Raw genomic sequence first — 109,462 nt, forward strand, 5'->3', positions numbered from 1 at the left:
GAACATGCAGACTCCACACAAAGAGGACCCCAGTCACCCAGCTGGGGAATCAAACCCAGGCCCTCCTCACTGTGAGGTGACAGCGCTACCCACCACACAACCGTATCGCCCCGGTTGTAAGACTTCATCTTACTGCAAACTAGTTTAATTATAAAAGAAGGTAAAGGAGAATAGGTTGCCACGCCAAAACTGGCTCTCAAAGCTTTAAAGCACTTTTTAAATAGTTTAACTCCTGGTAATTATTGCAAATACCATTTCTTTGGAAATCATGTTTCAAATGTAAAGGGCCTATATCATGGAAAAAATGAAGTTTCCTTTTTTTATTAAAAGAGATTGATGTAGTTTGTAAGCATTATTAAAAAGACACCATTTCCTTCTCAGCTGATGTAGTTCATATATGGAAACTAGGCTGCATTCATTGTTTTTGTGGTGTATTCAACTATTCTATCTATAGAAGTCTAGCTCTGCGCCAACACTGAAGTTAAAAAGACTGTTTCAGCCTGGACTGCTTTTTGACTGAAGCACAATAAAGGGCAGCCAATCAGAGGAGAGTTCATTTACATACACTCACCGGCCACTTTATTAGGTACACCTTGATAGTAAAAGGTTGAACCCCCTTTTGCCTTCAGAACTGCTTTAATTCTTCATGGCACACTTTCAACAAGGTGTTGGAAACGTTCCTCAGAGATTTTGGTTGGTTATTTGAGTTGCTGTTGCCTTTCTATCATCTGGAACCAGTCTGCCCATTCTCCTCTGACCTCTCACATCAACAAGGCATTTTTGTCCACACAACTGCCGCTCACTGGATATTTCACTTGCACTTCAGCAAGTTGTCTTGACCACCTCTACATGCCTAAATGCATTAAGTTGCAGCCATGTGATTGGCTGATTAGCTATCTGTATTAACAAGCAATTGAACTGAATTGAAGTGGCAACTGAGTGTATATCATTCTTAAATGTACAATAGCAAATACAGCCTGTTTTGTTCTAATGGATTAAAAGAGGTTGGAAACTAATCATGTAAAAATTAATTATGACGGTTATTGGTAGATAAAACCAGACAAATGGCCTTAATAAAATACAGGGAAAATTCAGGATGCCGGCCATTTAAAATGAAATATCCCAGTCTATAGTGAGTGGCTTACTCTTTTTCAGTTGATCTGTTATGTCACATAGACTGGTATTGCAATTGAGAGGACAAAGATTCAGTTCTGGACCTTGTTACTTTCTAAACATAAGAGCAGCAAATTCCAGTCCATGATTGCAACAACACCATCTTATCTTTTTATCCTGCTTTTACACTGATTTATCTTTCGAAATAGCAAAAAGATTCTACACGACTCGCTCCCTGCAGGCTAATGCAATGATACAAGCGCAGGCTTGCGATAGCAGATGACTGACATTTGAGCCCCGAGAGCTCCTGAAACTATGTACAGCCAAATAACACAGTTAGGATCACCGACCACATGACTGTAATGAGCTCTAGCAGAAGGTTTGGAAAGTCGTTTGGTTGCTCTTATTACATCAAGCGGTGTCACCCTGGAGCAGCATCATTCAGGTGTGGGCCATGAGTTAAAGCGCCTGAACAAATGACAACACAACCTGCTTCAGTGGATTCTTAACTGGCTATACCATCAAAAAAGACTCCTAAATATGACTTCTGGCTGTACCTGATCTCTAGGTGACGATAGCTTTCTCATTCACCCCAGTTAAACTAGAAGCCAATTTGTCATGTTCTTGAATAACGTGGTGCACAGAACGTTCCACAGACCTTTAGTTTTTGCATTAGGTATATCTATTCTACTATAATGGCAATATTTGTAAAAAGCAATGAGATGTAGTGGGTAAATATGCTCTGAGGTTATTTAAACTAGGGCTGTCACTATGGATTACTATAGTAATTCCTGACTATTTTTTCTTTTTCTTTCTTTAAATGAATACATAAAAAAATAACTAAAAGATTCCAAAATTCCACAATACTAACCCCTTTTCACCATAAAACTCCCTTCTGTTTTTGCCATATGGACTTTTTTCTTCAGTAACCCTGATGGAATGGTGAGAGAGCATTTATAAAACTGTAGTTACTGTGTTTAAATGCTGTTTTACTGTGGCAGTTGTATACAACAGTTTTGATATGATGAAAGCTGCAGTTGTGCTGTCTGTTTTATCTCTAGCCAGTCATCCTTGTGGAGAAGAAGGTACTGTTTTCACAGCAGGGGGTTCTCACTCTTCCTCATTGTTCACTAGCAGGTCAACACAGAACATTTCACATACGGACAGCTAATGATATCCTAGTAAATCTGATAACAGAGTTACGTGGACCAAGTAAATATACACCCACCGGCCACTTTATTAGGTACCTTGCTAGTAAAAGGTTGGACCCCTTTTGCCTTCAGAACTGCCTTAATTCTTCGTGCCTCACTTTCAACAAGGTGTTGGAAACGTTCCTCCGAGATTTTGGTTGGTTATTTGAGTTCCTGTTGCCTTTCTATCATCTGGAACCAGTCTGCCCATTTTCCTCTGACCTCTCACATCAACAAGGCATTTTCGTCCACACAACTGACCGCTCACTGGATATTTCCTCTTTTTCGGACCGTTCTCTGTAAACCCTAGAGATGGTTGTGTGTGAAGAGATGGTTCAAAGCCACTTAAATCCCCTTTCTTCCCCATTCTGATGCTCGGTCTGCACTTCAGCAAGTTGTCTTGACCACCTCTACATGCCTAAATGCATTGAGTTGCGGCCATGTGATTGGCTGATTAGCTATTTGTGTTAACGAGCAACTGATGCAACTGGTGTACCTAATAAAGTGGCCAGTGAGTATGCTCATGACTAATTGCATCAGATTCTCACTTGGTACACAGCCTGTTTTCATTTGCCTGTTTTAAATATGCATTATCATCATGCCACTTACCAACCAACCATTATTAATTCATCAAGGCAGTACATTTTAATGGAGTAATATGTTTTTAAAAGATTTACTGACACACCCCCTAATTTGAACTCTTGTTTTTTCACACTTTGTCCAGGACTGTTACTCCTGAATGCAGTTACTGCTCCCCTCATTAATCATTCATCTTATTGCATGACAGCAAGGATAGAACATCCTTAGGTCGAAGACATAAAACATGCATTTAAAACATTTTCTTCTCATGTTCAGTCTCTCATTCAAAACATATTGATCCACTGTATGTGAGCTACGTGCATATCTCACAACACTCCTGTGAAAAGATCATGCTCCAAGATCACCTAAATCACTAACGTAGGGGGCTTGTTTTGATCTATTGTGAATTACGTCTGAGAGCTAGTGCTCTGATAACCCTTACTGGGGGTCATTTGGCAGTGAAAAACAGGATATACGCTATCTCCTCTCTCTCCTGTTTTACAATGTATTGCTACAGAAGTGCTGTCAGCAACAAGGACTTCATTAATAGGACACTAGAAACAAGCTTACGTCCATTTTACCTGCTCTCCTCATAAACGAATAACTCTGTCTTACAAGGGCTGGATTAATGCTCACATTAAGCAAAACAAATACACTCACTGCACTGGCCACTTTATTAGGTACACCTAATAAACCTTGCCAATAAACACCTTGCCTTCAGAACTGCCTTAATTCTTCGTGGCAGACTTTCAACAAGGTGTTGGAAACATTCCTCAGAGATTTTGGTTGGTTATTTGAGCTCCTGTTGCCTTTCTATCATCTAGAACCAGTCTGTCCATTCTCCTCTGACCTCTCACATCAACAAGGCATTTTCATCCACACAACTGACCGCTCACTGGATATTTCCTCTTTTTCGGAACATTCTCTGTAAACCCTAGAGATGGTTGTGTTTGAAGAGATGGTTCAAAGACCCCTAAATCCCCTTTCTTCCCCATTCTGATGCTCGGTCTGCAATTCAGCAAGTTGTCTTGACCACCTCTACATGCCTAAATGCATTAAGTTGCAGCCATGTGATTGGCTGATTAGCTATCTGTATTAACAAGCAATTGAACTGAATTGAAGTTGCAACTGAGTGTATATCAGTCTTAAATGTACAATAGCAAATACAGCCTGTTTAGTTCTAAGTTGTGGCCATTTGATTGGCTGATTAGCTATTTGTGTTAACAAGCAACTGAACAGGTGTACCTAATAAAGTGGCCAGTGAGTGTGCTCATGACTAATTGCATCAGATTCTCACTTGGTACACAGCCTGTTTTCCTGGACAGATGTCATTTTAAATGGTAAACTACAAAGCAACCTTTATACTCTGATGCCTGCATGCTGCCGCCAGACGCAAGAGCACATGTTATTCTGTGCCAGCGTTGTGAAGTGTCACATGCTTGGATAAAGAGCATGGACTGGCCTTTGCTGGCAGACTGAGATGAATCCAAAAGTATGCAGGTTTTGAGCCTCCAGTCTATTTATACCACTGGGCTTTCACTGCTATCCAGGGAGTTACAAACTTTTTATTGATGCAGAGGCCTGGTATAGCAATAGAACACTATCTGGCAAGCCCATGCAGTAATGAAGACCACGTTGAAAAAACATCGCACTAATCCATGTATGATAGACCAGAGTAATGATGTAACATGTACAAACTTTTTTTGTACAACCATCTGTTCTGTACTTGTGCCAGAATAATTTTGTCTTGATATTTGTGTAAAAGTTTTAGTATTTTTCCCCAACCTATGCCAACCAACCCCACACTGTGTCAACAATTTAAGGTGAACTGGCCAATAGAATATGAGAATAGAATATTATTCCAAAATATCTTGGAAAAAAATACCTTACAATACTATTCATTTTTTAATTTTCCAGAAAAGGTTGCCGTTAAGTACATGTTTTTCATTTTTCATCATCAGGAAAGAAAGCAGACCACATATTTTTTATAATATCTCAACAATCCCCAGCACAGTCAGTGATGTTGTAGTCAGTCTATTGTTCTGAGAACACAAGCAGCATCTTTGTTTGATTTTCAAATATATCACTTTTTTGTCCATTTCCTTTTCTCATAAGTTTGACTTGTTTTCTCACAGTGAAGACTGTCTAGCTTGACAGAAACACCTTTTTCTCTCAGTGTTGAAAGCTTTAAGTTTTGTTTATCTGATTTTTATTTTAAGTCTACCAGGTCTTGCATGGTTGTTGGGAGTTCAAATTTCTCTATATTTTATTATTTTTTAAGCTTCAGGTTTAAACTCTTGTTTTTTCATATATTTACTTGGACTTTTCTCATGAGAGTGAATTGCCTTATATGTAATCTTCCCAGATATATCTACGGAAAAATTAATAGTTTGCTTAAAGGCTGTTTTCACTGAAAGTTAAATAAAGAGCTACATGGTGTTTTTAGGACAATGATAATGTGCTAACACTACGTTTCTATGGTTCAATGGAAAGGTAGGGCATAATTAATTGATTAAAGCTTCCAAGATACACTCTCTGGCCACTTTATTAGGTTCAATTGCTTGTTGACACAAATAGCTAATCAGCCAATCACATGGCTGCAACTCACTGCATTTAGGCATGTAGAGGTGGTCAAGACGACTTGCTGAAGTGCAGACTGAGCATCAGAATGGGGAAGAAAGGGGATTTAAGGGACTTTGAACATGGCGTGGTTGTTGGTGCCAGACGGGCTGGTCTGAGTATTTCAGAAACTGCTGATCTACTGGGATTTTCATGCACAACCATCTCTAGGGTTTACAGAGAACGGTCCAAAAAAGAGGAAATATCCAGTGAGCAGCAGTTGTGTGGACGAAAATGCCTTGTTGATGTGAGAGGTCAGAGGAGAATGGGCAGACTGGTTCCAGATGATAGAAAGGCAACAGGAACTCAAATAACCAACCAAAATCTCTGAGGAACGTTTCCAACACCTTGTTGAAAGTGTGCCATTAAGAATTAAGGCAGTTCTGAAGGCGAAAGGGGGTCCAACCTTTTACTAGCATTAATAAAGTGGCCGGTGAGTGTATATATAGTGCCGTAAAATGTATTTGCCCTTGAATGTTTCAGATCATCAAACTACTTTAAATATTAGATAAAGATAACCCCAGTGAACACAAAATACTTTTGAGCAGAAATTCTCAAAAAGCAGCAAATGATGCCATGTTCTAAAGACGCATCTTTGAAGTCCACCAGTCTGTAAAGGGTTAAAAAGCCTTTGTCTATGCTTTGGGTCTCCAGTGAAACACAGTGAGAGCCATTATTCACAAATGAAGAAAACTTGTAACAGAAGTAAACCTTCTCAGGAATGGTCGGCCTACCAAATTTTCACCAAGAGCACACTGACAGCCACAAATGAATCCAGATGAACATCTAAAGAGGTGCAGGCCTCACTTGCGTTAGTTAAGGTCATTGTACACAATTCGTCAATAAGAAAGATAGGGCAAAAATGACAACCTGGACGACTTTTCATAATTGATGGGACCATGAAGTCTGCTCTCTGTCAGAAAATCTTGAGGGAGAATGTCCACCCGTCGGCCTGTAACCTAAACCTAAAGGGCAGTTGGGTCATGCAGCAGGACAATGATGTGAAACACATAAGCAAGTCCTCTTCTGCACTGCTCAAAAGAAACAAAATTAAGGTTTTGGAGGAGTCAAAGTCCTAACTTGAATCCTACTGAATCCTCCTAACATCGCAAGTTACCGCAAATATTCGATTACAGTTGTTACTCCCAAGGATGGCACAACCAGTTATTAGGTCTGGGGGGGCGGGCAATTACTCTTCACATGGGTTATATAATAATTAAAAGCTGCATTTAGTGCTTACTCTGTCTGTCTTTGTCTTATTTATCTTATTTGATGTGGGACATGTGGGTTTACTCATCGTTTTGGACAGTAAATAATGGCTATATTTATAGTCTACATTATGTAGACCTCATGACTCATTCCTCTGCCAACACTGTAAAGAAAAATGAGTCAGTAGGTTTCCCTAGAATACACCAACATCAAACCATTCTGACTTTGTTTACATCTCAACAGCTGAACGGTCTACACACAGAAATCAGTGGAAAAATATGTGGAATTCCCCTTCAAGATGCACTACAGCAGAATCTTAACCAACAGGGTTTAAAGTGAAACAAGAGCTCACTGATTTTAGCAATGGGGCCAGGTTAGGTTTATGAAAGACACTAGCCCTGCAATTAGGCCATCTTGAATAATTATTTCTATGATAATAAATGATAATATTTATGGCTGAATTAGGATAACTGTTGTAGTCACACCTAATGAAAACATAAACATAGCACAATTGTTGATTCATTATCTGTATTCAGGTTTGGGCTGTAATCAGGTTTTAGTGGAATACAAATATTGAGAGGATGTATTCAGAATAAGCGCTGTCGCCTCACAGCAAGAAGGGCCTAGGTTCGATTCCCCGGCCGGGTGACCGGGAGCCTCTCTGTGTGGAGTTTGCATGTTCTCCCCATGTCTGTGTGGGTTTCCTCCAGGTTCTCCGGTTTCCTCCCACAGTCCAAAGACATGCAGTCTGGCCAATTGGCCATGCTAAATTGCCCCTAGGTGTGAGTGTGTGAGTGACTGTGTCTGTCTATCTGTCTGCCCTGCGATGGACTGGCGACCTGTCCAGGGTGCATCCTGCCTTCCACCTGATGACCGCTGGGATAGGCTCCAGCACCTCCTGCAACCCAGAAGGAGAAGCAGCTTAGAAGATGTGTGCGTGTATTCAGAATACAGAAATTAAGCATCTGTAAAAAAAAATATATTTACCATCTTTAAAAGACGATCAATGCTTATTTATTGACTATTTTTAATTCAGCGTATGGTGTGTAAAGACTAAAGAAGAATTCAAAAGCAGCTACTGTACACACACTGAACTTTAAAGTCAAAGTCAAAGTGAACTTTATTGTCATACTGACACTGGTACGTAGCACAGGTGGGAACAAGTAACTAAGATGCAAGTAACAAGTAAGTCTCAAGTTCTGAGTCAAGACAGTCAAGTCTCAATTCAAGTCCCAAGTCCCAAGTCCTAATCTTCGAGTCTTGTACAAATCAGCACGCATTCTTCAGCTGATTTAAGGCCATTTTGACAATGAACACCAAAAATGATGGTAACAGGGTAACAGTAATACAGCCTTTTAATGACAGCATGTTAGTAGTATGTATTTTTTTACCCTTCCAAAAAACAAAGTACTATTGAACTTAATTTAAAAAAACTTCATATTTGAATATAATATAGTGAGTCTTGATGAAGTGTCATGTCAGAGTCCAAGTCATTGGTGTTTGAGTCAAAATCGAGTCGCAAGTCTTTTTTGATTTCGTCAAGTCATCAAATTAGTGACTGAAGTCCAAGTCATAGGACTCAAGTCCACACCTATGGTGAATAGTGATAAAGCGCTCAAGTGATGAGAACATTGAAAATATTGCTCAGACAGTCTGTGTGTGCTCAGGAGTTCAGCAGTCCTGATAGGCCAGCATGTTGTGTACTGTTAAGGGGACATTGAGTAGTCTGATGGCCTGCAGATGAAGATTTGCGTTCTGAGTATATGTACTTAGACTGTACCAGGCAGGGAGGCTGATGGTCAGGATGTTCTCTGTAGTGCTTCTATAGAAAGTTGTCAGGATAAGAGGGGGGAGATTTGCTCTTCTCATCCGTCGTAGGAAATGAAGATGCTGCTGTGCCCTCTTGACAATGAAGGTGATCATCTGTGAACTGTGAAATCAATTACAAAGGGCAATACTGTTGGTTTTAGTGACCCTAACCTTTAATGTATTACTGGCTCTTAACAGTTTTCAATAGCCAATTTATAAACAGGAATAAGAACCAAATAAGGTCCTCAGCTGTCATGATACAATCAGGTAGTAACTGTTTCATGGCTACTGTATCACTATGAAAAACCACTTCCCCTTGACTTTCTTTTAACAGATGCAACAGATTCTTTTCACGGCTTTCTTCTGAAATGGTCCTGCAGAAGCTGGCTTCCTCTGCCTCACACTTCTCCACATAGCTACATGCATTCAGCGGATTAAACTGGTGAAAAGGGTTTCGTGATGGCCTCAACATATCCCTCAATGATCTGAGAAATTCTCCTTTCACGCTGATGTGCTTCACATTCTCACATTTGCTGAACAGCGTCATCACAATCCTTTTACCTTACACACCACCTGCTGAGTTAAGCACCTCATCACTTAGTGTGGAGCACTCATCGGACCTGAACAATGATGATGAGGACTCACTGTTGAGTCACTGGCTCCCCCTGGGGAGCAAAAGTCACAGGCAGAAGTGGTTTTAGATTTTGTCAGTTACATTCATGATGGCTATCTGCATGTCCATGAGTTTGCAATTCCATCAGAGGTCAATGAAATACACAAATCATGCACTTGAGTTAAAGAAGAGATACCCAAGGTAAAATATTACTCTAGTAAAAGTAAGTTCTTACTCTAGACCTCAACTTGAGTAAAAGTACAAAAGTATTTGGCTTCAAATGTACTTAAGTATAAAGTAAAAGTACTAAAAGAGTAATTCTGGCTCTGATCTGGTCCTGTTATCATTTTTATAACCAGACTGGCTTCATGAACTCATTTCAGGTGAAAGTCCTCCAGCGTCTCTCTTGGTAAACCAGTCTTTTAATAGAACGTCATTAATTAGTGACGCTGACGTCTATTAAAATGATCATAAGCACAAAACACTGAAGGTAAACAGTTTCCATCAGGGAGAACCGAGTGGCTCTGAAATCACTTTTTACACACAAGCAAAGTTTCAGTTTAACATTTATTTACAACTTAGTTCCAAGTTTAAGTTGAATAAAAACTGGCTTTAAACTCAGGATCACAGATGAGCTCCTTTACCATGTTGATCTGTAGGCCTCTGTTCATAAACATAAACCAGCCCAAACTAATTTACTATAAAATTAAATGCTTCTTTCATTTTGATATGTTATGTTTTTATACACACAGAAACCAAAAGGAATGACAGATTTCTTAAAATGTAGTGGAGGAAAAAGTCAGATATTAGACTCTGAAATATAGTGGAGTCAAATGTAGTGGAGAAAAAGTCGTCCAGAATGGAGAAACTTAAGTAAAGCATAGATACACAAAACTACTTAAACACAGTAACGAATTACATTTACTTAGTTACTGTCCACCACTGAATTCCATGCAAATGTTTTTCATCAGCCCAGTGCGAAACTTTTTGCAAGCAGCGAGCCTTTCAGAGCAAGATCTAGTCTCTGCGTTGAAAAATGTGTGATATTCACGGCACTTCATCTAAAAAAGTTCAAGAACTTTCTTTGAAGCATTTATAAACCATTAAGTTAGATGTCTTCACGGGTTGGCCAAAGTATACCAATTTGTTTCACGTGGCTTTGTTTTTTTATTATAGCACCAAATTGAAGATCACATGCCCCTATGCAAAATCAATTGCTTATCCTGCCAGTTAGTTGAATAGGCTTTTCCTGTCACAGTGTGCTGTAACTGGCCATACATCATGCGATGAAACTGATCAGACTCTTGGATAGTAGGCAGAAGACTTGCAAGACTAGTGAACACAGTACGAGTTAAGTGCTAGGAGTTGAGCTGTTATGTAGAACACTGAGTGTTTTAATAATTACAGTAAGAAAGACAGGCAAAATGAGACAGAACAATTATTAGTTAATGTTGGCTTAGGGTTATTTTTAGAGTTTCATTGAATGAAACTGACCCCATGCACCAAACTATTGATCCAATATACAATCTTTCAAGGGTCCAACAGCAAGGGTTGTGATATCCTTCATGTGTGTCAACACTGGCCATGACTACAGAGGTCAGGGTGATTGGTCTGTAGTTATTTAGACTTGTGATAGTAGCTTTTTGGGGGGATGGGTATTATCATAGTGTGTTTGAAGGCATTTCAAACAGCTCCACTGATCTGTTGAGGATCTGCATGAAGACCTGCGCAGGTTGGTCAAAGCAGATGGTTAAACATCATGGCACAATGGACCTGGTGCCTCATTGTCTTCTTTGGGAAAAGTTGGTGGACATGCTCTTCATAGCTCTTCAGTGCAGGCTGAGCTGAGTAGGTGTCAAACTGGGGGGAAGGGGTGCTGATGTTTGTGGTGTGATTTGTATGAGGTGTGAATTGGTGCTGGAGGAGTGTGCAATGCTGGGATTTTTAGACCTGCAGTAGTAAATATTTAACTCATTAATCATCCGACAACCCCCCGTTTTCTGGGCTTTTCCACGCAGTCATTGGGTCTTTATACATCTCAGTTATACAACTCTTTATACAACTCAGTTATACAACTCAGTTTGCTGGAATAGCTCCGTTTGGCCGCTATGATCTCCTTTGTTAGAAGGTTCCTTGCCCAAATGTACTGTCGTCATGTGTGCATGCCTAGACAGATGTTGTGTGTCTGTTGTATTTAATCCGAGTCCTGGTAGGAACACTAATGTCCCCAGAGAAGCTGATGTAAGACTTTCCACTTACCCAGATGTAGTTGATGTGCTAGATGTCTGGGGTCCAAGGTTCGCTTCTTTAGTTTAGCACTGGAGCTACAAGGCCAAGGTTGCGAACACTAGCAGTCAATAGTTTTGATTGATTTCAAATATTTTCCAAGCATTAAAAAGTTCTCTTAACCTGCTCAAACCCCACTCAGGTCTGTATTTATGTTACAAAGACTTGTTCATGTGGTTTAGCAAACAGTGTCACTTACTGTGAGCTACAGAAATGAGCAGCCCAGAACAGACAGCCCATACAGAAATACTCAGACCAGCCCGTCTGGCACCAACAACCACGCCACGTTCAAAGTCCCTTAAATCCCCTTTCTTCCCCATTCTGATGCTCGGTCTGCACTTCAGCAAGTTGTCTTGACCACCTAATAAAGTGGCCGGTGAGTGTATATCGACAGATTATGTATGTTATTTCTGTTGTTTCCTTTTATAAACATGTATCTTCATCTTGGAAATCTAAGATTAACAGTTACTTATGAATAGAAACAGAAGAAATTGAGAATATGATCTGTATACATATGCCTGTGTGATGTCAAGATGAGCCAGAGTTCGACACACCACATGTCTGCCTGCAGCGTGCAACTATACAATGAAGGTTTGTTCATTTTTATAGCTCACAAAAAATAAAATGGCATTTAAAACCACACTGTCAATGCATTTTATGTATGGGGGGGTTAAAAATATTTTGGGTGACCATTGACTTCTAGTGTTTGTTAGCAATGTTAGCTTCATACCTCCAGCACTAAAATAAACAAACAAAATTTGGAGACCAGAAATATCTTGACTTCTCGGCTTCATCTGAGGGTAAGTGAAAAACTGTTTAAAGAAGATTTTTGCCAAATCATCCCTTTAACATTGGCCAAGCGAAAACCTCATCTACATTGTCAAAATACTAAGTTTTTCACTGACAGTTAAATTTCAGATACCTGAATTTCAACGCGCTTGTCTTTACATCTGGAACGAACAGAATATGCGCTGTATGTGAAAAAGCGACCTATTTATGTTTATTTCATAAATATGAATAACATTTTCTGCCAGCTTCATGTCAGAACCAACTGAAAACATACAGAATTATAGAGTTTAATCTGCAGCAAAAAAATATGTTCCACCACACAAACAAACAAAACATTACATTTTAATATTCAGACATGAGTGTCAAAAATAAAACACCAGCGTCCACGTGGGAGCCCCCACGCACTCCGCAGCGGGGAGACGCGTTTATTATTATTATTATGGTGCGCCCTCTTGTGGCGCAGTAAGAGAGTAGCCGACTCTTTAACCGCCAAAGTCTGTTTAGAGTGACTGCTGGTTCAGCCAATAAGAGAGGAGACGGTCACGTCTGCCAAGCGCGACAGCGAATAAGAATCCAGGTTACAAAAGTGGGCGGGGTTTCAGCCATTACGGACGCAAGCGTTGTTGTTGGAAGAAGAAGTCGATTCAAGAAGCCATTACGTTGCGCAGTTCAATCAAGAAAAACTTACTATTTTTACGTATTCTACGCACTTTTTTTACTTTCCCCAAGTCTTATTTAAAACATTATGGCATCGCAGGCAAAGAAGAGAAAAATGAATTTCTCGGAAAGAGAGGTTGAAATAATCGTGGAGGAGATGGAAAAGCAAAAGCACATTTTGGTGAACCACTTCAACGCTGGCGTTACTCACATCACCAAAAATAACGCCTGGCTGGAGATCCTGAAGCGCGTGAACGCGGTCACCAACTGCCAGCGCGAACTGGCGGAGGTGAAAAAGAAGTGGTCCGATTTAAAGACGGAGGTCCGCCGGAAAGTGGCCCAGGCTCGGGCAGCGATGGAAGGCACGGGCGACTGCACCACCGTCCCGGTCATCCTCACTGCCATGCAGCAGCGGATCTGTAACCTGCTGGGAGAAGCCACCATCATCAGCCTGCCTGCCGGGGAGGCTGGAGAGGCGACCGCAGAGATTACGGTGCCTGTGCCTATGAGCTCGGCTACCACGGTTACACTAACGCAAAGTAAGTCAGTGGCGTTACCGGGGCGTGATTTAGCCCAGTGCGGGGAAAGACCCCCAATGAGCCCCAGCCTTTAGATTAACCAGCCCCGTGCCAGTGTTACCACAGCGCGGTCCTTATTTACCATCAAAACATTAAAAACTACCAATAAAGCGGGCAATCTTATGGGGCAATAATGTTTGACTTCCACCTCTGATGTTTGTGTGGGTTTATATATTATATTATAATTATGTATAATTTTTTCCCCCATGCACTGTTTCTATTTATTCATGTTGGAAAACAGCAAACCAACATATTAAAAGAAATTCTGTTTTTTACACAGGCAACATTTTATGGTTTGTTTTTTCAAGTCAGATTCAGCAACTAAACAATCATAAACATAAAAATGTGCAGAAAATCATCAGGAAAAAAAAACCCCTACAATAAAAGTCATATTTACTGATCTGGTAAGGGTGCAGCAGACCTTACTGGCAGAAATCGAGATCATGCAGTAGCTGCAGTAAGTTAGTCTAATGCTTTTTTTAATTATTATTTGTTCCAAACAGGTATTCAACCTGCGCCTGGCACCGCTTGTGAAATCAAAACGCTTGAAGGTAAACCTTTCCCTGCACTGTTTTCTGGACACAGCAGATCATAGCTGTAGGTTAGCTGACAAATGTGACTAGATGTCTGAAAGCTAACATAGATTGAAGGACAGTGCCACCGGTTTCTCAAAATTGCTCCATAATTCAGTGCTTGAGGTATAAACAAGATCTTTCAGAGTGGTTCGATCTGAAGAAAAGTGGTGGTGATAGGAACCAAGGGGTGGCGTTGTGTGCAAATATAGCCCCCAAAACCTGATCGCAGGACTCAAACAGCATCTCGGACATCAGGCAGCATGTTCATAACTATTTCATGAAATATCATTAAGCTTTTGCAATGTAACTTTAAGAGGCATTAAACTCTGGTTCCCACCACCATCACCTCCATAAACAGTGCTTTTCCAGAACGGTGCATTTCATGCTCTGAATGACGTTGTTGACTTAGTTTACATCTGAACAATTTGAATATGCAGGGATTTTGAAAAATCTGTGGAATTCCCATTGAACTGTTTCACTTAACTGTTTAATGTGGTTGTTTTTGTATGGAGTACAGCAGCCGAGACCACGTACCACACGCTTGAGGAGGGCATGGTGGAATACTGCACCACAGAGACCCCCGTCACAGTCACCACAGAAGCTCCTGTGGAGATGCTGGCTGCGCAGGCAGAAAGCTCAGTGAAGCCTCAGGAGCTAAAAAGCCGTATCGCCCTCAACTCAGCCAAGCTGCTGCAGGAGCAGCGTGTCACCAACCTGCACGTCCGTGAGATCGCCCAGCACCTGGAGAACCAGAACGATCTGCTCCAGATGATTCGCCGCTCACAGGAGGCACAGGCCTGCGCCCAAGAGAGACAAGCCCAGGCCCTAGAGGGCACACAGGCAGCCCTGCTAGCACTCATCCAGATGTTCAGGCCTGCGCTGAAGGACTTGAGGAAGTTCCTGCAAAACGCCAACAGCGTGGGCTCAGGGGCTGGCATTGAGACTGGGGAGGGAGTGGGGAACATGTCACAGCAAACTGAAGATGGGCACTAACGGAACATGTGATCAGCTCGAAGAAGAGTGAATGGAGTGCGCTTGTGTTGAAGTATGCCTGATGTTGTAAGTTATACTGGTCCTAAGAGGATGCTGTATGATATGCAAGTACATAGTGCCTCAAACCCTTTGTGTTTGTCTGGGCTTATGCGTGCAGATGCGAGTGTTGAAGTGTAATGACTTAAGTCGTTTGTGGCTTTTATTATAATTTTACATAAGTGGCCAACATACTTTTACTTGAAATTCTGTACAGGTAAGCATTTTGCATTGCATTATTATTTTTATTTGAAGTATGATAGTTTACTTTAGCCTACCTTGTGGTTAAAAACTCATTGTTTCTTTTGTTAGACAGAATATGTTGCACCTAGTTCATGTTGAAAAATAAGCTAAGAAATAAATTGGTGATGTAAATTGTTCTTTTTTTGAGGCTTTATAAGCCTAACATCCTAAGTATTGTATGCCTGGTTGCCAGAGGATTTAGAAATTCCTTTGCTTTGTTTAATTTTGCTCTGCTGTTGCTCACACCTCTCTTTCCTGAGTCTAACCCATTATTTTAGACCAAATGTAAAAGAATAGTGCCTACCTATAAGCTGAGAGGCTGCGTATATAAGAATTCTGCTGGTTTTATACCAACACAACTTTTTTTTATAGCTAGTTTTACTTCTACTTGAGTTGGTATAAACAGATGTAACAACTCATTTACTTGAGTCTGGTTGAAACTCGTCAAGCCCTGTGACAAATACACTCACCGGCCACTTTATTAGGTACTGTTCAATTGCTTGTAAACACAAATAGCTAATCAGCCAATCACACGGCCACAACTCAGTGCATTTAGGCATGTAGAGGTGGTCAAGACAACTAGCTGAAGTGCAGACCGAGCATCAAAATGGGGAAGAAAGGGGATTTAAGTGACTTTGAACGTGGCGTGGTTGTTGGTGCCAGACGGGCTGGTCTGAGTATTTCAGAAACTGCTGATCTACTGGGATTTTCACACAGAACCATCTCTTTACAGAGAACGGTCCGAAAAAGAGGAAACATCCAGTGAGTGGTCAGTTGTGTGGACGATTGTTGTTGATGTGAGAGGTCAGAGGAGAATGGGCAGACTGGTTCCAGATGATAGAAAGGCAACAGGAACTCAAATAACCAACCAGAATCTCTGAGGAACGTTTCCAACACCTTGTTGAAAGTGTGTCATGAAGAATTAAGGCAGTTCTGAAGGCAAAAGGGGTCCAACCTTTTACTAGCAACCTTTTACTGTACCTAATAAAGTGGCCAGTGAGTGTAAACTGGACTGACTGGAGGCTGTTTGTTGCAGTTGTGCACACAGTTAGGCTGTTATTCGCATTTAGGCAGTCAATTTTATGAGTAATGTAGGCTTATAGTTTCCACTCTTTTATAGTGCTTTTTTTCGCTGGGTGCAACGTACAATGGCCTCCAGAAGTATTTGGACATTTATGCCATACAGATGCATTTAGGTCATTGTGTTAGAAACAAGGAGATACAGCCAGATGTCTGAAGCTGCCAAAATAACATAAAATACTTATGAATGTGCTGCCTAATGCCTGAATTGATGTTTTATGACAGTTTTGAGAAACAATTTTGACCTAAAAGTATTTTAATACATTTACAGAGAAGAACATATAGAGTGTTATATGACAAACCTTTTTTTCCAGATTTACCACTATTTCACAATAATCAACATTACATACAATGGCTTGAGTAGATTCACTGGTCATTTTGGATAGCAGATACATTGGCTCTATTTCATTTGAAGACATTGTGACCCCTGGTTCCTCTTACTACACCTGTACAGACGTCTGAGTTGGTCAGTGTCTCTACAACGAACCGTTCCACATAAAAACATTCTGACTTTACACGTCAACCCCTGAGTTATGCAGAACATTAAACGATGGATCCCCTCTAAATAGTTTTTAGGTTATATTTAATCGTCATTATTTCACTGAAGTGATAATTCCTTTCCTTGGTTATGGACTTGGAGCTTTACAGGAAAAATCACTTAATTACACCACGCATATGATGATAAGATTTTAGAGTACAAACACGTGACATATTTCATAAGACGTTAACTGAATGTTCACATGTAGGAAATATTAGATGTTGTAATACAAGCCACAGCTGGGAGTTTTTGAATCATTTTAACCTGCAGAGGGAGACATAGTGGTCTTGCTCCTTTACGACCAGGTTTTAATACACGTGTCAATTTCATGATCAGGACATTCTGCTTTGTGCATCTTTGCACTTTTCCTGAATGTAGATGATCTGCTTTTAGTGTACACTCACCAGCCACTTTATTAGGTACACTTGTTCAGTTGCTTGTTAACACAAATAGCCAATCAGCCAACCACATGGCTGCAACTCAATGCATTTAGGCATGTAGAGGTGGTCAAGACAACTTGCTGAAGTGCAGACCGAGCATCAGAACAGGGAAGAAAGGGGATTTAAGGGACTTTGAACGTGGCGTGGTTGTTGGTGCCAGACGGGCTGGTCTGAGTATTTCAGAAACTGCTGATCTACTGGGATTTTCACGCACAACCATCTCTAGGGTTTACAGAGAACGGTCCGAAAAAGAGGAAATATCCAGTGAGCGGCAGTTGTGTGGACGAAAATGCCTTGTTGATGTGAGAGGTCAGAGGAGAATGGGCAGACTGGTTCCAGATGATAGAAAGGCAACAGGAACTCAAATAACCAACCAGAATCTCTGAGGAACGTTTCCAACACCTTGTTGAAAGTGTGCCATGAAGAATTAAGGCAGTTCTGAAGGAAAAAGGGGGTCCAACCTTTTACTAGCAAGGTGTACCTAATAAAGTGGCTGGTGAGTGTGTATATCTATATATATATATGTATATATATATAAATTTACTAGGTCAACCATGTATCAGATGTGTATGTGTGACCTGTTGAAAAAAGTCATAGAAACCACAGAAACTGTGTGGTCAGTTTATTTTGCGTTTATGTCCAGTTAGATGCTTACAAATACGTACACGACATATATGTACATATGCTTAGAATGGTACCTGTGTATATATTGCATTGTGTATATCGCATGTCCACATGGGCGGGTTAGGAAGTGTGTTAAACTGAGTTTAACGGAACGCTTATAAGTCTGCGGCATTTCTTTGGGCCACCAACGTGGGTCATGTGCTGTTCCAGCTCTCGGGCCGGTGTCCTCCCCGGGGGCGGCGCTTAGCTCGTCATTGTGGAGGGGGAGAGGAGGGGGGCTCTAAAGCTGGACACTCAGAGATTTGTGTGATTTTTTTTAAACAATATCGCGCCTCAGACGCTGTAAACGATGTAGTTTAGTAGACCGTCTGTCGGTACGTGCTGTGTGCGGTGGTCCAAGCCAGCGAGGCTCGCTAGAAGCGCGCTTTAACGGTTTTAAGAGGTGCGGCAAAAAAGAAAGAAAGAGCACAACAACTGAATTTCGGTCCATTCTCTGTCCTTTTCTCTGACGGGGCAAACTGCTGGACAGACCCAGAGTGAGTACTGGAAAAACGGGCTTTAATAGTTGTGTAACAGTTCAGTGTGTGGAGTTTGGCTGCGGAGGTTTCTTCGCTGGAGAAGAGCGATGCCAGTGTTTACTCTGAACGTCCCCTGTCTGTCTGTGTGCCTGTCTGTCTGTCTGTCTGTCTCCCTCCACAGGTATAATAGACCTTCACTGACTAGCTAACGTTAGATGCGTTTTGAACAGGAAAAAGAGCTTATAACCTCCAAATGGTTTCTTTATCACAGTAAATAATGGCTTTACCCTGACGTTTAGTTTCCATTAACGGTCAGCTCTTGTCCGGCACTTCGTCCTCAGACTCGGGAGACTAACCTAGTGGTTTTCAAGCTTGTTGGTCGATGGCGTTTTTGGTCAAGAAAAAGAAGTTCAAATTTCAGACGCACTTTACACTGGAGGAACTGACAGCTGTGCCTTTTGTGAATGGAGTGCTCTTCTGCAAGATCAGACTGCTGGATGGAGGAGACTTTGCCACATCATCCTCCAGGTAACACTTCATTTTTAGCATGCACTCACTGGCCACTTTATTAGGTACAGGTTCAGTTGCTTGTTAACACAAACAGCTAATCAGCCAATCACATGGCTGCAACTCGGTGCATTTAGGCATGTAGAGGTGGTCAAGACAACTTGCTGAAGTGCAGACCGAGCATCAGAATGGGGAAGAAAGGGGATTTAAGTGACTTTGAACGCGGCGTGGTTGTTGGTGCCAGACGGGCTGGTCTGAGTATTTCAGAAACTGCTGATCTACTGGGATTTTCACACACAACCATCTCTAGGGTTTACAGAGAACAGTCCAAAAAAGAGGAAATGTCCAGTGAGCGGTCAGTTGTGTGGACGAAAATGCCTTGTTGATGTGAGAGGTCAGAGGAGAATGGGCAGACTGGTTCCAGATGATAGAAAGGCAACAGGAACTCAAATAACCAACCAGAATCTCTGAGGAACGTTTCCAACACCTTGTTGAAAGCGTGCCACAAAGAATTAAGGCAGTTCTGAAGGCGAATGGGGGTCCAGCCTTTTACTAGCAAGGTGTACCTAATAAAGTGGCCAGTGAGTGTAAACTGGACTGACAGGAGACTGTTGGTTAGGCTGTTATTCGCATTTACGCAGTCAATTTTATGAATAATGTAGGCTTATAGTTTCCACTCTTTTGTGGTGTTTTTTTTTTCACTGGCTGCAGTGTACAGTGGCCTCCAGAAGTATTTGGACATTTATGCCGTACAGATGCATTAAGGCCATTGTGTTAGAAACTACACTGTCAAATGTAGGGGCTTTTATTCATAATGGACCATTCTAGGAATGCTTTTTATTTTCTGGAATGTGAAAATAAATGAATACACAAGCTCACCAAAAGCCCAGACGTTGACGTTCACACCTCTGTGCTTTACACTACCTTTAGTGCAGTCAGGTTGTAAATCTTTCTCACGCTTTTTTTTTTTTTTTTTTTTTTGTGTCCCACACAAGTGAGCCTGCCGTCAGTTTGGTATTATGTCAAACGTTGTTTTTTTTTTTTTTTTTTTTTTTTTTTTCCTGAGGTAACCTCAAGAACCTCTTTAAAGCCATGGGTTAAATGTCTTTTTGGAGCCACTGCATGTCATCTGTCCTGTCATCCTGTAACATAGTGACCTAATAGGGTAATTTGAACGTAACATTTGCTTTGAAACTCATAAAATGACCACAAATGATTTGTCAGAATTATCTTTCAGAAATCTAGTGGGATACCTGTTAAGGGGGCGAGGAAATGAGTGAGTTGGGAATGTGCAAGTGATTGTGCATATGCTTAAATACAGCTTATTGGCAGTGCTTTTACATTCACTCTGAGTAGAGTCTGATAGTTTTAGGCTTTTGTTGGTAATTGCTTGCCATGCCCTGCTTGCCTAGCAGCAGTAAAATGAAAGGGATTTGTGGCCATTTATTGATATGATTGCAGTTAGAAGTCTCCAAACTGGGCTATGAAAAGAACAGTCCACTTTTGGATGTATGCCCCTGTGATCTATAGTATAGGTAGTTTTCCTGGCAGCCCTATTAATCTTGGAAAGTTTCCTTCTGTTTGTTTAATTACAGGGCAGAAACTGCAATATAGATTCTGAGTTCAAGATAAATAATGTCTTGTGGATATGCTATATAGTATGAGTCGTATATCATAGGAAACGTTTAGGCACCCTCCAGATTGAATTAAAGCACACAGCAAAATTTGGATCAAATTACAGTTAGCCCTGTTGTCTGTCTGTAAAGCAGACACGTTGGCTGGTTCAGAGGTAGGCAGTTGTTTTGGCAGATCCTCTCGTTTCCCAGCCCTCTGCACACGCGCACTCACGCACACACACATACACACACACACACACATACACTGTGAATAACAGGAAAGAGAGGGCACACTGTCCACATCATCAGTGATTTTACACAACTTTCACCTTTCCCCCCATCCATCATCTCTCTCAGCCAAGCCCACTGAGCTCACAAGCCCTTTACCCATACACATTCTCGCACAATGGAAAAAAGCCTTTACTATCTAGAAATAAAGGTGGCATGGTAAAAGTACAGCATCACCATGTTTGAAGGCAGTTTTATCAAATACAGTGCGGTTGACAATATTTTTTAATAGGTTTGTGAAGTTGAAACATGTATATAAACAGTAATGCCAAATTTATTATGAATACAATATTTTTTATTCAATCAAACATTCAAATGGGAAATTTCTTTATAAGAAGAAACAGGAGAAACTATCCAACAGTTTGGAAATGAATTATTAAAAATGAACATTTAAAAAGATAAGCACACCCACTCAGCCACTTGTAGTTCAGGCAGTTATTATTTACTGGTTGTAGTTTAGACTCTCTATAGTTGGTCTAAACTTTTTATGATGCATGTAGCTGTTCAGTTTTCTAGGAGTACTTTGTAGTGTCATTTTGGAGTGGGATGGTCCCACGCATTAATTAATTTTCTTGAGAGTTTCCCCAAACAAGTTAAAACAAGTTAAAACAATCTATAGACGCCTGCCACACTCGCACTGAGTTTTGGCTAAAAACAGTTTCTGTTCATGTGAATCCACTTTTAAAGAATGTAGTCTAACACCTAGTATTCTGGTTACATTGCTCTGCGTAGGCTGTACTCTTGTGAGGTGTGTCCCCCCGCTTGTGTGGACAAATTGCACCCTTAGATGAAACCTATAATATACTCAAAAAAGCATATTGTAACTAAATTCATCAGATGTTAAAGGGGAATTCCACCGATTTTCCAAAATTTCTGTGTACATGGTTGAAATGTAAACAAAGTCATTCATATGAAGTGGTAAATTGTAGAGAAACAGACACTCATAATGGCAAATATAGCCATTTTATTTACTATCCCACACAACAATCGACACTACATGTCTTTGGAGCTTTTATATATTGTGTTAATAATGGCAAAATAGTGGTAAATCTGAAAAAATGTTTTCTTTGGGTGCTATTTTGCCCAAAAACCCTGCATGTACCTCTCTACCATGAATGGATAAAAATGTTTTATGCCAACATCTGCTCTCAGAACTACCAGAAAACAATGTCTTGTACATTATGCAGCATATTCATAGCCATTTTGGGTTATAGCATTGTGTGAGAAAGCTTTTAGAGGCATTAAACTCATCAGACATCTGACTCCTATCACTGCCACTGTGAACAATTCAGACTCTGTAGGTATTTTTCTCTAGAACGGTTTTCACCTCAAACCACTCTGACCACTCTTAATGATTTAATTATGCATACATTTCAAAACATTGGTGGAATTTCCATTTAACAGGTCACTGAGTCATACAGGCTCCATAATACCGCAGCCAGCAAAGTTATACAGAGTCAGTATGTGAACTAGGCTTGGCGAGGAGAGAGGTTTGGGACTTGGAACACAGTCAATTGTTTAGGTCTCATTTTCCCTCTTCCTTCTGAACATTCTCATGCAAGTCACACACACCACATGCTCTCCTGTCTTCACCCCTCCTGGATGGATGAATAGGGTGGAGGAATAATTGAAAAGTTTCAACTAGTTAAAAGTTTTGGAGGCTAGAAAATATCTGTAGTTATTTATATATATAGTTATATATAGCAGTCAATAGTTTTGAATGATTTCAAATATTTTCCAAGCATTAAAAAGTTCTCTTAACCTGCTCAAACCCCACTCATAACTTAATGTTACAAAGACTTGTTCATGTGGTTTAGCAAACAGTGTCACTTACTGTGAGCTACAGAAATGAGCAGCCAATTCAGACCACAGTTGTTGTGCTGAATGTGGCATGTGAGTAAATGGACATACACTCACCGGCCACTTTATTAGGTACAGTAAAAGGTTGGTAGTAAAAGGTTGGACCCCCTTTTGCCTTCAGAACTGCCTTAATTCTTCGTGGCACACTTTCAACAAGGTGTTGGAAATGTTTCTCAGAGATGTTGGCTGGTTATTTGAGTTCCTGTTGTCTTTCTATCATCTGGAACCAGTCTGCCCATTCTCCTCTGACCTCTCACATCAAGGCATTTTCGTCCACACAACTGACCGCTCACTGGATATTTCCTCTTTTTTGGACCGTTCTCTGTGAACCCTAGAGATGGTTGTGTGTGAAAATCCCAGTAGATCAGCAGTTTCTGAAATACTCAGACCAGCCCGTCTGGCACCAACAATCACGCCATGTTCAAAGTCACTTAAATCCCCTTTCTTCCCCATTCTGATGCTCGGTCTGCACTTCAACAAGTTGTCTTGACCACCTCTACATGCCTAAATGTGTTGAGTTGCAGCCATGTGATTGGCTGATTAACTATTTCTGTTAACAAGCAATTGTTGTGAAACATATGATTCCAGAGAAAGATTTGTTTGCAGTGGTAGTGATGAGAACCAGACATCTGAAGACTTTAATGTAGTTAAATGCTACCTCACAGGAAGTTATTAAACACAAGTTTGCTAGGCCTGACTTTATTTGCATTGATATAATTGCTACACATGCTAATCAAATCCCGCCAGCGTTGTTTAGGCCTTTGTTTTTTTTTGCATGAAAACAAGGAAGAAACCACTTTTACACTGTTAAAAAAATGATGGACAGCTCCACTTAAAATCTTAAACTTCTCTTTTTTTGCATTGTATTACACAGTAAAATGTTAAAATTCTTATTTCCTTCATTGTGAGATGCAGGACAACATCAGAGTTAGAATAAGTGAGATGAAAGAGCAGGGGGTGGTATGAAGTGTGACACTGAGTAGCATGTTTGGAGTAGAGGAAGACTTGTGCAGGGTGTCTGACTTGGCGCTGCTGGAGCAGATGAGAAGAGCAAGGTGTCCTCACAAGCCCATGAGATTGGAGAGGTGGACCTTATGTTGCTTTCTCCACATCACACCTTTACCATCCTGCAGGAAGGAGAATGAAGCCTCATTTGTTTTTGGGGTTTCCTAAAGAACGTCTTATGAGTTTGACCTGAATGTCTGTGGGAACGTCTTCAGGCTGGAATGTCCTCAGGGCTGGGTTATATAACAATGTGTTATTGTTATTATGATAACTTATGTCATAATATGCTTTTCTAATTAAATCAAGTATCATTAGTGCTTCAAGACCAGTCAACAAGTGCAAATACTATGACAAGACTTTATTATAGAGAGCTTGTAAACAACCACCAGTGCCTAGTAACTGCATAAGATACATAGTAACATGTAGCTGATTGGATGATGCCCATTTATTTCATTATCTCTCTCTCTCTCTTTTTTTTTTTTTGTCCATTTCAAATTTTTCACAAACCTCGGAACAGTGAAATATTGTGAAACATGGCATTCACTGTGAAAATTATTGTGATGATAGTTTTGCGACCCTTAAATATCTTCATGAAAGTCAACAGTAATCTGAATTTTTTGCTCTGACTTCTTTGTTCTGATTCACTGAATTACCTTTGAGATGTTCAGAAGTAGAAGCTAGTAGTTGAAGTAAACGGTATACATAAACCCTTGTTAATACACAGTCTGGAAGGTTTGGTATGCAGAGTTGAAAATAGAACCAGCGCAAACAAGCTAACCCTATATTCTCCCTTGTGTGTGGTAGGAGGGTGTGGGCTTAGAGGTTTTAACCTAAGTATTTATTGCTTGTAACAAGCTAAAAGAGTCCTATATATAAATCGCCACCCAGTTGTGCAAGGGTGTTATTCCCAGTTTGTACTTGCATAATTTATCATCACTAAGCTGTACATTAATGCATTCCAGTCTGATCGTTCTTGTATGCGTGAGGACTAGATAAAGAGCCTGAGAATGTTTTCTGCTGTATTTAGAAAGCTGGTGTTCTCAAAATGCTTATGGAATTGATGGAAGTGTTGATTCTAATGATTTGTTGGGCTTTTAAGAATGTAATCTGACAGCTTTGGGAGGCTTTGGGAGGCCATTTTTATTTTTCTTTCCAAAATTTCTCCATAATTCAGCCATTAAGATATAAGCAACATCATCTAGAGTGTTTTGATTCGAAATGCTCCGTTCTAGAGAAACGGTCCTAATCAAATTGTGCAGCCCCATTTACCACTATTTCACTATTATCAACGTTAATTGTAAAAGCTCAAAATACGTGTTGACTCCTCACAGGTTGTTTTTGACAGCAAATAAAATGACTATATATGTGTCATAGAAATGGTGACTGCTTGTTCCTTTCACTACCGCTGGTATGAAGAACAATCAGTAAGTGACTGTACAGTGCACCATTTGATATCAGACCTCTCTGAATGACTTTTACATCAGGGGAAAATCAGGGAATTTTTAAAGGACTAGAGATTGCCAGGAAGGAAAATATGGCTTTACCCAATTATCTCATTACAAATGCAGGATTATCAAAATGAATGAAGATGTTCCTGGAATGAGAGGTGTTTCCTCAACTGCTGTAGCTTGTAGACTGTAGAAACCTTCACCAAGGTCTTTGTCCATCTTTGTATTTAAACGTCATGCTGATCTAAGAAAGGAAGGTTGATTTTCTTAACTACACAAAATCCAAAAATGAACATGCAGTGAATTCTTTTATGAATGGCAAACTTCCACAGCCATAAAATATGCACATACCTCTTCAGTACCAGGCCTGGTCATGTGCACAGGTTTCTAACTAGTATGTTCTGGTAATCGTAGGTTTTGAGGGCCTTCGGGTCAGGCCAGAAATAGTGCTGTTTAATCTGTAACCACTTTACAGAGCTGGCACGTGAGGCCCCAGCCAAAATCATGTTTTTTTCTTGCTAGGAACTCGGTGTGCTTTTGATTAAAGCATGTCTCAGAGATGAAAGATTTGAAGGACTTTGATCCTTGGCCACATAGCATTCTGAAAACTGCATTTTCTTTCTTTAAACTACAACCTTTGCTGGTCCTGATCAAAAAATGAAAAACATGAGGTAATGCAGGTTTATTTTACAGTAGCCCCAGAAAGTGTTTGGACATTTGTGCCATACTCGAGTAAAATGTATCAGAGGACAAACAACATATCAAATGTTGAAACTGAGAAACTTTACTGTTTTTAAAAAAATGGATGCCCAATTTGAATTTGATGCCAGCAAGTTGGGGCAGTCGTGGGCTGGAGGTTAGAGAACTGGCCCTGTGACCGGAAGGTTGTCGGCAGCGCCAGCAATCTGGGTGCTGCCGATTGGGCCGCCCACTGCTCCGGGCAAGTGTGCTCACTGCCCCCTAGTGTGTGTTCACTGGTGTGTATGTGGTGTTTCACTTCACGGATGGGTTAAATGTGGAGGTCAAAGTTCCCCATTTGTGGGATTAAAAACGTGTTTCAGAGTTGGGGCAAGAGCATGTTTACCACTGCGCTGCACTCTGTAACTGAGGAACTGAGGAGACCAAATTGCTGTAGCTTTGAAAGTGAAATCTTTTCCCATGGGCGGCACGACTCACAGCGAGGAGGGCCTGGGTTCGATTCCCCGGCCGGGTGACCGGGGTCCTCTCTGTGTGGAGTTTGCATGTTCTCCCCGTGTCTGCGTGGGTTTCCTCTGGGTTCTCCGGTTTCCTCCCATGGTCCAAAAACATGCAGTCAGGCCAATTGTACATGCTCCTGTGTGAGTGAGTGAGTGAGTGAGTGAGTGAGTGAGTGAGTGAGTGAGTGAGTGAGTGAGTGAGTGAGTGAGTGAGTGAGTGAGTGAGTGAGTGAGTGAGTGAGTGAGTGAGTGAGTGAGTGAGTGAGTGAGTGAGTGAGTGTCTGTCTGTCTGTCTGTCTGTCTGTCTGTCTGTCTGTCTGTCTGTCTGTCTGTCTGTCTGTCTGTCTGTCCTGCGATGGACTGGCGACCTGTCCATTGTGTATCCTGCCTTCTGCCCGATGACTGCTGGGATAGGCTCCAGTACCAGGATGGATGGATGTTTCCCCATTCTTGCTCGATATAGGATATAGGATTTCAGCTTTTTAGGGTCTCCTTTGTCGTATATTTTGTTTCATAATGCTTTCAGTTCGTGGCAGATCTGGACTGCAGTCAGGCCAGTCAGGCACTTGGACTCTTAGACTACGGAGCCATGCTGTTGTAATATGCGCAGAATGTGGTCTTTCTGAAATAAGCTAGGCCTTCCGTCAGAATGGCAGCATTTTGCTCCAAAATTTATATATGTAGTTCAGCATTAATGGTGCCTTCACTTCACTGCAAGTCACTCATGCCATGTGTTCTAATGCACCTCCTTACCATCATGGATGCTGGCTTTGGAACTGGCTTTCGATAGCAAACCAAATGGTCACTATCCTCTATAGTCTGGAGGATGCGACATCCATGATTTCAAAAAAGAATTTAAAATTGTGATTCATCAGAGTACAGCACACTTTCCCACTTTGCCTCTGTCCATTCTAAATGAGCTTGGGCCCAGAGAAGGTGCTGGCATTTCTGGATCCTGTTCATATATTGTTTCTTCTTTGCAGCACCAAACTGTGCTCACAGACGATGGTTTTTGGAAGTATTCTGAGCCCATGCTCTGATTTCCACTGCAGAATTTTGCCTGGTTTTAATGCCGTGCCACCTGGGAGCCCAAAGAACCTTGTCCTTTGCATACAAAGATTACTCTGACTTCTTTGAATCCTATAATGATATCGTGTACCGTAGATGCTGAAATCCCCAAGAGTAGCATTACTGTTAGATTGTTCTCCTGTTTGCCCACATGAACCCCTCTCCATCTTTACTTCTGAAAGACTCAGCCTCTCTGAGATGCTCTATTTATGCTCAATCATGTTACTGACGTTGCCAATTAACCTTTTGTTAAATGTTCCACCAGGTGCTTGTTTTTAGCCTTACACATCTTTGCTGGTCTTTTGTTGCCTTTGCTGGTCTTTCTGTCTCCTGCAGACATAAAATTAAAATGGCAATAGATTTTCTTTGTTTCAACGTTTGGTATATTGTCTTTGTACTATTTTAAGATAAATATAGAGTATAACTGATTTGCACTTAATTGTACTCTGTTTTAATTTACATTTTGCACAGGATCCCAACTTTTTTAGGAACAGTGTTATACTATTGTCTTCATATCCTCAGTCAGTATAACGTTGATTTTGACCTGAACATCAAGACAAGCCTTCGTTTTGAGTGTGATGCATACGTGGTCATACTCCTGTGTAATATAACCTGTCATCTCTAACTTTAAAATAGTCACTTCAGGCTTTGCAGGCTGACTTGCATGAGTGCATGTGCACCATTTTATATATTTTTCCTTGCTGACTCAGGTTAGTAGCTGACTCTACTTCTTTCAAAAAACATAAACACTCACCGGCCACTTTATTACATGCCTGAATGCATTGAGCTGCGGCCATGTGATTGGCTGATTTAGCTATTTGTGTTAACAAGCAGCTGAACATATAAACCTAATAAAGTGGCTGGTGAGTGTATGTTGCCACTGTAATGAACTTCATGGAAGTTTACCAAGGATTAAATGGTGTGTACAGAGTGACCATGTGAACAACTTTTTTTTGTCATTCACACCAAACACAGCTGAGTTTAGACTGAACTATCACAGATCTGGAACTGGGCCTTTTAGACCATACCTGACATGTGCCTTGCAGTTTTTCTTCCGTACAGTGCTGTGCATTTTGCCTCCCAAGTGGCAGATCATTACATGAAGGATCATGATGATGTTTTTGTGGAGGTGCTGTATGTCACCTCATTAATATGTTTTTCTCTCTGTGCCCTGTGCAGTAATCCACATATATTTCATGTTCCATGCTGGGGGTTTTGTGTGAGGATTTTGTGGAAACTCTTAACCGTGGGAACATTCTTCTCTTTTGAGACAGTTTTCTGAAAAACTCTTGTGTCCCTCAGGCACACTGTCCACAGCACGTTCCTCAGTTCCTCTCATCTGATTGCTTATGCTGTTTACCAGTAAGATCAAACCAAGCCTTAAAACCAACCCTAAGAAGAATAAATGTTGGAAGAGGGTTTGGCTCTTCTTCACTCTCAGCACTCCCTCGATGTAATCAAGCTTGACTGAACCTCCCCACTGTGTGATCTGCGTGTCACGCAGTGGTCCAGCATGCGTATGTCTTCTTTCAACAGTCCAAGCCAACCAACCAGTCATGATAGCCTTATCTTTAGTTTTTCAAGGCTCGTGTTTTGCTTGCTTTCATAATCAAAGAGATGCCATCTATTATGGGGAAAGAGCATGGACAGTTCAAAGGGTCAGCCATTGCCCTTTTCCCTGGTTTGGCCGTTGGGATGCCTTTGTGCACTTTTGGAAAGCTTTGATGACTTATGTAACACATTCCTTAAGGACCAATGGCTTGCACTGTGGACATCACTGTCCAGTAGATATCAATTCAGATTGCTGAGAACAAGGGTCCAGTGAAGCGTCCTGCTGGATTCCCTGTTTTGAGGACAGATTTTACGTAACTGGGTTCATATGCGCAGTCCAATCTGACAAAAATCTCTCCAAGTAGAACAGTGCCTTGACCTGGCAGCTCTGTATACATTACATATTTAAAAGTCCGTAAAATGTAAGGATGCTTGGAAAAAGTTTGCATTGTTATCAACATGTACATTAAAAATATCTGACATGGGCATTAACCGACTCTTCCCATATCAGTGTCTTGAAAGTCTTGGTCACCATGAAATCCATAACTTGTGTTTTTAAATCCAAGCAAAATGCTTGCCACTCTGCTTATTAGACATTTTAACATTATTCCACAGCACAACTAGTTATGGCCAATTTGCCATAGTTTTTGCCAAGATTGTTCTGTGCTGTGTTGGAAACCCATTTTTTAATGTCAGCAAAAGAGCTGTTCAAATTTAAAATAATAATAAAAAAAAACATAATAGAAAATAGAAAAACATTCTAAACAAGTAACTAGGAGTTGTAGTTCAGGGAGTACGATATATCAAAATGTAATATCTTGATATTTAAAGGCAATTTTTATGATCAGTCACATATTTTGACGCAGGCACATTACACAACAGTGCCGCATTTAAAAACGGGTACAATTCTTTTTACTCAACATTTCACACGCTGTATTGCAGGAAAAGTTGTGATATGAAAAACCTGTTTAATGAACCAAATTGACATTTAAAATTCTTAAACAAAAATCAGTTGCCTATTAAAATAAAGTCAGAATAAAAGGCAATTGGCTGTTTAGCACCATTGATTATGCATAATTATGCTACATCGTAGACGTGGGCAATATGGCAGAAATGATATCACATTTTCACAATACATGATATGTCTCAATGCAGCAGGAGTGCCAAATTTAAAAACGGCCAACAAAAACTCTTTTTTTAATGAAACATGCAGTTGGCAAGTGTTCTTTAAAGTCCTTGCTTACTTTAGTGACTTGCTTTAGCTTTTATATATAGGTTTTTTTTCCTGGCAGAGGAATGATGTTGGTCTTTTTTAAAATTACTTTTCTGTCGTTTCTTCTGTTCGATTTCAGTTGGGCGGAGTTCAATTTGGCACAGGTGATGTCAGATCTGCCAAAGTACCAATCACAATTAGCAGTAATTCTACATCAGCTACTCGCGTTTCTCTCCATCGCATAAGGTGACTGCTCGCACTGAGTTCATTGGCTAGTGTAGTGGTTAACACCTTTGCCTTCTACGCTGTAGACTGGGGTTCAATCCCCGACCAGGGCAAGCACCCTACACTATACCAATAAGGGTCCTTGGGCAAGACTCCTAACACCACCTTGGCCTACCTGTGTAAAAATGATCAAATTGTAAGTCGCTCTGGACAAGAGCGTCAGCCAAATGCCATAAATGTAAATGAGTTCCAGGTAAAATTCTCAGCAAGTAGACTATTGCCATTGCGGCGTGAGGGAACTGGTGAAAGGAAATGGAGCCCGTTGTGTTTGTTGCTTTTTCATTTCTTCACATCCTTATGTAGTTCAATAAACTACGTATATATGAATACTTCTAAACAAATACATGGACCAATGCTTTATTTTTAAAATGTGCTCTGGTCCATTGGCTTTGTTTTCCGTCATTTTTGCAGTCCTGTTTTTGTTCCTTGACGTCGTTTGTGTGCAGAGAACCGTTGGTAACCGAAGGTCTGGAAAGATACATCTGATACATCCTTGAAATCACTCATAATGTAGGCTGCATTTCTAGGCTTTATGTGAAAGATCCTTCACTTTGGAAAGACCTTGTAGGTTGTAGCGGCCCAGAAATGCAGCCTACATCAGCTGCAGCCTGCGATTGTACTTCACAGGCATGATGCACAAATTTCTCCTCCCTGTCTGCAAAAATGACCATGCCAACCCTCTTGATGTGTGATCTCCATTTCAGGTGCATGGCCTAGCAGTTAGATAGCTGCCTAGCTATGTTACAGATACAACATAAGTGCTGCTGAGTGTTCAAATATCAGTGAAAAAAATGTCCTAAGACAAAAGCCTGAGTTCACCAACATCAGCTACAATGCCCTTTAGCCAGCTTGTTCTCTATTTAACAGTTTTTACTGACCTTTCAGAGGCCAAAAGATTGAAGTGGTGTGTTTTCCTGCAGGAGCAGCTCAAACATGTAGGGCTGAACCACACAGATTGGTGGTGTTGCTCACTACTGGGTCATTTCTAACATGCCCACACAGTTATGAGCAGGCAGCAGCTTGGAGGTTTTGGAACAATCATCTGCTATTAAATTGTATCAATTTGTATACATTTCTTGAATAAAACTTGTTTAAGAAGTATTTGTTTGTTACATAACGTTTATCACAATTATGATAAAACATCTTGTCCACCTCTACTACATTTTGTTATATCTATAGCAGCAGCAGTCAGATACAGTGCAAGCGCACCTGCCCGATGTAACTTTAATGAAATAAATAACAACTCCAATCCAAAACGCAGTCAAAAATAAAACCAATGAATTGGCTGGTTGCTGGACGCATGGTTAGAGTAAAAATCTTCTGATTGTGTATTCTTAGCAATCATAGTGAGAAACTGGTTAAGCTTGTTAATGCTCTCTAATGCATTCTCTTTGAGTATATTTATCTGTTTTGCTCATTTGCATAAACATAAATATGATTTATTTCACCGTATTAACATACCGTCATACATTAAAGGCATGCGAGCAAGCTCCCATCACGCTTCAGTGTTCAGACACTCGCATGTGTTTTCTTAACTGCTGGAGCGAAAAGCTGGGATGATTTGGCACACTGTGTGTTTGATGTAGGCCGTGGGGTCAGATTAGGTCTGCTTCCTGTCCACGATCAGATTTGGCTGTGGTGCTGCTGTGAGCCCTGTGACTCAGGCACAGTGCAGAATGTTTCGCTACTATGGCTGTGTCTGAAACCACCTTCTACACCATACTAAACAGTTTGTCGAAATAGTTACCACCATAAGTAGTGCATTCAATGGTATAGTAGGTCAATTGTGTTGTGAATAGCACACAGAAAAGTTCTTTGCTTGTGTTTGTCTCATAAAACCAAACGTAAGCCTAAGGGAAAGATAGGCACACTCTTTTACTACTATTGATGTATTCACAACATTAATGTAAGTATCAAATATCTTCTTCTGGGTTTCTGATACAGCATATCACATTTGTGAATTACCAGAAAAGCATGGTGGTGAAAGTTTGCCATCACAACAGCCTAGTTCTAGATGCAAGCAAGACTATTTGACGTTAGGTAGTCAACAAACGCATGCAGAGTAATAGCATCATGCAGAATTACTTTTTTTAAAAAAAAGCACACTTTACATTTTAGCACGTCACTTATTTTCTGCATATTTGTATTCTAGAAGTGCACATATGATTTATTAGGAGTTACTTTTATATTAGAAGAATTCCTGTGTGACTGCTCTACATTTCATCATGGGCCTGAGAATGATTTGCTTGCATTTCTGTAGAAATGTATTTACATAGTGTTCCTTTAATCATCCCTAATCACTATTTGGACTGTCAAGTCTATAGGAAATCCCCCAAAGACCTGCTTTTAATTAGTTGGACTTGAAGAAAGCTACAGGTAGTTGATTGATCTGCAGGCATCTAGAAGCGAGGAGCTCCAGCTAGAAATCAACACACTTCACGTCTTTTATCACCTTTTATCTAGGGGTACATCATCATGTTTCTGTAATGCTACCCTAAACTTAATATTTTAAGGTTGCAGAATATTTACAGAATACTTCTTTTTGTTTTAAGGACCCAGAAATTGTGATTGTAAAGCCTGTTATGACAGATGCCAGAGCTAGATGCTGCTCCTCCGGCACTAACCAGCTCAACGCTACCATACACTGCTATATAAATGGTTGGATTCACTTTTGACTTGGAATTTGAATTTAGTCCATGTCTACATTTGAAAACAGAGTACTGTTACCTGGGCAAAAATGTAGCACATATCACATTAAAACAAAAAAAGAAGCAAATGTACAAGTTACAAAACACAGTTTTGGCTGAACCATTGCTTTAAAGACATTGTTAAAAGTTTGGTCAAGTTTGGAATGCTTGCGTATCTGTAAATATCTTCTGCTGTAGGTGTATGTACAGCATACAACATACAGCATGTACATGACAGTTATTACAGAAGTGAATTTTAAGAACAAAGCCTTTCATCCGCTGTTCTCTCTTGCAGCTAGACACTACAACCCAAGCGGAAAGTTATTCACCCCTGGGTTGGGGAGGAGGTAGGATAGGAAGATCTGGGCTGACGTCATGTGGCCTGTTTGGAGGCCACCTCTTAGGGGATGTTTATCTACACACTGTCAGAGTGTGACACAGGCCTGCTGGGGAGCATGGCTCCAACACAGCACTGGGCTAAAGGCTAGCTGACGAGCATCCAATTTCAGTTTAGTTCATTACTGTCGGACTGAGTCATCTGCAAAACAGGGTACACAAGAGTGGTCCCAGAGCTGTAGGCCTTACGCAACCTGATTAGACACACAGAGCCGGATACTTTTTCACTAGCCAGATGTCACAAGCTGTTTCAGCTGACCTTCGTTTGCTGGTGCATGTGGGGATAGTTTTGCATAGCTATGTCTATAAAACCATTGGTCTTTTCAAAGCCTTGTCTGTGGTCTGGTCTCAAAACTGCAAATAAACTCACTTACAGAAGTTGATTTTATTATGGCTTTATCATACTAGCATGGTACTGATTCATGCAAAACTGCTCTTTGTTTGTATTGTCTGCCTTTTGTGGTCACAGTGTTCTTGTTTCTGACACAAACTGAAGTACTGGGTCACTCACTTCTAACTCACTTGGTCTTCTTTCAGAAAACGAAGGCCCAACTGCTTAGGACCATTTTTTAAGAGGATCTGGTGCCCTTTTTTAAAAAATCAAGAATTTAACATTCTCTACAGAATTAATGCTCTCATGACTAGCACTATATTGTGTAAGGGCATTTTACAGCACAGCTTTTGTTGAATGTTTAGTGGTACTTTTACATAATGCTCCAATAATGCAAAAATGGAAACATTTAATATATTGTTTTTGTCCTAACATGTGGCCCGCAAACTCCAGTTTTACATAAGAAAGTTAAATGCACAACCCCAAATAAGAAAAACTTGGGACAATATGGAAAATACAAGTAAAAAAAGAAAGTGGTGATTTCTAAAATTTTCTTTGACTTTAATGGCAGAAAGTATGAACACAAAATATTTTGTTTGGTTTGTGGCGATTAAGGGCTAGTAGAGGGGTAATATGAAATAATGATGCGATTAGAAGCAGGTGATGCCAACAGGTGATTGTAATCATGACAAAACCAGCATCCAAAGTTGGGCCAACAGATGTGTGACAAAAGTTGTTGAAATGTTTTAAAATGATGGTCCTCAAAAGAAGACAGTGAGCAATTTGGGTATTTCACCCTCTATGGTGCATACTATACTTCAGAGAATTCAGAGAATCCTTCAGTACATAAAGGCTAAGAGCACAAACCAAGCTGAAAAACTGTGCTCTCCAATCCCTCAGAAAGCACTGCATCAAGACCCTTCGTCATCCCGCACTTCTAAACCTGTCCCCAACAGAGAATGTGCCACATTTTAAAACGCAAAACATGACAATGAGAACCACATACTGTTGCATGCAGGAAGAATGTGACACAATTTCACCTGAAGCGCTTCAGTACTTGTCCTCAGGCCTTTTTAACGACTCAGGGTTGTATGTAAATCTAAGGTTTTGTTCCAAGTGATTTTGGAACATTTCTGTTGTTCCGTTTATTATGAAATGTTCACACTATGTAAAGATCGGCTGCTGTGTGCAAACGATTTGGAAAAAACGCGAGAGTGTTGGTGGTAACATTCAACAGTGCATGATTATATCGGATCATATCGGTATCGGCACATATTTGCTTTCAGAAATAAAATATTGGTATCAATATTTTGTGATATTTTTATAATACGCTGCAGGAGCAGAAATAGCAAAAATAATTAAAGTTGGAATGGACAGAATACTCCAGCAAAGTAATACCACATTAAAAAAGGAAAACTGCATAAGATGATTTTTAGTTTTTTTTTTTATGTAAAGATTTGGATATCTGAAAATATCTTCAATATGATATATAATATGTGTGTGTGTGTGTGTGTGTGTGTGTGTATATATGTATGTGTGTGTATGTATGTGTGTGTGTGTGTGTGTGTGTGTATATATATATATATATATATATATATATATATATATATATATATATATATATATATATATATATATATATATATATATACACACACTACAGTCTATACAGTGCGTGTGTGTGTGTGTGTGTGTGTGTGTGTGTGTGTATATACACACACTGTATAGACTGTAGTATGGACTGTAGTACTTTTATAAGTTTTTGTCCAGAATTTAGATTATTAAGCAAACTTGAAACTAGTACTGTTTTCATACCTTTAGTAGTCTGGTGCACATTGCATACCCTCTGCATTAGGGCTGGGAAGACCTAGATGTCTGTTTTGTTCATGTTGCACTGAAATGTCTTCTCCTTGCTATGAACTGCAGAATAAGCTTGAGGCTGGATGCAGTCTAATGATCTAGCTGCATGCACTCTAAGAGCATAGTTAGAGTGCGTCAAGCTTGCTTAGGGATCTTTTGTATACGAGTAAATTGTCCCAAGACTCCCGTCAATCGGCCCATTCAAGGGTGCATGATCAGGTTTGCTTTTGGCTACCGTGGGAGAGCCAGAAGCTGGAGGATGAAAAAAAACTCTGTTGCTATGTAGGGCAGACATTTCTTTTTATAGGGCAGTTTGGCTACTTGTTTTTTAAGCTCTCCTTCCCCCAAAGCATGCTTCTTTGGGTCAGTTTTTAAATTCAGTCACTAAAAGGGTTTAAAGGAGCAATGCAATAGAACTATTTTGGGTCTCTAAAGAACCTTACAGTGGAAGAGCTATTTTGCAAATGAGATGTGCAACTGGGTAGAATTTATTTTTTTTAAAAGTGTAAATAACAAAGTCCCCCCCCCCAAGAGTCTTACATTCAAGCCAAGAATCACTGGGCAATCTTTACTTTCAAGAGTGTGGTACTGTGTAGACTGTTTAAGCATGCGAACTCAGTGTTATTGTTGTCCGACAGAATAATTAGCTCTCTGTGTCCTTCCCCTCCCTCTCTCTTACACTCCACTCTCTCCCACTCCTCTCACTCTCTGGTCAGGGTTGCCGCGGACACTGGGCGTTTGTAGTTACTAGGGCGATACAACAAAGCATGTTTGGCCCCTGGAATGTGGGTGAGGAATGTGAGTGTGCGTGGAGGGGGTGACAGGCTGAAGGAGGTGAATGATTAGGTCTTTCTGGCTCTGATAGCAGAGGCTGTGAGAGTGGTGCCAGGTATTAGCTATCATCTGTGAAAGAAATGTCAACACCTGCCTCACTTCGGCTGCAGACATGCAGGTGAACCATACAGCCAAATCAGAATTTGATGGCAGGGTCTTCTGGGTATGTGCGCTACAAATGGCACAATGGTAGTTTTCTGGTACCAATACTAAAACTGAATCCTTGGTCTGATATCAGTACTTATCTTATATACATATAAATTGTGCTTTACTTTTAATGTAAGTCAAAGGAAGTAATCCAGGTAATTTGGGCCATTTCTATTGGTCCATTCACCATGAAATGTATACGCAGTGTAAAGGGCAACCGGCATTTTATTTTATTATTTATTGAATTGCTTATAGTGGCCATCTACCAGTGCCATACTCAATGCTACTGGAAGAAGTGGACAGTCAACAACATGGCTTATACAAAATCAACTGAAATTAGCAACTGTGGAAAGATATTGATGTGATTTCTGATATCACTGAGCATCCCTGACTTTACTTGGTATCATGTAGAGAAGCTAGAGCATGCTTATTTTGAGAGTTTTTAAGAGTTTGTAAATAAGTATCTGGTTAACTGCAGACAATGGCAAAAAAAAAAATTGAAAAACAACTGGCTGAAAAAAGGTACTGACAGTACTGGTATTGCACAAAAATATAGCAGCAATTGACAGGAACATGTTTTAATAATCAAAAAGAGCCAAATGATGCTTGGTAGCTCTTTGTATTGGATGAGTAACGGATGCTGCCTCTTCAGATGAGCTAATGATTGAACAGAGCTAACAAGTATCATGTAAGATGCCTGTGAGGAATCGTCATCATCTAAACAAGGTATTTTCTCCTTAGATTATGTTCCAACATGTTGTCAAAGAAACATGTTTTCACTGTTTCTGGTTCTAGATAGATAGCCTAGTTAGTGATACAGCCGAACTGTCTCTGCCACAACACCCTTGGTGCGTGCTCACATTCAGGAGTAGCAAAGTATAAAATAACACATTTTCTTTCTTCCCTTTAACATAATGAAGCATAAGGAATACCTGAAAAGTAATTTCAGTGAATATTGGCTCCCCAAACCAGTACTCGAGTACTAATGTTACTTTATCCTATAGGCAGCTCTGTGACATTTCAGGCTAGATTTGTTACAGCATTGTCCTGTTTGTTCTGCTGTTACGAGATACTGACGTCGAATACCAGATTGGTGCCATTTCTAGCATGTGTTTGAGTGGAGTAAAAAATTTGAAACGCTGTTTCAGTAGAAAAGCGCCTCATCTCTTCCAGTTGGCCCTCAAGGATATGCAGCTGAATGGTCTTGTGCCACAGTTCTCAGTGTGTGTCTCCAAATGTGGAGAGGAATTAGGAACAGATGCCCTCTTTGGCAAAAAGCCATCTCAAAGTATTATTAAACCCCTTCATAGACTGAGCCTATATTATGCGTCCCTACAGGTTCTCTAGAGGGCTAGTTATAAAGCACTGCTGTGACCATACATACTCTGTCACACTGATGACACAGTTCACATCTATAAGCCACTTTTATATAGCCCTAGCCCCTTGTTGAAATCTTGTGGTTTTATAGCAAACACCTGACCAAGCTGTTTTCTCTAGCTTAGAATGGTTTTCCCAAGCCTGGTAAAATGCTGTGGATTTAATTCATACCATGAATTAAATCCTCAGTGACTCTCCTTGTTTCGAACATTGCTTGTAATGACTGAGAACACTGTGTAATGCAGGCTATACTGTGGGAACTACATGAAGTGGAAATTTTATTTTACTTTATTGTACTTTTGCTTCAGATTTTTGAAGTTTGGCTTCTTTGTTGGTTTGTCCTGGTAGAACGCTTCCACAGAGCAGTCTGTCCTGTAGTATTAATAGCTGTTTATTTGCATAGCAGATGGCCAGAGCCTCATGCATATTCAGTATTTTGGCATCTTTATTGAAAGCTCCCTCATAGTTCTCTCTTTATTTTTCATGGTTGCCAAGTTTGTGGGTGTTTTGTGGTTAGACTTGTGTGGATATGTTGAGCCTCCTCTTTCAGTGCTGTGTTTGTATAGTAAGTATACGTATGTCTTAAAACTGTGGCTGAATCACTGTGAAAAGATAAGGGATTTTTTGGGAGGTGTCGCCTCTTTGTTTGGCTTCTTCAGCAGTCTGAGATGAGGTGGGGGTGGTATTGTACCAAAGAACAGTTGACAAATGTGCATCATGTGCACCATTGCACAATGTGACGTGCTGAGCAGAATTCCCTGTACTGAAAAGGTTATTAAATGTTTCAGAAACTGCTCGACCGTATCCCTCCTTCCTCTAAACGTCTAACCTCTGTAGCCAATTAAAAAAAAAATACAATTGGCTTCTATTAAGTTGCTAGCCACAATAAATATCAGCACAGCTTGAAACATTAGAAATGCACATGGTTAGTGGCCAAAAGCAGCACACTGGCTCTAGCATACTGTGTTTTTTCTTTGTAACTAAATGACACATCCCTTTAAAATAACATTTTCCACCATTCTCCCATAGAGAGGAGGTTCGGGAGAACTCTGTACGATGGAAGAAGAGGTTTTCCTTTGTGTGTAAAATGAGTGCCAACGCCAACACTGGTGTGTTGGACCCCTGCATCTGCAGGGTCTCTGTGAGAAAGGTAAGGCCCACCACACCCCAGCTAAATGGCCACACCTTGGGTTTGAAATTCACATGTGCATTCAGATTAGATCTTAACGAAGTATTAGAGCTTATTTCTGTATTTTAATTTACACCTGGACTTCTAGATCAGAATTAACAGTTTTCAACCTAATTTGTATCTGTTGTATCTGTAGCATGTGATTTAATTACCACAGATGATCATTTTGACAAATTTCTAGGGCTGTCTTTGACAGCATTTTACAGGTTCGGAATACTTGTTGGTATTTCCAAACAAGTCCTGTAATCCTGGTTCTTAGAATTGCCATTAAAAATAAAAATTCAGGGTCTGTTTTTTAATCCACGTGTGTACAAAGGAAATGTGAAGTCCGTAATGATTGTCACATTACACATTCCCAGTTTCTGTGGAAGAACTAATATTCCTACCTGAAGTTGATATGTGACGGAGCAAAGTTTAAAAAAAAAAACACAAAAACTGCTTTTGACCTGAAACACTAAGAATAGAAGGCAGGCAAATAGAACCTGATGAAACACTTTCCATTGGCTTCTATCGTAAGTTTCTTGTGTCAATTCGTTATCAGTTTAGGGAAATGTTTGCCTGTGGTAATCTATCATATGTTACAGATGCAGGCTTGGGACTAGTTAGAGATTAGGCTAATTTGATTGGGTGGAAAAACTCTGGTGTGCCAGGACTAAACAGACTTATCAGTGGTGAATTAGCATTAACATTACAATGAATCTATGTCCAAGAAAACCTGCTCGCAGTCGGTTTGAAATCAGCCGAGGTTATCTGATTTGAAGTTTTGGAGATTGGAGGCGTGTTTAAATGGAAGTGGGGTGAAGTAAACATTTATGCTACTCTGCCTGTACTTCCCTGTCACTTAATTTGAGACTTATCCTGTTTTCCTTACAGGAACTCAAAGGAGGAAAAGCATATTCAAAGGTAAGAGAAATGTTCCACACCCTGCTACTCGTATGCCATATGTAACAGCTAACATTGACATCCTGCTCTGCATGTAATAGGAGATAATCTTGGACTTAGCACATGTAGAGCATTGGTCTTACACAGTTGTGTGGTGAAAGTGACTGCTACCTAATTGACACTGAAGTGGCAACTGTAAAAGTAAACTCGTTGTCTGTAAGTGTAGATATTCTATCTTGTAAACATGTTTAGGTCAGGGTGTGGATATGTCACAAGATTCGCACCAGCACTGCAAAGCCATGGTCACCTGACCAGAGTGGTAAAACATGTGACGGTCCCTTTGTATAAGTGTACGTTAATGGTTTCCATGAAAAAGGAGGATTCCGAAGTGGTCTAGACCTAATGTTAGTCACAGATGTTCCCTGAAGCACACAAAGGTGGGGGAATTTGCATTCATAAGTAGTGAATTGAGCCTTCCTTTTGTTTCCCCACTCTCTGGCTAAGTTTGGATTTTCCTGAGCTAAATATACCCCAGCTCCTCAGGAGATGGCCTCTTTAAATAAATGCGTCTGAATGCAGAAAGTGCTGTGGAGGGCTGCCAGCTTCAAGAACTTTCAATAAGTCAACAGGATATATGACTGAACGTTATACCAGAACTTACTCCCATTAAACTCTAATGACCTGAACGTTTGAGCGTAGGATAGAAAACATGCTATCACACCGTATTTGTCCTTGTACTAATGAAATGGCGAGTTTTTAATTAGCTTTGACTTAAAGTGACTTAAAGCAGCTCTGTGAAGGAGCCTGTTAGAGAAACGGGAAATGAAGAGAGTTGGAGGCTTACTGAAGAAAGGTCTCCGGCTGTAGGAGAGCCGCCAAAGAGCTTTGGCAGTGGATGACCGTCTGGAAAACACTCCCTTTCTTGTTTGTACATTGGTTCATAAATTTATTTGTTGAATTGTATCACGAAAGAAAAAAACTGTACTGCAAAACAAGGTAAATTCAAGCAAGCAAGCAAAGTTTATTTATACAGCGCTTTTTACAACAGGTGTTGTCACAAAGCAGCTTTACAGAACAATCAGTATTATAGACTAGATGTCTAAAATTATCCTGCTTCCTCTTCTAATTTGTGAATTCAGCTACTTTAAGGTGTATCCATTAAATTAGATTAGATTAAGTGACCCTTAGTAGTCCCACAACGGGGAAATTTCCCATCCGCATTTAACCCATCAGTGCAGTGAAACACCACATACACACTAGTGAGCACACACACACTAGGGGGCAGTGAGTATACTTGCCTGGAGTGGTGGGCAGCCCAATCTACAGCACCCGGGGAGCAGTTGGGGGTTAGGTGTCTTGCTCAAGGACACCTCAGCCATGTGCTGTCGGCTATGGGGATCGAACCGGCGAACTTCTGGTCACAAGGCTCCTTGGTTCCCTAACCTCCAGCCCACGACTGACGAAGGTGCTGAATTTGGGCACTTAGCTTGTAAAATGTTCATTGGAAAGCATTGCAAGTAGACGGAAATGCTCTATAACAGCTGCACATGAGCCTAAGGTCACCATGTCCATACCCAACGTCTGCGAGATGGGTATAGAGCTCTCCAGCATTGGGCTGTGGAGAAGTGGAACTGCGTTCTCTGGAGAGATGGAGCTCCATCCAGTACCTTGATGAGTTGGAGTGGTTTTTGTGATCATACCTGACCTCATTAATGCTCTTATGGCTGAATCAGATCCTCAGAGCAATATTCAACATCTAGTGTAAAGCCTTCCCAGAAGACCAGAGACTGTTACTGCAGCAAAGGGGGACAAACTCCTTCAGATGAAATGTTGGATGAGCAATTGTCTGCAAACATTTGGACATTTATATGTAAAAGGATTTCTGGGTATTTGTCTATATTGGATTCCCCATATGGATCATTCTACGGAAGTGGAAGCACGTTTTGGACTTTAATCAACTTGAACTTACTAACAAAACAATTATAACACTACCAAAAGTTCACCAAATGTTTCGGTAGTGACTGTTTTGGTTTTACCTTATTTTGAGCATGAATCAAAAATTCTAGCCAGCACACAACATTTTTTAATTAAATATTTTAAATAGAATTTTAAAATTAAACTCATGATAAATCAAAATCTTTCAACTTTGCAAAAAAAAGTATTATTTTCCAAGTTGAAATTTAGGGGTTAGAGTTTGAAGCAGCCACCTCCAAACAGAAAGTACTTTATAAATGATGAATATAAATGATTTGTTTATACTCACCAGCCACTTTATTAGGTACAATAATAGTAATAGTAAAAGGTTGGACCCCCTTTTGCCAACAACCACGCCACATTCAAAGTCACTTAAATCCCCTTTCTTCCCCATTCTGATGCTCGGTCTGCCCTTCTGCAAGTTGTCTTGACCACCTCTAGATGCCTAAATGTGTCGAGTAGCGGGCATGTGATTGGCTGATTAGCTATTTGTGTTAATAAGCAACCTAATAAAGTGGCAAGTGAGTGTATTTAGCTGCTTACCATCTTAGCTTTTGGTTTAAGTAGGTCATAACAAGATCCTTGTAAATATCTCATGTCTGAATATAAATTATTTTTTTTAAGTAGTAGTTTTACTGTGAGGCTGCAGTTTGGACTAATTCAGTAGAAAGCTCTAGATCTTTTTATACATAGTCCCCTAGGTCAGGGGCCATAAGTAATCAGACATTTCAGTGTCATTGCATGGCTAATTTTATGGTTTTAGACATTTACATCTGGAGTCTGTTATGTCTCAACCTGAGGGCCAAATGGTAAATGGGAGGACAATGTTCGAAAGGGTTGTTAATCATATGAAAGGCTTTGTTTCAAAACACATTACAAAACACGAGAATTTCTTTTATTTCATGATATATGTTGTTGGGAGTGAGATTTGTGCACACAAGAAATATTAATGCTTCATTATAATTAATTCCACCTTAATTAGATGTTTAGATAGGTTGGCTCTTATTCTTCCAGGGAAAAAAATGAGTGTTGTAGAAATGGATATGAAGTATTTTGGAAAGGGACTCTTCAGTTATTGTTCACTCATTATAAATGTAAATACCATCTAAACTGAATCTGAATCTAACACAAAAATACACTTTTACAGAAACTCCTTTGGAGATTTCAAGTACATTTCCAAGCAGCAAGCTCTTATGAATACAGATGAAAATGTAAACAAAAGAGAACAAAGCATTCACCCTGGTGAGAAAGCTCTCACTAAATGGTAACACAGCTATACACTCACCGGCCACTTTATTAGGTTCAGTTGCTTGTTAACACAAATAGCTAATCAGCCAATCACACGGCCGCAACTCAATGCATTTAGGCATGTAGAGGTGGTGAAGACAACTTGCTGAAGTGCAGACCGAGCATCAGAATGGGGAAGAAAGGGGATTTAAGTGGCTTTGAACGTGGCGTGGTTGTTGGTGCCAGACGGGCTGGTCTGAGTATTTCAGAAACTGCTGATCTACTGGGATTTTCACGCACAACCATCTCTAGGATTTACAGAGAACGGTCCGAGAAAGAGGAAATATCCAGTGAGCGGTCAGTTGTGGGATGAAAATGTCATGTTGATGTGAGAGGTCAGAGGAGAATGGGCAGACTGGTTCCAGATGATAGAAAGGCAACAGGAACTCAAATAACCAACCAGAATCTCTGAGGAACGTTTCCAACACCTTGTTGAAAGTCTGCCATGAAGAATTAAGGCAGTTCTGAAGGCAAAAGGGGGTCCAACCTTTTACTAGCAAGGTGTACCTAAAAAAGTGGCTAGTGAGTGTATAAGGCCATTCATAATTACACATAAGAAAATTAAATAGAATTAGATTATTATCCTGTGTCACTCAGTATGTTATAAATGATTAATGTAATCATGTTAAATAAACACATTTACACAAATAAAATGAATTGTATTGACTTACCATGATTTTATTTTTATGTGATTGAATGAATAATATTAACAAAGATTAATCTGATGTTTGCAAACGGTTTCCAAACCCCAGCGCTTCACACCATAGCAGAGTTCATAACGTGCAGTAAAACAGGAAACTGACAGCGCGAACATCCTGGCAGTGAAAATGAGCGGATGTAGTTTTTGGAAACCCACTTATCAGTCATAGTATCCGGGAAGAAGAATGGGTTCCGTTTAGTCAGCATAGTCCTCGGCAGACTGAGTACAGAACACGCTAAATCTGATCTAAGTCAGTATGGTGTCTGCTGCTGATCTGCCTGCTCAGGCTGAGAGAACGAGAGATGGGTATATAGTGAGAGAGAAATAAAGCCGAAGCGCAGCGAAGGGAATAAAACCATTAAAAAAACACAATCTTTTTGTAATGGGCAGTACGTGTGTGTACTCAATACACTTCTGGCGTTTGCTGTGGATTGATGAACATGATGGGTTTCAAAAGAATTTGTGTATTAAACTCATTACTGACTGTGTGCTCCTCCCAGCTGGGCTTTGCTGATCTGAACATGGCGGAGTTTGCTGGCTCAGGCTCCACTGTGCGCTGCTGTTTGCTCGAAGGCTACAACACTAAGAACACCCGACAGGACAACTCCATCTTAAAGGTTAGAGATCCCTTTAGTTCACACTACCTCACTCTACACACTTCCCACACTTTGCTTGGTGTATATTGTAAAAGTAGCTGAAAATATCCAGATAACATGATCCATAGCGATTTTTAAGTTTTCTCAACACCTGCTTTTGTAGTCGTGCTTGCTAAGGTTAATTTGTTCAACCACCTTAGACATGCTTATTCATCCAGTGTTAGGCTGCAAATTAAATATCAAAGAAAAAAAACAGGCTACATTGCATTTATGGTATTTGACACATTCTTATGCAGAATTACTTACAGAGGTAATTAAAGCAGCATTAGGAGTCTTGCCCAAGGACTCTTGGTTCTTGCCTAATCAGGGACTCAAATCCCAGTCTGTTGTGTAAAGGGCAACATTGTTACCCACTACACCAACTGTAATCTTAAGATATGAAATGTGATGTTACAAATCTGTACATATCCAGCATCAAAAAATACACAAGAGTAACTCATCATAGGTTTGAGTTAAGCTGGGATTTCTAAAATGGATAATAACACAAACTTCATGTCAGTGTTTTACAGAACATCTTACGGCAAGGCAAAAAAGAGGGTAGAAGACTATGTAGAAAAAATTAGGATATGAAAAAATACGCAAAACCCTGAATCTCCCAAATAAACAAAGCTTAAATGAACCAGATCTGCTTGTGCTTTTAATAAGTGCTACTTATTAGGCCCACAACAGGGAAATTTCACCTCCGCACTTAACCCATCCGTGAAGTGAAACACCACATACACACTAGTGAGCACACACACACTAGGGGGCAGTGAACACACTTGCCCGGAGCAGTGGGCAGCCCAATCCGTGGCGCCCGGGGAGCAGTTAGGTGTCTTGCTCAAGGACACCTCAGTCACGTGCTGTCAGCTTTGGGGATTGAACCAGCAACCTTCCAGTCACAAGGCTGGTTCCCTAACCTCCAGCCCACAACTGACCCCGACCCCACGCAGACGCGGGGAGAATGTGCAGACTCCACACAGTAAGGACCCGCTTGGGAATCGAATCCAGGCTGTGCTCACTGCGAGGCAACAATGCTACACACTGTGCTACCACACACCGTGGTGAAAACATTAACTGTGAATGAACATGTGGTTGAGAAGCACAGGTAGTTAGAGCGGGAGAAATGTTTTAGTTGACTTGAAATTGTAAAAAGAGCGACTCTGTGCCTTTTGACTTTTCTCTTAGCTCTCTCAGTGGCGGTTGCCTCAATTACTTATTCAGTTACATCACTAACCATTTCACACTACAGGGCTTGTGCATGATTTGAGTTGTAAAAATCCAAAATGCTTGAAAATATCAGAAAGGCACCGATCCTGCTGGAGCAACATTGTGATTGTCTAGGTGTGTGGTGTAGGACCAGCTTCCCAGTTACTTTTGAAGAAATGAGGTGATTATCAATGTATGATATATTGTACATTCTTTTTATATGAAAAACACATGCCATGTCTCAACAGGTAGGAAAAAACATCATTGGAGAATTTAGATTCTAGAAACTTATTTGTGTGACCTCCCGGCATTGAATATAATTGATTAAATATGGACATTGTTGAGTGTCAATGTTAACATTACCCTTCTGGACCTCAGGTCATGTTTTGTGTAGTGTAGTGGTTAACACCTCTGTCCATCCAGCAGACTGAGGTTTGAATCCCCAAGCCCACCATACTCATGCGAAAGACCCCCCTGTAACATGATTTAACTTAAAATAGTTCTATATAAGTGTGTCTGTCATCTTATAAATGTTATCTGTGCTGAATTTCCCCGTTTAAAAAAAATGTAATATTTTATTGAGAACCTGACGATGGATGAACACACAAATCTGTGCTGGTTAAATGACTAAACCTTATTAAGGATGTCTGCAAAAGCTCAAAAACTCATCCTAACTTATCATGTTTCCATGATATTTTCAGTTTTCTCAACAATTTTTTACAGTGTGACAAATGTTAAAGCAGTCAATAGAATATACTCAACTGCCACTTTATTAGGTACACCTACACCTATATATCCAGTGAGCGGCAGTTGTGTGGACAAAAATACCTTGTTGATGTGAGAGGTCAGAGGAGAATGGGCAGACTGGTTCCAGATGATAGAAAGGCAACAGGAACTCAAATAACCAACCAAAATCTCTGAGGAACGTTTCCAACACCTTGTTGAAAGTGTGCCACAAAGAATTAAAGCAGTTCTGAAGGCAAAAGGATGTCCAACATAATTAGTATTAGTGTACCTAATAAAGTGGCCGGTCAGTGTATGAACGCACTTTTTTTGGCTTAAACATCAGTTCATATTGCATTGTTTTCACTTTAATCTGATTGATATTTTTCTTCTTAAGGTGACCATTGGGATGACCCTTTTATCTGCAGACCCATGTTTTAAAACGTGAGTGAGGTTTAAAACAATGAGTTGAAGTCTGATGCCCTCTTTTGGTGAAGAGTTAAAATGCACTGTGTGTAACTTTTCTATATTTTTCTTTCTGTGGTTCATTCATTTACTAATTTCTTCTTTCCTCTACCCTCAGTCCTTCTAGTGCTGCCAAATCTATCTCGGTGCCAGGCCGAGAGCCCTCTCTACAGCTTGACCGTAAAGGAGAGGGCACGGCTGTGGGGCCAGCGCCTCGGCTGACCAAACCCAGACTCTCTATCCTCAGTTCAGGTATGTCCAGTGCACGGTAGGGGTGAACAGTATGACAGTGTTCGTCGTCATCATGATAAATTACATTAAATCACATCACAATATGCTTTCCCAAGATATTGTTAGTACTTGAGGAACAATGATAAACTGCATGTTTCACTAGAAATAGAGCATAATTAGTCGTGTTTAGATGGACTTTGTGCAGCCAGTCTTAGGAATTTATGCTGCTATCATCTTTTTTCTTAATGCCCTTTACTTCATCTGTGTTTATACTGTTTAGGTCTGCTTGAGGAAGGTGATCTGAGTCGCTCCAGCACAGATGAGACCTTCCACACCGGTCACTCCCGTAACTCCAGCTACGCTAGCCAACAAAGCAAGCTGTCAGGTGTGTGTATTGTATCATCGTGTGCTTTCTCATGGTTTGTTACACAAACATTCCCAGACTGTGTCTGTTTACATCTTGTGTTGTTATGTATGGAGTGGAGCTAGAACGAATTCCTCATGTGCCCATGCAGTGTTTCCCTGGTTACAGATTCAGGAAAAAGTGCTATAGCTTCCTCTTTTTGTCTGCCCGTTAAAGTCTCTCTGAGGAGCTCCTATTGTATGTGACTGTGGGAAAGTTTGTTTAACGTGCCGCAATGACAATTCAGTAGCAATCACTGTGTTTGGAGGGGTGGATAGTGCTGTGAACTTCAGTTTGTTTGTATCTACACTCACCGGCCATTTTATTAGGTACACCTTGCTAGTAAAAGCTTGGACCCCCTTTTGCCTTCAGAACTGCCTTAATTTTTCGTGGCACACTTTCAACAAGGTGTTGGAAACGTTCCTCAGAGATTTTGGTTGGTTATTTGAGTTCCTGTTGCCTTTCTATCATCTGGAACCAGTCTGCCCATTCTCCTCTGACCTCTCACATCCACAAGGCATTTTCGTCCACACAACTGACCGCTCACTGGATATTTCCTCTTTTTTCGGACCGTTCTCTGTGAACCCTAGAGATGGCTGTGCGTGAAAATCCCAGTAGATCAGCAGTTTCTGAAATACTCAGACCAGCCCGTCTGGCACCAACAACTACGCCACGTTCAAAGCCACTTAAATCCCCTTTCTTCCCCATTCTGATGCTCGGTCTGCACTTCAGCAAGTTGTCTTGACCACCTCTACATGCCTAAATGCAGTGAGCTGCGGCCATGTGATTGGCTGATTAGCTATTTGTGTTAACAAGCAATTGAATACCTAATAAAGTGGCCGGTGAGTGTAAATGTACCCTTAATACGACATTTTTAATTAATCATTTTCAATTTGAATGGACAGTGAGATGTGACCTTGCAAGCAGTAAGACAGAGTGATAAAATCTATTCAAGCAACACTTGTTATCTATCATAATTGCCTGTGTTCAAAATAATGTGCATGTGTTTGTTTTTGTGGGGGAGCATGGTTGAATACAGGGCATATTAAAAAGTGAATGTGAAAATGTAAACAAAAAATAAGATATCGGCAATAAACTAGGATGGATCAGTGTGAACAGCTTTTGTGTTGAGGGGCAGCATGAAGTCTGCAGGAGAGGAGCTGGTTAGAACTGCTGTTTACAACAAGTATGTGTATGATGCAGGCTACAGCACGGAGCACTCCTGCTCATCCAGCCTTTCGGATCTGACCCACCGTAGGAACACATCCACAGGCAGCAGTGTGAGTGCCGACCCCCCCTCAGAAAGTGACAGTCGCCCTGAGAGACCCCAGCGCCCCCCTCGGCCTGTAATGCCCTCCAACAGACTCATGAGGTATCCCATATCCCATTCCACTCCTACCTAAGAGCCTTTGTACTGAAACTTTAGCTTGAAAACATCCTATGTAAACCTAGTTATCTTGGTTTTTGGTAAGTAAAAGCAACATTACATGAGTAAAAGTAGAAGGTTTATTTTGCACCATAATATTTTTCTTGGTATTGTAGATAATCTACATTACGGTAATGTTGTAGGTATTTTTCTACTTGTTGTATTTGTTTTAGGTCTCAATGCATAGATAACTTCAGGTAGCAATTTAGAGCAAAGCTCTTTAAAATTATGTCGACCTTTATTAACATGAGATATTCTGAAGTAATGACAAGCACTTTTGTAAGTCGCTCTGGATAAGAGCGTCTGCTAAATGCCATAAATGTAAATGTAAATGTAATGTAGGCTTTAAACAGTTGCTATATGCAATGATAATGTCAAACAGTGATAATGACAAATAGTTGTGACCATTACAAACACTTTGAAATATGACATGCCTTTAAGCTGAAAGATTTAACTCTAGTAAAGACAATATCAGTTAACGATCGTGATTAAATCATGTTTGCCAAATAAGGACAAAACTGTCCCCACTGTAAAAATATCATGCAGGTCACTTTTAGAAATATACTACAGATCCTCACTATAGATTTACAGATTTCAATGACACTTTCTGTACTTCTCTTTCCAGGAGGAAGCAGGATTCTGTGGAGAATCACCCCACCTGGGTTAATGACACGCGTATCGATGCAGACGACATCGTAGAGAAGATAGTTCAGAGTCAGGACTTTGCTGACAACAGTAACAATGAAGGTAGACAACAAAAAAGCAGTAGTGTGGATTTAACTGTCCTGATGATCCAGACCCTGTCTGTCTTTGAACTGTGCCTGCCATCATTCCTCTTCTTTCTCTGATGATCACTCTCTGTTCCATTTTTCATCCTCTTTTTGACCTCTTCTGCTTTTAGACAGCAACCTGCGACTGTTTGTCAGCAGAGATGGAACTACTGCCTTAAGTGGAATTCAGCTGGGGAACCGGTAAGCCAGTTATCCCACATTGTATTAATATATAGTACTGTGCAAAAGTCAGATATGAGCCCTAATTCAGTTTCCAGTCAAAAGGGGCATTAAGTACAGGTTAGCTATAAGGTATTCCATTTAAGACAACTGCATAAGGAAGGTGAAAGGAAAATAAGTGGATTTTCCAAAACTGGAGTTTAAAAATATATAGACTGTTGGGACTCCTAATAACCATGTAAGACCTGAGGACCACCGAATCTGTCACTATGAAATAAACAGTACTCAAAGCTTTCATCTTTGAGAGAGAGAGGAGATTATGAAGCTCCATTCTTGTTTGAGATCTGAAAAAATCCACAGATGTTTTCCATTATCCTTCTGAGAAGACAGCTCGGTGCTATGGGTCTGAAATGATGTGTAACTGTCAAGAAACCATTACTGAGAAAAGGAAAAAGAAGCAAATCAAACAAAGAAGCATTTAGCTGTTGGTCTCAAAACAGTGGAGTGACCAACCCAGAGCCAAGACGTCCACGTCATTGAAAATGCAACCAACTCCTAGACTGAACTTTGGAAGAATATCTCTGCACATTTCTTTGAAAAACTGGAAGCAAGAATGGAAGCTGTATTAAAGGCAATGAGTGGACACGCCAAGTAGAAAAATGTAGTTGTGGAGGCTTCTGTGTAATTTTATGTTAAGTCTATTATTTTTTAAATAAATAACAAACTTCATGGCTGTTTTGACTGGAAATTAAATAACTGAAGGGAGGTGTCAGAGTTTTGCCCAGTACTGTAATTATAAATTAAGTTACAGTTACATATAGAGTAATTATACTGTATTTTATACTAGGGTCACTGCTGGAGTGTATGAACCTGTGGTGATTGAAAGCCATTAGAAGAAGCCATTCACTACTAGAGGATTTGGACTCCTCTCTCATTTTTTTTTGTTTGTTTGTTTGTTTGTTTTTCTACACCATTGGAGGATATGTGCCTTTATGAGACCTTTACAGAGCCCAGAGACACCCAACCACTGCTTTAGTTTGTGTGTCACCTGGTTGTTTAAGGTCACCAGCTCCATTTTCTAAGGAATATTTTGATTAGGGCTGTGGAATCGACACTGTCAGGTGTACTGTTTAAACCAAATTGTGCTTTAAACACGTTAACCACTATCGCCAATGACGTTCATCGCCTGTGGCGCTGTCATTTTGTGTTTATGTATGTGTGCGTGTGTCCTGTTTTTGTACTGTATGTGGTTGCAGGGTCTGTAATTGTGGTACACTCAAAACAATAAAAGGTGCCAAAAAGGGTTCCTTGGAGCGATGCCATGGCAGAACCACTTCTGCTTCCATTAAGTTCAGTTGTGTGATTTCAAATGGCTTCTAAGGAACCACCCATTGAAAATTCCTGTTCCTGAAAGGGTATCGAAAGTGGTTCTTCCGTGTTCTGTATCGCTTCAAAGAATGTTTTTAGCACATTTATTTATAAGAGTGTAGGGTTTCTGAGTGTGTTCCTTGTAAATGTCCAGCAGTGTATTTTGAAAATCTATTGTAAACATTTGTTTTTTTTTTTTTCCAAGTCGCCATGGGGTAACACCCCCTCCACTCAGTAAACACCAATGGTAAATAACCCGGTCCTGGAGGGTCGGAACCTAGCACAGTTTGGTGGTTTCCCTGTTTAGATTTACCAGCTAAATCTGGCCTAAAACAGGAAAATGACCAAACTGTGCTGGCCATAGGCCACCCAGGACCAAAAGTGATGACCATGCCATACACTATTTGCCAATCCCTGCCTAGTCAACACTAAATAATAATGAATAAGTATGTTTATTTGTGCAGTGTTCCTGGAGTACCAGCTGGCCTGAGTACTGTGAGAGGATTAATATCAAGAATCAGCACAGGTTCTGCCTGATCTCAGATCAGCACCCATGCATCTTCTTTTGTGGGTTCTAGATTTTCACATATAGAGAAACACCAGTGTTATGTCTTGACATCCGAGATGTCTTGGTATGCCATAGTATCTATAGCACATCAGCTGTTTTTGGTCATCCGTTTAACTAAAGTGTGCCATACTCATTTTATCTCCCAAGTTGTCCGGGTCTTGTCCTGTAACACTACTCTCTCTCCCCACATAAACCTCACTTTAGATCCAACTTATTCTCTGCAAAGGTCCTGCATTTTCACTACATACTAGGTTGAAAAAAAACTGCAGTATTTCTTCAAAGTTATTTCAAACATTGAAGTCAGTGGCTGGTCTAATCTGACTGTTGTTACAGCACTATGAACATGAAATATTCAAATTTTTCTTTTAATTTCTACAGAGGAGTATAATTTACTCAGATCCACACGTGGTGCAGCACTTTGGATAAAAAAGCCTGGTGTTTTATGTGAAATTGCATAATTTTAACTGACTTTTGAAGACTTAAATTTATTTTTTTTTCTTTTATTCTTTTAAACCAGCTGGCTGGACATTTTTCCCTATAAAATGGACACTAAAAAGACATATTTTTGCATTCAACTTCAATTTTAACAATAGTTTGTCAAATTTATGTAGGCAATTTAAGGTCTCGTGCTTTTGCTCAAGAAGTTTGTTTTTGATACTGTGACTTGCTTCTCTTAGTGTCTGGTGCTTTTGGTACGGATTGAGTGCTTGTGGAGTTCTCTTGACCGCTTTGTTCATACTACAGTTTCTTTTTAGGCATGGATCTTCCATCGATCGCATATATTTCAGTCACTCAGTCACAATTACTCCTCAAATTTTGTCCATCTTGTCATCAGGTAAAGGGGAATTTCAAAAGTTCTTCATAATATAATCACTAAGATGTAAACAGTCATTCAGAGCAGATTGAGGTGAAATAGTGCATCATGAAGAAGCTTTACAGTGGTGATGACAGGAACCAGGGGTCACCATGTCTCTAACTCAAATATAGCCATTTCATTTGGGATCCATGTGTCTTCCGAGTATTTAGATATAATGTTGATAAACATTTAAAAATACGTCTTAGACCAAAACTTTTTCTCAAAATGACCACAAACGATGTTTCAGCCATCGGGCAGTGTATTGGTGATAATTCATATAACAACTCTGTTATTCTGTTTTTCTTGTAAACTCTTTAACCATGATTGGTTCTTCACTTAACTCCTCAGGTGAAATGACATTCGTTTATGCAGCACCATACGCTGAGTTCTTTAGACTTTGCTTTAATTTAACTCCTTAAAGGGTTTAGAGCTGTGCAAAAGCCATGACACATAAGCTAACATTTTCTCAAGCTGTGCTAATGATAGATGCATAACTTAAAGAAAAGATTTCTACGGTTTTAATGGAATTGTATTTCTGTATAGCTATTTTTGTCAGTCTCTCAAATATGTTTTTAATCAATAAAGTGAAATCAATTTCAAAGCATGCTTTAAGCTTTTGGATTTCTTTTTTGTAAAGAAAAGTGTGTTAAACTATAGCTTTATTCTCAAGGCATATTCAGTAATATGCAAAATCTTGGGCAGCCCTCATCGAATTACATTTCGTTGATTCTTCTAAGTGAAAGTGCATTAACACATCCCCTGCACATTTGAATGCGTTAATACTGTTGGTGAATTTAACATATTGAAATAGAGGATGTAGAGAAGGTATTTCTTTTCTCTTACAAAATCAACTTAATATGTCATTTGACTGGGGTTGTTGAAATGTTTGCATAGATTGTGATGTACTGTATCTGTTTATGGCCGTCTTTGGTTGCCCATGCAGTATACACCTTATACCTTTGGCGTAATTGCAGTTTATTGGCGCAAGTGGAGAAATGTTGCAAACATGGGGCCTCATTCACCAATGTCTGCTTAAATTTGTTCTTGAGAAAGGTCCTAAGAAAAATCTACACTCACCAGCCAATTTATTAGGTACACCTTGCTAGTAAAAGGTTGGACTCCCTTTCGCCTTTAGAACTGCCTTAATTCTTCGTGGCAAGGTGTTGGAAACATTCCTCAGAGATTTTGGTTGGTTATTTGAGTTGGGTATCGGACCGTTCTCTGTAAACCCTAGAGATGGTTGTGTGTGAAAATCCCAGTAGATCAGCAGTTTCTGAAATACTCAGACCAGCCCGTCTGGCACCAACAACCACGCCACGTTCAAAGTCTCTTAAATCCCCTTTCTTCCCCGTTCTGATGCTCGGTCTGCACTTCAGCAAGTTGTCGACCACCTCTACATGCCTAAATGCATTGAGTTGCGGCCATATAATTGGCTGATTTAGCTATTTGTGATAACAAGCAATTGAGTGGCTGGTGAGCCACTTTACACTAAAAGCAGATCATCTACATTCAGGAAAAGTGTCTAAACATTGCCCTCCACCATGCCACAGCCTAATATCTTGTCTGGGACCGATTACAGTGTGTCCTCCCTCAGTGAACAGTGTCTCTTGCGTTTGCTGCTGGGCTGGTCAGTGAACTTGTAGCAGAGCATACACCACACGCTGTCTTCTGGGGCAATCTGGACTCCATTGCTGCTTCTGAAGGGCCTTAACGCACAAGAACCTTCAGAAAGGGGACAGATGAGGTTTGTACAGTGTATTTTCAAGACTTTGGGAGTTCTAACAGGTGTTCAAACAGGCTGTAGGTTCACCTAAGATGAAGTAAGCTGTGATGCTGAGGCAGAGGATGATGAGGAAGATGTTGCCAGGCCCCACATCCACCACGGCACAGGCATTGGGGCAAGCGCAGGGGCTTTGCACCCAAATCTGAAGGGGTGCCTCACTGTGAGTGAGCCTCAAGTTGTAGGAGATGGACCGGTTCGGGCTGCAGCTATAGTGTACCACAGTCTGGGCCTCAGAGTAAGGGGTCACTTGATGAGGTAGAGGCACAGAGGCTGAACACGTAATCATTCATGATATCTTTCATCATTTTGTCGTCATACACCAACTGGCTACTTCACTAAGTGCATCTCTTTATATCTGCAAGGAGTGTGTTAGCATGCTATACTGTAATAGAGTGTCCACTCTATTAGACACTCCTACCTCGTGGTTCACCTTATAAAGGTAAAGTCAGAGACAGTGTCTCATCCGTTGCTGTACAGTTTTGTGTTGGTCATCCTCTGGTCCTTCATCAGTGGTCACAGGACGCTGCCCACATGACACTGTCGGCTGGATATTTTTGGTTGGTGGACTATTCTCAGTCCAGCAGCGACACTAAGGTGTTTAAACACTTCGGCAGCGCTGCTGTGTCTGATCCACTCAGACCAACGCAACACATACTAACACACCACCACCACGTCAGTGTTACTGCAGTGCTTAGAATGATCCATCACCCAAATAGTACATAATCTGTGGTGGTCATGTGGTGGGTCCTAACCACTGAGAAACAGGATCAAAGGAGGTCAAAACTTGGCAAACCATGTAGATGCAAGGTGTATTTAATGAAGTGGCTGGACAGTGCACACTTTGTTCATACAGCGTACAGCTGTATGCAACAGTTTAGGTGCCTCTGGTGAAATGACATGTTTTGCAGATTTTCTTAATGAAAATACTCAATTTTTCACACATCAGACATCCTGTACAGAGAACAGGCTTAAATATGCCCATTTTTCTATGTATTTGCATTTACCATATTGGAAAACAATATAACATCAAATACAAAACTTTTGCACAGACCACAATTTATGTATTACTTTTTTGCAACTATGTTAAATTAACAGAGTTCTCTATAGAGGATGTATTAGCTTCTATTCACTTCAATCAACAAAACATATAATTTGACCAGCGGCACCCAAACTTTTGAAGACAGTTAATGACTGTAAATGTGTGTAATAACTTCTGTGCTGTGCTGTATCATGCAGTTTTCTGTAAACAATGATATCAATGTCAAATTTTGATCATGTATGTATCAAGTCATTATGCCGATCCATTACAGGTCCACAATGCACAGATCACCTACCTGAATAGGAGACTGAGAGAGTCTTCGTTGTTTCATTGTAATGGAATTTATTACCCTCATGTCTTCCATAGTTCACATAACGATCAGTGTGACTTCTGCTCCTACAAAACCAAACAGGATTTCATCAGCTCTAATGTCTGAGAAATTGTTTACATTATTTATGACAAATAAAGTTCAATTGTATTGTGGTTTAACAATGCAAATCAGTAAGTGTTCAAAAAAAAGTTTTCACTGTAACTGCATGTACAGAAGTACAGTCATGTGCGCAAGTTTGAACCCGCCTGGTCAAATGACATTTTACTGTGCACTTTCTATTTATTTGCTGAGTTGAACATTTTGTAAAGAAGTAAACATAAAATATAAAAGGTGCTGTAACTTCTGCACAGGCCATATTTTAGGTTTGATTTTTTTCCAATGCGCTCAATTCAGCAAATAAACAGTAAGTGCGCATTAAAATTTGCCAAAGTGTTCTCTGGGGAGGATGTGTTAACTTAGTCACACAAACCTTGGCATACAACTATAAACTGTTACAGTGTAGAAGTCCACCTTAAACCTCAAACCCACCTTAAAATCAAGCAGGCAGCCACATCAGTGCAGTCTGTGATAGTGAACTCTGGCTGGGAGAAAGGAAGGCATGGGCTGAAGGAGAGAAGCACCTCAGTGTCCTGTAGCGAGTCCTCAAGCGGGACGTGTTTGGAGTGCTCCAGGAAGCCCTGCACATCTGCCAGTGGCTCCAGATCAATAAGTCCGCTGCCGTCCCCGAGAATGCACTTGCAGTGGTTCACTTTAATACAGCCACTCTTCTTCCTCACAGACCCCAGTGACACAGAAGGAGACGACTGAGCCAGAACTACCACCATGCCTTGTCCCAAGAACATGGTAAAAGTGAGCACAGCTATAGGGTGTCCCATGGTGGACTGCTGCCTGGAAGAGTCGGCTTGCCGTAAATGAGATGGAATTGAATTTGCAGCGCAGTGAGAGCTGCAAACCAGCCTCGAGAATGCCGGAGTGGTCTAGCTGTCACATTCCTATCGTCCACTCCAACAAGGTCAGATCAAATTAACTGAAGTCATGAGGTTACACAGAGGACTAAATCAATAGGTTTGTTGTCATACTTTTATTGTATGCTAAAGACTGATCACTCCTGTTTGGATGATGTTTTGTTAATTAATTAATACACCTTCTCAAAAACAGGCAGAGTGGCCTAATCTCATACTCAAGTAACAGAACTGCTACTTCTGTGACACATGTAAAGTTACCTTTCCTAAATCCTCTTGAGTAGAAGTACTAAGTATCAGGTCAAATTCAAGTATCAAGCAAAAAACTACACCGGCCACTTTATTAGGTACACCTGTTCAGATGCTTGTTAACACAAACAGCTAATCAGCCAATCACACGGCTGCAACTCAATGCATTTAGGCACATAGAGGTGGTCAAGACAACTTGCTGAAGTGCAGACCGAGCATCAGAATGAAGAAGAAAGGTGGTTTAAGGGACTTTGAACGTGGCGTGGTTGTTGGTGCCAGATGGGCTGGTCTGAGTATTTCAGAAACTGCTGATCTACTGGGATTTTCACGCACAATCATCTCTAGGGTTTACAGAGAACGGTCCGAAAAAGAGGAAATATCCAGTGAGCGGTCAGTTGTGTGGATGAAAATGCCTTGTTGATGTGAGAGGTCAGAGGAGAATGGGCAGACTGGTTCCAGATGATAGAAAGGCAACAGGAACTCAAATAACCAACCAAAACCTCTGAGGAACGTTTCCAACACCTTGTTGAAAGTGTGCCACGAAGAATTAAGCACCTTTTACTTACTTACACCTGTACCTAATAAAGTGGCCAGTGAGTGTATTGAACTGCAGTTGAACATCTTAACACATGCCAACTTAAGTTTGTTATGCTCTGCTCTTCTCTTTTTTGAGATCCCTTTTGGTCTAAACTAATATGATGAACACCAGAGAAAAGCCAGTATGTGTGCAGTCTTTAATAAAACACAATGACAAATCAGAAAAGTACAAATCCATCAACACTGTACTTTAGTAAATAGGACCAAATAAATGGAGCTAGTGACCTCCTTGTCATGAATAACATCTCGTGTTTGTGACCAAATCACAGCTGTGATGTTATTTTACGATAACATACTCCCTCTCATGTTCTACTGCTTAATTAACATATTGGGGAAAAAAACACGCACAATATATAAGATGTCATAACCTTTGCACAGGGTACTTTTTATGTTGTGAATTTCTAGTGGGAATTTATTACTGGGACTTCAGTTCAGTCCAAGACTAAGCTCAATCAACATCCCGGAATCTGGCCTTTACTGTATTTTACTGGACAGTACAACTATAATACAACTATAGTACATATAGTTACAAGTACATATCGCTGTTGGCGGAATAAAACCTTGTATCTCTGTTTTTTTGTTGTTTTTCAATTTCGGTCATAATTTGAAAATACCTGTTACTTTTATATTGTGTGTAAATTCCATGATGAATACACCAACAGAATGTCTTGGGGGGAAAAAATCAGGTTCCACTGACTTTAATTGAAAATAAAGAAGGTTTTTTCCTGCTCCTTAATGATATGAGGTTTTGTTCTGACAACAGCGATATACACTTTATTAGGTACTTATTAGGTATTTATTCACCAATTCAGTCTACAGCAGTTTAGCCCTGCCCATTCACACTGAAGAACCAATCAGAACAGACCGGTTTAACAAAAACAGCTTGCTTAATTTCTAAAGGACTGGTCCTCTGGAAAAAATTTATATACAGGAATAGTGTACACTGTAAAAACTGGCTTATCAGATCAACCTAAAACATGACTTCATGTTGTAAAAAGTAAAATAACTTTTTTTTAACCTGAATAAATGCTTTGAATGAGCGATTCTTTCAATCAATGCAATTTATGAGTTTAATAAAACTAGCTCAATTGTTTATTACCACATTAAGTAGTTTTTTAAGTAGATCTAAAGTGGCATTTTTTACAGTAGGATGTGGGCCCTATGAAACACAAACAACAGCACCTGTGTTCTCTAAGCTCCCTCTCCTGGCCGGTAGCTGCAGTACATTCTTAAAAGTCATGGTCAGCAGGCTGGGGCAGACTGGGGCAGACAAACAAGCAGATTTTAGTCTTAAAAAAGTAAGTAACCATATTAACTTTGAGTTCATTTTTCCAGCAGTTTTACGTTAACAGAACACAACAGTTTTACATTTGTTAACTTATTATTTGAAGTTCAGTGCTCTCAATGTTTAAAGTTAACCCAGTTATTTACTTTTTTAGGTTTACGAGCTTCATCTTTCTTTTTTTATTTACATCTCTGTTGCCATACCTCTTTATATGAGGGGAAAGTGCTGGCTGGCCAAGCTGACCAATCCACAGCCAGCTCTCCTCAGGGAGAATTAGAAAATAAATCTCTGCATTCTTGTTGGTTCAGCTGGCTGAAAGCATGGTGACGGAGTCTCTAGGGGCTGCACAGACCCCAGCTTAAATTGGTCAGTAGAGTCCTTCAGCGGCAGCGGAGAGGGAGAGAGCATGAAGAAAGGAATGTATTCATGAGTGACAGAGGTTATGACTGTGTTATTCCGGGTTGAGGGCATACAGGTCATTTTTACTTGGAGCTACATTTAGGGGACCTCACTTATAGCTTGGTATTAGATACTGCAATGTGGAATATTATTTTCACAGAAGAGCCCTATCTAGGCTCATTGTTTGGAGTGACAGTGTAGACTTGACATAGACTTGATCCTCACATGTTTATTATTCATAGCAATTCACAGCATGCTAATAACTCTTCAGTCTACACAGTATAGACTGCAAAAACAACTCAGAATATTCATCATTTAGCCTGCTTAATGAGACGCAATACAAAGTCGCCATTTGGGACAAGCATCATTTATATACACTCACCAGCCACTTTATTAGGTACACTTTGCTAGTAAAAGGTTGGACCCCCTTTTGCCTTCAGAACTGCCTTAATTCATCATGGCACACTTTCAACAAGGTGTTGGAAACATTCATCATAACAAACTTAAGTTGGCATGTGTTAAGATGTTCAACTGCAGTTCAATACACTCACTGGCCACTTTATTAGGCAGTAAAAGTTGCTTAATTCTTTGTGGCACACTTTCAACAAGGTGTTGGAAACGTTCCTCAGATAATTTGGTAGGTTATTTCAGTTCCTGTTGTCTTTCTATCATCTGGAACCAGTCTGCCCATTCTCCTCTGACCTCTCACATCAACAAGGCATTTTCGCCCACACAACTGCCTCACTGGATATTTCCTCTTTTTCGGACCGTTCTCTGTAAACTCTAGAGATGGTTGTGTGTGAAAATCCCAGTAGATCAGCAGTTTCTGAAATACTCAGACCAGCCCGTCTGGCACCAACAACCACGCCACGTTCAAAGTCACTTAAATCCCCTTTCTTCCCCGTTCTGATGCTCGGTCTGCACTTCAGCAAGTTGTCTTGACCACCTCTACATGCCTAAATGCACTGAGTTGCGGCCGTGTGATTGGCTGATTAGCTATTTGTGTTAACAAGCAATTGAACAACCTAATAAAGTGGCCGGCGAGTGTATAGTGTAATTATTTGTACCATTCAGCCGCTCGGTGAAGCAGGCGGTGTTTACACGTCTAGAGATGTGCTGGCTGGTCAGTGTGAGGGGTTGTGGCCAGCCGACTGTAGAACTCAAAACAGTGCCGTTCTCCTTTAAATCAGACAGACTAGCAGATTCTCGAGAGCACCGATGACACAGTTAGAGTCACTCCGTACACAGATACGGAACCGTCTGAGGGCTCTGCCTGCTGTTTCATGCTGGCCTCTGAGGAACTTGTGAAGCTTCGTTTATGTTTATTCGCGGACACGATGGATTTTAGCGTGAAGAAGCTGGCCTCTGATGCCGGAGTGTTCTTCTCTCGGGCCGTGCAGGTAACGTCGCTGTGCCCGTTCTGCTGCTCCTCGGTCTTCCGTCCGTCGCGGGCTGCATGCAGCAGTTGGAGCTCGCTGGCTCTCCACAAACACCGCTGCCCGGTTTGATCTCTCAGAAACGGACGCTTCTCTTCTGAGGTTGCTCTCATGAAGACTGCTGCGTTACCTCGACGTGATAACGATGCTGCTATGCCGTTAAATCATCAGTGAACTCCCTGCGCTTTGTTGTGCATCGAATTAGTGCTTCGTAGGTTAATCGTGGCCATGTCTTCCTACGGTTATGACGAGATCATGGAAACGTCACCTCGATGTTAGAGGATGTCAACATGTTCCGTCTGTAACTCGTGCTGCATCACGAGAGCAGCGGTGCCAGAGGTTATAATAACTTCATACTGATGGACGCAGAATCTGCACAGGCGGCCACTTTATTTGGGGATGGGCAATTCTGCTGATTTCATTCTCAGATTTGGGTCAAGTATTGCCAAAGCTAGCGGTACTGATATCGACACTTGTGAAAGCCACCTTGGTCATTTTTGGTCATGTTTCTGAAATACTCAGACCAGCCCGTCTGGCACCAACAACCACGCCACGTTCAAAGCCCCTTAAATCCCCTTTCTTCCCCATTCTGATGCTCGGTCTGCACTTCAGCAAGTTGTCTTGACCACCTCTACATGCCTAAATGCATTGAGTTGCGGCCGTGTGATTGGCTGATTAGCTATTTGTGTTAACAAGCAACTGAACTGTACCTAATAAAGTGGCTGGGGGAGTGTATACTGTAATTGACAGAATGATACATTCTGAAATATTCATCCTGGCATATATCAGAATATATACATTTGTAGTATACAGATCAACGATCACAACAATATATATCTTTTCATAGTTAATTGTGCACAGGGATCAGTCGAAAACCAAAAGCGAAGTAAGCAGGTTAAAACCATTTACTGTGTAGTATCTGTGTTATTGCGTTATGATCAATTCTCAAAAACATGCAGATTTGAAGTATCAATACTTCTGTATCAATTCGCCCATAACCTCTTTAGCAGGGATTTTAGAGCTGACATGCTAATGTTGGTTGTCATGTTTGCTGTGAAAGTGAAAGTGTTGTATAACCTGACTCTGTATGTCTTCTCTCTAGTATACGGAGGAGAAACTGGGACAGGCAGAGAAGACCGAGTTGGATGCTCATTTTGAGGGTTTACTTGCTCGAGCTGATTGCACCAAAAACTGGACTGAGAAAATCTACAGACAGACAGAAGTTCTGCTACAGCCAAACCCAAGTAAGTAACTTTGCTCTTACTGTGCATTTGGTTTTGATCAATGTGTGCAGTCAAAAGTGTGTATAGGATTCAGCTCCCAGCTTTAGTTTTGTCTTTGGGAGTTTACATGTGGGATCCAGAAGTAAACTTCTACATAGCAGAGGAAGCTGCTGTCTTACACTGCAGGCAGTCCTACTGTCATGTCGTACTTTGGATGCCAGGTTTATAGTTTTCAAAATAAAGTGATTGTTCCCTTTTCATAAGAGTAGAGGTACATGGGGTGCAACCTAAAAACGCAGGGTAAAATGTAGCACAGACTTTTTATGTAGTGAACCCCTTAAAAGGCCTGAGTTTTATTACACAATTCTGTAACCTAAGAATAGCTCAATCAGTTTGCATTGAAGTCCCTGTATTTAAGAGACACTTTTTTAATCCCACAAATGGGGAAATTTCACCTCCACATTTAACCCATCCGTGAAGTGAAACACCACATACACACTAGTGAGCACACACACTAGGGGGCAGTGAGCACACTTGCCCAGAGTGGTGGGCAGCCCTATCCACGGTGCCTGGGGAGCAACTGGGGGTTAGGTGTCTTGCTCAAGGACACCTCAGTCATGGACTGTCGGCACTGGGGATAAAACCGGTGACCTTCCGGCCACAGGGCCGTTTCCCTAACCTCCAGCCCACGACTGCCCCAAATTACTGAATAATGAGCCTTAGTATGTGATAACCCTGGGATTTTAAGGGGTTAATCTGTTCTGTTGATCATCTTATGGTATACTCGTAGCAACATCATCTGAGAAAGTGCACTGCAACTGGACAAATATTTATATTTAATATTTATTTTATATTATATTCACAATAAAGGGCATTTAAAGTCTTTCTAAGTACTGAGTTGTGTATCTGGTGTAGATGTCATCAGATATATACTGTAAATATTTTAAATACTTTCTATTTGGCTGTAATATAGTGCAAGTTTAAGGCATGTAACTAACTCACAGTGAGAGCTAGCCAGTCTAACATATAGCCTCCACGTGGTGGGGTTAGTTTTAACATAGTGTTAATCCACCAAAATAGATCATTTTTAACCTCTTACAATCACTGGCTTATTACCTATTAAGGCTTATTGTCTGGTAACTACAGGGACTTCAGTGCAAACCAGCTGAGCTATAGAAGAGTTGAGGTTAGAAAAGAAGAGTTTAATAAAACTTCGGGCCTGCTGGTGGGCCCTGCCCTTTTTATTTACACATTCATCAACAATTTCTATAGATATCACAAGTACATTTCAGTTTTATCATTATTTGATGTTCTTATTATTTGTGCTGAACCTTTCACTAGTCAGATGAATTTTGATGCATATTTATAGGTTTTAATTGTGTTAATTCTCGTGAATTTTATGTCTAGCCCCTAAGTCTTTTACAGTGAACGCTATGGGGGCCAATTTAGCTGAAAAAATAAAACAACTAGTGTATCTTGCTTACATTTCTTTGGAAATGATTGAACTAAAATCAAAATGTGTTAGGTTGCACCCCTCATCTCTATTTTGTGTCTGTAATTGGATGTGTGAGAGGGGCAGTGACATTTTTGTAACTTCTTACTTTCTAACCCTTCCCATGCCACAGTTGACCACACTGGTAAGTATACCCCCTTTTTAACAGAGCCCCAACTAAACTGTGGGCTGTCTCTTCATCCATGCTGTCCTGAGGATGACATGCTACATTCAGTGGCCCAGTAGTACTTTGTTATGAGGTCCTGAGTGGTTTTCATCAAAAACATCAGTGGAGTGAATTAGAGCCCTGCACCATGTGTCTGTCTGAGGGCTAGTGAACTTTCAAATGTCATATCTTGCTGTTGGAACTCCTTATCAGGATTATATGCATTCATTTCACCCAAGCACTCAGTTGTCGCATCGTGTTGTCTCTACAGCATTCCTCTCAGCATTGTCTGTCTGATCATGTCATAAGTCCATATAAGCGCTGTCACAATTAATCAGTTAAACTTGGTTTAAACAGTTATTGATTAAAATGTACCTTTTCAGTTTGCATGATGAAAAGGCATATCTTTAATTCTCAGAATCCATTTAGTACTGCTCTCTTTTACAGTAATAACAGCAGCCATTTATAGGCATTGTATATTTGTAGCCAATTAAATGCAGCATATATTTATAATGAATTTGTTTCCTAATTTATGTTTATCTGTAAACTATTCTGGAGCCTTTAAAAAGACTTTGCATGGTCTTCTATTGTCCGTTGAACCAATCTACTCTGAAAACTCATCAAAGTAGTGAGCAGATTACTTGATTACTAATACAATCAATAGTGACAGGCCTAGTCCATATTATTGAAATGGAATTGTTGCTTTTTTCAGAATGAAAGCTCAGCATCAGACTCTGTGTCTCGCATGTGAGTCCGCAATCGGACTCGGACTTCATCTCCCAGAATACGCTGGGAGATCAGGTGACCTCGGATGTCAACATGCGCTCCTATCAGCGCTCGCAGTCACCTGACTTTTAACTATCTTCACCTGAGAATCGTAATAGCTGAGAGTACTAAAGGCCGGGCTTTAGACTCAGTCTTTCCGAGGTTTTGTTTCACTGACATTACTAAGTGGTCTCTCGTGTAAGTTTATTGGATTGACCACGTTTATGACCCTCTGTGTTTCTGTATTTGACTATGTCCGTTTTTGTACCGTTGCTGTTTTTGGATATTGGTTTTGACCCCCTGCTAGGACTCTGTTTACTCTTGGTGTTTTGCCCCTGTGTGGATTTGGTTGACCAGTTTATCATTAAACCTCGTTATCTTCATTCCGCAAGCATCTGGAATTCGTCGCTCCGTGCTACACTCTGCAATCTTCTGATTCACACTCACTTTGTTGGGACACATTGTTCCATCTTCGGGCTGGATTTACTGGTGCGGTTAGATGTGAAAAGCACAGTTAATCAAAGCGCTAGTGTGTTGTCGCTGTCCAAAAAATTTTTCTTCAACATTTAAACATGGAGCCTATCCTAGCATTGTGTGAAAACTCTGTGATGAACAGACCAACAGAAATGATCCAAAATCATTCTGAATAAAACTTCTTTACATTAACTTGCATTAAAAGTGAAAGAGATACATGTTTTGGACAGTCATGTTAGACTGGTTCACTGGACCTGATTGGGCCGATCTGGTCTTGTTACTGAATACTTTTGCATATCGCTGCCGTCGCTGCCATCGGAAGAAAATCTCGTATCTCCGTTTTTGTCATTTTTCAGCTTTTGACATAATTTCAAACGACCTGTTGTTCTTTACATTGTGTGTAAATTTCGTGATGAATGGACCAAAAGAAACGGCCCAAAATGACTTGGAAAGACGCCTGGTTCCATTGACTTCCATTAAAACTACAGTAGGTTTTTTCCTTCTCCTGTAAACTTACCATTTTGGAGATACGAGGTTTTCTCCCGACAACAGCGATATGCTAAAACTGTAGTATATCTTTGTGTGTATATATATATATATATATATATATATATATATATATATATACAAAGTGTGTGTGTGTGTGTGTGTGTGTGTGTGTATGAATGACATGTTTTAGCATGATATCATCACTCAGAATGTCATTGCCTGATCTGAGTCCAAATGTTTGGATCTGGACATTTAGATTTGATTTATCAGTTTGGATGATAATTTTGTGTTTGTAGTTATTTAGCTTAATTTGCTCAGGGCCAGGCCATGGAGAGCTTGGCCTTATGCTTTTTATGTTGTGATTGAATCAGTCTGCACCTTAGAGTTAGCAACATCATGATGCCAGAAGAGGTTCACATACAGTTGTGTGAAAGAGTAGTTCCCCCTCCTGATTTCCTCTATTTTTGCATATTTGTTACACTTACTTAATGGTTTCAGATCTTCATTCAGAATATAAAATATGACAGTTGAGAAAATGAGAAAAAACAAAACATTGTTTTTAAACGATCATTTACTGAAGTGAAAAAGTTTGCAACACCTATATCACCTGCACAAAACAAAATTCTCCCTTAACTTAATAACTAGTTGTGCGACCTTTAGCAGCAATAGCTCCAACCAAACTGCCTCCAGGTTCCTGGAGATCTGCCTTTCACATTGTTGTGGAGGAATTCTCTTTTGCAGAATTGCTTTTATTCAGCCACCTTGGAGGGCTTTCGAACATGAACTGCCTTTTTAAGGTTCTACCACTTTGTCTTGCTCATGCTTCAGATCGATGTCTTGCTGCAACACCCAGTTAGCTTTAGATCACAGATTTATGACTGGGCACTTTTCTGCAGGATTTTATGATGGAGAGTGGAATTCATGGTTTGCCTCCATTATGGCAGGTCATATCCCCTCATCATCATACTACCACCACCATGCTGCACTGTTGGTGTCATGTTATTGTTGTTGAATGCTGTCTTAGCTGTATGCCAGACGTAACAGGATCCCAGTCTTCCAAAAACGTTCAACTCAGTAGCCTGAAGAATATTCATCCAAAAGGCTTGGAGGTCATCAACTAACTTTTTGACAAATGTGAGGCCAGCATTTATGTTCCACTTTGTTAGTCGTTAGGTGTTTTCTCCTTCCAGCTCTGCCATGGATCTCTTCTAAGGGTGGAATAATGAATGCTGACCTTATCTGAGGCGAGTAAGGCTTGTCGTTTCATTTGGCTTGTTATGTGACTTCCTGGATGAGCCGTCGTCGTGTTTTCAGAGGAATTTTAGTAGGCCAGACACTTCTGGGAAGGTTCACCACTGTGCCGGCTTTTCTTCATTTGGAGATAGTGGCTCTCACTGTGGTTCGCTGTGAGTCCTGAACATTAGGAATAGCTTGTAATCCTTTCTAGACCGATATTTTTCATTGGGTTTCTTTCTCTTACAGATTTTCTTTCAGTCACGGCTTAGTGTGCTACCCTTTAGCCTACTTCACATACAACAGGCCTGCCAGTAATCAAGCCGTGTGTGTAAGTTAATTGATCCCAATCGAATTGATCATCAGCTACATCTGGTTAATTGGTTGATTGCTTAACCAAAGGGGACAATTAATTTTTTACACAGGGCCAGTGGGTGTTGGATAACTTTTGCTCCTTCAGTAAATGAAATGATTGTTTAAAAAGTGTATTTTATGCTTACACAGGTTGCCTTTATCTTATCTTTAATTTGGTTTAAAGACATGAAAGTAAGGTTTACATGTGATGAATATTCAAAAATGGAGGAAATCAAATACTTTTCAAAGGACTATAGTTTTGTACTGGTTTGAGATAAAAATGCGTAAGACATAAGTTTTAAATGAGAGATTGGTTACTACAGTATATTGAGGGAACTTGTTAACCTATTAATCTCAAGCAGATGATTTCAAATAATTATTTGTCTGGCATTAAGTGATTTTCTACTTAACTGAGGAAGTACAGAATTACTCCACAAATCTCAAATATACTGTTGTATAGTGCACAAGGAGTATGGTTCTATTTTGTTATTTTCTTTCCTTATTTTTCAGGAGAGGTTTTAAGGAGATTAGGTAGTATATAAACCATCTGCACAATGAAGGAAGGCATTTCCAAAACTGGAGTTTGGGAAAATTAATAAAGGATATAGAGAAAATGGGACTCCTGACAACCACGCAAGACCTGGCATACCACTGAAACTGTCCATTAGATAAACAGTACTCAAAGCTTTGATCTTTGAGAGAGAGGAGAAAGTCAAGCTCCACTCTCGCTTCAGATCTGAAAAAATCTATTGGATTTTTTGGTCTATCCGTCTACTGAGTCTGAAAGGATGTGTAGCTGTCAAGAAGCATACTGAGAAAAAATGCATAAAAAGAAATGCAAACAAAGAAGCTACTGATGTTCTCAGATCAGTGGACTGACCCTCACAACTCAGAACCTTTGAATGTGTTTGGGATTAATTGGATCATGAGAAATAGAAAATTCAACCAGCTTCTAAAACTGTAGAAAAATATCTCTTATTTCTTGGAAAACTGAAAGCAAGTCTCCAAAACCAAAATGTACATGAACAGAATATTTTTTTCTGACTGTGTAGTTGTTGAGGATTCTAGAATTCTGCATTCCTCTGCATTTAACCCAACTGTGCAGTGAAACACCCACATACACACACACACTTGTGAATACATACACACACCAGGGGGCAGTGAGCACACTTGCCCAGAGCAGTGGGCAGCCCTATCCATGGCACCCAAGGAGCAATTGGGGGTTAGGTGCCTTGCTTAAGGGCACTTCAGTCACGTACTGTTGGCACTGGGGATCAAACTGGCAGTCTTTCCGTTACAAGGCTGGTTCCCTAACCTCCAGCCCACTACTGCCCCAAATGACTGAATAATGAGCCTATTTCAAAATGTATCATTCTGCCAATTACACTATACACTCACCGGCCACTTTATTAGGTACAATTGCTGTTCAATTGCTTAACACAAATAGCTAATCAGCCAATCACACGGCCACAACTCAATGCATTTATGCATGTAGAGGTGGTCAAGACAACTTGCTGAAGTGCAGACCGAGCATCAGAACGGGGAAGAAAGGGGATTTAAGTGACTTTGAACGTGGCATGGTTGTTGGTGCCAGACGGGCTGGTCTGAGTATTTCAGAAACTGCTGATCTACTGGGATTTTCACACACAACCATCTCTAGGGTTTACAGAGAACGGTCCGAAAAAGAGGAAATATCCAGTGAGCGGTCAGTTGTGTGGACAAAAATGCCTTGTTGATGTGAGCGGTCAGAGGAGAATGGGCAGACTGGTTCCAGATGATAGAAAGGCAACAGCAGCTCAAATAACCAACCAAAATCTCTGAGGAACGTTTCCAACACCTTGTTGAAAGTGTGCCACGAAGAATTAAGGCAGAGTTCTGAAGGCAAAAGGGGGTCCAACCTTTTACTAGCATGCTGTACCTAATAAAGTGGCCAGTGAGTGTATGTTTTTGACTTTTAGTTTCAGTAACTACAGTAATGTCTGAACATACTTACATGGTTGGGATAGTGTAGTGGGTAACACCTCTGCCTTCTACACTGTAGACTGGGGTTCAATCCCCCACCTGGGTAAACATCCTACACTATACCAATAAGAGTCCTTGGGCAAGACTCCTAACGCTGCCTTCGTCTTCCTGTATAAAATGGTCAAATTGTAAGTCGCTCTGGATAAGAGCGTTAACCGAACGCCATAAATGTAAAACAAACTGTAGTATCACAAATGTATGTACATGGTACCTTTGTAGCAGCAGAGTTAATTTAAGAGCACATGAAGTACTTGAAGCAGCTCTGTGTCGAAAGAAGAGGATTTTTAAAAAATGTCTGTAGTTGAATTTTTAAGGTATGTCTGTATATTTAAAGTTATGGCTCCTTCCTTGTCTCTAATGGGTTTTAACTTTGTTTGTCTACTAGGTGCCAGAATTGAGGAATTCCTTTATGAAAAACTTGATCGAAAAGTCCCATATCGAGCCACCAATGGAGAAATCCTGGGGCAGTATATGCTTGAGGCGGCCAAAGAGTTTGGACCAGGAACGCCTTATGGTAAGAGTCGCCTAACTGAGCTAAAACGAGGCTAATGAGAGTCACATGCAGACACTAGAACTGTTTTTCTGAATCGTTTCATCACATGTAGTGGTATGCAGAATGCAGTCATTCAAGGGTCTTGAGTGATGTTTTTTAGGTTTTTGATGCTTTTTGCTTTGTTTCATTACTATTTTGTTTTCTTTTTTTAGTCAATGTTTTCTTACTTTTGCAAATTTAGTAAGCAAGATTCCCTATGCTGAGATTTTCGTTGGGAGTGACAAGGATGAAGTGAAGGTAGAGCAGTTTGGAGATAAAGCCAGAGAGGCCAGGTTGAGATGGTTTGGACATGTGTTGAGGAGGAATAGTGGATATATTGGGCAAAGAATGTTGGAGATGGAGCAGCCGGGTAGAAGGAGAAGAGGTAGACCTCAGAGAAGTTTTATGGATGTAGTGAAGGTGGACATGGAGATGGTTGGTGTAAAAGGAGAGGAGGCAGTGGATAGGGCAAGATGGAGGCAGATGATCCACTGTGGCGACCCCTAAAGGGAGCAGCCGAAAGAAGAAGAAGAAGAAGTAAGCAAGATTCCCTCACATTACAAATGATTGGATTTTTTTATTTACTCAAAGTTTAAAAATCTGACTGTATGCATAACTTCATAACCAATTTTTACTTAAATAAGTTTTCTGGCTGGCGATACATCTTGTGTGCATCAAATGCAGTTATAGTGCTACATACTGGCCCTTATTCATGAAAGTTGTATAAAAAAATGCCTTTAATGATGTAAGAACTTTTGTACAGGGTGAAAACAGGCAGAAATTTGAGTGAATGAGCGGTTCAATAAGGGAACCAATAAAACAACAGCATTCATGAGCTCAGCTATTCATGAGCCAATGGCTGTGCTTGTTGGCACAGTTTGAGGTTGTACTGCTTTGCCTGCTGACTAAACTTTATAGTGTCAAAATTACAATAACTGGATAAAGTGTGAAATTCCCAGAATGTCTTTGTTTTTCGAAGAACAGTAGAATGTTATGATTGTGTAATGTCGTCGTTTTCCTATAATAGCATAGCAAACACTGTATTATTTATTATTTTTGGGTGGTGTCAGGAGTATAAAACAAAACACAGCATAAAATGTTTTAATTGGAACGTGGAACAGTTGCAGCACTTGTCTATACCAGTGTCCATGAAAAATGAGTGCATCTTATTGTTGGTGGATTGTATCAATAAGATAATTGGTTGCTTTTTATTTAAATTTACACACACTACTACCACATGTTAATTTTGATCATACAGATATGGAAAAAATTGATGAATAACAGAATAAAAAATGTCTTATTTTAAGATCAGATTTGAGTGTATTGGTACCAATTTCAATAAAGTATTGAACAACTGAAAAGTGAAAACATTTTCGCAGACATGCCTCTGTCTGTTATGGAAATCACTGTCAATGATCTAAACTAGCCGTCGTGGGCGGTCGTGGGCTGGAGGTTAGGGAACTGGCCCTGTAACCGGAAGGTTGCCAGTTTGATCCCCAGTGCCGACAGTCCATGACTGAGGTGTCCTTGAGCAAGACACCTAACCCCCAATTGCTCCCCGGGCGTTGTGGATAGGGCTGCCCACCGCTCCAGGCAAGTGTGCTCATTGCCCCCTAGTCTGTGTGTCTGTGTGTGTGTGTGTGAGTGTGTGTGTGCGCTCACTAGTGTATGTGCTGTTTCACTTCCCGGATGGGTTAAATGCAGAGGTGGAATTTCCCTGTTTGTGGGATTAAAAAAGTATCACTTAAAGTAAATGGAGGGGGAGGAGCTTATGCTCTGTACACACCTATGCCCAGAATTTTCTGTTGTTTTTCCAAAGTGAAATATAAATTGTAGAGGTTTTACAGGGCTGTAAGAGCCAAAACAGTCTGTTTAGTTTAACCCATAAACTATTGAAAATCAAATAGAATGTTTACTGAAAACATAGTTTCACCAATGGTCAGCAACTCATTTGTGTATTGTCCACCTTTGCAAAATGACTATTTTGCAGCTCGCAAACAATAAATTGTGCAGTCCTTGTGTCCAGCTGATCTTTATAATGCGGATATGATGTTTGGTGGTTGAACAAAGATAATCAGTGCTTTCTGTCTGCCTGGAGCAGCTCATTTACTGTTTCCATTCTGATTAATATGTACATGGAAGCATGAAAAATGAATACTGTACCTAAGTACCTACAGATTAGAAATTAATTGAGGACAAAAACGATAAGGACCAATGGTGAGGACCACACTGACTGTCACTGATACAGCTGTGCGCTTCTGTAAGGTCCAGTGTTTCTACACACAGACGAAACAGAGCGTGTAGAATTTTGTGAGTGTGATCAGATTGATTGGTGTGCCTGTGTTGCTCTGTTCTTTGCTCCAGGCAGTCAGAATGCAGCCAGAGCAGTGGCTCTCATTGCCTGCTCTTTCTCTCTGTTGCCTGATGGATCAATAGTGCTTTATTCAGAGGTCACATGCCAATTCAGTTCTGCATCCCAGCACTTGCCAGCATTATCCAGCCAGGCCTCTGGCAGCACTGTTTAGACAGTCATCAGTTACTTTTTAGAAAGTCAAAAGTCATCATTCTGAACTGATCAGTACATTTTCGCCTGTTATAGGCTGTGTTGATATTTATACTTCAGCTTGTGCTTGTGACCAAGTCACACCTGTGATGTTATTCATAATGACACAGGTGTCTTTTATTTAACAATTTGTTTTAAATGTTTTAAACATTGGTTTCACATATGCTAAAAAAGCTGTTCCAGCTGCTTAGAGTAGACTGACTTTTGTTATTACTTGATTATTACCTTGTTATTACTTAGTAGTTACTTTGGCGCATATTACATGCATGACAAAAAGTGCTGTTATTATATATGCAATCATTTAAGGATGATGAACTATCCCTTATAACTGGTTTAAGCATTAAATTCTAGAACGTATTTGCTTGACATGTAGTAGAAAACAAAATAGGACAGAGGTTTCTGTTTCACTGTATACATAATCCTGCATGACAACATTGCCTTTCGTTGCTCTAATGAGAATTATCAAGAAAATACCAATGCATTGCTGTTTGTCATCATATCAACTGGAAACGTCACACTTAAGGATAATTGTATTATCATATTCAAAATAACCTAAGTGATGACAGACAAAGAGAAAACAGTCTACAGAGCTGATTTAGTTTGTCTGTTCTCTCAAGCTGAAGTGCACTTAGCAGTAGTAAATGGCTCATTAATGATTTGTGGCTGAGTGGCTGCTTTTATTTTGGTCTCTAGTGTCTGTCAATGGAAATATAGTCCATGTTTTGGTGTGCCTCACAGATAGCTCTTCAGAATGTGAAGATGTGGATATGAGACTATAACTGTGTCTCCACTTGTAGCCAAGGTTGTGTAAGTGATCAAACTTTTGGGCATTATACTGTTAGACAGTCATGCATAGTGCTGTGTTTACATAAACTCAGCGTCCTGAAAGACAGTTCAGTTGTCAGGCACTTTAAAAATTGGAGGCCAGGAAAAGATGAAGTCCACTAATACTGTATTCTATTGGCAGTCTATCAAGAAAATAGGTAAATAATTGGATTTAAGCCCAGTTTGCAGGTGATTTTGAATCAGATTCAGGTCAGGTTTATGGCTACCTGACTGGTCAATTTGCTTTTTTATGTTTTTTTTCATCGTGCAGGATGTGGCGGTTCATGAGGTCAGAATGTGTGACAAGAAAGTCAGTGCATATTCATATATTACAGTTTAAACATGGAGAGTAGAAGCTTGTAACAGGTAACCTAGGTGTAAACTGGGTGTTATAGGTGTTATAGGCTAGTCAGGTGATCCTAAATCAAAATTTTGGTCACATTTTTTTTCCGTATTATAGTTTATACTCACAGCACACTGGCCATTGTTTAATGTTTAGAGTTGAGATGAGCTTCACCTCTCCATTTTAGACATCACACAGTGCTTTCTAGCAAGCTGGAGGGTGAAGGCTTGCACAGACTGCAACTGTAATTAGCATCAACTGTCACTCACAATACTACAAAAGTACCGTCAGAGTTTAATACGTCTAGATCTGGTGGAAAACATCAGTTCACAGCGTAAAGGCTGAACGAGTGTTTATCAATTAAAGATGTGCTGGTTTTAATTCCTTGTCTTATCTCTGTAGGAAGTACCTTGATTCAGGTGGGTGATTGCCAGAGGAGATTGGGAGGAGCAGAACGAGAGTTTCTGCAGACATCGTCCATTAGCTTCCTCACACCGCTGCGGAACTTTCTGGAGGGGGACTGGAGGACCATAACAGTAAGCCTGGGGGTCTTCTTACCTGGTTTTGTACGTTTTGATTTTGAACAGTGGCGTTTTTGCAGTTTTTTTTTTTTTGTATACAGTTTCTACTTTTTTGCTGAATTCAACATATTTAAATGATGCAATGATACAATGTGCAATAACTTTTGCACAGGCCACGTTTTTCTTTTTTTTTTTTTCTCAATATGTTAAATTCAGGTGATAAATAGGAACTACATATAAATGATCATGATATGATAATGATATAATGGCCATAAAATGTAGTGAACTACTGTCTAGTACTGCGATATGAATATATTATGCATATATATGGAATGTGGCCCAGTAGAGTAGAGTACTGTGGCGCTCTGTCTTGCCAAAAATGTCAACAATTTGGAAATATGAAGTATGTGAGGAGCCTGTGTTTCATATTAGTGACTTTGTTTAGCATGCAAAGTGTGAGCCTTGGGTAAGTAGCAAGTAAACAATGTTATCATTGTTGTGTGTGCTCTATCTCTCTCTCTCTCCCTCTCTCTCTCTCTCTCTCTCTCTCTCTCTCTCTCTCTCTCTCTCTCTCTCTCTCTCTCTCTCTCTCTCTGTCTCTCTCTCTCTCACGCTCTCTCTCTCTCTCTCTCTCTCTCTCTCTCTGTCTCTCTCTCTCTCACGCTCTCTCGTCTTCTCCTCACAGAAAGAGAGGCGGCTCCTAGAGAACCGGCGGCTGGATTTAGACGCCTGTAAAGCCAGGCTAAAGAAGGCCAAAGCAGCAGAGGCTAAAGCAGCTGTAAGCTCCTTTGTCTTTCCTGTGCTTTGCTTCTTCTCTCAGTTCTTCAGCCTGCTCTTTTCTCTCTCTGTTCCACTGACCACTATTAATTCTGCTCTAACCTTCTGTCTTTGTTCCAACCTTTGCAGTGTGAGGGAGAAGTGAGTATTGGGGTGAATTTTCCTTTTGAGTCAGCATCTCTCTCTCTTTTTTTCATTTTAGTGCCCAATCCTATTCTGTCATGTTGATTTTCCATGCATCCTCCTTGCTTTTTTATGGGAATTCAATAGGCAGTTGGATTTTCCATTTTCTGTGTGAGAATAATTCGATTTCAGTGAAATACACAGAATGATTGATTTAAGTCTACAGTTTTTTGTAGGCATTTAACTGTGATCTCAGGCTGCAGTGTTTGTGCTTCAGCCACAAGGTTGTCTTAACACAGATGCCAGGTAAATGGTTGCTAAGACAAACTCAGTCTAATTATCCCACTTGTATGTCTCCAGTGGCCAGGAGCTGCACATCAATTAAATCAGCAGAGCAGTCTGAGTGACTACGTGACTAAAGCTGACGATTGTTGAGATGAACTCAGTGGTGCAATAACCAATGAGTATTTACTCATACTTGTGTGAGATTGTAGACTACGCAGTGTACTGTGTATATCATTGCCACCCTGTGGTATTAGAGCTAGGCCAGGTTTTTTTAACTAGGTTAAAAAAAGCCTCCACAACTCCACGATAATTTCTTCTAGCACAGAATAGGTCGTTTAATATGACGTTAGCTCTAAGCTTATCTGGTGTACATGAATCTTTTAGTTCAATTTAGTACATTTCTATTTAAAGCCTGTAAAAGACACTGTAGTTTTATTTGAAGCTTGTAACACTAACATACACTTTGGTTTGTGTGTTGCAGTTTTACAGTGACTCTGGCATAGAGCTACTGCTAGTTTTCATTTTTTACTTGGGACTAAAACTTGGTCAAAATCCAGCTTGTATTTGCAGTCATTGATGTATTTTGGATTTTCAGGAGGTGTATAGTGGCATTTTTGTCCCAACATTGATCCCACCTGTACATCAAAAAGTGACTGTTTAATTACCTTCTCAGTATGTAATCATGCTTGTGTCTAATCTAGTGTCCTGTAGGCTCAATGTATGGAAGATCTTGCTTGGCTATATCTACCTATAAACCACTGCGATAAATTCATGTTTATGTATATATATATATATATATATATATATATATATAGAGCAACTGAAGAGGTGTACCTAATAAAGTGGCCGGTGAGTGTATATGGAGGATATATGGAGTGTAATGGAAATAAGAGTGCCACTAAAATACTTGCAGAGTTGTAAAACTACAAGGATTATGATCAGATTAAAGAAAGAATTAAAAAAAATTCTACATTTTTTTTCCTCTGGAGGCCTAAAAAGACCTGAGGGTTTCCGTACTGTTTAATGTGAATTACATGAAATATTGAAGAGAGCCTGCAGGGAGCATGTTTACATGGGTTCATTTTGATTTATTTATTTATTTTTGGCTCAGAAAGTTTAAAGGTCAGATGTGAGAAAAGTCAGCTTGTCTTAAAGTTTAATTTCAGTTCCATTAAGCCATGAATTACTTTACGATAAGGGAATTACATCCATCTTAAATGACACTCTGATCTCTGAGCTTTTTGAGGCATCGTTCACTGATGCATGGCATTTCACATTCACATATTCTTATGTGAATGCATACTTTACAGTCAAGATTATCATCCAAATGTTCTTACACTCAGTCTTAAAGGCTTGCATACTTAGCTTCATACCTGAAGATTCACTGAAATATTAATGCACATCTTGTATTAATCCTTAGAAATTGCAGTTATCCCCCACTGACTGGTGTATTTTACTGTTAATTATTTCTCACTCGTGGCTCACTGAGCCGAAATTCAAAACTTTTATTGTATACTAAATAGGTGTTTATAAGGAGATACTTTATTATGATGTGAAGTTGATGAAAAGGCACTGTTGTTTCTCGGCATTGCCATTTGTCATATCTTGATATTCAGGTAAAAACAGTTGTTAACCAAAGACCCCTCAGTCTGTTGGCATTTATGTAATTTATTGCGTAATTTACTGCAAAAATAAATATGTATTTACAGACTTACGGTTAAATTAGTCTTGCAAACCAAACTTCTGCTTATCACCAGTGAGTCTGATGTGTTTTGTCACTCAACATGGCCTAGAACCCTGAAGGGACTTTGAAAAGAAAGGATGTTTGACTGACACAAAGCATGACCAGCCACAGGCTGTTGTTTATGTCACATATAGCTTAGGTCAACTAAGACCTTTGTAGTGCCATGATAGCGTAAATGTTCTGTTTGGATGATCACATGCTATGTGGCCAAATGTATGTGGTCTATCATAGGATGCCACCTTTGCCACAAGTCAGTATGTGTGTAATTTATTGCCTTATTAAGTCTGCCCTGGTCAACTGTATGTGCTATTATTGCGAAATGGAAGTGTTTAAGTGCAGACCATGTAAAGTCCAGGCCACGCAAACTTACAGAGTGGAGCCTCTGACTGCTGAAGCGTGTAGCATGTAACTCAGATCATTATGTCCAATGGCAAGCGTCAGCTGGAGCGTGCTGTCATGTGTTGGGGGGAATGATGATTTGTACTTCACTATCCAGCACATAGATCAATAAACCTGGGTTTTGCAGATGCCTGGAGAATGCATAGTACCAACAGTACAGTTTGGTGGAGGAGGGATAATGGTCTGGGGCTGTTTTCATAGTTTAGTTCCAGTGAAGGGTAATATTAATGCTACAGCATATAAAGACGGTTTTGGCCAGTTACTGTAGCCTAGTTAGACTGTAAGTCTTAGACTAATATCGATCCTTTGACGTACATGTAAATGTAGTTGTAGTGTTTTCTGTCAGACTGATGAAGCCTGCTGCACAGATGTTCGTTGAACATATGAATAGCCAGTCATAATGGAACTGCCTTAAATGGAGCTTATCTTACTATAGACAGTGCCCACAGATGATTTGAATAGGCTATAGCAAAACAAAAGTTATAACTGAACTTCTAAGGGTTAATATTCAACATCTCAAAAGGTTAAATTGTAGATACTCTAAATGGCAAAGCATTCCTTGGATGATCACGAGGATAATTGTTTCTAATGGGCATGTGTTTCAGATAACTTGCTTGATTGTCTTGCCTTGTTGCCTTTTGCCTTTTTTTACAAAGCTGTGTTCCTCTCTGGTTCTAGGCGGTGCCAGACTTCCAGGAGACCAGACCACGTAATTATGTGCTGTCTGCCAGCGCCTCAGCCGTGAGTGACTAACTCACACTGCCCTCTCACACATGCTCTGTACAATAATACTTATTACAGAGATCGGTTTCAGAAAAGGAGGTCAGAAAGGTAGTCCAGTGTTTTATGTATATTTTGGCCTTGAACCTGATGGTGTGTTATTTTAAAACCACACAGTGCTTTTTAAAATCTGAACCACCTACATTAAAACAGTCGGTGATAACAGGGTTTGTCAACTAGCGTGTGTTTTTCAATGGCAGTACAGCTTTTATTTTTTCCACACTGCATACACTGCAGTACCTGAACAGCTTTGCATCTGTCATGCTGTGGTTTTTTAAATTTATGGTTAGGTTTTTACAGTAAATGGAGAGATTTCGCAGGCAAATAAGATTTTCTTCCATAGCACTGAACAGATTGGAGGTGATGATTCATTCAGGCTGTGATGCACAGTATTTAGTGCTTGTATCAGTTCTTCATGCTTAGTCCCATGACAGGTCTGGTTTAGGCCGAGGGAGCAGCACACTTATTTGGTGGCTATAGGAATATACCATGTACTAATTTGACATTAATTTTAGGCCTGTGTGGTATTTAGGGGGCAAGAAATTGAGTCAAATGATGTATGTAAAAGTTTTTATATCCTAATAAAAAAAGTAAAACGATTCACCACTCACTCTACACACAGTGAAAGATTAATTTTATTTAGGTAAAAAATAACACTCTTTCAGCCCACATGCAAGGCCTTCACCAGACATAAAAGACAGCACTACAGCACACCATTAAATGCTTTCAAATTAAAAACAAGTGACCCCTGATTAGAGCAGCAGTCTTGTTTACTCATCTGCCCCATCTAGTGGTCTAAGCACACAGAGGATAAAGATTCAGTAACACAGTTCACTCTTCATACAAAGTAAGTTCTAAATATCCAGTCATAGAATTCAAAAACTTGTGGATACTGTCAGATCCCCTTGGTACAGTATAAAATATCATGTGTACCTTTTGTGAAGTGACAGGTGTTTAAAAAATTGATAAATGGCTTTTCAACATACCCTAGATGTAGGTTTGCAAAGTTTGGATACCACGTTTTCCTTTTTAATACTGATAACAGTGTTGAATTTTGTGTGTCGACTGATACAAAAACAGGTCAGATAAATCTTTACGTGAAACTACTAATCTTTAAAAATATCTACTTAGTTCATGTAATTCAATAATTCAGTATTTCATCTAAAAGTAGTCTGCCCTGATCAAACTACTCCAACTCCACTACCCCACAGGAATTAAAATGCTTCGAGATGTGATTCTGTTTTTTAATCTGTTTCAATTCTGTTTTTAGTATGGTCTGCTGAGAACAGAAGTGAAGTGTCAGTCAGTCAGTCACAGTTAAGTGACCATTTATCAGTTCCACAACGGGGAAATTTCACCTCCGAATTTAACCCATCCATGCAGTGAAACACTACATACACACTAGTGAATGCACACACTAGGGGGCATTGAGCACACTTGCCTGGTTCGGTGGGCAGCCCTGTCTGCCGCACCCGGGGAGCAGTTGGGGGTTAGGTGCCTTGCTCAAAGGCACTTCAGCCACATACCGGTGGCTCGGGGATCGAACTACCGACCTTCTGGTCACAGGGCTGGTTCCCTAACCTTTGCTAAGTTTTAAATTTTTGAAACAAATTGAAGCATAAAATGTGACCTGTGCAAAAGTTATAGCACATTTTATATTTTATGTTTTATTTTTTTCCAGTACATTCAAATAGAAGTTGAACAAATGTTATTATACAAATAGGTTTGTAGGCTTCTGGGTGGTTCAGCTCTGATGTTGGTCATAATCTTCCTCTGACATTTGTGGTATCAGAGATCGTGTCATCCTTTTGCACTCTGACATTTACTCCACTAACCAGTGGCTTCACTTTCTTAATCGGGATGAGGCAGTGTGTGCTTAAACAGAGCTGTTGTCAACGCCTTTATGTTTGAATGTCAGATCCTGCAGTGATAACATTGATCTTTGTGTTTTTCTTTTCCATGTTTGCTGATCAGCTCTGGAGCGAGGAGGTGGAGAAAGTAAGTATCAGAACATTTTATTTCACAGTGCTGTTAATACAGTAGCACTGTCACAATCGTGACATTTTAGCGTACATGAAATTTCCATAAAAATATAGAAATTAGCAGATTTGTTGTAAAGAATAAGTCTAAAGTGGCCAAAATTGACCTGTTAGCTGTATTACTGATATATATTATTAAATGCTTATAGATGAAAAAAAAAACAGCTTAAGCTCAAATAAACAAACATCACACTGCTCTCTAAAGGTGGAGCACCAGCCATAAGATAGAGCTTTGGTTGTTTTTGTTGTTTTTTTCTTAGTAAATACATTGTCTCACTTTTATTTACATGTATATATTGCATTAGTCAAACTGTTCAAATGCATCCATTTCACATTCTGTTTGTTGTGATGTAAACATATGGTTGTGAAAGGTAACAGCTGTTGAAAATACTTTCAATACTAATTACAGTGTCAAAACACATGATTTGCTTTTATTTTAGGTGAAAAACATTTACACATCCTCTACAGAGAACCTATTTAAATATGAAAGTTTTCTGCTAATTTGTATTTCACAGTTGCACATTTTATGTTTTTCCCCAATGTGTTAAATTCAGCAAATAGACAGTAATTATGTGTTAAGATGTTTTTTTTAGAAAAAAAGCAAAACGTCATTTGACCAGAGGCGTACAAACATTTTACTATAGGTGCTAAATGTTTAAAATGATGACCACAGATCCTGACTGTCTGTCACAATTGGCCCCTCCCAGTCTTCCATGTGCTTCTTTGTTTTGTTTCCTCCCGGTTCTGCCCCCTTGTTTCTTGACTACGCCCTTGATTGTTCCCACCTGTTTTCCCCCTGTGTCTTGTGAACCTTGTGATCCCTGTTTGTATTTGAGCCCTGTGTTTTCCCTAGTCTAGTGCTGGTCTTTGTATTGTTTGAAGTGTTTGTGCTGTTTGAAGTGTATTGTATTGTTCCAAGTGTTTTGTTTTTATTGTTTGATCCTGTGTTCTTTTGCGTTATGTCTGTCCCTCCGTTTCCCCATGTTGTCTCTTTGACCCTGGACTGTCTTGACCCTGAATATGGATTTGCCCCCAATAAATCTCGCTTCTCTCAGCGTGTGCGTCCGCCTCATCATCGTTCCACAACGTTACACTATCACAATTATTAATCACCATTAACAATTATTTGAGGTAACTGCAATAAATTTCAACAGTTGTGACCTTTCTGGTCCTAACCTGGTCAATTTTAATAGTCCTAGGTGGTCCTAGAAAACTGCAGAGTCAATCTGAAACTGCTGTTCCAGCAGACGTACTGCGTTCTATATGACTTAAATAAATTGACATATGTTAAGTCTGTCTTCAGCAAGTATCTCTTGATCGCCCTCCTATTCTGCACCTCTGTGTGTGTTTTAATCACAGCTGTGTTCATTTTCTGTTTCTGTTTGTGTTTTTCTCGGCAGGCAGAGCAGGAGTTGAGGGTGGCTCAGACAGAATTTGACCGACAAGCTGAGGTCACAAGGCTGCTGCTGGAGGGCATAAGTAGCACACATGTGAGTCATGTTTATATCCTGCATTCTTCCATCCTCATGATACACCCATAACAGGTGAAGCTAGAGCCAGGGCTAGGCCGAACGGTGAACCTGTAAACCTCTATGTCTTTTGGCCACCTGGTCAACCGTTAGAATGTTTGGGTTTCCATGATTCTGTGCTTATGAACTTGTTCATCATTGTGCATGGAAAGATAGTATTACTTTGCAGTGTTCTACTCTGTGCTACCAGAATACCTTGCACACCTGACATAGTTTGTTTTGATTGGCCTGTTTTTTTTTTCTAAAAGAATCTTACACAGTACTGTTAACCAGACAGACATCACATTTTCAGAAAGGCAGACTACTGGGACCGTATTTTCCACATTGCACAGTAAACACAGTGGTAACTTTCCACTGTTTGTCTACTTAGGTAAATCACTTGCGATGCCTGCATGAGTTTGTGGAAGCCCAGGCCACTTATTACAGCCAGTGTCACCACTTCATGCAGGAACTACAGAAAGAACTGTCCAGGTGGGAATTCAACAGGTTTTACTCTCAAATCAAGACGTTAGAGAACTAGAGATGGATGTGCTGTTTCTAAAAACCTATTTGTGAGTAATTTTTTGACTTTCTTACTTTTCCCTTGTGCTCACAGTGCTAATGGAGATGTGTGAGTACACCTTGAGAATGTTTAATCTTGTAAGTGTGCTCAGTGGGGATCATATCTGATCTATAACATTGTTTTGTCTTTCTGTCTTCCAGAAGGTATCCAAATTCATTCGTGGTGAACCCTAGATCTGTCAGGAGTCCCTCTGCTGACCCCTCTTCTACTTTGCCCATAAACTCGTTAAGCCCAGAGACGGAGCCCCTTCAGATTGAGGAGGTGCAGCCGCCTGCCAGCGGCACGCGCAAAGCTAAAGTCCTGTACGACTATGACGCTGCCGACACCAGTGAACTCTCGCTATTGGCAGATGAGGTGAGGGTAGTTTTCAAATTGAGTAAATACTGAATACAATAAAGCATAGAAAATTTGCACATTTTTAAAATGTAATTTGCTACACTGAAAAAAATGGTGCACTTCAGTTCCATATGAATAAAATGTATGACATCAGCACAGGTTGGTCTTTCAGTGTACTTACAATTGGTAATAATTGTGCTGATGTCATATATTTCATCAGTGTTGAGCCATGTCCACTAAAGCTAGGTTCAATTAGGGACATAAATATCAGTGAAAAACAAGGAGAAAAGCTACTTCCATACTGTTAGAAGGTTCTGTGCAGGTACAATTTTCATTCATAAGGGTACAAACAATGTAAATGTACCCACAAAGGTACAGCAATGGTTTTCAGGTCCAATTGTGTACCTTAAGTACATTTTTCCAGGTGAAGAGTAAGTATTTTCAGAACCTAATGTTTTAAAAAGGAACAATACAATAAAAAGCCTTGAGATGAGATGGAATGTATGAAGTCAATACAACTTAGAAAATATCATTTCAGCAGATTATGGTACAATTATCTTCCCTGACTAAAGGTACCACCCCAGTGACAAGAGCGGTACTGCCCCGTGACAGTTTCATACCCTTATTTCTGAGAGTGTACTGGGCCTTATGCTTACTTGCTAGTGCTAGTGCTGGTGCTATAAGGCTAAAAAGTTCAGTTGCACAAAAAGAAATGTTGTAGTACACATAGGATTTCATCTGAAAACATGATTTATTATGCAAACAGAAATTACCTTTAAATTCCCCTTTTTAGTTCATGCTAATATACACTCACCGGCCACTTTATTAGGTACACTTTATGCTAGTAAAAGGTTGGACCCCCTTTTTCCTTAAGAACTGCCTTAATTCTTCGTGGCAGACTTTCAACAAGGTGTTGGAAACGTTCCTCAGAGATTTTGGTTGGTTATTTGAGTTCCTGTTGCCTTTCTATCATCTGGAACCAGTCTGCCCATTCTCCTCTGACCTCTCACATCAACAAGGCATTTTCATCCACACAACTGACCGCTCACTGGATATTTCCTCTTTTTCGGACCGTTCTCTGTAAACCCTAGAGATGGTTGTGTGTGAAAATCCCAGCAGATCAGCAGTTTCTGAAATACTCAGACCAGCCCGTCTGGCACCAACAACCACGCCACGTTCAAAGTCACTTAAATCCCCTTTCTTCCCCATTCTGATGCTCGGTCTGCACTTCAGCAAGTTGTCTTGACCACCTCTACATGCCTACATGCATTGAGTTGCAGCCAGGCTGATTAGCTATTTGTGTTAACAAGCAATTGAATTGATAAAGTGGCCAGTGAGTGTATGTCAGAATTTAGAAGTTAGTAATGAATTTGATGGAAAAGATTAAAAAGATTTCTGAAACAAATAGCTGAAAAAAAGAAACTAGAGCAACATTAACCCGTACAAACCTATCAAACCAAAGCTTAAAAGCCACTCTTTTAAATGGGTTTTATTTTCATTCTTCTGAGAACACCCCCATGTCAAACTTACTTGCCGACTCAGCAGTGGTGATGGTTCCAGTGCAGTCCAGTTGAGACAAAATAGGCAGTCTAGTTACGTTAGCACTAACCTAAAGCTTGGGCGCAACAGTTTTTGCCCATTTTAGATTACACATGGATATTTAAAGCTTGTAACAGACATTATCATATATTTTGCCTTCTGTGTTGCTGTTGTCCATTTCTAAGAACTTGGTTAGGCTACTGTCAGTGATGTATGTAAGATTTCCAGAGTGACCTTTTCCCTCACAAAACTGGTCCCGCTGATTGGAAATCAAAGCATGGTTGACTGTTCTCAGAAATCAGAGAAGGCCTAGAAAGCTCTGAAAGTTCCCCATGTCATGATGCATATTCAATAAATCAACATGTCAAGATTCTCCAAAAGTTTAACTTCTTATAATTTGTCCTTTTTTCTTTGTTTTGATTTATCCAGCTCATTACAGTGTACACTGTGCCAGGCATGGACTCTGATTGGCTGATTGGAGAACGAGGAAACCAGAAAGGGAAGGTGCCTGTCACATACCTGGAGCTGTTGAGCTAAAGAACCTATAAAGGATGCAAATACATCTATATACAATTACATGCACTAACATAGTTCAGAATAGATCCAGACATGGACTCAATTTCATACTTTTGACTAAGAACTTTTTTGTTGAGGGTTTGATCTGTTTTGATGCCAAGCTTAATTTACTGACTCTCAGCAGCAGCATTTACACAGTTCTGGAACTAGGTTAAAGCATTTTATGCCGTGATCACGATACAGTGACATCACAAGCCATTCAGGGCTTTTCCTACCAAACACACTTTTGCAAAACCATTCAGACCAAAAAAGCTGACTTGTGCACTAATGGGTTATCTCTGATAGATTTCAGCATTGCAACTAACAGCCAAAATATAGAAGCCAACAATTATGTCACTCCGAATGCTTGAATTTCAAGTCTCCAGACCTTGATGTAGATGTATGCCTGCCAGTGAATTTCTGTGCTAGAATACACTGGACCTATTAGTCCATCTCTAACTTATCATACCTTCATTATCTTCTTTCACAGTTTAATCAACTCTAACTTCTTCCACTAAACAGAAACCCTTGTGCTCATAGGTCAGTTTTGAAGTCTAAATGCTTGTCTGTTTGCGCTGTTTTAGTGACTCAGCACTCTGGAACATCTACCTGTCTTATCTACTGCCCTTACATTCCCTCATAGAATGTAGCAAGCTCTCTGTAACACAGTGCAACCATTGTTTACATTGGCAGTCCCAGCAAATTTTCTGAAATTTTATCAGTTTTCTTCAGATCTTGAGTAATGGCACGACTTTAGGTTGCTTAAGATATCTCATGAATTTTGTCTCATTGCTTGGAAATGAAGGTGGGCCATATTCTTTTAAACATACAAATGAGTCCTATTTAAGCTGGATTCGTTTAACCTGGGGAGGTGCTGCATTACTTATGAGATCTGTGATTTTTTAAAATTCAGTGCGAATAGTAATAATAATAATAATAATAATAATAATAATAATAATAAATGACTTAATGCAGAGCTCAGTAATGGTAGCCCTGTTTGAATCAACATCACAGTAATATATTGACAAAACCAGGTAATAGAAAATGGCAAAATTTTATTTTTTTTTATGTTTTTTTTAATGTTTTTTTTAATGTAAAGCCTTACAGCTAAATGGAGCTTGATTCACCCAATTCCTCAATCCTCAAATTCAAGGAGACTGAAATCCTGAAATTCTGGCGATGGAAAACAAGATCTCAAAAATACCTCTCGCGAGGCAGTTTTCTGCCTTATTGGCATTTGGTAAGTTGAATGAACCCACTTTACTAGCCTAGTAGTCTGTGTGCTGCAGAATGTGTTGTCATTGTTCAGAAGTGTGGAGCCTGTTGTGTAAAGCTGATGTAAACATCCGCACGTAGATATTTCAATCTGGCCCATTTGTGGTCCTTTGCAGAAATTTCGCAGATCTTTTATCCTGTTTGAATCAAATTACACACAAATTATAATTCTATATAATATAATAATATTATATATAATTATAATACTGGACCTTCTCTGGTTAAACTAATCCAGCTTTAGACCACGATGGCCATTAATGCTTCCACTCATGATGAGCAGGATTGCTGTGAGAGAGAGATAGTCACACATGTTGTGCTGGAAACCATTAATAAGATTTTGCCTCACAATCTGCGTCCCTTGCTTAATTTGCGCCATGCATGTGCACCATTGTCATGGACCCGCAGGGAGCATTGCTTTTATTGGCACCAGCTGACAGCACCTGACCTGTGCCACAAATGTGTAAGCATGGCAGTTTAAAATTGTAGTTGAGCTGTAACAAAACACAGAGCTATAAGATGTGTGTATCAACCTGAGTGGTCTTGCTTTGTGTAAGACAGCATTCTTAGCCTGTATAGGTGCTACAATAACAATAGTATGCACAAAGCTGGGCAAAATATAGCCTGAATATCATAGGAAGGCTTTATATTCCATATGTAGTACACATTACATTGGTTATTATATAACTGCTTCTATAACACACATACGTGCAGTATATGTCTAAATAGAAAGCCATTTATGTTAAGTCGTAGTTGTAAAACGTCCAGTCCAACATTTAGTGCAGTATTTGGGTGTAGAAGCCTCATGACCTCTGTGGTGCGCTATACAGGGAATAATATTTGTAATATTTGTGATTCAGTCACAGACATGCTCTCATGCTAAAGCAGGTTTTTGTTCACATCCCTCACTTCTTCCTTTGCTCTAAACTGAATCTTTTCAGCCATAGAAAGAAACTACGTAGTGTTAACCTAGGAAGGAGAATGAGACTGCTAATATAGTGGTTTCAGCATTAAACAGTCCAAGATTATCTGCATACAGATCAGGCAACATCGCAAAACCTAATGCAGTTCACACGAGTGACAGTGGTGCACATACGTGGTGCAAGTCTGGCAGGGGATGCAGATCAGGTAACGACAGAAGAGTATATGTAGACAGTCAAAAATCAGAAGTGACAAACAAGAAGGGACATTTTTAATGTAGCTTTAAACCATTGCTGTGAAACATGCTTTCAGATGTTCATATATACACTCACCAGCCACTTTATGAGGTACTAGTAAAAGGTTGGACCCCCTTTCGCCTTCAGAATGGTCTTAATTCTTCGTGGCACACTTTCAACAAGGTGTTGGAAACGTTCCTCAGAGATCTTGGTTGGTTATTTGAGTTCCTGTTGCCTTTCTATCATCTGGAACCAGTCTGCCCATTCTCCTCTGACCTCTCACATCAACTTTCGTCCATACATCTGCCACTCACTGGATATTTCCTCTTTTTCGGACCGTTCTCTGTAAACCCTAGAGATGGTTGTGCATGAAAATCCCAGTACCTAATAAAGTGGCCGGTGAGTGTACATCATTACCTATTATTACAGAGAGCATTTTGCTGGAAGGCTTAAAGGAATAGTTCGGGGAAAACTCAAATTTAAAAACCTAAATGTGATCAGTCAGCCAAGACAAGTTGTGTCTGAAGTTTGCTTCTTTAGTTCTGGAGCTATGAGGCTAATGTAGAACAAGTAATCGAAGCTTACTGTGCAGTTAGCATTCATGCCAACTGCTTGCCTACACGCTTTACACAAAATTGTAGATAGGCTAATCTCAATCAGACTTGCATTATGTGGTACCTAAACACAGGTATGTTCCAAAGCTAAAAGGGTTCACTGATCCAATCTCGAAGCCTGAAATTTGCCTGTACGTCTGTTGCGACTCTTAATTTGCCTGTGCCTGTACGACTCTTAATTGAGTTAACAGAAAGTTTCCGTTTTTTCGGCTTCTCGTCCTGATTTTTTAAGTTAGTTTTCTCGCCCATTTCCAAAATGATGTTGCTAGCTAGGCTGAAGAGGTAATACATGCTGCCTCCAAGACGGAGGTAAAGGTGTGAAGCCAGACTGCTGCTAACACGCAGATGGTGTAAATGTAATATTCTTTTAAAACAAAGTTGCATTAAAATCAAACAAAAAGACGCTGAAGTTGAACGCAAAACAACCGGATGACATCTCCACGCTCGACTAGCTGCAAGCTCGTAATAATAACAAGCTTACAATTGTTCGCATGGCTAACTGGCTGAGGCATAACCAAGCAAACAGAACTTTATTCCAGATGCCTTTTAAAGCTACTGTTGGACAGCAGAATCCAGACTGTGTGTAGTTTGAAATTTTTAGAAACGTGTGGTTGTTGAAATTTGCTTGGTTGGTATTAGGTTGTGCTTTGTGATGAGGTCTAGTTATGGACTAAACTTGTTTCTAGAGATTTTTCCATTTTGGTGGTCCATAACTGGAGAAAGATTTTGAAAGCTTGTTAAAGGTTTGAAGTGAGATATTTTTGACCTAACGATGAAACAAGGTAAAAAAATCAAGCATAGAAATAGCCTTCGGCAAAGATGCCAAGTAACCATCAGTAAAGATGTCAGACGTTCTGCTCAGTGTCAGCATGCTGCCTGTAACTAACTTACTGTCAAGGAATCCTTATGAATCATTTTTACGTACTCACAGAATATTAACGTGTTGTGGTTCAGGTTGCTTTGCATTGTTTTATATGTCGCCACATTCCATTTTACAGAGTTAATGTAATTCTGCACTATGTCCCTATAGCAGCAACAGGCAGCTATTGCAGATGACTCTCTCTTGTCCAGAGGTGGAAAACTCAGATCCAGAAAGTAAAAATCCTTCCCAGGATTTTGTTCCCACGGCCTGGCTTCTCTGGACAGATCAAACCATCAGCAGAGCTGTCCAGGCAGTTGGAACAAAATCCTGGGAAGGAGTTTTACTTTCTGGACCTGAATTTTCCGCCTCTGCTCTTGTCTGCGATTGAAGTAGACTAATTTGAAAGCAGTGTCAGTTGTAGTAGTCTGATATCAGTTAGAGCTGATATCACTGGTTCTCCATGTTGTTTTCATTTGAAGCACCTCACAGGAGTTTTTGTCCAGCAGATGCTTCTGTAGCTTTGAACTTGAAAACGGTATATTTTACATTAAACAGTGTCTTTCTTGAGACAGGTGGCCATTTTCTGGCTGATGGATATACAAGTTCTTGCTGGTCATCATGTTTGTTGCTAAAATTCACTCCCTGATGGACAAAGACTCGGCTTTAAAGTTATTTTTAAGCTGTTACTGTTAACGCTGGATGGCTTTAGCATTAGGTTATTTATTGTCAGATAACGTATATTGAGTATGTTAAGGAAAAGACATGTAGTACTGTGCTACAGTCAGAGACTATTTTTTTTTTGTTTCCAGTCAAAGATAATCCTAATGATAATGGGAAAATGAATGGGAAAATCAAAAGAAGTGGAAAAACAGGACTTTCCAAAAGAGCTCGAAAAATGATTAAAAGCTATAGAGTAAATAAGACTTCTACCAGCCACCTAAACCTTGGTAGACCATCAAACCATGACCATTGACCATTCGGCAAACAGCACGTAAAGCTTTCCTCTTTGAGGTAAAGGAGAAAATCAAGCTCCATTCTTGCTTCAGATCTGACAGGTTTTTCTGTCCATCCTTCTGCTGTGAGAAGAAAACTCAATGCTATGAGTTTGGAAGGATCTATAACTGTCAAGACACCATTACCAAGTAAAAAGACAAAAAACAAGCAAATCTGACAAAGAAACTGTTAATGTGCTCAGAACAATGGACTGACCACTCCAGAGTCCAGACCTCAACATCACTGAATATGTGTGGGATTACCTGGATCATGCAACCAACTTCTAAGACTGAACTTAATAGGACTGAACTGAACTTAATGGATAAATAGATTTCTTAAAAAAGGGAAGTCTTCTGAAAAGAGTGGGAGTTGTAATAAAGACAAAGAGTGGACACACTAAATGCTGAAAAAGTTTATATTAAATTATTAAAAAATATTTAAATTATATTGTTGAGGTTTCTGTTAAAAAATATGTTTTCTGCTTTTTTCTTGGCACTGAAATATAAATAGCTTGTGCTTAAAAGGCCATTAGGGCCACAAATGAAATAAATTAAGGGCGGTCTCTGATTTTTGCACAGTACCGTACATTTTAGGAGATTTCTCTTAACAAGTACAGTATCATGTTATTTATAAATAGCATTATTGTCATTCAGTTTGCGTTATTGTGTTTTATTGTATTTGTTGAGACTTTTAATGCTTTTGTTTTGTGGCCAAAGATTCACTCTTCATTGCCTTTATTCTTATGTAATAATGCATTTGTAGCTGCTTCTGTGTATTTTGAATGGAAGAACGCTGTGTTAGGTTACTAAGAGAGCCAGTGGTGCCTGTCTGCTGTGCTGCTAACTCACTCCCTCTATTGATCAACTGTTGTTTCTTTTCTTTATCTTTACCCGATTGCCTTTCTCTCCACTTGTATTTATTGCCTGCTGCCATGTGGAGAGGAAAAAAGCTTAAAGGAATGTAATAAAAATAATCTGTATTGAAAACCTAATTTGGTTAGCATGCATTAATGTTTATTCATACACAGACACTGTACACATTTTGCTCTTACACATTACTGGAAGAAAGGCGCATCTCCAGCAGACATCTGTATTTGACTGATAGCAACAGTACATAGTTATGTGGTTACTGGCGTTTTTACTTCATGAAATGAAATCATCCAGAAATATTTGCCCCATTTTAGTGAAAAAAATCTAACTGTAATCTCTCTGCTGTATCTACAGTGCTTTAGAACAATTATACATTACAGACACATTTTCACATTTCAGACACCGTGCGGCTTGTTTAGATCACGTCGTACAACAGTAAGAAAGTGCCACCATACCTGAAGGGGAAGTCCAGTTATTTCTCAAAATTTCTGCATAATGAAATGGTTAAGATGTAAGCAAAGTCATTCAGAGTGGCTTGATGTGAAATGCTCCATTTTAGAGAAGCTTTCCAAGTACTTCCAGCTATTATATGAAATGAATATCGCTGCTGTCAGAAGAAAACCTTGTATCTCCAAAATAGTAACTTTACAGGAGAAGGAAGAAACATACTTCACTTTCAATGTAAGTCAATGGAACCAGAATTTTTCCCATGTCATTTTGGGCAATTTCTTTTAGGCCACTCATCACAAAATTTACAAACAATGTAAAGAGTAACAGATACTTTCAAATTATGTCAAAAAATGAAAAATGCCAAAAATTGGAGAGGCTTTCCTCCGACAGCAATGATATGTTGCCTGATGCCTGAGACGCTGTTTTGCGGTAATTTTTGGCCTAAAATATATTATAAAAGCTGTTCATGGTGTAGAGGTACATGAAGAGTGTTGTAAGGCAAAATAGTTCCCAAAGACTTTTTTTTCCATATTTATTGCCATTTTACTATGTACTATTTTACAGCTTCACATATAAAAACTCAGGAGGCATGATAAGGCTCTACTGGTCTTTTTGGATAGAGAATAATGGTATACAATTAATATACAAAAGTATGAACACCGCCAGTCAAAATGAAATGCTTTGCTGATTCTCTAAGGGACACTACATTAACACATCCTCAGAGAACAAATGTAAATATGTCTGCCAATATGTTAAATCCAGCTAATAAACAGTAACTGTGCATTAGAATGATGTTCTCTGTAGAGAATGTGTTTACTTATTTTCACAAAAAGGCCATTTGACCGGGGTGCCCAAACATTTGGCCACGGCTGTACATCGCAACATCTGGTTCCTGTTACCACCACTGCGAAGAACCTTAGGTGGTATGTCTGTCTATAGTGAACCATTTCATATCAAACCACTCTGAATGACTTTTTTACATCTCAGTGTCTGCATTCAGCAGATACCTTGTAAATTCAGTGGAGTTCCTTTAAGGAGGTGGCATGAGAGCATGCTCTCAATACATAGATTCTACATGCTCAAAGTCTTTACAATCAAGCTATACAAGCAATGGGATTTTTAATCTCTTCTCTTTGCTTGTTTTCTGTGCAAATGTGATATGTGATGTGACTGAAAGCCCTTAAAGTCAGAGGAACTGCATGTCCTGTTTGTTTGACTAAGCACAGACAGCTATAACCACATATATGATCCAGCCTACAAACACAAAGACGCCAAACATTAGACTGAACGTCACCAGAAGACGGGCTTTCTGCGATGCCTTCTCCCCCTCACGGATGTCACCCCGGGCCAGAGCCGCACGAGTCTGCAACAACAGCGTCCGCAATTGATGATGCTTGTAATGGTACAGTATGTAACAGTACAGACAATGAACTGGAAGACTTACTTCATAAGAGTACATGAGCGCAACCAGGCCACTCATTAGACAGCAGAAAATTGTCACTAGTAGAGACTCTACTAGGTAGTCTTTAGGTAAAGGTGTCTGTTCCTCACCGAGTGGTGGACTATTCATGTACTGAAACACACACAAAATAAATCCATAAATACAGTTATATGCAGACGTTTGAAAGCCCTAGTCAAATGACATGTTGCCTTTGTAAGTGAAAATAAGTGAACACATGCTCTAAAAAAACACACCCTTAAAAATGGCATTAATGGCATTATTATGTATTCACTGTTTTCCGTTGTATGCATAAGAATGTGATTGCAATGTAAAAATATGTGGATATTTTTTACTAATCTTTTAACTAAACTTTAAGGTTTCTCGTCTGGTTGCCTTAAAATGTGCAGTTTATTGAACTTCAAATAGAAAGTTAACAGAATAATAAGTTAAAACAATGCAAAACACATTTTATTGTACAGTCAACCTCATATTAGACGTTCCATGAACTCAAAATTTGGTAACCAGGTTACGCAGGGTAGACAGGTGGACCTGAGTAATCACTTCAATGACCAGAAATGTAATTTGCAGCAAAGCTGAGGTATGTACTGCCGGTTTATTAGGTACATACATGGATCTGTACTCACTGGTTATTGAAACCACAACAATGCTGGATTTAGAATGGTCCACCCCAACAAATACTATCTGACCAGTGGTGGTCCTTTGGTGGTCTCCATAGATGGATAAGTAGAGGGTGGGAGAGAGATTGTGCAGCAAGAAATTTGCTACAGTTAGTGACTGTAAAGCTAAAAAAGTGCACCCACATATTAGGCGTTTCAGATAAAATGGCCAATGTATGTAGGTAGAGGCTAAATCTACCTAATAAACTGGCAGCACATGATAAATGTGTCTATAGTGAGATGGTCTTCATGACTGTTTCTAATGTTTGTTGGTGAAATCCTGTCATAGCAGTGTTGTCTCTTACTATAGCATATGATGGGTAGGTAGAGGGTGGCAGAAAAGAAGGCTGGTAGAAGGCAGGTGTATTGGCTCCAGGCTGGCAGGCTATGACTGGCTGGTTGGGGTAGTGGGGCAATGGTGGGGGGTAGATTAGGTAGGCCAGTTTGGGATCTGGAGGGCTGTAGGGCGGAGGGTCTTCAGAGGGGTTGACTATATTACCGCTGCCGGTAGCTTCTGCCGCAGTCTGTCCTGATGCATCATCTGCTGTCATCTGGTCCAGGACGTAGGCGGGGTGCAGGGCGCGGGTACTGTCCGTGTCATAGGCTGGGTTTAGGGTCTGGTTGCTGTCTGTATCATAAGTCAGGTGAGCTGTTTGTGTGCTGTCTGTGTCGTACGCTGGATGAGCGGTCTGAATGCTGTCGCCATCAGTTGCTGGATGGCCAGTGTGAATGCTGTCTGTGTCATTGGTGGGCCCTGTGGTCAGGATGCTGATTGAATCATACGCTGGCGGACCAGGATAGGCTGGAGGGACTCTGTGTGCTGGCTGCTGAGGAGGTTCCTGAATTCCGGGAGGTCCTGCTGCATGCATTTCTGAATCATCACGGATGTTTGGTGGACTGACTGGAGAAAAACAGGAGCAAGGTAATGAATGTAGTCAGTAATTTGATTAAAATTGGGCTAGAATTGGTAAAACTGGACTTTTAAAGCCATGGCTTAGCAAAAAAAACAAAACAAAAAAATTACACAATTACTCAGTTTACAAATTTACCCTAAATGAAGATGCTCACCAAGAGACATTTGGTGTCTGAGGTTTGTGTCTTTAGTTTTGCACTAGAACTACAGGCTGATGTACCTAACAAGTATAAACTATATGTCTAAATGATCACACACTTGCAATAAAAAAACAAAAACAAACAAACTTACTTACAGTCATATGCAAAACACCCTTGGTCAAATTACACATTTTGTTGATTCCTCTACACTGGACAAACACTTCTATTTCTGTTTATTTGCTGAATTTAACATATTGGAAAAAATAAAACATATTAAAGGCATCACAATTGTAGAAGCCCTAAAAGGCCATACATTTGCATGCTTTTCCATGGTGAGCTATGATCATTATCATGACACAGTGAATGTTGTTTTATCAAGAGTTCAAGGTATTTGTCACTATCGCAACATTATGAGAGTTATCTTAAAAAATCTCCATCATCTTGTGATAATGGTACTAATAAATCTAGATCTTGAGAAAACAGCATTCATTTTGCAATGATAATGACATAAGTATAACAAGATCTTGACACAAACAAAAATGTCTCACTATCATAGAAAAACTAGAATAAACCATCTGAATCCATGGCGCTTTAGGACGTCCATACCATAATTGTGCATTAAAATGTGGAGAAGTGTTTTCTCTGCATGTAAGTGTTAACTTATTTTCACTTAGAAAATCAAAACAAGCACACAAATGTATATTCACTGGCCACTTTATTAGGAACTTTAACACAAATAGCTAATCAGCCAATCACATGGCCAAAACTCACTGCATTTAGGCATGTAGAGGTGGTCAAGACAACTTTAAGTGACTTTGAACGTGGCGTGGTTGTTGGTGCCAGACGGGCTGGTCTGAGTATTTCAGAAACTGCTGATCTACTGGGATTTTCACACACAACCATCTCTAGGGTTTACAGAGAACGGTCCAAAAAAGAGGAAATATCCAGTGAGCGGTCAGTTGTGTGGACGAAAATGCCTTGTTGATGTGAGAGGTCAGAGGAGAATGGGCAGACTGGTTCCAGATGATAGAAAGGCAACAGGAACTCAAATAACCAACCAAAATCTCTGAGGAACGTTTCCAACACCTTGTTGAAAGTCTGCCATGAAAAATTAACCCTCCTATCGTCCTCAAATATAATAACAAATTTGGTCCTTGGGGTCAATCTGACCCCAGGGATATTTACCTCCAGAAAATGATTTACAGGATATTGTTGACCACGTTTGTGTGACAGGCACTTTGTTTATTTGTTGAATACATAAATAACCCCTTGAAAAATCAGTGAGTTGACCTGTCCTCTAGCGCCACCATCAGGCCAAACCTTTAAATTAGAATTAATTTATCTTGAATTTTTCATACAAATCTTCTCAAATTTACTTCTCAACATTAATGACCACAAGTCTTGTTTTGGTGATGATGGATAGGACCTTTACTTTTCCACCATCAGAAAGACTTTCAGGTTGAGAGCACATTCATGACTCTCACAGAATGACCATGTTGATTAATGTTGGTGACCCCCCTTTCCTCTCATAAACATATTTATTTACTTAATTTTTTATTGACTTATTTTTTATTTACTATTTTTTAAAATATATTTGTGTCTAGTTACTTTAAGATCTAGCTCACCCCCCCTCTTTTGTTATCCGGGCTTGGGACCGGCAGTGGCAGAGTTATAGAGTTTTTTTTTTGTTTGTTTGGGGTTTTTTTTTGTTTCTAGGGGGGGGGGGGGGGCATTTGTGAGACAGAAAATGGATAGTGAGAACAACAGATACTAGTGAAAACATGGAATAGTTTTTTATGCCCACAGTAAACTTTTAGTCTTTAGAGACAAACAACATGAAAACAACATGAAAATCCACCCATTTGCAAAACATTGTGAACATGATAGTAGTCAAAACATGAAACAGTTCTTTATGCCCACAGTAAAGCTGTTAGTCTGCACTACTGTACACAGGATGTGCAGAGTGTATGTGCTATATATATATATATATGTGATATATATATATATATATATATATATCAACTCAAATGTATCAACTGCACCTGCAGATCTGGTCATGTTAGGTCACACACACTGACAAACAAGTTTTAACAGCTAAAACAGCTTGGGGTCAAATTGACCCCTGAGGATGACCAATGTGTGCAATATGTGTTCAGCATATTGAAAAAATATCATCATGACAATTTTATGCTTTATCAGTTGTCCCCATCAAATTAGGAAAAGTCATGAAATATGAAGCAAAAGAAAAAAGTTAACTACTTAAAAGAAGTATTTTTGAATGATAAACATTGAATGGGGTCAAATTGACCCCAAGGACGATAGGAGGGTTAAGGCAGTTCTGAAGGTGAAAGGGGGTCCAACCTTTCACTCGTACCTAATAAAGTGGCCAGTGGGTGTATGTTGTGTTGCTAAAATCAGCAGCAGCAGCCAACTTGATGCCTAATATTATCTGTATTTTTATTTCAAATAGACACTAAGACGTCATTGCTGATTGCCAGTAAGGGGTGACATATTTTTTTAAACTTAACCTCACTTTAACCACTTGTAAAGACCTTCCTGCTTCTCATAACTACACATACTTTACATAGTACTTTTGAAAGTGGTTGCTGAATAATTTCCAGTAGTTACTCAATAATAAGCCTTCAGGTTAACACAAAGCTTAAATGGTTTCCACTGCACATGGTTATTTTATTCCTGGTTCGCACTATAGACGACTTGAGCACAACCCAGAAACTCCAGTAATATGAAAATACACCTGCTGTGGCCAGTGAAAGTGGCCTTAGTGGTCAATATTAAAGCAGCTATCCTTCATCCTTTATTTAGCAGGTGACTGACCTCCTTTTTCCATTCTGTAGAAAAGGAGAGGCACAGGACTAATTAATTCAGGTGGCGAGTCCGAGGTGTTCTCCTTTAGCCTGCACGGCTCATTGAGTTTCCTACCTTCCACTGTGACGCATATCAAAAGTGAACACGCAGACGCACAGCTCAAGTGAAGGACAAACTGTCTCTATATGTACTTTACTAGCATGTTTTAAGCATGTTTATTAAATAGCATGTTTCTCACAAATGCTACTGGGAAATATTAAATTCTCCAGCTTTAGACTTTGTTTACTTTAAGTAAAATTACTTCATTCATTTAAAGGGGATTTTCGTCCACACAACTGCCGCTCACTGGATATTTCCTCTTTTTCGGACCGTTCTCTGTAAACCCTAGAGATGGTTGTGTGTGAAAATCCCAGTAGATCAGCAGTTTCTGAAATACTCAGACCAGCCCGTCTGGCACCAACAACCACGCCACGTTCAAAGTCACTTAAATCCCCTTTCTTCCCCGTTCTGATGCTCGGTCTGCACTTCAGCAAGTTGTCTTGACCACCTCTACATCCTAAATGCATTGAGTTGCAGCCATATGATTGGCTGATTAGCTATTTTTGTAAACAATCAACTGAACAGGTGTACCTAATACAGTGGCCAGTGAGTGTAGGCTTACTGGTCATTTTGGAATGTAAATAAAATGTTTTTGACCCCTGGTTCCCATGACCACCATTGTGAAGAAATTGGAATTTGTACTTTCTTTAAGTAAACACATTCTCTACAGTGTAGTAATGCAAGGTGAGGGCTGGTTTGGTTTATTGTATTTGTTATGTCCTATTATGATGCCACAGTGGCATTTTTCTATAAAGTCATCATACTTACATACTTACGGTTCCAAAGTTTTCCTGACTGATATCAACACTAAAAGTTACAGTGGAGTGGATTGCAGACCACTTGCATTTTGATATGGTCTTTCTAGGTTTACTTGTTGATTTTTTCCTTGTTTTTGCTGTTTCTGTTTTTCTTTAAGCTGTCAACATCCAGGTTAGGTCAAAAAGACAGAATTCTTTAGGCGAACCTGACTGTTACCATGAAAGGAACATCTCTACAACTGGTCTGAGATCAAATTGCTTTCAACTTTCAAACCAAGGTATCCCCTGTCCTGGCACTGACATGTAAACAGTAGTTTCCACATCATAACATCAGACCTAGACAGCTTAGAGAGCCCTGTAGCTTTACCTGGGTCCATCAGGAAGGGTCCAGTGCGGGTCAGAGGCTAACTGGACATCAGGAAAAGAGTGACATGCAGAAGGTGAATATCCGATCAGGAATTGTGAGGAACTCTCACGTCTCTCTGTAAAATGGCCACAGTTAGTGTGGTCTCTCTCCACACAGTATCATGTTCAATTAATAATTGACAAACTAGGGCTCTGTGTTTGGGCGCTGGGCTGTGTATGTTTGTGTGTGTGTGTGTGTGTGTGTGTGTGTGTGTGTGTGTGTGTGTGTGTGTGTGTGTGTGTGTGTGAGAGAGAGAGAGAGAGAGAGAGAGAGAGAGAGAGAGAGAGAACTTCTGCATGTGCCTGTCCTTGTGCATGAGTTTATGAGTTTATGAGTTTATGATCAGTTAAAGTTTTATGCTGAGCAAGTAAAAGCAGTTATGAATCTGTAGTATATGTGAGCAGGGGTTATCTATCTATTCTATGTCTGTGCATAGAAACGTGCTCACCTGTGACAGAAGGAAGGAATGTCTGGATGGTAAGTTGTTAAGACAAACACTGTTTTAGTCTATATTAGTTGGGTACATAGAGGATGAAGGACAAACGTCACTTAGTTAAAGGAGATCAGATTCTCTCAATTCAGCGTTCTCTTCATCTCCACAATAGGAGATTGTGAATTGAAATCTTCCATTTTAGTGTCCAGTGCATTTGGACAAAAACGTCTGTAGATGTATGTCGACAATGAACATTAAATGATATTTTCTTCTACCACATCACTCTTTCATAAGATCATTCATGGGCACCCTCTTTACTTAAGTTGATTTACACACACTGGCCACTTTAATAGGTTCACTGGCCACTTTATTAGATGCTAGTAAAAGGTTGGACCCCCTTTTGCCTTCAGAACTGCCTTAATTCTTCGTGGCACACTTTCAACAAGGTGTTGGAAACGTTCCTCAGAGATTTTGGTTGGTTATTTGAGTTCCTGTTGCCTTTCTATCATCTGGAACCAGTCTGCCCATTCTCCTCTGACCTCTCACATCAAGCAGCCTGTGTAAAATAACAAGCAACCAGCTTTTTAAGAGGCACTCTAACCATAATATATATATATATCGTACTGCTAGGAAGCTGAAAATCATGTCTGTATTTATCAACCTCAATATCAGTGGCTATTCTAGCAAGCAAGACTTCTTGTCAAGATTTCGCAGTGTATGAAGTACAAAGGATTTGCATTATGCATACTGGGTACTGTAGTGAGAGAACACAACGATGTAAAACCACACTGATGATGCTGACAAAACTGTCAGATGGTCGAAGCTAAGAGATATAAGGAATGTACACTCTCCAGCCACTTTATGAGGTACACCTGTTCAACTGCTTGTTAACACAATTTGCTAATCAGCCAATCACATGGCCACAACTCAATGCATTTAGGCATGTAGAGGTGGTCAAGACAACTTGCTGAAGTGCAGACCGAGCATCAGAATGGGGAAGAAAGAGGATTTAAGTGACTTTGAACGTGGCGTGGTTGTTGGTGCCAGACGGGCTGGTCTGAGTATTTCAGAAACTGCTGATCTACTGGGATTTTCACACACAACCATCTCTAGGGTTTACAGAGAACGGTCCGAAAAGAGGAAATATCCAGTGAGCGGTAAGAGGAGGTTAGAGGAGAATGGGCAGGCTGGTTCCAGATGATAGAAAGGCAACAGGAACTCAAATAACTAACCAAAATCTCTGAGGAACATTTCCAACACCGTTGGAAGAATTAAGGCAGTTCTGAAGGCAAAAGGGGGTCCAACCTTTTACTAGCATCTAATAAAGTGGCCAGTGAATGTAGAATGTTGTATAATGTGATAAATAACATTTTAAACTCTTGTTTAGGCCACAGTGTCGTTTTAATTCTCAACTACTGTAAGGGGTGCTGTGCTGCTTGGTTACCACCAGAGGGCGACCCTGTTTGTCCACTTCCCCTAGAATGGTATTTCTCAACTTTGGTGCTGGAGGCCCACTGCCCTGCACATGTTAGTGTTTTCTTTGCTTCAGTACACCCACCTAAATTCAGTAATGGCTTGTTAATGAGCTGATTAGTTGGATCAGGTGAGTTGGGAGCAGACAAAACATTAAAATGTGCAGAGCAGTGGGCCCCTACAACAAGAATGCAAAACTTCAGTCCTGGAGGGCTGGTGCCCAGCATATTTTGGCAGTTTCCCTACTCAAACACACCAGCTAACCATTGAACAGATGAGTTCAAATAAGTGTGTTTGAACAAAAAAGTTACCAAATTGTCCTGGATGGAGTTGTACAATAACCTGTTACATGTGATTCATCTACTTGTTTGTAACCCTTGCTTTGTTTATCCTTTTTCCAAGTAAACCTTTCTCTCGTCTTTTACTTAAGTTCTTTTATTCTGTGATTGGGTCCAGCCTCATTGTTCAGATAACTCACAGCACTCACAGGTTAGTGCATAGTACTTCAACTCTCAGAATTCAAGGCCCAATGAATTGCATTAAGCTTTTCACTTATTTTTTTTACATTGTTTTTAGTTACTTTTGTGACTTTTGTTAAAAAAAGTCACCAGTAAATTATTATATAATTGCAGTTTAACAGCATTCACTGTTACTATTGTGAACAAACCATTGGTTTGCATTTTTTCTAGTTTATAACCTTTCAATCTACACAGTATGAGTTGCTACTGTTTAACAATAATTAATATGACAGATGATTCCAAATTTTTTGAATGTTGTGCACTTGAAAGTGCATCAAATGACCTGTATAGGTTTAAAAATCTTTACACTAAACTTCTTTTTGGAATGACATTGTTTGGTGTCAGATTTCATACATTGCACTAATTATATTATATTAAATGCAAATTGATGAAATCGCCCTAGTTGACAGCGTATGTTTTTTAGTTGCAGTTCACTACAGTGACCAACTGGGGGAGACACTGTTCACTTGACTTAAAAGTTCATTTTAATTAACTTTTTTCTCCCACAGTTGGGTATAAGAGACTACTAAAAAATAACCTTTTAATCGGGCTGAAAATAAATATATGCTGCTTTTATGTGTCTTTAAACTCTCACGTCACCATTTTCTGTCTATTTTCCTCCTACATTTTTTACAGCGGTCTTCCATCTGCTGAGCCTGAAACTGAAACTGCAGTATGTCTCCAGGTTTTCCTCAGTGAGGGTTCTGCGATGTCTCAAGCATAAGCTAACAGGCAGACAAAGATCTTAAAAGCTAAGAATGCAATATTCCCCCATTAGACAGCCCTTCAAAGTAGTACACTGCACTGCTGACTCTGACTGATCCTCCACTGCCTGGCCAGATACTTTAGTTATTGCTGAGCTGAGATAGGTCACGCTCTAGCTCTGCACGAGTGAGGAAAGGGTAAAAAGAGGGTAAAAAGCTTTTTTAAGGAGTAACCAATGTTTTTAGGGTTAGTCAGGACAGGAACAACTAGCATAAAACCTCACTCAAGATTGGCCAAGCAGGACATGATGATTTTAATGTGAATTTCACAGATTTTTCAAAATTTCTTTGTAATTAATTAAGCGACTCAGAGTGAAATGCTTGATTCTAGAGAAACAAGCAGGATTGTTCACAGTGGTAGTGATAGGAACCGAACGTCTTAAGCACTTTAGTGCCTGCAAAAGCTTCCTCATAGAAAGCCATTACATGAAATGTATATGCTGCCTGATGCATGACACATTATTTTATGATTGCTCTCAGAAATTATTTTGTTCTAAAACTTTTTAAACTCTCTTCTAGGTGGCAAGAAGTCTCTCTTTTATGTAGGACATTCTAATGCCAAATATCACCAAAAGAAAACCTTTTTTTTCAGATTTAACACTTTGTGTTATTATGAGTGTTACATATTGTACTCAGAGGGCAAGTAGGTTCACTCGTTATTTTGAATAGTAAATAAAAAGGCTATGTCTGTGTGATATTAGACCATTTTATAGCAAAACACTCTGAATTAACACTCTTTTTTGGTTACATTTCATGGATTGGACTATGCAGAAACTATAAAAAATCTGTGGTGTTCCCCTTTAATGATAGCGGCTTTCAGACCACACAGAATAAAATTCTAATTTTGCTGTTTACTATTCCTTGAGGAATCTCAGAGCTACAGTTGGTGTGACTGTGTTCACCCCCTAAAATCCAGGACTTATTTCATGGGAAGGCTTATTATTCAGTAACTACATGGACAGAAATGCCAACTGGCAGACTGTTATTTAGTTACAGAGTGTGTAATCAAAAAATGGACCTGTCTGGCTGTTTAAAGGGTTAAAATTTATGTATAGGCTTCATTCAAAACCCATTCTTCACCCTAATATCCTGAGGCCTATTTCTGCAACCCAGTTCCCTACTAGAACTGAGCAATCAAAACTTCATTGCCCTCAATCACCTGCAGCAGAACAAAAGTGTTGACTGTATATTGGTCCCCAAGGAGTGACTCAAAGACTGAAAGGCACTTTCACTTCGAGCTATTTAATGGCAAGCTAGTTACGTTGGGGGTCTGGGAAAGAGTTTTACTAATGACCTCAGTTAGCCTTCTCACTCAGATTACTGCAGACTGGGAGGTCTGCTCAATCAGAACTGCTCAATCACCTCTATATGCCCTACAAGCCATGTGACTGGCTGATTAGCTATGTGTGTTAACAAGAAATTGAACAAGGTGTACATTGAACAAGGTATACCTAATAAAGTGGCCAGTGAGTATAGGTGCACGTTGTAGACTTACACTTACTGACTGTGGCCCATCTGTTGATGCACGATTTATCAGCCCCCTCTATTCCCTTCCATCAATGGAAAGGGACCACCATATGACAACTACTGATCAAATATTTTTTAGGTAGTGGACCATTCACAGAGTTGAAGCTGAAAGAGAAAGAGGATGATGAATAGACACAAGCAGAGATATTACAAACAAGCCTAAGAAGCCTAAAGAACCAAACAGAAGACAGGACATTCTGGAGGAACACTGTCCACATGGATATATGTGGGCAATCATTTTTAGGGTAATAATTTTTTACTGTCAGTCATGATTTGGACCCCTCCCCCAAGGGGATGAATCTGATGTTGAAAGAGCATTCAAAGAGAACTCATAACTTACATAACTTACTTGGTAAAGAACATGTCTTCCAAGTGAATTATGCATTTCTTCATCAGTATATTGTTGAGATCTAAACATGAAGCCATTGGGCATGGTGGCAAAGACAATGTTTTAACTGAATAGCCAAATAATTAAGAATGTTACTGGGCGAAACACAAAATACCTGCTCAACAATGTTGCAGTTTGCAAAACTCACCTTTGCTTTATTTGCCTCTGGCTTTGCCTCTGATTATATAATGTCAAAAAACAGGATCTCTAATTTTTAGTTTTCTACATAATGTGAACACCATGGCTACCCTTTACATTGTGTGCCAAGTTTATGATCATTAGACCAACAGAAATACCTCAAAATGGCTAGGAATAAAATGATGTTGCATTAAAAGTTAAGAGATTAAGTGAAGAGATTTGATTTTCTTTGAATAGCAGTGATATACCAAATGCTATATCAAAGGCTAAGGGAAAACTGAGTTTGACTTTATGTGACAGGTTCAAGAAAAACTATAATTTTATTTAAAACACAAACACAACAACAAACAATGACACTACTCAGTGATACAGCATTAAGATTCAGTGATACATGAGTCTGTCCGGCTCAAGAGACTGAGCTGCTTCAGAAGGCGATTACTGAATCTATCAGGTCTCTGTGCAAATCTTCTAGAAATGCCCCTTTAATCTGCTTTGCAGTGTTTTTGTGCTGTGGGCAAGGTCAGTGTCTTCTATCATGCCATATGTCTTCCAGGAGACAATGAGGTGCTGGATGTCCTGAAGTACCTCAGTAACATTGAATGATTCATTAAATTTCCTGGCTACTGTAATTTATTCAAATTATCTGCTGACAAAATTGAAGTGATCAGATTTACACAATGTCCCCTTACTACAAAGCCAGGTGTCTGAATTCGCTTGATTAGTTTTGCGCTGCAGCTAAGATGCTAATGAAAGCTGACTTCTTACCAATTAGGATCAATTTTTATAAATAGCAGAAAGTCATAAAGTTTAAAAGGAAAATCAGAAAATCTAGTATATTAGAGATTTCATAACAACGTGTTTTGAGATAAGTATGAGATGATGTAGGCATGCAGTTTGTGCAGTGCTAGCAGTTATAAGCTTCCATTATTCGTAAGCTACATTAGCCTTATTGCTCCATTGCAAAATGAAGGGAGAAAACTTTGGAAACTATAATGTTATGACTCATTAAAGTAGTAGCTTTAAAATGCACTTATCATTAAGTTTCTTTTAGAAAGCAGGACACCCATATGGTTATATATAGACGAGAAAAATAGTGAGATAGTGAAAAAATATTTGCCCCTACCTGTTATCTTTTATTTTTCCTAATTTGTCACATTTAAATGTTTCAGATCATGCACCTTATTTTTATTACAGGATATAGACAACACAAGTAAACACAAAATGCAGCATTTGAATGATCATTCCATTTACTGAAGAAAAAGATTTATTCACAACTTATATCACACATCTGAAAAAGTGATTTGCCCCCAAACCTAATGACTGAGTGCAGCATCCTTCGCAGTAACAACTGCAATTAAACGTTTGTGATAATTGTAACACTGGGGGGATTTTAAACATAAACTGCCTGTTTAAGGTCTTGCCACCACATCTCAATGGGATTCAAGTCAGGACTCTGACTTGGCCACTACAAAAACTTATTTTTGTTTCTTTTGAGCTATTCAGGGGTGGATTTGCTTGTGTGCTTTGGATCATTGTCCAGCTGCATAACCCAACTGTACTTAAACTTTAGGTCACAAGCTTATTCCATGTTGCACCTTGTTTCAGGAGGAACATAATTTCACTCCGCTGTGTACTTGTATATAGAGGGAATCACAGTAAAAGCCTCTTGACACTTGACTTGAGGGGCGGACATTGTCTTTCACGATTTTCTGATACAGAGCAGAATTCATGGTTCCATCAGTTATGACAAGTGGTCCACGAACTAGGAATATCCAGCCAACAGCGTCCTGTGGGCAGCGTCCTGTGACCACTGATGAAGGACTAGAGGATGACCAACACAAGACCAACTCACTGCTCTGTGAGGCTCTGTGAGGCAGTGAAGAATGGGGTAAAGGGGGGCATGTGTGTGTGTGTGTGTGTGTGTGTGTGTGTGTGTGTGTGTGTGTGTGTGTGTGTGTGTGTGTGTGTGTGTGTATGTGTGAGTGTGTAGCCATATACTAGATTTCCATATTTACATTTGTGATTTCACCTGAAACCTCGAAACCTTGAAACAGGGTGGTTTGTATTTACAGCTGATGTTCACTGTGCTCTTTACATTTACATACATTTTGTCTCTCATGTATGGAGCCCTTGTTCATCACTACAGCTGAAGGAGGGGGGCTGCAGGACTCTTTGTTTAAAGGAAAGGGGGTTCTGCCCTAAATCTTGTCTGTGCTTTGGCTAATCAGATTAAGCTCGTTATATCTCTCTTTGGTGACTTCACCATAACAACTGAACCCAGGACAGCTTCAGTCAGCAGCTTCATTATAAATCACTCTGCTTGGCACAATTTTGTCTTCCCACGTTTTTCCCGTTCTTCTGACCTGTTTGAGATAACAATGATGCGAGCCTTGTTGGGCAATCGTGCAGATTTATAGTTTTCACTGAGTACTGCAAAAGGAGGTGACCTATTTGTAATACACCTCTGTAAACATTTTGGTAAGATCTGATCTAAATGATTTCATCTTTTACTTCCTGCTCCATATTATCCCCAGGTCTTTTGTCTTTTGAAGGAACCTGTCTAAAATGAATCAAAGTCAGCTAGAGTGCTATCAGTCGAGTCAAACTCCCCCCAAAAATCTGCCTGTGAATCATTCTAAGCCAATATAGTTGCATTCTTGCTGAGTGAGGTATATGTGTGGGATGAGATTATTGGTTTTAGTTGAGTTGGCAGGGTTTAAGGGGCACTATAAAGCTGACAGAAATAGGGAGGGCCATATAGATAAGGTTGAGTTTGGACTTGGGGCCTTCTGTACCTTTTTCTTTTTTCTGCTTTTTTTGGTAAGATGACTAAGGAACATGAGTGCATACATGTGTGAATGAGCTTGTTTTTGTTCAATTTTGGGACATATATGTCTTAACTTTGTATAGGAATGCCACAGAAAAACAGTATAATGTATAGGACTTGGCGAATGACAGTATTTATGGTTAATTTGTTAAATTACATGCAATATGCATCTGAACTGCATGCTCAAATACAAAAAGAGCGCAATATCATATTTAATTGTCTTAAGAACAGCACAATATGTCACATTAAGACTACAAATATTTGGATTCACAGTTTAATTCCAGTTAAAACAGACATTATGTACAAATTACATATTTTCGTAGTTGGAAAGCCAAAAAGTTTGCAGGAGAAGGAGAAAACTTTTAACTACATATCTAAGTATAATATCAAGTCTATCAGCATTTAATTTGTCAACGTTTTACTTTTGTCACTTTTAACTGTTCCATCTTTCCAACAGTAAAACCTACAAGTTACAGTTGTGTCCTTGCAACAAATGTTGTTCCCAAAGGTGTCCCTGACTTCCTGTTCCCCTCCAGAGAGACTACCGTTCATACAAACAGCTACCCAGACACAACTCAGCTGGCTTACAGATTTCTTTCTCGTATGCTTCTAAAATGAAGTGAGATATTTCTGAGAAGATTCAATAGATTGGGTAATCCACTTGCATAAAGAAGGGGAAAGTCAAAAATAGTATTGAAAGCTATAGAGAAAACGAGACTAACAACTGTGCAACACCTGGTACAGCACAAAAACTGTTGCCACCAGATGAACATGAGATGTTGAGGTTTCAGGGACTGATGAGTCTAAATCTGAGATCTTTGGAGGTAACAGAAGGCAGTATATACACTCGCTGCAATTAAAGAGTCTTTAGACCAGATCTACAAACAGATCAGTCAAACAAGTGTGTAGATATGTAACAACATCTGGAGTTCGTGGTTTATTTATATCATGTGATTAAAATGTTTGATTGGGAAGACATTAATTCAACCCCAAGCACACTACTGAGAAGATCATTATGGACTTGTCAAACAGAGAAGCTGCTGGTGTTCTCAGAAAACTGGACTGTCCACATCAGAGCCCAGAACTGAGACCTCAACATCACTGAATGTGTTTGGGTTACTTGAGCAGTAGAAAATGCAACCAATGTCTAGACTGAACTGAACTTTAGAGGTGTGAAACAACTGAAAACAGGTATATTGAAAAATACAGTAATAAATACAAAGTGTGGAAAATAAAAAATGCATTTTATTTATACACTCACCTTATTAGGTACACCTGTTCAATTGCTTGTTAACACAAATAGCTGATCAGCCAATCACATGGCCGCAACTCAATGCATTTAGGCATGTAGAGGTGGTCAAGACAACTTGCTGAAGTGCAGACCGAGCATCAGAATGGGGAAGAAAGGGGATTTAAGTGACTTTGAACATGGCGTGGTCTGAGTATTTCAGATACTTCAGATATTGTGCATTTGCTGGGGTTTTCACGCTCAACCATCTCTAGGGTTTACAGAGAACGGTCTGAAAAAGAGGAAATATCCAGTGAGTGGTCAGTTGTGTGGACGAAAATGCCTTGTTGATGTGAGAGGTCAGAGGAGAATGGGCAGACTGGTTCCAGATGATAGAAAGGCAACAGTAACTAAAATAACCAACCAAAATCTCTGAGGAACGTTTCCAACACCTTGTTGAAAGCAAATAAATTGGCCGTTGAGTATATTTAGTTGTTGAGGCTTCCGTGTAGAAAGAGGAGTTTTGAGATTGAAAGATTGAGCTTTTGCTCAATACTCATACTGTGAGTTTATTGTATAATGTTTACTCTGTACAATGTGAGGACCAACAAAATATGTATTAAAAATATATGCAACATGTGCATGACTCCACGAGCACTGTGTAATGCAAACCTGTGTGCATGAGTGTGTGTCTGTGTGTGACATGAGAACTGTTCTGCTCACCTTTAGCCCACACATAAAGAATGCCTCTACCTCTGCAGACCCAGAGATGAAGCACTAGCCATTGACCCCATAAATCAGTCAGATGTTTAGGTGTTGAGGAAAGTGGGCTGAGGCATGAAGCTCACTCACTGAAAGCTCAAAAAAGACAGAAATTACTCACTAGCGTTTCCCTGAATAGCCACAATGTAATCAGTTTTTTTGGGGACCTGGTCAAGCCATGCATCCGCATCAGTGAGTTCTCTGAAGTCATAGCCAAATTGCAGTGAACTTCTATTATACTTTTATCTAGTGGTTTAATGATCAGGCTTTCATTATTTCCTGGATGCTACTCCAACATTATTCAACAGGCTTTTGTTTCATTTTGCACAGTAGAATTGACATCAGCCAAGAGGAACCCAGGAAGCATGTCCGAAAGTTAGAGGTGGAGAACTCAACCACTTTAAAGGGCCATATTAATAAAATCTCAGCAAATTTGTGGGCCAGCTGTGTTTTTATTGAATTTTTGAACATTTTGCCTTGACCTGATTCAAAATATGCCAAAACTGCAGCAGCACAATACATATTAAATACTTAAAATCTGCAAAATAATTCTTAATAAAAATAAATTGTAGATTTTTTAAAACTGCCTGTTTGCTTGAACTAGATAAGAGGCATCTTTTCTTTGTGTGTAGCTGCTGGCCCATTGATTGTTTGCTGAGGGAAGGGGGCCAGAACGCACATAATTTTGCAGTGCATGCTGGGGACTGTAGTGCATCTCAGTGTGAACGGGGCTACGAAGCATAAAAAATGTAAATAATCTTGCAGGCCAAATAGGACTGTGTTACCTGACTTGGCCTGCGGGCCTCATGTGTGGCACATGGGCACTGTATAATCAAAAGTATGTGGAGACCTGACCATCACACCTACATAAGTTTGTTATGTACATAAGTTTGAGAGCCTGCACTCTTCTGGGAAGACAGTCCACAAGATCTGATGTGTCATTGGGAATTTTGTGCCCATTCAGTCAAAAGAGCATTTGTGAGGTCAGACAATGATGTTAGATGCGAAGGTCTGATGCACAATATACTACCCAGTTTATCCCAAAGGTGTTCAGTGGGGTTGAGGGGGGTCAGAGCTCTGTGCAGGCCACTGGAGTTCCTTCACACCAAACTTGTCAAACCATGGGTTCATCAATGCACTGGGGCACAGTAA

At 39.9% G+C, this 109,462-nt stretch overlaps 5 protein-coding genes across 11 annotated transcripts; 3 read left to right on the forward strand and 2 right to left on the reverse strand.

Moving 5' to 3' along the window:
* The first annotated feature begins 12,829 nt into the window (after positions 1-12,829).
* Positions 12,830-15,421, forward strand: naif1 (nuclear apoptosis inducing factor 1). The gene is made up of 3 exons (XM_017702733.2): positions 12,830-13,403; positions 13,946-13,993; positions 14,535-15,421. The coding sequence occupies exons 1-3, from the start codon at positions 12,953-12,955 to the stop codon at positions 15,008-15,010; spliced, it is 975 nt and encodes a 324-aa protein (XP_017558222.1). The 5' UTR covers positions 12,830-12,952; the 3' UTR covers positions 15,011-15,421.
* A 2,829-nt stretch (positions 15,422-18,250) lies between these two features.
* fam102aa (family with sequence similarity 102 member Aa) lies at positions 18,251-53,628 on the forward strand. The gene is made up of 12 exons (XM_017702836.2): positions 18,251-18,507; positions 18,831-19,017; positions 39,188-39,308; positions 40,221-40,250; positions 44,691-44,807; positions 47,155-47,201; positions 47,341-47,474; positions 47,734-47,838; positions 49,060-49,228; positions 49,908-50,029; positions 50,184-50,253; positions 51,080-53,628. Exons 2-12 carry the CDS (start codon positions 18,872-18,874, stop codon positions 51,123-51,125), a joined length of 1,107 nt encoding a protein of 368 aa, XP_017558325.1. The 5' UTR covers positions 18,251-18,507; positions 18,831-18,871; the 3' UTR covers positions 51,126-53,628.
* Positions 53,629-54,373: 745 nt separating this feature from the next.
* LOC108430313 lies at positions 54,374-57,493 on the reverse strand. 2 transcript variants are annotated; one of them, XM_017702732.2, is made up of 4 exons: positions 56,706-57,493; positions 56,142-56,242; positions 54,835-55,053; positions 54,374-54,746 (listed from the first exon to the last, which is right to left on the reverse strand). In XM_017702732.2, exons 1-4 carry the CDS (start codon positions 57,050-57,052, stop codon positions 54,598-54,600), a joined length of 816 nt encoding a protein of 271 aa, XP_017558221.1. In that variant the 5' UTR covers positions 57,053-57,493; the 3' UTR covers positions 54,374-54,597. The 2 variants fall into 2 exon arrangements, with proteins under 2 accessions (XP_017558221.1, XP_037391840.1); XM_037535943.1 differs by having other exon boundaries at positions 54,835-55,077.
* Positions 57,494-60,864: 3,371 nt separating this feature from the next.
* Positions 60,865-87,410, forward strand: sh3glb2a (SH3-domain GRB2-like endophilin B2a). Of its 6 annotated transcripts, XM_017702829.2 has the most exons (14): positions 60,865-61,069; positions 62,208-62,349; positions 63,954-63,965; positions 69,709-69,837; positions 73,989-74,122; positions 74,793-74,885; positions 75,014-75,025; positions 78,114-78,176; positions 80,190-80,213; positions 81,655-81,744; positions 82,154-82,254; positions 82,379-82,393; positions 82,486-82,699; positions 84,650-87,410. In XM_017702829.2, the coding sequence occupies exons 1-14, from the start codon at positions 60,953-60,955 to the stop codon at positions 84,755-84,757; spliced, it is 1,254 nt and encodes a 417-aa protein (XP_017558318.2). In that variant the 5' UTR covers positions 60,865-60,952; the 3' UTR covers positions 84,758-87,410. The 6 variants fall into 6 exon arrangements, with proteins under 6 accessions (XP_017558318.2, XP_017558321.2, XP_017558319.2 ...); XM_017702832.2 differs by lacking the exon at positions 82,379-82,393; XM_017702830.2 differs by lacking the exon at positions 75,014-75,025.
* Positions 87,411-91,350: 3,940 nt separating this feature from the next.
* prrt1b (proline rich transmembrane protein 1B) lies at positions 91,351-98,353 on the reverse strand. Its single transcript, XM_017702731.2, has 4 exons — positions 98,214-98,353; positions 93,416-94,011; positions 92,437-92,565; positions 91,351-92,355 (listed from the first exon to the last, which is right to left on the reverse strand). The coding sequence occupies exons 1-4, from the start codon at positions 98,221-98,223 to the stop codon at positions 92,209-92,211; spliced, it is 882 nt and encodes a 293-aa protein (XP_017558220.1). The 5' UTR covers positions 98,224-98,353; the 3' UTR covers positions 91,351-92,208.
* Between the last annotated feature and the right edge of the window lie 11,109 nt (positions 98,354-109,462).

The sequence above is a fragment of the Pygocentrus nattereri genome, chromosome 28 (genome assembly GCF_015220715.1).
Source record: "Pygocentrus nattereri isolate fPygNat1 chromosome 28, fPygNat1.pri, whole genome shotgun sequence".
Classification (NCBI taxonomy): Eukaryota; Metazoa; Chordata; class Actinopteri; order Characiformes; family Serrasalmidae; genus Pygocentrus; species Pygocentrus nattereri.

Coding starts and splice junctions, on each gene's coding strand:
- LOC108430313 (XM_037535943.1), bottom strand. CDS start 57,052: ATGGGACACCCTATAGCTGTGCTCACTTTTACCATGTTCTTGGGACAA. Junction 56,243..56,705: donor GCTGCCTGCTTGATTTTAAG/GTGGGTTTGAGG, acceptor TTGGTTTTGTAG/GAGCAGAAGTCACACTGATC. Junction 55,078..56,141: donor TCTCTCAGTCTCCTATTCAG/GTAGGTGATCTG, acceptor TTACGTGTTCAG/CCTCTGTGCCTCTACCTCAT.
- fam102aa (XM_017702836.2), top strand. CDS start 18,872: ATGGCGTTTTTGGTCAAGAAAAAGAAGTTCAAATTTCAGACGCACTTT. Junction 19,018..39,187: donor TTTGCCACATCATCCTCCAG/GTAACACTTCAT, acceptor ATTCTCCCATAG/AGAGGAGGTTCGGGAGAACT. Junction 47,202..47,340: donor GCAGACCCATGTTTTAAAAC/GTGAGTGAGGTT, acceptor CTCTACCCTCAG/TCCTTCTAGTGCTGCCAAAT.
- sh3glb2a (XM_017702829.2), top strand. CDS start 60,953: ATGCTGGCCTCTGAGGAACTTGTGAAGCTTCGTTTATGTTTATTCGCG. Junction 81,745..82,153: donor AGGGCATAAGTAGCACACAT/GTGAGTCATGTT, acceptor TTGTCTACTTAG/GTAAATCACTTGCGATGCCT. Junction 82,700..84,649: donor TCTCGCTATTGGCAGATGAG/GTGAGGGTAGTT, acceptor TGATTTATCCAG/CTCATTACAGTGTACACTGT.
- naif1 (XM_017702733.2), top strand. CDS start 12,953: ATGGCATCGCAGGCAAAGAAGAGAAAAATGAATTTCTCGGAAAGAGAG. Junction 13,404..13,945: donor CACGGTTACACTAACGCAAA/GTAAGTCAGTGG, acceptor TGTTCCAAACAG/GTATTCAACCTGCGCCTGGC. Junction 13,994..14,534: donor TGAAATCAAAACGCTTGAAG/GTAAACCTTTCC, acceptor TATGGAGTACAG/CAGCCGAGACCACGTACCAC.
- prrt1b (XM_017702731.2), bottom strand. Junction 92,566..93,415: donor CCTACCCATCATATGCTATA/GTAAGAGACAAC, acceptor TGTGTGTTTCAG/TACATGAATAGTCCACCACT. Junction 92,356..92,436: donor CGCTCATGTACTCTTATGAA/GTAAGTCTTCCA, acceptor CTGTTGTTGCAG/ACTCGTGCGGCTCTGGCCCG.